Raw genomic sequence first — 144,179 nt, forward strand, 5'->3', positions numbered from 1 at the left:
AAATTAAAAGTAATCATTTTAGAATTTTCTTTTAACTATTTGTTCCTCTTTAAAATTTATCATTTTAAATTGAAAATATAGAGAAAAAACTATAATTCACAAAAATGAAAATAATAGAAAAAGGAAAAAAATAAAACAAAAAAAAGTATAGTAACTAAAAATGGAAGTTTTTAAACCACACCAATAACCTTACAAATAAATAAATTTAAATAACAATAAAAATTAAGAAAATTTGAATTCTCAAAGGTATATTATTAACATCGTATATGATATATAATTACAATGTTAATAACTAATATATATGAGCTGGTATAAACATATATGATAATTATATATTTCTGTTTGCTATTCAAAATATATATAAATCTATCTTTGCTTTTAGGTTTAGTATTCGTTTATAAATTTTTATGATTAAATAAAGTTTTTCTTATTTTAGTTATCTTCTAATAAATAATAATTTTTACATGTGGATATTTAGTTTAATTATTGATTATATATTTTCTGACTTTTTTTATAAGAATTAAATTACCATGTACCACTTATTATTTTAATAATTATTAAACAAAACTAAATTTTCAATACAATTACCATATTTATTATTTTAGTAATTTATTTTATAAAAATATCCAATAATAAAAAAAAAAGACGAAAAGGAATTATATGTATAGAATTCTACCTATTTTTGAATCCAAACCAAACATCTATTCCTTCGGAAGTCAAATTGGAGATATCTAGTGTATGTGATGAATTCAAGAATCTTTGGTGAATTATAAGATTCAAGGAAATAAAGGGTGCACCATGAAGGACAATGATAACAATTCACTCCACTCTAAGAATTATTTTTATTAGAATCATTTCATTACTTAAGAAACCCTTTTAAACTTTGGGTCGCGACACGAACAATTTCTCATATCTCATGAGCATTAAGTTGTCGTTTTCTATTGAAAAAAATATACACATATTGCATGTTTTCGATGATTCAATGATGGTTATAAATTGGTTCAACCACACCGAATCCAAACCAAACATCTATTCCTTCGGAAGTAAAATCGGAGATACCTAGTGTATGTGATGAATTCAAGAATCTTTGGTGACTTATAGGATTCAAGGAAATAAAGGGTGCACCATGAAGGAGAATGATAACAATTCACTCCACTCTTAAGAATTATTTTTATTAGAATCATTTCATTGTTTAAGAAACCCTTTTAAAGTTTGGGTCCCTACACGAACAACTTCTCATAACTCACGAGCATTAAGAAGTTGTTTTCTATTGAAAAAAATATACACATATTGTAGGTTTCAATACACATATGGCAGGTTTTCGATGATTCATTAAGAAGTTGTTTTCTATTGAAAAAAATATACACATATTGTAGGTTTCAATACACATATGGCAGGTTTTCGATGATTCAATGATAGTTATAAATTGGTTCAACAACACCGCTAGATGTCACATTCATACACTATTCTCGATATTTGAAAGAATATATTATTTAAAGAAATCATTTGATTTGATTTCCTGGTGTCACTTTCGCAAAGAGGTAAATTCATCCACTAATGCCTTGTCTAAAGAAGGCATTTCTCAGGATATGGTAGTCTGGCATATTTCTATGTTTACAGAGGATCGCGAGCATGCTTCTTATGAGAGACCCTCCATGGAGAGCGTGATTATAGGAACTTGAATTTTTTACGTTGGTTCTTACATATGATTTATATCTTTTAACAGATGATGCTTATATTTTTTGTGGATTGGTTCTTCAGATATCAACTAGTTGATCCTTTTACGATAATTTTTGATGTATAAAACTAATATATGATGGTATTGTTTTAGGACAGTTACAGTCCAAGTATTTTTTGCTTGACCCATTGTCAGAAATTTTCGGCGGATGGATTTCAGAGTGCGAAAATGCACTTATAGAATGTAATTTTCATCCTATCTCATGAAAGTTACAATTTTTCCAAAAAAAAATAACCTTTCCTCAAAATATTTTTCCCCTCTGGCAATGCCAAGGATGATTTTAATAATAAAGAGTTTTTCTTCTCTCTTATGCTATATCTATGAGAAATACAACCAATAGTGGAAAACAAGCCATATATTTGCATAGGACAATGATTGGAATCAATCATCCATAATGATATATCAAATACTCCTAACAAGAAAATATCATAGATGAAGCTAAGGAACTGCACGCGAACACCTAAAGTTCCGTTTATGATGGATATTTTTTCTCTAAAATAAAATATAGTTTAGGAAAATAAGATTCCATGATATCTGAGGAAAGGAAAATAAGATTCCATGATATCTGAGGAAACACTAGCCTTTTGTTGAAGATTGTTACTATTTGTTTTTGTGAACACGATGCAATATATTGCATGAAAAAGTGTCTACATTATAATACCTATATTTATATGCCATGAAATCATTATTAGTGAGTGACAATTTATCATCTACACATAACATATATTATATAAATGTCCAGAAAAAATGACAAAAATGACATTTCGTGATGTAATGAATGAAATTAAAGAATAATTGTTTTATTGAGTTTGTTTTTCATGCATTGCATTAAAAAGAGTTCATGCATGTGCGAAATAAGTGTTGTGCGAGATGAAGATATGTGGAAGAAGTGTGTGGAGGCAAGAATGTACACGAAGGTGAAGAAGTGGGGATGTGTGCGGAAGGAAAGTGATGTAGGGAAGTCATATGCCTTCAACTTCTCGAGTGACCAATAAATGTTCAACACTTGGTAGATCTTTTAACTCATAACATGCGGAAACATATAGTTTTAGAGTATTTTTCAGTTTCTCCAAACCTTGTATTCTATTCACAACACAATAAGGTACCATTAGCTCCTCCAAAAGTCTCAAATATTTCTCGAGTATTTTCCAGTTTCTCCAACCCTTATATTCTATTCACAATACAATGAGGTACCATTATCTTCTCCAAAAGTCTCAAATATTTAACACTTGGTAGCTCCTAGATGTTGTCTAACTATCTACTCAATAGTTCTACTACTCGAAGCTTTGTAAGATTCGCTAATCCCCATATTCTTTCTAGATTTGGAAAATCATTAACGAATAACACTTCAAGTTTTGCAAGATTATGAAGACCACCTTCCGTAGACCACAAACGTTAACAGAAATATAATTCCAATTCTATGAGTGTATTAGGGAGTGTTCCAAATTTTGTTAGAGTATTACAGTGTTTGACCATGAGATATTCAAGGTTGGTATACACACCTTGCCCAAATGATACTTGGGATAATTCTGCACTTACAGGGACTACACATTGGAGCTACGAAAACATCCATTTGTCAATCATAGCATCACCTTGGCGTTTAAATGGTAGATCCCTTATTGGACAACCAACTCTTAACTCAATCATCTGAGTTAAGATTTCAACGTATTTTGGAAAAAATTTCAGTCTATCGTCCCTAAGAAGGATCAATTTCTTCAAGTTCCTTAGATCACGTAGTGAATCCATCAATAGTTTTGACAAAGTGGATCCTAAAGACAAAAATTCCAACTTAGTTAGATTTCCAATTGTAATTGGAAAGTCTTTGAAGTTTACATTAAAACAATATAATTTTTCAAGGGACAAATGAAATTCTCTCTAGGGAGGCACTTCATTAATTTTGTTTGAATATCAAATATATATGTATTCAATCATTCCTATATTTCCTAGTGTTTCACTCGACACGGTCAAATTCAAGCAGGAGTACAAGGTAAGATATTTTTTACTCATTAAATTCCTAAATGAATTTTGAAGGCTCTTGAATTTGGAGTCGTTATTTAAATCAATATGTTATAGGTTTGTTAACTTTCCAAAGAAGTTATATAGTGACGTCAACAAGGAAAATTTTAAGGATGTAAATTTATCTTAAAGTTTAGAAACCTTGGCGAATCCCACTAGTCCATAATATGAAATCTATAAAATGTGTGGAGATATTTTTGTACAAATATTCAAATTTATAATATTTTTATATAGTCTATATATAATGTTTTGGCAATTTTCAGGGCAAAATAATTTCATTCTATAAAATTTGGGCGAATCATTTTTACAAAAAAATGGAAATTAGCGAGTCTTTTTTTTGCAAAAAGTATAAAAAATTAGCCCATGGGCGAATATTAGCCCCTCAAATTTTCCCTGGACCTCAATTTAGGGTAGTTTAGTAGTTCTAATGATTTCAATGATCTTAAATTAAAAAAATAAAATAAATAAATAAATAAATCTTTAGGAAACGTTTTGAAATTAATTTTCCTCCTTTTCAAATTGTAAATGTGTTTCAGGTGCTTTAGCTTCCCTATGGATTCTGGAAACTTTGAAAGGAGATCATCTCTAATCTTTAAATGTTATAGCTACAAGGGCACCTACAAAATTCTCATATGTCTTAACAATAAGAAATATATTTAAATGATTTTTATATTTGAAATCCCTTGAAAATTGTCTAAGACCTTTTGATACAACAAGGAAAATTTTGACTCAACAATACCTTCTTTTCGCTTTCCCATAGTGTTTAAATCCCTGTACTTGTAAAACCCTTAAATTATTCCTCACTATCCAAGGAGGTAGGGAAGAGTAGGGACATTTCTCCTAGTGCATCCATATGAGATTTGGAGCCTCTACCCTCCTCAAAATGTGTTCTGAGAGACCATGTTCAATATCAATCATTTGAAACTTTCTCATTTTGTAGAATAATATAGATGCATATTTGGCATCGCTATATTTATATTAACTAGGAAGATTCAAGTCAATTATCTTTATACTCACTTGGATGCATCCTAATTCCCTACACTTCATCCCTTACCTATTCATTATTGAAAAATAATGAATAATTTAAAAACCGTACATACATTTCTATTGAATACTCTATATAAAACTAAATAATTGACTATTTGCATATGTTTTCTACAACAAATCATCAATTTTCTCTTTGATAAGCCAAATATAATGTTGCAATCCTTAATTCTACGGCATATTGTTGCAATCCTTAATTCTAGGGAATATCATTTCCTAGATATCTGAAGTGATCATACATTCTTATCCTATTTTTGTTGTCCAACTAGACATTGCACCTTCTCTGTATATTTCAAAACCCCATCAAGCCATTACAGTCTGATTCATCCCACATTCTAATCATCATATCTTTGTTTTCTCATATAGGAAAGCTAACTATGTCTAAGAATATATGCATATCCTCTCTATCAATAATTCCATAACTAATTTCAAGTTTTTCTTGTATGTTACTGGGAAGCATATTTCTAAGCCTATAAAAGTGGTCATCCCAACAAGTTATGTCATTTTCCCTATATAAACGTTCCCCAAACACTTCCAAAGATAAAGGAAGCCTACCATGGGTTATTAAATATTTATCTACTAGAGCTCTAAATTCTAGGGATGGATAGGGCTCATTGAAAGAATGCAAGCAAAAGGGTTATGGGGAATATTGTGGATTAAGGCCATTAACACCATAAATTGATGAATTTTCTACTCCTGACATTGTGACATCATCTACAACTCTACATGTAGTTAGCATGAGGCTACTAGAGGAAAGAAAATTATCAAGATTTTACAAAAGTGGATCCACCTAATTTCTATTATCGAAGTGATCTAAAAATATTAACTTAGTGTCAGAGACTAAGAGATTTTCTTGTAGCATCTATTTACCTTCATCAATGTTCTCTATAAGAAAGTCAAATTAAGTGCAGCCCTTCATAGTTTTCTTTCCAAAGAAGGTAAAGAGATTTTATCTTCTCTAACATCATGTAAAAAATAGGATTTATCGTAATGCCATTGTTGCTTTTCATGTGCCACATATTCCCATGATCCCCATGACCTAGAGTATTTTTCTCTACTTGTTTTCCAATACTATTTTACAAATATCTCTACCTCTTCATTAAAACTAATGACATATATATTCAAGTTGCTTAGGGAGGTTGAACAATATTTTCCATGACCTCACCCTCGTCACTGGTTATTCACAACACTATATTGAAACAAATTTAGAAATACATATTAAAATACCATGTACCTATGCATAAAAAAATACATATCACTAGGGATCTCACCCATTACACATCTCTTGGAGATCTAGCCCACTTATATTTGCAATAGTGGAAATGGTGTCCCTCGACATTTGAATCATTATGGAATAATGTTTTCGCTTCTCTTCCATAGTTTCAAAGCTTTTTGTTTTCTTCTCTTCTATCTTGAACAAACTATTAGAATACACTCTATGTTCACTCTGCCTCGACAAGAGGTCAGTGGGGATGACACGGTAAAACATGACAATAATTGGAGCCCTAGACTCCAACATGTAGATGAGTTCATTGAGACACCAGTCATATTCAACATACCAAGGGGAAATATGGTCTCATGGATGGAGGCAATTCTAATAGCCTCTTTTATTTGAGATGGGAAATCATCTCCAACACGTAATTCTAGCTTCTCTAAAAGGAGTCTAAGTCTCTGAGGGACAAGAGGTGATGGTAAAGATTACTTGTGAGGTTTTTCTTGACATTAGCACCACAATAATATATGCATTCAACATGAAAGTCTTCTTCTACGCTGATCTAATGACAAATTACACACGACCTCTATTCAAATTCCAAGCTATCTCTAGGTTTTATAAAGAAAATTTTTCATTTGGTTCAATTCTAAGATATCTCTATATTTTATAAGGAAAAGCTTTCCTCTCACCTCAAAACATGGTTGGTGATGTTCCCAACATGCATTAAATAGTGAGAGTACAAAGAAACAACAGCGGGGCATTAGAATTAATGAACTGCAACTATATTAAAATGTGACTTTCAATTGGTACAAAAGAGCCATACTTTTGTAAAATAAACTTATATTATTATATCCTTGTATTTATTTATTGATGGGATGTGATATCTTTGCAATTACTTTTGCCAGATTTGAATGGTTACTTTGAAATTTTAATTTTTTTTCTAATGAAAAATATATATTAAAAAAAAAATTGTATATTATCAAATCGAACCATAACTAAATCATCTTTTCATATCTTTTGACTAATCAAAATTTGGACTTTCATTTTTGAAAAACAAAATTGTTTATTTTATTTACAGTATTATCATTTATTTATTTTTAGAAAACAATAGAACAATCTATTGAAAATCAAATAAATTTCTTAAAGGCAACTCAAGTATTGAAAATGTTGACTAAAAAATGGTTTTTATACTCCCTCCTATGGCAACGACTAATAAGAATTGCATGCGAAAATTAACTTAAAAAGGAATGTTAAAGTTACTTTATAGTAATTCACTTTTTATATATAATTGAAATACATCTTATAATAAAGTTAGGAAATAACTTAATTTTGCATGAATTTTTCCAAAAAGTAACTTAAAAAATGAGATTTGAATTCAAGTGCCTCTTGCTAAATAAAGTAAATTTCAACAAAGTGAGTTATTGTAACACATATAACAATAGTAGTAATGGAGGAAAATATTGTCGTTTTTGTTGTGGGAGCTTCACCACGGCATGTTTTCCAAAAAAAAATATCCTTCACCACAGCATGTTTTTCAAAAAAAAATGTCAACCAAATATAATAACAGTTTGAAAAGAAAGAAAATTTAAGTTTTCTCTCTATTTATGATTTGTGAGATTTCAAAAAGTGCATGGAAAACATACACATAAAATAAAATACTCTCCACTATGTTTCGAGTTTCCCAAGACCACATACAATATAGGGAATATAACATAAACAAATTAACAATAGTGTATTTGGATTCTATACCTGTAGATCTAATGAACAAAATTGTATCTCGAGAAAACAGATGCATTTTTAAATGAAACAAAAGGAATTCTTAACTAAAATAGTCACTTTGGATGCAATGGAATAGTCCAATTAGTTCATATCTATATATATATATATATATATATATATATATATATATATATATATAGAAAAAAAAAAAAAAAAAACACTTTGAAATGAAACAACACAAGCTCAATATCCTCATCAATAATGAGATCATACATTTAAATGGGTGTTAATATCTTCTTCTAAGAAATAGAGTATTCCAAACAAGAAGAAAACCTTCATCAACCAATGATATAACTATATAACAAATCTTGAAACTAGTGTTTTTGTGTGGTTAAATCCCTCTAAGATGGAAACAATCCACATCCCTAGCCAACATAGCCACTTTATCAATGAAAAAGAAGATTTGTACAAGAGAGTTTCTCAAAAATTGATAATGAACAATGACCCTCTATGCTTTCTCTATAAAGATGATGGACCAATCAAGTGTTAATTCATGGATCAATAGTTGTTAGTATTAAGGAGAATATGAGTCATTGGATCATTCTATATCTAGAACATATCATCACCATCACATTGCAATGCAATGAATCCATACTAAAAGAAGACACTTTTACCTAATAGTCACGTTAGACTAATCTGAACTTAAATAACTCCTAAATTGCTAAATATTATAACATTACTAATTCCAATTATTGCATGAAAATATATTGTAGCATTCATATCTTCTACCTTCAAATCTTATGATAATTCCAATTCTTGATATTCTTTCTCTTCATAGTCTATGAAGAATAACTTCTTCTCAGTCACTTTATTCCCCTTACAAGATAATATTGTTAATATTTATTCCCATTTTTCTTTTTCCATCCATGGTTGAGGTGTTACCTTGTTGGTTGAGTGATATTAAGAGAGGTAGCCTGATGTTCTCCATAGTTGCTAATAACCACTCTTCTAGTATCAAAACTTTTACTTCAACTTTTCTTTCTAGTTTGAAAGAATACTTTATTAATTTTGATTCAAAGAGACACACCTCATTTTGAAAGATTTCCTTTAAATTTCTCATAAATAGGTATAATAAATCATCCTCTCAAAACTACTTTACCTTAAGACTCAAATTTTGGAATTGTTGAATGCGTTCTATAACTGGATTTCTTTTCCATACATTTACCAATTGACAAAAAAATGTATCACTCTTAATACCCCCATGATGTGTTATCATCTCTCTATAAAAATAAACCAAGATGCAATAGAATCTTCTTTCATTTTACAAATTCATAGATACCATACAAATTTATCTTATTCTAAATACAAGGATGCAATAACTACCTTTTGTAAGGATGAAACTTGGTGTAGATCAAAGTATTGCTCCATTTGTAATATCTGTGTTATAGGATTTTTACCTTCAAAGTTCCTCATATCGATATTTAGAAAGAAGTAGTTTGATGACGCCAAGAAGAACCTTCGATGCTACAGATATGGAGTGATCAATGAAATGATTCTATGTTTCAATATTTTTTCTTGTCAATTGTGATGAAATACTCCACATATGTGATTGAGTTTGAACACCACCCTTCTCCTTATGTTCATGATTCCCTGGATCTCCATATCCCTTTTAGAGAGATTATGTAATAGGATAATTGATAATTTCTATATTTATTTCTTCTTTTGAGTCATGGAATTTTTTATTTCTTCTACATCTCCATTTTAGTGTTTTCTTGAGAATGTAATAAATCAACTTGTTTCAACATACTAATATTCATTTCATCAATTTTATTCTTTAATTGAGAGAACATGTGTTCCAATTCTTCCCTTTCTTCAAACTTCATATTTGATCTTTTATGTGGAGCACTAGTGATATTTCTTATAGACCCCTTCCCCATATGAGAAAATAATCACAAATTTTCAATCACAAATAATAAAAAATTATATTATTTGTTAATTACATGCTTTTCCAACCTTAAATTGGAGATTGTTTGGATCGCTAACATTTTTCCTCGTATACATTCCGAGTCCTAAACCACTTTCTAAATTATAAATTTAGAAAATAACCATATAATTACACTTATATTTTAATTTAAAAAATAATTAACATTTTAAAAAACTAATATTCTAGGTTGTATATGATTTAATATGAAGCATTATTATTTTCATTCTTACATTGCATTGAATGTACTTTTTTCTTCACCATTATGGGTTATACAATCTTTCTAGGGGTATACATAACTACAACGCATGGATTTCAGCAATGTTTTACTATTCTATCTATAATAATGTTGTGATTTAGTGCTTCCTTCTTTGTTACATGGTACAATTTTGTCTCTTGTGTTGCTATAATAACAAGACACGCTATGTAGCAGCTAGTCCCTGCTTTGAGTGCTTTAGCAATGCGTCCTAGCCAGTAAGAAGTGAGAGCAAATGAAGCCATCGCACCAAACATGGATAAAAATGCTAAAAAGGTATACTTGCCATTTGTTCTTCCCATAAAAATTGGTGCAAACAAAAAATAAAAAACAATAGGCCTCGAAGGTAGGCCTGGCTTCAATGCCTAACTTTCTTCAACTGCTAGTATAAATGTGCCCTTAACTCTCCTGTCTGAATTCTGCCAAATCTATCTACCTATAATAAAAAAAATTTAACTATAAACATCCATGAAGGATCATGGGCTACTTTAAACTTTTTAACAGCTACGCGGTGTTGAACGATGACTTCGTGTACAATTCATATAAGAGCTTGTAATAGTGTTTATGAACAAAGGCTACAATATACTTAGACCATACAAGACCCAGAGCCGGTACGAACTGAAGAGAGGCTACATTTTGGGGAAAAAAATGTTATCTGATAGATGGATCTGCAAGCATAGAACTGATTTCATAGAACCTACCTATGAATAAGTTGACTATGATCACAAATCTCAGCTATGGAATGCTCAAGTGGCCTTTTTCCAAAATATATCCTAGCACTGCATGACAATGATGTCTACGCCCTTATACACTAGAATGCTTTAGAATCAGTGTGTATGAAATTATTAAAATCAGTGCTTGAAGTGGTATATGTGAATTAATTCAATACCCTCTCCAGAATTTGCACTTCTTCCTTTCCTCCCTATAACATGTAGGACCAAAACTTTCCATGGTTTGTGATGGTATTACTTGTCCAATACAATGTTTTGGAGGAAACAATCTTTATTACGAGTTGTAAAAGTATACATATTATAATTCATTCCTATGTTTGGTCTTTCTTTTTACTTCCTGCAATGAAGTTTTTATATTACATAGGGGTAGATTCCTACATGGTGGCAATGGTGATATCAGGTAGAGTGGAAGTCATATTTGGCCAAAATTTAGTCTTCATGATTGTACACAATTGGAGGGAATGGCAATGCACAATGTAAGATATTATTTTCATAATTTAAGAAGGATTTTCATTACTGTAGATATTAGTGTCTAGTTTTGGGGGAACTCTAGCCTTTGAAAGGTGCTAGGAAGATTAATGTGATGGAACTGACTTAGAAATATTCTGATTCATTGAAAACCACATGTGAATAAAGGCAATCAGACTATGGACAAGAAACAAGCTCTTTCTCCCTTGAAGGATACCCAATTCCTCCCTGGTGGGTTGTCATGGTCATTGAAGATGGATGAGTCTTCTAGCAGATATGGACTTGGTATGATGATCATAGCGCCTTGTCTGAAACATATTAACAGGCTTATTCAAGTGACATGGATGCATTCATTAATTGCGCATTGTAGCAGCAAAGGCCCAAGGGTATATTTCCGATTTGATTGAATCTTAACTTTCAATATAATCCAGTCCTATAGCAATTGACTATAATCAGATTGATTTCTCCAGCAGCTAGGGTGCCTCTGTGCAGTCCTAGAAGGCATTCATACCAGCAGTAGAACAACATTTCCAAGAAGATTTTACAGGTGAACGAGGATGCATCAGTTTTGATATGTCATCAGGCTTCTCAGCATTTGACCAGCCCTGTATGTTCACCATCTTTGCACCATCATTTGGCTTAAATGGGTAGTATCAATGTTTCTGTTAATCTTTTGTTACAAGTTGAATTTAATCCATCCATGTTTGGTTGTTGGAATAGCCAAGCATTTACAGAAGGTAGTAATTTCATAGTGGTTTACATTTTAAATGGAATATACAATGAGTGAGCACTCCTCTCTGGTAAGATGCAGAGCAGAAAATGAGGCGGCTTTGGATAGAGGAAAGGAAATGTACATCTCTACGCAGTACTTCTGTCCTTGTTTCCTTGCCAGGACTTTGCTTTGTGATACCAAAATGCAACAAAAGAATTTCAATTATAAGCCAACATTCAAAACGAGTCCACTATCAAAAATGAAATGGAGTTGGAGTTGAAGCTGAGGAAAAAGACTCAAAAAATTAAAAGGCTCAAGCAAGAGATGCCGGTGGCAATCTAATATAAAGATCTTCTTATACAATAATTTTGAAAGCATCTCGTTGTTCACTGTTACTTATCAACATATATCATTTACCTACTGACAATACTCCTTTGCTTTTTCAGTGGCAATTAATTTTTTTATCAGTTTTGCAACCTGATGCTGAGAGTAGCAGCATCTGTTTTTGGACATGTCATCGATCAGGCGTCCCTCGGAGCATAGCTTCACCACAAGATACAAAGTATTTGCATCTTCATGAATAACATTCAGTGTGACAACATTAGGATGACCAGAAAGGTGCTACATGATCTCGACTTCCACATGGACAATTTCTTTGGTCTTTTTGGGGAAAGTCTTGCAGGTCAGCTTTTCTCCAATAGCCTTGCCTGTGCAAAATCTGAGCATACCAATTTGTCCCATCCCAATTCTCAGTCCATTTTTTTAAAAGAAAATCAAAGTCTTTACTCTGCAGGTTTGAAAATAACTGGGATGGATGTTCATGTCCTCACCATGTTGAACTAAAAGAGAAAGAACAAAAGGAACAAAATTGAGAAGTTGTTCTTGAGGAAAATGTTGAACTGGAACAACATTTCGAAGAGGACCATGAGAATCACAGATACAAAAGTGAGGATGCCTTCCCAACTAGGCCAAGACAACCAGTAGGCTGAATTATAAATCCCCATGATAAACATTTCCTGTTGGATCCCAAAAGACAGTTAGATAACAACGCCTATACCAACATGCAAAGTTGTTAAGTGCAATCATGATTCAAACTAAAAGAAAGCATTTCCTTGCATAAATTCAAATGCTGAATCAGTGATTGCCTTGGTTGGCTCCTTCAGGTAGGTAAGGAAACAAACTGACCATTTTACACCTGAATCTAATTTTATATATGAAGGGGTATGGCCTGTATTAAGCAGATTTAGACCAGTTTAGGTAGGGGCTACATCAACAGGCACCCAGGATGGATATTCAATAGATGGAAGGAAGGCTATGTTGTACCTCCATTCATCTATCAAAGTGTGGAGATGGCCAAGGACAGACTCGTCAAGACGCATGAAAATCTACTTCAAGGATGAGGTTTCACACATGGGTTCCATAAACAAAAGAATTTAAAAGACACAGAAGAGCGAAAAAATGGAAAACTTACTTTGCATCTTGTAGGATGTACACCCACTGTATAGAACAGTTGTTAGGCCCCTATACTACTAGTGTAACCCCTTATTGTTATTAGTACAACCCACCTATTATATTGATGTACCCATGTAATGCCCATATTGTTACTATTGTGCCACATAGAAGCCCATTATTATTATTATTGTGCCCTTACATTATTATTGTTATGTCGGCTCTGATTATGTTATGACCCCTTAGACTCCTATATATATAAAGGAGGTCTTTTCATTTGTATCATCCAAGAATTGTTCATTTATGTAATGTAAAGGAGGTTTCCCCCTCGAAGAGGCTGAATTCTAAGGCGTTGATCTATCTTTTCTATCTTTTCTTGAGCTAGTTTCATAACATTTGGTATCAGAGCTTTGGATTCTAGGGTTTTGCTGCTCCAAACAGGTCATTATGGCATTTTCGCTATAACTTTTTTTTCTGCGATGTTTCAGAAGCTAAAAAAAAACCAATTTGAGAAGAAATCGCGCTGAATCTCGGGTCCAAATTTTAGAGCTTTTCACACTATATTTGCAGAGATATGATCTACGAAAGTTGGTCTTTTTGTAGACTCCTGAATTACATTCCAAACAGGTGACCTGGGGAAAATCATCATAACTTTCTCTCTGAGCATTGGATTGAAATTTCATAACAAGGTATATAAAGAGGACGGACTGTAGTTTCTTGTGTATATTTTTTCTTGTGTATATTTTTCAGAGCCAAAAGTCAAAACAATGACACGTGCACTTCATAAAAGTTCACTCTTCTGGAAAGGTCTATAATCAGGTCATCTTGGGAGATTGTGCATAACTCTTTCTTGGAGAATCCAATTTGGATCAGACTGGTGGCATTGGAAATAGGACGCAAAGGGCTACTATAGGTCGCAATTTCAGAACTTAAAGATCCGAAAGTACAGAGTTACATTCGTTTCAATATCAAGCTCCTAAAATCAAGAAAAAGCAAGATGAGGAAGTTTGATGGCAAGGATCCAGTAAATTTGATACTTCAGATGGAGCAATATTTTGATCTACATGGTGTACCACTGTTACAAAAGGTATGTATTGCATATTCATATTTAGAACTGGATCAATTTTTATGGTATGAAGGGCTTTGTTCTCGTAAACAACTTGTTACATGGTCAATTTTCACGAAAGAAATGATAGCACATTGTGCAGATACAAAGAGCAACACCTTCTTTAGAGCAACACCACAACAATTGGAAAGAGTAAAAGGGCTTTGTGACATAGTGGAAAGCAAAATTATGGAAACCAGGAAGCATACCCCTCACAACTATAATGATGTAAGTGTTGTTTCTCCCAGCCTTCCACAACTTACAAGGGTTACACCACAACAATTGGAAGAAAATAGAGAAAAAGGGCTTTGTTACAATTGTGATAGCAAATGCACTAAAGGTCATAAGTGTGCTAAGAAGAAATTACTTTACATGAATATGAAGAAGAGGAATAAAAGGATCAAGAAACATCCAAAGAAGAGGATATACGCCAGGACCCCACCCCAGAGAAAGAAGAAATGAATTAGACCATATCTTGTAAAGCATTGGCAAGAATTACCACTCCTCAAACTCTCAATATAAAAGGACATATCAAGAAGAAAAAGGTGCAAGAAGTGAAAGATCACATCGAGAAAGAAGAAATGAATCCAACCATATCTTGTAATTCATTGGTCGAAATTACCACTCCTCAAACTATCAAGATAGAAGGACATATCAAGAAGAAAAATGTTCAAGAAGTGAAAGATCACATCGAGCATCAAGAAATGAATCCGACCATATCTTGTAAAGGATTGGAAGAAATTACCACTCCTCAAACTCTAGAGATAGAAGGACATATCAAGAAGAAAAAGGTTCAAGCAGAGAAAGATCACATCGAGCATCAACAACAAGTTCTCCAACTTTTAAAGGATAACACCACTTCGGTACAAAATCAAATGAAACAACAAGTAGATCAACATCGTAGTGAAAAATGTTTTGATGTAGGTGATTGGGTATTTTTACTACTACATCTCGAGCAAGCTATTTATGAGGAGAAAATGTTGGCAATACTACATGCACTTAAAAAATGGCGACCTTACCGAATGGGAAGACTCTTCAAGGATGAGGATGTGGAAGCATTATTTTGTGCTATTTCTATTATCCAACCAAATTGGATAAACGAAGCCAGGGATGAATGGAATAAGGACAAAGAAGTATGGCCACTTATTCGAAAGTTGCAAAAGATCCCAATTCAAACAATATTGCTAGAAATTGAAGAGGAAGGAAAAATAATATTGGAACTTGGAGCAGTCACAGAAAGAAGAACCCGACAGCTACGAAATCAATCAATTTCAGAGTATCTCATCAAGTGGAAGAACTTACCCGCTGAAGATTCCACATGGGAGGACAAAAATTTTATACAAAAGCATCAAGAGCTACTCAAGCGTTGAGGACAATGCTTTTTGAAGGAGAGGAGCATGTTAGGCCCCTATACTACTAGTGTAACCCCTTATTGTTATTAGTACAACCCACTTATTATATTGATGTACCCATGTAGTGCCCATATTGTTACTATTCTGCCACGTAGAAGCCCACTATTGTTATTATTGTGCCCTTACATTATTATTGTTATGTCGTCTCTGATTATGTTATGACCCCTTAGACTCCTATATATATAAAGGAGGTCTTTTCATTTGTATCATCCAAGAATTGTTCATTTATGTAATGTAAATGAGGTTGTTGTTGGCATTATGGCTAAAGTGTTGTCCTTGATGGCAACCCATTCAGGTGATAGATCACAGTACTTCAAGTCAGCAGCAGAGATTGATGATCAGCTATCAAATATTGAAGAAAATAAGGGGTACGCAGGTACACCTTACAGAAGGTGCGTACACGCAGGCCAATGTTACATAAAGTGCGTACATACCCGCAGGTCCGCCGTTCAGGAGGTGCGTACCCCCAGTGCACACATTTCAAGGCAAAGAAATTCACATGTGGGTTTTCTTATGTTTTACTCTTGGTATTTAGCCGACGGTATTGGGTTATTATGGTGTCGGCTCGTGGTATTGATCCATGTTTTAAGGAAGAGCTTTCCTATATAAAGCAAAGGAGATCATTTGGCTTGAGCATGTTTTGGGTTGAATATCTTATGAGGGCTAGATCTGGTCTAGATCTAAACAAGGCGAATCTACTGATGGACCGAGATCTCTTCGGCGCATGTTCAGATCTGTAGATCTGACTGTCTGGGTTACTTCTGAAGTCTTGAAATCATCTATGCCCGGAGGTATGTAGGTGCAGTAAGAGAAAAGTGTGTAGGTACGCAGGAACGAAGCGTTTCAGGTGCGCCGGTACGCAGGCACAGAAGGGTTCAGGTGCGTCGGTACGCAGGCAGTTCAATGGACTCAGAGCGAGGTACGCAGGCTAGCAGTTGAGCAGGATGCGTACTATACGCAGGCTAGCAGTTGAGCAGGGTGCGTATTGTAAGCAGGCCAGCAGTTGAGCAGGGTGAGTACAGTAAGCAGGCCAGCAGTTGAACAGGGTGCTTACGTAAGCAGGCAAGCATTTGAGCAGGGTGCTTACTTCTCTTAAAATCTTTGTTTATCATTGATGTGTTCTGGGTTTGGTCCTATTATTGTTGATCTAGTTACTACAGTTGACTGGGTGATTCTCTTATACTTGATGATCATTTGATGCTTATGGATCCAATTTGAAAATTTATGAAAAGTGGTCCTTGTAAGAAAAGAAGTAGGGGGTTGTAGCTCCCTTCCAGGAGAGACTGGAAAACGAGAGAGAGTTGTAGCTCTCTGCAGGTTGCAGCCTGCGTACTGGTAAAGGACTGCACCAGTACAAAACCATTGTAAAAGGAGTTTTTAATTTGAAAGAAGATAGAGACATATTGCAGCAGGTGGTTTTCACCCACATTGGGTTTCCACCTTACATCTTGTGTTCTTTGGTGTGACTATCTGTTTTCTTTTGTTCATGCTCATTATTTTATGGTACTGACATGCAAAAATAATTCAAAGAACAAATAAAGAAGATTTATTAAAAGAATTAGATAATACTGATTCACCCCCCCTCTCAGTATTATTTCCAACAATTGGTATCAGAGCAGGTCCTTCAGAGAAGCTTGATCGCTTGAAGGTAGATCGTTCATCATGAGCAACTACGAGAGAGAAGCATCAATCAGGCCACCAGTTTTTGATGGGACAAACTTCAATTATTGGAAGGTAAGAGTTACTGCCTATCTTCAATCTCTTGGTACAGAAGTTTGGGACATCGTAGAGACAGGCTATGCTTTTCCTTCAGCTACTCCTACAGATGCAGCCGAGAAAAAGAAGTATGAAACAAATGCGAAAGCAGTCAGTACTCTATTAGGATGTATATCTCAATCAGAATTCATGAAGGTAATGCACTATAAATCCGCAAAAGAGATATGGGACAAAATTGTCACGAGCTATGAAGGAGATGAACAGGTAAAGCGTGCTAAACTTCAAACTCTCAGAATTCAGTATGAGACTCTCAAAATGTATAATGATGAAAGTGTGGCTAACTATTTTCTTCGGGTAGATGAGGTTGTTAATTGTATGAAAAATTTGGGTGAAGAAATAAAAGAGGCTATTGTGGTTGAAAAGGTTCTAAGATCATTGTCCCCCAAGTTTGAATCTAAAGTATCTGCAATAGAAGAAAAGGAAAATCTACGAATTCTTACTATGTCTCAGCTACATGGAATTCTAACTGCTTATGAAATGAGAAAGGGAGGTCCATCAGACAGAAGAGAATCTGCTTTCAAGGCATCAGGCAAAGGAGATTATTATGAAGCAAGCCACGTCCCAGAAAAAGAGGAAGAAGAATCAAATTTTGTCAGAAATCTTCAAAGGGGTTCTGGAAGGTTCAGAGGTAAGTTACCTTTTAAATGCTTTGCTTGTGGAAGAGTAGGTCATTATGCTGCAAAATGTCCTTATAAGGATAAAGGAAAGGAACCTGCTAGATGGAACAAGAAACAGAATGCAAATAAGAAAAGCTACTACACTCATGAAGATAGTGATGGCCTATCAAACAGTGATGAAGATGAACAAGGTAATGAATATAAGTTGTTAATGGCATTTGAAGATGATGATTATATGGATGCTATAGATGTGGATAACCTTTATGATGAAATTAATAGACTCAAGAGATGTATAGAAGAAAAGAACATGATCATTGATACTCTACAATTTCAAATTGATGAAAAGGAAAAACATCTTGAAAAATTAGAAGGTGAAATTGTTGGTCTTAGAAAAGAGATTGAGAAAACAAAAGCTATTAATCTCAAGTTTGTCAAAGGATCTGAAACTTTGGATGAGATTATCAATGTGCAGCGGTCTCCACTAAACAAGACAGGTCTGGGCTATAATGGAGAAACTTCTCAAGCATCCACCTCAAAAAGTTATCTTGATGCAGCAAGAAGAAATGAGCAAAAGCACAATGAAGATCATCAGGTAAAGCAGGGACGAATTACAAACAGAAACTATCAGGGGCAATCCATCTTAAGGGTGAACAAAAGCTACAACCAGCCACAGGTAAAATCTTCTCAATTTGGTTCAAGAATAGATGACAATAGAAATTACAATCAATTGGCTGGTAGATTTGATAACCGCAAAAGTTTCTTCAATGGACAATGCTTTTCTTGCCATAACTTTGGTCACAAAGCAGCTCAATGTGTTGCATATAAAACAATCATGACTAGGGAAGCTCAAAAACAAAGAAGTATGACCGGGATTACAAAAAGGACCTATAACAACTTTTTGGTTCTTGAAAATGAAGTTGAATGTTCTATTTGCAATAACTTTGGTCATGAAGACTCTGAATGCAGGAGCAGGTTTCAGCAGAAAAAGGAACAAGCCTCAAGCACCAAAACATGGAGAATAAAGGAACCACAAACAGAAAGATGTGGGATAGCATTTTATGCAGAGGGACAGGAAAATCTATGGTACATTGACAGTGGATGTTCGAAGCATATGACAGGTGATAAAGAAAAACTTGAGTCATTTTCTGCTCTAGAAAAAGGAAAGAAAGTCTCTTTTGGAAATGATACTCCTGCAACTATAAAAGGAAAAGGCATTGCTCAGTTAAAAGAAAAGGTCAAGGCTGGAAATGTTTTGTATGTTGATGGATTGAAGCATAATCTTCTAAGTGTCAGCCAGATGTGTGATCAAAGAACCGAGGTCATATTCAGATCAAATGGATGTCTTGTTCGTGATCTTGATACAGGTAAAACAGTGATCAAAGGCAAAAGAACTCCAAATAATCTGTACATATTTGAAGAAGGACAACAACAATGCTATCTGAGCAAGGATGATGAGCACTGGTTATGGCATCGGAGGTTGGGACATCTAAGCTTTTCACAAATAAGGAAAGCATGCAAATATCAGGCAGTTCGCGATCTTCCAGATATCAAAATTCCTGACAACACCATATGCAAATCATGTCAGTTTGGAAAACAAACCAGAACTAACTTTCCAGAGAAAGAAGGTTCAGCTAGCATGCCTCTTGAGCTAGTACATACAGATACATGCGGTCCTTTCAGGAAAAGAACACCTCGAGGAGAAGAATACTTGATATTATTCATTGACAATTTCTCTAGGTTTGTCTGGTTAGGACTTATGAAGCACAAAGATGAAGCATTCGAAAAATTCAAATCCTTCAAAGCCTTGGTTGAAAATGAATCAGGTCACAAAATTAAGTGCCTCAGATCCGACAGAGGTGGGGAATTTACTTCAAATGAATTTTTCGATTTCTGTGAAGAACATGGGATAAGAAGAGAATTCTCTACAGCAAGAACCCCTCAGCAAAATGGAGTTGTGGAAAGAATGAACAGAACAGTCCAACAAATGGCTCGTGCTATGCTTGATGAGTCAGGAACTCCCGCAACTTTCTGGGGTGAAGCTGCACATGCTGCGGTTGTTATTCTCAACAAAACAAATGTCCGGGTGAACAGCACTCAAACTCCTCATGAGCTCTGGAGTGGTAGGACTCCTTCGGTAAAGCACTTCAAAATCTTTGGGAGCAAATGCTATATCAAGAATACTGATGAGCAGCTTGGCAAACTTGAACCTAGAGCAGATGAAGGCATTCTTCTTGGTTACTCTCCACATAGCAAAGCATACAAATGCTACAATAAAAGACTTGGCAGAATTGTTGACAGCATTGATGTAGTGGTTGATGAGAAGGGATACATTCCTAGGCAAGTACATCATGAAGAAGAAGATGAAGGCTACCCCCAACGACAGAATGATGAAGAAGAAGAACCTCAAGAAGAACCAGAGGAGCAAACAAGAATAGAAGAAAAGACTCCATCCAGATATGTTCAGAAGAATCATCCAGAATCTCAGATTATGGGGCAGAAAGAAGCAGGTGTACAAACAAGAAGAACAGTTGCAGAAGCTTCAAGCTATTTGGCATTACTCTCCTCTACTGAACCACAAAATGTGAAAGAGGCATGCAAAGATGAATGTTGGGTGAAAGCAATGGATGAAGAACTTGAGCAGATCGAAAAGAACAACACTTGGGAGCTGGTTCCTAGACCAAAATATAAGAATGTTATCGGGACAAAATGGGTCTTCAAAAACAAATTGAATGAAAATGGAGAAGTAATTAGAAACAAAGCCAGACTTGTTTGTAAAGGGTATGCGCAGCAAGAAGGAATAGACTTTGAAGAAACCTTTGCTCCTGTTGCAAGACTTGAGGCCATCCGAATGTTCCTTGCTCTCTCAAGTTTTCAAAACTTCAAAGTATTTCAAATGGACGTGAAATCAGCCTTTCTGAATGGAGACTTGGAAGAAGAAGTGTACATTGAACAGCCAGATGGGTTCATTCTTGGAAATGATCCAAATCTTGTATGCAGATTGAAAAAGGCTCTCTATGGTCTCAAACAAGCTCCAAGGGCTTGGTACTACCGTTTGGACAAATATCTTCATCAACAAGGTTTTTCAAAAGGATCGGCAGATAGCAATCTTTATATAAAAGTTGAAAATGACAAATTGCTAATACTTGTTGTGTATGTAGATGACATTATTTTTGGGAGCAATGAAGAAGCTATGAGTCAAAACTTTGCCTTGGTCATGCAGAAAGAATTTGAAATGTCCTTGCTAGGAGAACTGACATATTTCCTTGGTTTGCAAATTCAACAAAAAGAAGGAGGAATCTTTTTATCTCAAACCAAGTATCTCAAACAGATTTTGAAGAAATATGGTATGGAAGATGCAAAACCAGTATGTACACCCATGGTCACAGGATGTAGCCTCAGTGCAAATGATGAATCTGTAGCAGTACAACAACCAACCTACATATCTATGATTGGAAGTTTACTTTATTTGACAGGTACCCGCCCAGACATCATGCATGCAGTTGGAATAGTTGGAAGATTTCAGGCAAATCTGAAGGAGACTCATCTTTAGGCAGTGAAGAGAATTTTCAAATATATTCAAGGGACTCAAAATTATGGCTTATGGTATCCTAGAGATACAGATCTTACACTTCATGCTTATACAGATGCAGATTGGGCCGGAAGCGTGGATGAGAGGAAAAGCACAAGTGGTGGTGCGTTCTTTATGGGTTCGAGACTGGTATCTTGGTTCAGCAAGAAACAGAGTTCGATTGCCTTGTCTACAGCTGAAGCGGAATATGTTGCTGCTGCATCTTGTTGCACCCAACTCCATTGGATGATGCAGACTTTGCAGGATTTTCAAATCACTTGTACACCACCAATCCCCATCTTATGTGATAACACAAGTGCAATCAGCATCTCAAAGAATCCTGTTATGCATTCAAAAACCAAGCACATACCAATCAAGTATCATTTTCTCCGGGAACAAGTGCTTGAACAGAAGGTCAAGTTGGAGTATGTTCCTTCTAAGGAACAAGTTGCTGATATTCTCACCAAACCATTGCCCAGGGACACTTTTGAATACCTCAGGCAAAAGCTGGGCGTTGTTGATGCATCATCTTATTGCTGAACCTCTTCTGATTGATGGTACAGGTTCAGGGGGAGCATATAATGCATTGTTGGCATTATGGAGGATGTGCAGAAGGAGATCTTGGAAGTAGCTGCAATATGTCTATATCTCTTTCATGGTGGATTATGGTTCTTCGTTGCAGATCTGGTTCATATTAAGGGGGAGCATGTTCTTAGGGGGAGCATAACCCTTTTCCCTTGATGTCAAAGGGGGAGAATGAAGCTGAAGTTTTGAGGTTGCCATCAAGTCCAAAGGGGGAGATTGTTGGCATTATGGCTAAAGTGTTGTCCTTGATGGCAACCCATTCAGGTGATAGATCACAGTACTTCAAGTCAGCAGCAGAGATTGATGATCAGCTATCAAATATTGAAGAAAATAAGGGGTACGCAGGTACACCTTACGGAAGGTGCGTACACGCAGGCGAATGTTACATAAAGTGCGTACATACCCGCAGGTCCGCTGTTCAGGAGGTGCGTACCCCCAATGCACACATTTCAAGGCAAAGAAATTCACATGTGGGTTTTCTTATGTTTTACTCTTGGTATTTAGCCGATTGTATTGGGTTATTATGGTGTCGGCTCCTGGTATTGATCCATGTTTTAAGGAAGAGCTTTCCTATATAAAGCAAAGGAGATCATTTGGCTTGAGCATGTTTTGGGTTGAATATCTTATGAGGGCTAGATCTGGTCTAGATCTAAACAAGGCGAATCTACTGATGGACCGAGATCTCTTCGGCGCATGTTCAGATCTGTAGATCTGACTGTCTGGGTTACTTCTGAAGTCTTGAAATCATCTATGCCCGGAGGTACGCAGGTGCAGTAAGAGAAAAGTGCGTACGTACGCAGGAACGAAGCATTTCAGGTGCGCCGGTACGCAGGCACAGAAGGGTTCAGGTGCGCCGGTACGCAGGCAGTTCAATGGACTCAGAGCGAGGTACGCAGGCTAGCAGTTGAGCAGGATGCGTACTGTACGCAGGCTAGCAGTTGAGCAGGGTACGTACTGTAAGCAGGCCAGCAGTTGAGCAGGGTGAGTACAGTAAGCAGGCCAGCAGTTGAACACGGTGCTTACGTAAGCAGGCAAGCAGTTGAGCAGGGTGCTTACTTCTCTTAAAATCTTTGTTTATCATTGCTGTGTTCTGGGTTTGGTCCTATTATTGTTGATCTAGTTACTACAGTTGACTGGGTGATTCTCTTATACTTGATGATCATTTGATGCTTATGGATCCAGTTTGAAAATTTATGAAAAGTGGTCCTTGTAAGAAAAGAAGTAGGGGGTTGTAGCTCCCTTCCAGGAGAGACTAGAAAACGAGAGAGAGTTGTAGCTCTCTGCAGGTTGCAGCCTGCGTACTGGTAAAGGACTGCACCAGTACAAAACCATTGTAAAAGGAGTTTCTAATTTGAAAGAAGATAGAGACATATTGCAGCAGGTGGTTTTCACCCACATTGGGTTTCCACCTTACATCTTGTGTTCTTTGGTGTGACTATCTGTTTTCTTTTGTTCATGCTCATTATTTTATGGTACTGACATGCAAAAATAATTCAAAGAACAAATAAAGAAGATTTATTAAAAGAATTAGATAATACTGATTCACCCCCCCTCTCAGTATTATTTCCAACAGTTGCCCCCTCGAAGAGGCTGAATTCTAAGGCATTGATCTATCTTTTCTATCTTTTCTTGAGCTAGTTTCATAACCACAGTCGACCTGTAAAAATGGTTTATTAATACTCGATCGAGTTAAAGATTGGCACTTCATTGAAATATCCACGCAAAACCCCTGATACCAATGTTCCCAAAAATTTGTTAACAAATGGGAACTATCCCATCATTTTTCGGTATATTAGGCCATTGACATTGGCATACTAGAATATCATGTTGGCCAGAGCATGTGGTGACGAGACCCTGTAATACATCTGGTAGAGTGCATGTATAAACTTAAGGCATGTGGCCAGGAGACCTTGCAATGCATCCAGAATCTAATATCTGGCAGAGTGCATGGCGATAATTGTTACAGTTAACTAGTTATTAAAGGAAATATATTAATTTAATTAAATATGAATTAAAATGTAAAAGCTGGCCCATGTTACAACCACGTATTTATCAATTATGAGCACCAACATGCATACATATCACTATTTGACACAGCAATACCTATTGACTGTTTATTTGAAAAATATGAAATAGATTTGGAAGAAATATATTAATTTAACTAAATATGAATTAAAATGTAAAAGTTGGCCCATGTTACAACCACGTATCTATCAGTTATGAGCACCAACATGCATACATATCACTATTTGACACGGTGATACCTATTGACTGTTTATGTGAAAAATATGAAATAGATTTGGAAGAGCATAGGCAGAGGTCGTTCGAACAATTGCTGGAGCGATATATGAGAGGAAAAAGACACAGATTGTTTGAACAATTGCTGGAGCGATATATGAGAGGAAAAAGACACAGATTGTTTGAACGATTGCTAGAACGACATATGAGAGGAGAAATAAGGGGCTCTATTGGTTCTCCGTCCTAGTCCCAGTCCCTAATTTGAGTTTTCATCCTGCGCTAGGCATCAGCGGTTTGCTACTACACTGGGCATTAGCTGTTTGCTAAAAAATTTGAGATCCCTCAAGTAATTTTCTCTCAGTTACAAAAAGAAAGTTGTGCCAACCTGCATGGATGGGATAGATTGCTTGATATCAGACCAGGAAGGGGCAGATGGATAGATTGTGGGTGGTTAGTTAAGGACCTTGTATTAGCTCACCATGCTCGCTCACCATGCTCCTGCGGGATAGTCAAGTAGCCTTATAAGGTTGTTAGCTCACTTATCTCGTTGAACTGATTTAACTGCTTGAGTTGTGCCAAATGAATTCCTGGATTATGGTTCCTCATAGAGCCTCGTTGGAATTAATGGGGTGATGGGACCAGGCTTCACAAGGGACACGCATAAGTTACAGGGTTGTTGGGAAAGGCATAAAGGACAGGATTTAGCACCAGTGCCAAACACCTGGAATACCAGAGCGTTGTGTTATTACGGTATTTACAATACAAAATCCAAATCTTTGTGTTATTATGGTATTTACAATACAAAATTTGCAACCCTAAAATCGTCTAAACAATGCAGCTGAGGTAATTGCCTTCTCCTTTGCTATATTTCATAATCAAATTGAATAGAAATGTCAAAGAGACATCAATAAAAAAACAACCCACTGGTTTTCCCACTGATGGGTTATAGATTTTGTGACTGATGTTGTGGGTTGTAAATTTTGTGACTGATGTTGTAGCTGAGGCTGAAATTGAGAATGTGAATGTGGTTTGTCATCTCCACAGAGCTGAAATTGAGAATGTGAATGTGGTTTGTCTTCTCTGCAGAGCTATCAAGACCATTACAAGCCCTCTAGAAGCTCTGTTATTGCCATGATTTCTCCATGAATCTCTGTTGTTGCCATGATTTCTGCATGAAATCATGGTATTAGACCAACTGCAGATGAAAAAAATAGTGAAAATAGGCTTCAGCAGTGAAAAGAGGCTTCTTCTTCAATGTGACTCGAACCTGTGACACATCCGTCAGACCAACTCGTAGCTGTTGCACAGAAAGCTGGTAGCTATTACACAGAAAGGTAATGGCAGCAATACACCTCCTCTCCTCTTGCCACAATACACCTCCTCTCCTCCTCTTGCCATGCTTGCCATTGCTGCACAGAAAACTGGTAATTGTTGTTGGTAGCTCTTGCACAGAAAGCTAATGGCATTGCTAAATTTAATGTATATTTTTTGCAGGCCGTGTATGGGATTCTTTTGCCTCCAGCGGTCTGGTGTCCGGGGTTGTTGAATTGCTGAAGAAGACATCATGGTTCCGGGTATTCAACTAGCAATCTTTTGTCTCTGTTTTTATTCCTCGTATTCAACCAGCAATCTCACAACAATCTCATGTATCTTTTTTTATTCCTGGTATTCAACCAGCAATCTCATGTCTCTGTTTGTATTCTGGGTATTCAACCAGCAATCTCCTGCAGGCCCTTAACTCTCCCTGTTCCGCTTTCTAGATGGTACTTATATATCCATCTTATACTTCACATAGCCGGGGAATCACCCCTCCTTCTTCATTCCATTCGTGGTTTCATTGACCTCCGCTGGTGGTCCTCAAAGCCACTCATAATCCCCTCCTTCATTCTTATTATAAACCTCCCTACCCTTCGGTTCTCCCCTTTTTTTGCATATCCAGCCTTTTGATTCTTCGGCTTTATGCTTATCGACAGAGATGACAGAACAGCAACATTTGTTCCTTAGACACAACATCTATTCCGTAGACACCACAACAACATGTAGAGTAGACACATTGCAACAGGTGGAAATTTCAAAGACATTGTTGCTGGAAACTTCAAAGAAAGCCCATCAGTCCCGCATAAACAATATCCGGGAGCTAGCATTTCATACTGCTAGATTAATGTTAGCATTAATCAACAGCTTCGAAAAATGAATGAGAAAGAACCAGACAAATGCAAGATAATATATGGTTTCAGCGCCTCTGCCTCGGGAAGAGGCCAAATAAGACCGTAAATCACTATGGACTAAAAAACTTTGTTTATACTCGATAAACAGGCGCGAAAAAACAGGTCAACTAATGTTAACTACATCATTTTCGATTACTATAGTCCCTAGCCATTGCCAGATGGCAGGGACTAACAAGCAAGCAATCTTATATTGATGAGGAAAAATTGAAAGATGGATTACTTATATGTTAATTGGAATAAAGTTTTGTTTAATTTTATAAAAATTAGGCTATGCTTAATTCAAACTAATAGATTAATGTAAAACATATCTATAGTGATTTTGGTATTTATGGCCTTTTTTTGAAAATTATTTATAAAAAATTACACATATATTTTTTTGGATTTTTTTGAAAATTATCTATAATCTTGGAAAATTATTTATTAAAACTTACACTAATGATCTCATAATGTAAAAAATAATACAAAACAGCTTTCCCTGAAACATTCCTTGCTTTAAATATTCACGAGGCATGGGATTTACATGGGGAAAACAAGAGAGTTGTAGTTTCGCGTGAAAGTGGTATCTTCTTGACAGTTATTCACATTGTACTTCAACATAATCTATCGCAACCTTACCTGTAAAGTATTTTAATAGGTGACAAAAACTACCCATCATTTAGTCATTTGTTTTGTTGTTCACCTATTTGGATAAAAGTAGTTTAGGTACGTATTTTAATAGGTGATAAAAATTACCTATTATTTAGTCATTTATTTTGTTGTTTATCTATTTGGATAAAAATAGTTTAGGTAGTCCAAGGAATTGTCTAGATGGTCAAAAGTGATTTGAACCTGAGCAAAAAAAATATTTTTTTTTTTGTAGAGGTAGTGTTTGAATCATGTTTTTGATGGTGGAAATAGGTTCAGCACCATCAAAAACCTATGGACACCTAAAATCTTAAAGTTTAACCACTATAACTTGGATTTACAAAACTCCATGCCAATTTGTTTTCAAAATATAACCAAAATTTCCATTACTTTCCAAACAAAAAACAATGTCGTTAGACTACAGCATTTGGATATGCAGCATTTGGATATGCAGGTCAACTTCCATAGTGATGAGAACACCCTTCATATGGTAGATTAAGTATTGTTATGTGTTCAAAATCAATGATTGACCTATTTACCATCAGTTAGGAAATACATGGATGTCTACCTACCACTGATTTATTAATCAACCTGCACTTTCTATCACCATCTAGTAGATTAAGTGTTGCTATGCATTCAAAATCAATGATTGACATATTCACCATCGACGAGGAAATACATAGATAGTTACCTACCATTGATTTATTAATCAGCATGATCTCTATATCTCTCAACAAGGGAGCCATTGTCATAGCAGTGGTCTCTGCCGAGGTTGAGAAACTGCATATGTAAATCTTGACACAAATCTACACCTTGTAGAATTTGCTAACTGCTTCGAGCTAATTTGTTTCCAGTGCTGACTTTGCTTCAAGCTATAAAGTAGAGTAGACTTGCAGCTTGCTCCCGACCCAAGCAAGAGATGGGGCGACATATATTTTTTAGCTTATACATCATTCTGGCTAACATTGTGCCTTGGCATAGTTGTTCCATATCACTTGTATGAGATTCATTACAATTCCTATTAGCATTTTGTAATAGTTTGTATTGCTTTCTGTGAAGCTATTTTTTTGTTGCTGCTGTACTTTATTTTCCCTTGCCATTGGTTAAGCATTATTCCATTATTATTGCAGAAGTAAATAACAAATTTTGTCTGTAGCAATTAACCAGACAACAAAGACAAATTACAGTCTTCTTTTTGATATTTCAGTACTGATATTTTCTAACTCTGTAGTTAGGCCTTCTAATTTCCATAATATTAAAAGTATCTGTTACCAGAACATGGTCCCCACTGATGTTTGTGGTATGAAAATTTGCAAGAATCTTCTGAAAATGCTAGAAGGGACATTTGATGTAGTGCATTCTTTTGTAGAAAAAGCTGGAAACATCTCCTGACATTAGTTGTCCATTTCTGGCATTTAAAAAGAATGTTTTCAAGTAAAGAAATTTTCTCCAACACCAGAGTCTTACAGTCCTCCCGACTTGTTCTTTCCATCCAATAAAATATCGCAAAAATAGTTAACTCAATAAAAAGCAACATGATGAAAAAAGCCTTGGATTCAAATTTACTAGAAACAAATTATGCAATATTGTAACAAATATAATTTTATTCTTGGTGCATAGTGTAACAATCTGCTGGAAAATGGAACACAAGAAAAACTGTGAATCGATACTGACCCCTCGAAGAAGCAGATAGAAAGCCCCAACATCCATTATAATTAACCTGATACCTCGAAAGACATAACTCCAAAGCTAGCCGTCGTAAACTCAGTAAAGTATTTAAATTAAAAATAAAAATAAAAAAATTGTTATTAATAAATATAAATCAAAGTGCCACATTTAACACAATGATATTAGATATTTTCGACAGATGGTAACCATGCCTGCATACTTTCACACGTACACCACACGGGTTTATGCTCGGACCACTTGTCCACAACGATGATCTAGATGTATGTCTATTGTTATTTTTCCTGTTAAAGTTGGTAGACGATAGCCTGCCATTTTTCCTGTTAACGTTGATCGAAGGTGGTGGTTAGCTTTCCTGAGAACGTGGAGGTCATCACTGGCTAACTTTCCTGAGAACCTGAATTGCCCAAAACTCTAAGATCGAAGATTCTCCATGTGAAAATCATAGAGTTTGCAGCTTCCATTCCGAAGCTTGGTCTCGGTCAAGTTTGCAGCTTCCAAGTGGTATGAGTTCTTTCTGCTCCTTGTTTTATGTCCTTTATCTGTCCTTTATCTATTAGCTAGTCCTCATCTGTAGAATTGTCCGCTTTCCTGGAGTTTAGCCCGATGTCGGCGTTAAAATGTACATTTTGATGGCATGTGAATCAATTCAAACTCGATCTCAATTCAAACTCCCATTTGGACAATAACTGCTTTCCTCCTGAACTCTGCTCATATACTCTCTTAGTTATTTCACATCTGAGATCTGCACAGGCCTCAATATGAACTCTTCTGCGCCTTAATCCAGACATCTGCACAGTTTACAGGCCACCTTATAAGAACTACTTTAACATTCTATTATTATTTACTTGTATCCAAAAACAAGCACATGTTGTCAGCAATTGGCATTGTACCTGCGCTTTCAAGAAGGCACGTTCTCAGAGGACATGACCACCACAGGAATCTCCTTGAGCTTTGAGGATTCCTACAAGTTTTTATCAAAAATATTGATACCAATCACCATCCTCTTCAAAATGAATGAGAATTAAAGGCCTAAAAGAGAGAATGCATAAAAAGGATAAGAGAGAATGCATAAAAGGTATAAGAAAGGCAGTGCATACAAATATGGAAATTGTGCATACATTTCGACATAATCTTGAGACAGAATCCATCTTCACATAAGTTAAATATTCCAGCAACAAGAATCACATGCCTCAAGATGCCCTTGTTGGTTGACTTTCTTCCCTTGAACTCCTAATGGGTCTATACAAATCCATAAGAGTAGGAATATATCAATCAACTCAGAATATATTTTGAAATTCATACTAAAAAGTACTTGTTTTAAACGATTTTATAAATCTGACCTTGGTTAAGACTAATGACTTCCCTGTTGCATTCTACAGTGTCTCTATATATAAAACAGTGATTTATTGACTGCGTGAATTCTGCTATGCATACTCTGTTTTGTTCTATTATTGTTCCTATTCTGTTTAGTTTTGTTATTGTTCATATTTTGTTTTGTTCTAACGATCCACTGTTTTGAGTTGTTTTCAGTTTTATGCACTACCATTTGCTACCATTTGTTACCTTGATCAAAGCCCGTATGTTGAAGTGTGACCAGTATTCTGCAATGCTCATATTGCCATTTCCAACCTCCAACATGTTGGGATCTGATTCCAGCAATGACCAAAAACAAAACTTAAATTGGTAAGAGGTTAAAATTTATCATGAAATATAAGCAGTTTACATAGATCAAGTCTATATTTGTTTACTGAAATTGTAGGTGAAACAACTTGCATAGGAACTAAAACTGAAACTTAAGGTGAAAATTGCAATTTACTATTTGGTTTGAAATTTTTGGTGAAACAACATGCATAGTAACTGAACTGAAACTTATAGTAACTAAATTGAAACTTATGCTGAAAATTGCAATTTACCATTTGGTTTGGTTTTTTTTTGGCAGGTCACTATCTTTTTCTTCCTTTTGTGCGTGACGCGCTCTACGCCTTATACCGTAAGTCCTGCAAGGTTGGAAAAAATCAGTTGCAGTCATGCAATGTCTGCAAAAATCAAAATCAGTTGCAGTGGTCGATTGCAGTCATGCAATGTCTGCAAAAATCAGTTGCAGTGGTCGATTGGCATAAATATGGTTCTTGAGACTGTTGAGAAACTCCATGACTAAGGTAATAGGCAGATGGGCTCTTAGGGAATGGGCAGATGGTTGAATCAAGTCCAACGCAATTGCATGCAGCTTGGCAGCTTGCCACGAAGCTTGTCACAAAATAAAACTTTCTAGTTTAAGTCGGCAACCAAAGTTTGGTTAATAAAATGCATTTGCCCCAAAGCTCGACAGTTCAAAAACTTAGGATAAAATAGCTTCCCCTCACTAAAAACAGCATTGGGGCACGTGAAGCCTACAATAAGAGGCTAAATTCAGAAGTTTGGTTAAAACTTCATTGCGCGAAATTGAAATGCCCAAACCTTAGCTTAAATTTTGTTAAATTGTTAAACAGCGCAGTCAACGGCAACTAATACCTGGTCAACGCTCGATCGAACGCTATAGTCCCTACTACGCTGGAGGCAGGGACTAATAAGGGTTGCCATGATACTTACGTATTTAGACTAACAATATTTCTTACAAATCTGCAGCGAAAAAGCAAGAAGAAAAGTCTCCATGTGTACGGTATTTATGTATTTATGGTTGGATTCATGATTGGACATGAAATTATTTTATGTATTATTGAAACACTGAGTTGTTGTTTAAACAATTTTATAATCCCCATTTTATGTTCGTTGAAATTTATATGGCAAAATCTATCTTTTTTCTATTTTTCGATGAGTTAATAAAACATATTTTACGGTGAAAAGATAATCCCATGTGACGTGTTATTCGTAATTTTAGTTGAATATTTTTTGGCATTTTTTTGTTAAAAAATGAATGATCAAGTTATCTTTCAATTGTGTAATTAGTGCACTCTTGATCTTTAGACTTTTCCTATGGCATCAATGCATATGTTTTAGCTTTAACATGCACTTTCGTATTCCTTATATAATTATTGGAGATTATGTTTTTTGGTTAGTTAGGGTTAATTTATTGTTATTATTTTAAATAATTATTGTATTTTTTATTAAAATTAAATATAAAAATTATGATATTTTTATGATGTTTATTTATTTTATTTATATTTTTTTAAGTTGTCTTAGTTTTAAGATGATTATACATTTAATTTTTGGTTTTAGAAATTACTATTTAATAATATTTAAGTCATCAAAATTACTTAGGGATTACAAAATTGCTGAATTTCATATCATAGGGTGCCTTAAAAGAACACTTTTAGCTTTAACATGCACTTTCGTATTCTTTATATAATTATTGGTGATTATTTTGTTGGTTAGTTAGGGTTAAGTTATTCTTATTATTTTAAATATTTATTGTATTTTTTATTAAAATTAAATATTAAATAATTATGATATTTTTATGATGTTTATTTAATTTATTTATATTTTTTTTTTAAGTTGTCTTAGTTTTAAGATGATTATACATTTAATTTTTGGTTTTAGAAACTACTATTTAATAATATCTAAGTCATCAAAATTACTTAGGGATTACAAAATCAGTGACTTTCATATCACAAAGTGTCTTAAGAAAACACCCCATCACCATCTATTCTATACCACCAAATAAACTTTTCTAAATAAAATTAAAATGCAACTGAAATTTAATCAAACAATATTTAACTTTTATTCTTTTTATTCCAAAATCAATTTTCTGTAAATGATTGAAATATTGTTCAATCTTAATTTAAAAATATTAATTTTCTATTTTGATTATTAAATAGTGTATAGTGATTTGACACTACAATATTACACAATAAAAAGTATAACTTCACCTAAAATTAAAATTAAGATACATCAATATATGATTTCCCATTATAAGTTATGTTAGTTTTCTCCTAATGTTACAGCATTCTCTTTAGTTTTTAGTTCGTATTATTTAAGAAATGATTTATACTACCAAATTATCAAATCAAATATTCTTCCAAGAATATGGTATGTGTTTTTATTTAAATTTTTATGGAAATGGTAAGAAATGGGTGATACATTTATTTTTCGAAACAAAGACATAATTATTATTAACATTATAAAAATTATTTTAAATAAGTTTATCACACGGAAACCACATCAATACTTAAAAAATGACTATTTTGCTTATCATGTTTGTAATAATATATGTATTAAAGTTTTGTACAAAATAAAACTATCTATATATCTAAAATAAACTGGTAAAAGTACCAAAGATTATGACGAAAAACTAGAAAAGAAAAAGACATGCGCATGCTAGAGATAATTCTAAAAGGATGTTGACCTGTTCATAAGTATTTTTTCATATAGTGAATGTTACATTTTGCAAACTTTGTGCCCTGCACCTTTTAGATAGGACTAAAATTTGTTTGTCAACAACATCGATTTGAAGTTGCATCTTATTGAATTATAACGATGTTTTGTGATAGGTCTCATTTCTTTCCATTATAACATTGGAAACTAATCTTTTTATCTTTTTTTCAGAGTGAAAATCAGATATATTATATTGAGAAAATATAAGGAATACATAAAAACCAATATAGCAGGCGTGTAATGCGCCTCAATGACAGGCGATGTCCATCCAAAATCAGAAGATTCCAGAATACATGTACAGGCCGAGAAGAGAAAAGGCCGAATTAGATCAGAAGGATATCCATGTGACAATTCTGCGATATGGAAAAAACAGATAAATACAGAAAAAAGCATGGGGCATACTCTTAAATGCAGAGCCCTGCGATCCTGTAGCGGAGAGACTAAGTCCGTTCGGACATAGCACAACGAGGAGGAACCTGTGAAATAACAGTGGCCGAGAAGCAAAACAGAGCCCAAAAAACCCACAACGATTATAGAGGAAAAACCTGTGCAGAGACATGTTAACATGAAGAAGGAACAGAGACATCAACATGATGAATTTAGCATCGCCGTAATGTGAGTGAGAGAGGAGAGGATTGGTTATATTGTTTTATAGTATTTAGTGTCTGTATCTTTGGTGTTACTAGTTTTAGGAACATGGTTCCCGATTTGCTCGTTAGTGTCAACATAATGAATGAAAATAGGTTCTAATCTCAATTCTTTTTCCACTATCTCAATTTCTTCTTGAATGTTTAGTGGATTTTGTGACCAAAATGTTCTTATTGACTCTTTATCCCCATTTTTGGCATGAGAGAGGCCTTTCTTTCCTCATACTTGTTCGCCCCTTCATCCATGGCACCTTGCGTAATAGTTCCTGTCCCTAAAAATTAATATATGAAAGGAGTAAATCTTGTAATAAGACCTTGCATGACAAACCAAAAGTGTCAATCACCACTAATGGATCACTACCATGCTTCTTGTTTATTACAAATGATGAATAATGGTTGGGGAGATACACAGACATGATATTAGAGTTCCATTTGTATAGAGACTCATATGGCCCTAACACTAATAGAATGGACAATAGTGAGAAAAACAAAAGGAAATCCAAAAAAAAAAATATTATCTTGATGAATTGTAAAGACAAGAAGTACTTGGAAGTGTTGGTTAAAATTGATCAACCTCTCATCTATAATTTCATCCAAGAAATCATCTCAGGTGGTGAAGGTCATTAGTTGTTTTCCCATTAAAAATCATACTTGCAATTACCTCTCATAATTTACACCATTGATCATTGTGTCTCTCATGTTATGGATGTATTATGGATTTATTATGGATTGAGAGTTGCTACCTTGATTTAAATAAGAGCTACTACAACATGGAGACATGATAGAGCCTTTGTTTTAAGCTTTTTCTCATTCTTAGCACTTGATCTAACATTCTTTCTCAAAGTCAATTATTATTAATATGAAAATCATATTTTGATTTAAATTTACTAGTTTAATTTAAATTAATTATTAAAAAACAATTAACTCAATTTTTTTTTGTAACTCACGTCATTCATATAATTTAAAATAAAATTATAATTTATAGAATTCCAAAAAAAAATAATAATATCCCAAGAATATCAAAACTCTGAACATATACCATACATGCACATTAGATATTGAAAATTAAATGAAAATAAAATAAAAACTAATAATCATAGGTCACCATTTATCCCCAAAAGTTTAATTACTTAAAAATGTTATTAAAAATAAGAGATGTATATGGTTGAGGCCACACTTGTCCACATAATAATAATACACAAGAGTGTGTTCGAGAACTCTGAGACATTTGATAATTAACCTTCATAGACACTTATTATATTCATATTATTTTTTTGACAAGGTATTACTTTGTTTTTTAGTAAAGAAATGGCAATTTCTTCATAGTTTAATATTATGTATTGAATTTTATTATTTTTTATTAATTTAAATTTATTTATTCAAAATATGATTGGTTTAGGTCTTATTCTATATGATTCTTATTGCATCCCTTGCACAACACAATGTCATGTGGATAACTACTGTTGAAAAATAGCAATAAGAAATGCTAAAAATAGCATTTTAGGATATACTTCAACTCTATTGGAAATAGAAAAAAATAGAAATGCTAAAAATAACATTTCTATAAATAGCATTTCGAGATAGATTCCAATTTTAATTAGTCCTTGAATTAAAATTTGAATTTGGTCTCAGCAACTGTTTGAAAAATAATTAATTAATTCATCTTGAGTTAATTAGTTGGAGAAAATCAAACATGAATTCTTTGTGAAGACATGCAATAGTTATCCCTTTGATTGAGGAAGTTATCCCTTAATTAAGGAGATAAGGATGAGTTGTATTTGAGTTGTAATTAGTTAACTCAGTTAACTGAGTTAAGTCTAGTTAGATTAATTTGAACAGTTTGTGGAACTGATTGTGAGTTTAGTTAGTCAATGCATGCATGCATGCAACTAGTGTTCTTCAGATAACTGAATATTATCTCATAAATAACTCATGCATGTTAGTTCAGACAGAGACCCAGTTAAGATCAAAGGATGGGACATTTTACTATCAGTTGGAGGAATTTTCCTATAAAGGAAACTCATCCATGCAGAAGGAATCATCTCCTTCAGGATTGCACAGTTATTTCAGAGGTCAGAGGAGTGTCTAAGGTGAGAATCACACAAGATACATCCAGAGGACCCAGGAGAAACTGCACAAGGAAATAGGAGGCTTGGAGGACTAAAGGAAGGCATATGTGTTGTCTATTCTGCCTATGAGAAGCAGCGAGGGATTGTACTGAGAGCTGGATAGCTAGAGAGCTAAAGCTTTGTGTAATCTAGAGATATTTCCACTTGTATGATAATACAGATAGTGGGGTTTTTAGATGAGGCTTTCCCCTAAATATTCTTATGTGTTTCATGTGTGATTGAATCATATTCTCTATTATATGTGTTCCGATTGATCTTTCTCAAAATCAATTAAGCTTCTGCAAGTTTGATGGTAGAAGTAGATTAACTATTTTGCTTAAGTACATTACATCATCATTTTAATCTACGGTGAAATTTCTACATGGTATCGGAGCAAAGGTGATCAAAGCAGAGAACAGTATACAAAGAAGCGAGAAGTTTGAAGTTTGAAGTTCGTGATTGTAGAAATCGAATTCTTATAACATCTCAAAGTTCGCCAATGGCATTCAATGATTTGAGACTCGAGTAGGCCCTGTATAGCAGCTCGAATTATATAGCCTGGAAGGATCACATGGAAGCGGTATTAGAGGACAATGGTTTGAAGGACTTCATTGATCAAGAAGTCCCCAAGCCAGCAGCAGCTAACGCCCAAGAATTGGCGGAATGGAAGAAATGTGTGGCTAAAGCGAGGAGGATTCCTCTGGAGGGAGTTCAAGACCATATTATCTCAAGTCTCCATGGGAAGGAGACACCATTTTCAATGTGGAAGACATTGAAGGATGTATATCAAAATAGCAGTGACCAGAGGAAGCTGGCATTGAAAGACAAGTTTAGGAAAATCAAGTGTGAAAAGGGCGACATGATCTCTACAGATCTAAACAAGCTCACCACCTACAAGGATGAGCTTGGAAGTGTAGGAATCATGACAGCTGATGATGACATGGTGAGTCTTGCTCTCCTCGGTATTCCTAAGAGCTGGCATAGCTACCAAGACTCAGTGAATGGAAGAGAGAAACTACCAGATTGGGAACAACTGTGGTTGGATCTGATGTAGGAGGAGATGAAGAGAAGCACTAGAGATGGTTCTTCATCTAAGGAGGATGAAGGAAATTATGCCTTAGCGAGTAAGGCAAGGAAAGGGAAGGAGAATGATTCTCATCCCAAATCGAGTTCTTCTCATGGTGGGAAGAAGATTGACAAATCTAAAGTGCAATGCTTTAATTGTCATGAGGTGGGCCATTATGCAACTAATTGTCCACTGAAGAAGTCCATGAAGGGATCCTCAAGAGGATCTGAAGGTGAGGCATTGGCCTCTGAGTTTGAATTGGATTTTATCCTCATCGCATGCATGGTTTCATCGATGATGGGTTGTGGTTGGTTTCTTGACAGTGGAGCCTCATTCCACTTGACTAGCGATAAGATTTTGTTCACTACCTTAGAGGAGAAAGACCTCCAGATGTGCATAGAGATGGGTAATGATGAAAAGTATAGTGTTTCAGGAGTGGGCACGGTTTCTTTTTAGAGGGAGCATGGAGCTTGCATCACCTTGACAGATGTGAAGTATGTGCCGGGACTGAAGAAGAACTTGGTATCAATCGCGATGCTGGAGGACAAAGGCTATGATGTAATCTTCAGTAAGGGGAAAGTTTTCCTTAGACACATCACCACGAGGAAGGTGAAGAAGATCAATTTAGGAGTCAAGAACCTCTATGCTCTTGAGGTTCAAGATGCATGGAAAGCCTTGAGGAGCGATTCGGTTGTTGGAGACTTGGTGGTTGAGAGGGAGAGTACATTACCTCTCAACATGCAGTGCCAGAAGAAGTCTCAGACAATTGTGGAGGAGCCACAATTGGTGATGCAACTTCAGGAGGTTGTGTAGTAGCCACAATTGGAGAAGTCGAGAGGACACCAAGTGGAGGCATCCACTCATGCAGAGACCTCCAGTAGGCCGAAATTTCGAGCCAAGTGGGTAGAGGGATAACATGCATCCATACCTCCAGGTGTGAGGTGGGGAAATGTGAACTGATAGTCCTAAGAAGGCTGAAATAGGGGCGGGATCTTTGAAGTACCCAACCTCTTTGATTATTCCTTGCTACGGGAGCCCCGATGAGGAGTAGCAGGACTAGCTAAGTGGGTAGAGACAGATGTGGATGGAGCGTCAGAGGAAGCTTTAGCATCAGAGGGTGTTTCTAGCCCAATAGGGAGGTCAGTTGGGAGATCAGTTACTTACTTCTCAGTAACTGAGTTATAGTGTAGCAGTGGGCAGTGCGATGCAACATGATGAGAGGAGGTGCAGTGCGGATGCAGTGCTGGGAGACAGGACCAGCAGTAGCACAGATGCAGCAGGAGGAATCAGTGTGATTGATGCAGTCAAAGATCAAAGTGATAGAGGCTAGAGTAGTTAGATACTGAAGAGCACAAAGGTGCATAGTTTTCAGTTGACAAAGGCAATAGCAGTCAGAGACTTTGATGACAGAGGCATCATTCTAATTCAGGTTGGATATTTTTTATTTTTGGAGTTGTTGGAGCAACAACACTTGAGAGAAGTGTTGCATGCAGAACATTCCAATGGTTCAAGATCAGGTTCGAGTTGAATGCCTTTCTTGTTGAGAGGGAGTGTTGAAAAATAGCAATAAGAAATGCTAAAAATAGAAATGCTAAAAATAGCATTTCTATAAATAGCATTTTAGGATATACTCCAACTCTTTTGGAAATAGCAAAAAATAGAAATGCTAAAAATAACATTATTATAAATAGCATTTCAAGATAGATTCCAATTTTAATTAGTCCTTGAATTAAAATTGAGAATTAAAATTCGAATTTGGTCTCAGCAGCTGTTTGAAAAATAATTAATTAATTCATCTTGAGATAATTAGTTGGAGAAAATCAAACATGAAGTCTTTGTGAAGACATGCAACAATTATCCCTTTGATTGAGGAAGTTATCCCTTAATTAAGGAGATAAGGATGAGTTGTATTTGAGTTGTAATTTGTTAGCTTAATTAATTGAGCTAAGTCCAGTTAGATTAGTTCCAACAGTTTGTGGCACTGATTGTGAGTTCAGTTAGTCAATGCATGCATGCATGCAACTAGTGTACTTCAGATAACTAAATATTCTCTCATAAATAACTCATGCATGCTAGTTCAGACAGAGACCCAGTTGAGATCAAAGGATGGGACAATGGACTGTCAGTTGGAGGAATTTTCCTATAAAGGAAACTCATCCATGCAGAAGGAATCATCTCCTTTAGTATTGCACAATTATTTTAGAGGTCAGAGAAGTGTGTGAGGTGAGAAATACATAGGATAAAGCTAGAGGACTCAAGAGAAATTGCGCAAGGAAATAGGAGGCTTGGAGGGCTGAAGGAAGGCATATGTGTTGTCTATTCTGCCTATGAGCAGCAGTGAGGGATTGTACTAAGAGCTGGATAGCTTGAGAGCTAAATCTTTGTGTAATCCTGAGATATTTCCACTTGTATGATAATACAGATAGCGGGGTTTTTAACTGAGGCTTTCCCCAGAGTATTCTTCTATGTTTCATGTGTGATTGAATCTTCTTCTTTGTTATATGTGTTCCAATTGATCTTGCTCAAAATCGATTAAGCTTCCACAAGTTTGTTGGTAGAAGTAGATTAAGTATTTTTCTTTAGTACATTGCATAATTAGTTTAATCTACGGTGAAATTTCTACAACTACCACATATTTCTCTGCCATAATTTTTGGATGTAGATGCAATATTTATGCCATGATGTTTAGATACCTTTAGATTTTTTATTGTTAAGCTTCATAGCAAATGACCCAAAATTAAAATGCTTGAAAATAGCTCATACTCATGTAAATAAAATATTTACCATCAATTAGTACCCACCATAATTTAAACAAGTATTTGCATAAAAAATGGATAGGAACAAGACGTAAATAAATACACTTGTCAACTGTTGTTACTACCCAAACTGTAAATGTGCGGACTTAATTATATAATTTAACTTAATATCAATAAGAAATTGGTAAAAATATATCAATAGTAAATTAAAGTGGTTATCAATTCAAACAACAAACAATATAATTTAACTTAATATCAATAAGAAATTGGTAAAAATATATCAATAGTATATTAAAATGGTTGTCAATTCAAACAACACACAACTGAGTAAATAAAACAACTCCATTTTGATATTTTTTTTTTTTAAAGGAATATATTCAACCTATCTTTCAAAGATATATTTGGCAATAACAACTCATTCTATTCTTCCTTTGACCCAGTATTACCTTGTTTTTGACCAAAAGAGATTTTGCAGCATCTCCATCGTTTAATATTATGGATTAAATTTTACCATTTTTTATTGATATTGTTATTGAATCCTTTTCACAACAGAATGCCATTTAAATAACTACCTCAATTTTTTTTGCCATAATTTTTTGATGTAGCTGCAATTTTTATGCCATGATTTTTAGATACTTTTAAATTTTCTATTGTGAAATTTTATATATACACATGGGAAATAAAAATTATTTAAAATAGCTCAGACTCATATAAATAAAATATTTACCATCAATTACTACCCACCATAATTTAAGAAAATATTTGCATAAAAATATAAATAGGAAAAATATGTAAATAAATATGCCTATGAGGAGTTGACGTAGAAAACAAGAAACAAAGCAAAATAGAAAACAAATGCATGAGGCCCTCCTTCACATAACAATCGAGAAGAAAGATGGACCGGACATCCTTCAATGGGCTTGTCATAACCAAGGAAACTTCCTAATCAAGGAATCTTACTATCTTCAAATCCAGAATCAACCCATTTAACTAGGACCCTTCTAGAGCAATCTCTAGTCTATGAAACTATGGCCTAGAATATCAACCTTCATCTAGCTCCTCATTCGTCGGTGCACCATCACATGGGATAACCTAATCAAGAAAGGCTTCCAACGACCCTGCAAATGCTACCTGTGTAATTAACAACATGAAATCATAGGCCACATATTCCATTCATGTGCAATTGCAAACAATCTATGGAGAAAATTGGTCACAGGCTTCCAGTTCCCAACCACAAAAGTAGACAACATCATCCAATCTATCAAGAATTGGGCTAAGAATCCCTTCCAGAGCAATATCCTCAACAGGTTATGGACTCTCGCTCCTAGCTTCTTAATCTAGGAAATTTGGAAAGAAAGAACCAAAGGATTTTCAATGACAAAAATATCTCACTAGAGAGAATTTGGTAGCTTTACCACACTCACCTCGAGGAAACTTTGTCTCTCACTAGCTGGGAGGAAAAATATTTCCTAGGAAGTCCAAAAGAATAAGAAATATTTACCTGGTGGAATTTCAAATTCAATAAAAGGAATGTAGCTTCCTCTTCCACTCGTACTCCAAATTTCTCATCAGAAACATAGTATCCCCCTCCATAGCATCATTACAAACTCAACTTTCATGGCATGTCTAAGGGAAATACAGGGGAAGCTAATATTGGTGGATTAATACAACACCACAATGGAGATATCATCAATCTCTACAAGGGATATATTGGGTAGGACGACAATAATCCAGCAAAGCTTGAAGCACTGATCCAAGGTCTTCTCCTAGCCCAAGCCAACCATCTCTTTTCGCTAATAATTGAAGGTGACTCCAAAATCATCATCTAGTCTAGCCTCAAAATTCTCAATGGAACTCCTTCCTCCAAATTTCCACCAGCTAGATATTTTAGCATAGTATGGCTCAGATGGCATCCGTAATATCCCACCAAAATTAAATTCCATTTTCCCATACTAGATGCAAATCCATCTCCTTGGCCAACTTCTTAGCTAATAGGGGAGTGGAAGATCACACCTTCTTCCAGGTTTGGTCTCCACCCTCCTTTCTCTTACTCGACTACACCTCCAAATGAAAAATGGTTTCCCTTCAAGACTTATTCCCCTAAATCTGGGTGGCAACTTATGGTTTTCCTTATTACATGTATCATCGCCATGTATTTGCACCACAAGTGGCACTCATGCATCTTTAATACGCCCGCTCGGTCTTCTAAACTATCAACTATGTTGATGCTCGATCCTCTGCTCCATATTCGTTGTGTGACATCCCTATACTTGAACCTCATGCCTAATCAGTTCATCAATGATCAAGATATTTCTCGCTACCTAAATATTTCCTGGTTCTTTTCTCACAAAACTTGCTCATGCTCTGTGCTCCCCTTGTCGGACTCTTAACTCCCTCATGGATAAATGTTATCACTCCCTCAAATACTTTGAATTACCCCTTCTTATTCTACCACCTGCTACTAAGGTTCATGAGTGTGGACATGTATGGTGCAGAGGAAGAGGACATGGACATGAGCACCCTTCTCGTGTTGTAAGTTTTGACAAAGACATTGATCTCTTTGATATAAATATACCTACTAGTATTCAGCACAATGTGCCTCAATGATGGGGATTGGGCCCTCATAAAATTATTGGTCAGACACTTATGGAAGCAACAACAAGCCAAGGAATTTTCAATGAGGAATATTGTTGATGCTAATGCCCACATTAGTAGAAAATAATATTAAGGAGAGGTGTTACTAGGTATTTATCTCTTTTAGCCTAGTAGACACATTAATGGCTTTTGACTTTGTGACATTAATTTCATGGGAGGAAGAGACACTTGAAAGTGGTATACCATGTACTTTTTTTAATATTAAAGTCTTGTGTACTTTATAAAGTGACTTTATGTGTAAAGTACATAGTTCAATTTTCTAATATTAAATTGATATGAGAAAATTAGAAAAATGTATACAACTTGAAAAAGGTATTAGGAGGCTTTTAAGTAATGGGGTCAATGCATGAGCAGGGTCATTTTGGAAAAGTGATATCAACCACACATCTTGAGATTTGGAGAATAAAACTCAACCAATGAATCCTAGGGTTAGGGATTCAATCTTTTCCAAAAGACAAAAGGAGAAAAGGGATGCTCATTATTCACTTCACACTTGAGAGAAGGAGAGGATAAGAGAAGAGGAAATCTTCAAGGAGAATTAGCTGCAAGAGAAGGAGAGTTCGATTTTCTAGGAGAGAGGAAGCCATAGGAGGCTCGAATTTGTAGGTTTTAACCCTGTACAAAAATTACCTGCATACGAATTCTAAAACACAGAAAATAAACAATGCGAGATCATAACACATAAAACACATATACACAGAGATTTTCCCCTGGATCCCAAAACCGGGACTACCAGCATGATTTTTCATTATCTTCATTTCAATGCTACAATACATATTTATACATGCCGAAGCGTCCAATACCATGGACTGAAAACCATCGCGTCCAATACCATGGATCGAAAACCATCGTGTCCAAAAAAAATGTGCGAACATCTTGCACAAAACCATAGGTGGGTCCGCCCAACCTAACATAGGGTCCAAAACCAAAATTTTCTGGGGCCCTGCCCAAGACCTCATAAAGTGGGGTTACGGGTGCCCTTCAAACCCCTTGTTAACTACGTGGAAAGAATATAACACAACCCAACATTCTCCCACTTGTTGTTTTCTTTCCACAGTGCGCCTCAAGAGAGCTTAGTCATTTTCCTAGCCCTGAAATGCCCATTGTCTCTCTACACCAAGAGAACTTCTCAGAGCTCAAAGATTTTGTCAATGCATTTGCAGTATTCTTCAAAGTGTCCACCTTTACCGACAACACCTTTTTGTCTTCTATCATATCCCTCACAAAGTGATACTGAACATCAATGTGCTTTGTCTTTGAATGATATGCAAGGTTCTTTGCCAAGAAAATTCACTTTGGCTGTCACAGTCTATCCTTATAGCTTCCTATGCTAACCCCATACTTGAACACAATCTCTGCAACCAAACTGCTTCCTTTCTTGCATGAGTGGTTGCCATGTATTCTGCATCTGGAGTTGATAGTGCCACTACAGATTGTTTCTTACTCATCCAACTAAATACACCTCCAAATAGGTTAAACACATACCCACTTGTAGATCTTCTCTGATCCAGATCTCCAGCCCAGTCTGCATCAACAAAGCCATGAATATCCAACACTCTGTCCAATCCTGGTCTTCCTTGGTAGCACAGACCATAATCACTAGTGCCAGGAAAATACCTGAAAACTCGCTTCACTGTTGTTTAATGCTCCTTTCCTAGTTTTGATATAAACCTGCTCAATACTCCCACTACATGTGCAATGTCTGGTCTGGTACAGACCATTGCATACATCAAGCTACTGACTACACTTACATATGGAACACGAGACATGTCCTCTTCCTCATCTTGTGTCATGGGACACTGTTCAGCAGACAACCTCACACCTACAGGAATAGGAACCTTCACCAGTTTACTATCCTGCATATTAAACCTCTGCAGTATTGTCTTGACATACTTCCTTTGGTTTAACTAGAACTTTCTCTTTGCCCTATCTCTTTTAATTTCCATGCCCAAAATATAGTTTGCAGCACCAAGATCTTTCATGTCGAATTTGGAGGACAATTGGGTCTTCAAATCCTAGATAATTTCTTTGTCATTTCCAACCAGCAACATATCATCCACATACAAGACCAGATAAATAACACAGTTACCAATTAATTTAAAATATACACAGTGATCTGCTTTGCTTCTAGTAAAGCCAAGTCCTCGTATAAATGTATCAAATTTTTGATACCACATGTTTGGTGACTGTTTTAACCCATACAGAGACTTCTTTAACTTGCATACCAGTTCTTTCTTACCCTTCACCGCAAAGCCTTCAGGTTGCTTCATGTAGATTTCCTCTTCTAGATCCCTATGAAGAAATGTTGTCTTTACATCCATTTGTTCTACCTTAAAATCAAAATTAGTAGCAACAGATAAAAGTAATCTAATAGAAGTTACCTTGGCAACAGGAGAAAAAATATCCCCAAAATCAATTCGCGACATCTGGGAATAACCTTTTGCTACCAACCGAGATTTGTATTTCTCCACTTTTCCTTCTGCATTTGTCTTCTTTTTGAACACCCATTTGCTGCCAATGGGCTTCCTTCCAACCGACAACTCCACCAGATCCTAAGCCTCATTTTTGTGCAAAGATGCCATTTCAACAACCATGACCTCTTTCCAGAGTTTTCCATCCTCTGAATCTACTGCTTCCTTCACAGTTCGGGGATCATCGTCAGTAATAGATAAAGCAAAATTTGAACAGAAACCAGATGCACTATACCTTTCAAGCTGTCTTCTTTCTCAAACTGATCTTCTCACAGTTGGAGTTTGTGGCTCTTCATCTTCTGATTCCTCCTCTGTTGTAGAGTCTGATTCTTCCTCCTTTAGCTCAAACTCTATCTTCCCAGGTTCCTTTGGTTGGACTTCATGTTTAATAACATCTTTCACCTCTCTGAACACCACATCTCGGCTGTACACAACATTCCTTGTTACTGGTTTCCAAAGCTTATAACTCTTTAAACCATCCTTATACCCAATAAAGATGCACATTTCAGATTTACTATCCATCTTGGTTCTTTTCTCCTTTGGAACATGTACATATGCATCACATCCAAATACCCTTAGATGTGAAAGAGAGGGTTTCTTACCAGTCCATACCTCTTGTGGAGTCTTATCCTCCAACGCTGATGAAGGTGACCTGTTGACCAGGTAACATGCAGTATCCATCGCCACTGCCCAAAATTCTTGTCCTAACCCGGCACCACTTAGCATGCTTCTTGCCCTTTCCATCAACATCTTATTCATTCTTTCTACAACTCCATTTTTCTGAGGTGTATATGGAGTAGTCTTCTACCGTGCTATACCACACTTCTTACAGAATTCTTCAAATTCCTTACTGCAAAACTCTCCACCATTATCTGTCCTCAGCACCTTTATTTTCTTCTCTGTCTGGTTTTCCTTGAGAAGTCATATATAAATGATACATAGTACACAGACTTACCCAGTGATGGAACCTTCACAGATCCAAACACATCACTGTGCACAAGTTCTAATATCTGTTTCATCCTCTTACTACCAGAGGGGAAACTCACCCGATTCTGCTTCCCATATACACAATTTTCATAGAAATCAAAATCTAGAGAGCTATTACTCATACCTTCTACCATACCTTTACCATGAAGTACTCGAAGGCCCTTTTCTCCAATATGTCCAAGCCTTTGATGCCACAACATGGTCTTCTCTCCAGAGACCACTAGATTTTCTGCTCCACTTTCAGGAACCACAGAACTATTGCACCCATCAATAACAGTGCTACCTTTAGCTTGTACAGACTTCCAATCCGAATTCCCCACATCAATACCAATGCTCCCTGAACCATCTTGTAGATATCCTTCCTGAACACTGTTTTTACACCTGCATCATTCATCTTGCTAACAGAAATCAGATTTCTAGCTAATGCAGGAATATGTAGAACACCTGGAAGCGTTCTAACCCTTCCACCTTGCAACTTCAACTTTACTTTTCTGCGACCAACGATTCTAGCCTTCCTGTCATCCCCCAATAAGACATCACCACCATCATATTTCTCATACTCGCAGAACCACTCTCTATGGGGAGTGAAGTGAAAGGATGCACCTGAGTCAATCAACCATGCCTCATGATCTACATATGTACTTGAAGAAGCCAAGTACACATCCCCACCTTCATCTGAGGTGGTTTTTGCCTCTGCAAAAGGAGCCTCATCAGATTCTTTTCCTTTGTCAGGAGATTTAGATTTACAGTCCATTTTGTAGTGCCATTCCTTTCCACATTTCTAGCACACCACCTTTACAGGTTTTCCTAGAGATTTAGATCTCCCTTTAGATTTAGATCTCCCACTCGATGACTTATTTTTGTTTATGTTCTAGGTTTGCCCTCGTACAGACAAGGCGTCACCATTTTGGCTCTCCATATTTTTCCATCTCATCTCCTCCGTCAGCAAGGATGAGACTATTTCATCAAAATGCAAGGCAGTTGCATTTCTACCTATTGCAATAACCAAACTATCCCAGGAATCTGGTAGAGAACACAACAAACTGATGCACTTATATTCATCTAAAATTTTAATATCAACAGATGCTAACTGACTTACCACAGTATTAAATGCATTCAGATGCTCTATCACCGAATCTCCATCTTTCATCCTCAGGTTATACAGCGTTTTCCAAAGGAACAGTTTATTCACCAGAGACTTATATTTGTACAAAGTCCCTAACTTGTCCCACAAAGCCTTTGTCGTAGCTTCCCCTGATACATTCAGCAATACTGAATCTGAGACACATAATCGTATTGTGCTCTTTGCCTTCTGATCCAACTTCTTCCATTCTTCATCGGACACTCCCGTTGGTTTAGTACCCAGATCTACCGCGATCCACTGGTCTTTATCCACCAATATATCCTCCATCTTGAGTTTCCACAACTCAAAACTTTGACCATTAAATTTCTCAATCTTTATCTTTCCACTGCTTGCCATCTTCTTTCACCACCAGAATTGATCTTGCAGATCTCCCACTGAACAGGGTCTACCACAAGCCCAAGCGAAACCCCTCAGCAACAAAGGCGTCCCTTTGAAGCCAAAATAGCTTTGATACCAAATGTAAGTTTTAACCCCGTACAGAAATTACTTGCATACGAATTCTAAAACACAAAAAATAAACAATGCGAGATCATAACACATAAAACACATATACACAGAGATTTTCCCGTGGATCCCAAAACTGGGACTACCAGCTCAATTTCTCATTATGTTCCTTTCAATGTTACAATACATATTTATAGATGCTGAAACATCCAATACCATGGACTGAAAACCATCGCGTCCAATACCATGGACCGAAAACCATCGCGTCCAAAAAACATGTGCGAAAATCATGCACAAAACCATAGGTGGGTCCACCCAACCTAACATAGGGTCCAAAACCAAAATTTTCCTGGGAACTGCCCCGAACCCCATAAAGTGGGGTTACAAGTGCCCTTCAAACCCCCTGTTAACTACGTGGAAAGAATATAACACAACCCAACAGAATTCCAAGGAGGAAACTGTATAAACTACTACATGCATTTCAAGGAGAAGGTAACACATAATTGGAGGGACAACAGTGTGAAACTCAAGGAGATGGGTATGATTTTCAAGGAGCATTTTAGTACGCATTTCAAGGAAGAATCAAATCTGAACAGGCCCAAAATTCAATCCAAAAATTTTGGAAAGTTTGCTCTAGGTAGCATGAAAATCAAGGAGGTTTAAATTTTTGTTTTGGCACAAAAATCTAGTAATTACAGTCAATATTTTGCACAAAAATTGAGGATGTGTTTGCATATACTTCAAGGTTGTTATAGGAACATAAATAAAGGTTTTTTTTAAAAATGTTTTGAGGCAAATGCGTGAGCACAAAAATTGAGTTGGGCTATGTAAAAGTGCAGAAAATTTTGGGCACTTAAATTTGTGAAAATCTGTAAAATATCAATGGGCACAATTTTTCAGATTTGCATTTCAAGCTTTAGCTGAAGAGAGATAATTACTGTGTTTAATTTTTTATGTACTTAGACTAATTTCTCAAGAAATAAAATCATACATTGAAGACTGATTTTCCCCAAAAGGTCGTGGGGTTTTTCTGTGGTCACCTTGACAAAGAATAAGTGTCTCTCATGCTTGAAATGCTTGGATAAATTTTGATTTAATTACAGTTGATGGGAAATGTGAAAAATAGTATAAGCACTCTTTAAATGTTTATAATTAATGCATATTGAAAAGTATATCATCATGACAAAACATGTGGGTTGGGTCAAATAAACACTTGCAAACTAGTAAATTGGGGTTAGGGTGCAAATCATTAATTTTCTACATGGTATCAAAGCTTAGTTGAGCCAAGTTAAGGCTCAGATCTTCATTTTCCGATAGATTATAAAGTGGGAAGCAAGATATAATAGTCTTCAAATAGTAAACCATACCTTTTAAACTTTGCTAGAAACCCAAATATTTCAGTAGTTTAGAGGGAGAGTGGTTCTAGCTTCCAATTTTTCTTCATTTGGTTGGTTGTGCGGTCATGGCTACTGGGTTGAGAGTAGAGGACATATTGGTGGTGGCTAAAAATTTTAGCCCATGGAAAGAGAGGATTATGCTTTTACTAGAGGAGGTGGAAGTGTGGGATATTATACAAGAAATTGTATAACCGCCCATTGATCCAACTTTATTGGTAGAATTTACTAAGAAAAATGTGAAGGCAAAGAGGTTCCTTATAGATGCCATCAAGGATCATATATTTCGTCATGTTTCAGGAATGACATATGCATATCAGATGTGGGAGTCCTTGGTCTCTTTGCACCAGAGTTATAACGAGAATAGGAATATGGTGTTGAGACAGAAATTACACAACACCAAGATGACCAAGACTGATAGTTTTACATCTTTCATCACCAAAGTCTCACAGGTGAAAGATGAGTTGGCTGGTATTGGAGATGTTATTCCAGAGGATTAGTTGGTTCGTATTTCTTTAGAGTGGTTCACTGAGAAGTGGGATAGTTTTATCCATAGCTTGGTGCCTAGAGAGAATTTTCCTTGATGGAGGAGGATGTAGGTCAATTTCATTTAGGACGAGATCAGGAGAAGCATGCACAGTGGGAGAAAGAGTGGTGGGGGAGGTGAAGAGGAGAATGTTTCTCTTGCGACAAAGGGAAAGATGAAAAATAATATCAAGAATAGGTATTCTAGTGGAGCAAAGAAGGATAAGGGGAAGCATAAGGCTAACGACAAGGACATGAGAAAAGTGAAATGCTTTGATTGTGGGAAAATGGGTGACTATGTTGTACAGTGTTCCAATAAGAAGGGTAAGAAGAAACAAGGAGTTGCAACTACAAAAGATGTCTATCATTTTGCAACTATGTTTGGAATCAGAGTGTGCTTCATTGGTGAGTTTAATCACTCATGTCATATCTCCATGTGCATGGTTCATAGATAGTGGACCATCCTGCCATATGATAGGAGTTAGAGAGAACTTCCTGAGCCTTTTGGAGGACGAAATTTACTTGGAGGTTGTGCTTGGTGAAAACTACAAAGTGAACGTGCAAATTATGGGGACAATATCATTTTAGAGGGAGTGATTACCTCCTCTAATGGTGACAAATTTTCTTTATGTTCCAAGGTTGAAGAAGAGTTTAATATTAGTTTCCATCTTGGAGGACAGGGGGTATGAAGTATTGTTCCGAAAGGGACAATTCCTTTTGTATCCTAGAGGATATAGTATCGAGTTGGCTCGTGTGATTGGAGCTCGCAGTGGGAGACTACATAGACTCATATTTCAAACTATTCAAGCTACGGTGGCTCAGTCTAGTAGTAGTGATTTATGTGAGTTGTGGCATAGGAGGATGACCCACTTACACCATGGGGCTTTCAGGATGTTGAGGGAGATGGTTATTGTGTTGCAAGGCTTCAAAACTAATCATCATGATGTGTGGAAGGGGTGTTCTTTGGGAAAGTACACAAAGACACCTTTCCATAGCAGTGACAGTAGAGTTGCAGGTGTCCTTGACTTGATTCATTCTGATGTATGTGGTCCCATGTCCCATGTATCATTGAGTGGATATGAGTACTATGTGACATTCATTGACAACCACTCTAGGAGGAACTGAATTTACTTTCTAAAGACCAACGATGAGGTCTTTCAGCGATTCCAAGAGTTTAAGGATCTTGTGTAGAACCAGACAGGGAAGAGGAACAGGGTGTTGATATCAGACAATGGGGGTGAGTACACTTTAATAGATATGAGAGACTTTTATGGGAGTGTCATCATAAAGAGGGAGCTCATTATGCCTTATAACCCTCAGTAGAATGGGGTGGACGAGAGGAAGAACAGTACCATTGTGGGTTTAGCTAGAGCGATGTTGTATGATCATATTTTACCTTTCTTCTTGTGGGCTGAGGCAGTTAACACTGTTGTTTATTTGTAGAACTAAAGCCCACACAGAGTCTTGGGGAGCAACACTCCTTAGGAGATATATATTGTAAAGAAGCTGAAAGTTGGGCACATCAAGATTTTTCAGTGCCTTACATATTCACATGTCCCTCCGGAGAAGAGGACAAAGCTGGAACCCACAACAAAGATAGGTATACTTATGGGTTACAATGAGACCATCATATCATGTCGCATATACCTTCCTACATAAAGGAAGATTGTCTTGAGGTGGGATGTGAGATTTGAGAAGGAGAGGGCTTTGAGGAGGTCTCGAGATATTGATCAGGTAGAACAACAAGCTCCTCAACGGGGGGCACACTAGAGATTTTATGAGCATCACGTGGTACACCAGGATCAGGAGGTTCACCTTCTTCAAGGGTGACAAGTTCACAGAGCATAGCTTTAACTAGTATTGAATCACCTGGAGCAAGTTAATCGGGCTCACTATCTCAGATTTGAGGATATCCATTGGTTAGTTTAGAACCTTCCTCTTGAGGAGGAGAGGAACTGGATGAGTATTTTCCCATACCTCCACAGGAGACTACTACAAGGAAAAGGAAGCCAAGATGGCTTCGCGAGACACTAAAGGAGGTTTAGGAGGCATTGTGGAGACCCAAGTGGTTAGTGAGGGAGAGTAGACTGATAGAGACACTAAAGGAGGCTTAGGAGGCATTGCGGAGACCCAAGTGGTTAGTGAGGGAGAGCAGACTGACAGAGAGGTTGGGTGGCTTCATGGTAGATGTTGTAGAGACAGAGCCAACTTATTTTGAGGAGGCCGCTAAAATAGGAGATCTCAAGGGATGACATGATGGAGGAATATTTTTCTATCATGAAGAATGATGTCTGGGCTTCGTGAGACACTAAAGGAGGCTTAGGAGGCATTGCAGAGACCCAAGTGGTTAGTGAGGGAGAGCAGACCGACAGAGAGGTTGGGTGGCTTCATGGCAGATGTTGTAGAGATAGAGCCAACTTATTTTGAGGAGGCTGCTAAAATAGGAGATCTCGAGGGATGACATGATGGAGGAATATTTTTCTGTCATGAAGAATGATGTCTGGGAGGTAGTGCCACGTCCTGATGGGAATTTTGTTATGACTTCTAGTTGGCTCTACAAGGAAAAGCATGTTGCAGATGGCATCATTAAGAAGTTCAAACCTCAGTTTGTGGCATGGGGTTTCTCACAGGTAGAGGGAGTTGAATATAAGGAGATATTTTCACCTGTTGCTTTTTATACTTCCATTAGAGAAATTATATATATATATAACAGCTAAGATGGGATGGCGATGTACTAGAGGGATGTGAACACCACCTTTCTCAATGGTGTTATACAAGAGGAGGTGTACATTGAGTGTCTTGAGGGCTTTGAGTTGCATGGGAGTGATTCTCATGTATGTAGGATGAAGAAAGCCTTATGTGGATTGAATCAGGAATTGAGGGCATGGTACAAGAGGATACATGCCTACTTGCAACAACTGGGTTTCGAGAAGAGTGATGGAGATCCGAACCTATACTTTATTTTGGTAGGTGATGATCCACTCATTATAGTACTTTATGTGGATGACTTGGTTATTACAAGGTAGGACAGTCTCATCCAGCGTTGTAAAAGATTTCTTTCTTTATAGTTGGATATGACTGATATGGGGTTGATGCATTACTACTTGAGGATGGAGGTTTGGCAGGAGGATGAGCACATCTTTGTTGGCCATGGTAGGTATGCAGGAGATATCTTGAGGAGGTTCCATATGGATGGTTGCAGGCCTATGACTACTCCTATGGTCACCAACTGGAAGAAGTTACATGATGTTGATTTCGAGTTGGTGGATCCCACCTTGTATCATCAATTGATCAGTTCATTGATGTATTTGGTCAACATTAGACCAGATATTTTTTTTGCAGTCAAAACATTGGGTTAGTATAAAATGGAGCACAAGAGAGTACATTGGGTGGCTGCAAAACATGTGTTGAGATACTTACAGGGTACAGTGGATTATTGGTTGGACTATGTCAAATGTGATAGGGTCAGATTGATTGGTTGCACGGACTCAAATTGGGTTGTCAATGTCAGTGATCAGAAGATAACTTTCAAATGTTTTTCCTCATTGGGCTCGGGAATTGTGTCATGGCTCAGTAGGAGAAAGAAGTTAGTGGTGTTGATCAGCAGAGAGACAGAGTACATGGTAGCTAGTTAGGAAGGATGCGAGGCATTATGGGTTCACAAGATGCTTCATGGACTATTTGGTTAAATGATGATACAAAATACAATTTACTATTACAATTAGAGTTGTATTAAACTCTCTAAGAATCCAGTATTTCACGATCGGTCAAAGCATATAGAGATCATATACCACTTCGTGAGAGAATGGTTTTAGTGGGGTTGTAAAGTTTGGGTATAATCTACTCATGAGTAGGCAACACAAATTCTTACCAAGCCTTTGCCAAGAGTCAAGAATGCCTTTTTGAGAGAGGGGATGGGAGTGGTGAGAAACACCTTCCTTGGTAAGAGGGAATGTTAAAAATAATACCAAGGAAAGGTGTTACTGGGAATTTATCCCTTTTAGCATAGTAGAAAAATTAATGACTTTGGACTTGCGGACATTTATGAGTTAAATTAATGTCATGGGTGGAAGAGATACTTAAAGGATCCAAGGGATCAGTTTAGTGCTCAAAATTCTAAGTGTTCAAAAATTCTCAAAATCTATACCAATGCGTAGATCATGGTGACCTGAATCCAACGTAAATCATTTCACTGAAAACCTATATCGTATTCTTTGAATATTTTGTTTTGATCGAATTCCAAAACATCTAAAATTGTTGTAATTGGTTTGCAGGTACGCCCAGTTAGCAGTCCGTACACTAACTAGGCAAGTGATTGGTTAGTTGACTATGTAGAGTTCAGGCCAATGGTTAATTGACAAGTGTCTTCTTATCATTGGTTCATGAATGGCACAATTTCATTGGTTGTGGGTTTGTTGAAGTGGACCAATGGTGGAGAGCCATGTGGGCCAATGGATGCTTGCCACGTGGCCTCTCATTGGTGTGTAAAAAATTGTTAAGGGGTCGGGCCAAGATGGCCATGAGAATCAAACCCATGACCAAGCACTGAGTATCACAACCATATACCACTACGCCACCACCATATCACTTAACAATCAGAGAATTTAAATTATGTTTAATGTTGGCAAATTCATCATTTTAGAATTGGGTGGGGGCTAAGCCCCATCCCTAGTCCCTGCGCCCACATAACCATGGGGCAGGACCGTGGGCCAGGGCTTAGCCCTAGCCCCATGGTCATCGGCCACAACACCATGTACCAAGAGCCATAACTCAGAACCACAATGGAGAATGGATAGGGTATAGCCCTTAGGGGCTAGCTAAGGTTCAAATGAGCATGTGTACAACCAGGTGTGTGAAGGAGTGGAGGAGGCCAGCCCCAGGCCACATGGCTTGTTATACAATCACATCCGCCAGCAAAAAGGAGTGTGTCGAATATTAAGGCCTCAACGCGGGAATATAGCACCTAACCCCTAGTTTTATGGGTTCGATATGTCCAAGCATTAGGTGTTGGGAGCCCAGTCGGTGGGGGTAGGAGGTTAGCCCCAGCCCTTGGGCACGTGGCCCCCATATGACCGAAAATTTTGGAAATGGGTGGTTAATGGATGGTTTAACTGTCTGACAAGTTCACTCATCAAGCGGGATTGTAGGCCAGGTTTCCAAGTCAGTTCCAAGTTTTGGGCACTCAAGCGAGGCTTTGGTCAAATTCGAAGATGGTTAGCTATGGAATTTGGGAAAAACTTGTAACAGGCATAACTTTCTCAATTTTTTCCAAAATGAGGTTTAGAAAGAACCTAGATGGGAGTTTTTTACAATTTTGGATCCATTGGAGACATTTGTATTACATCCTGAGCATTATAAAGCCATGAGAAAACAAATTTGACCACTTAATGAAAAAGGTGCTACATTGGAAGTTGGACTAGGAGATGTAACCTAAGAGACGGGTGAACATCTTTATCATGTTTGTTGTTATGTGTTTTTGATTTTATCTTGTGTCTATGTTTTGGTTGATAATTATGTTTAAAGATCACTTGTCTATGTGCTTTGTAACTTTATCCATTACCCATAACACATAAAATTTCATTTGCAATTTGTATATCACCTTCAATTTTCAATTACAAATCATTTTGGTATCATAGAATCAAGTTATTGTGATGGTTTGATTTTGTTTGCAAGTGTTTTTTATGCTTACAAGGTTGAATCTTAAAGGAGGAGAAGGATAACTTTTGGAGCCAAGATCTCAACTTGTTTCAAGGAGAACAAACACACCTCAAACTTCAATATTCATGGCACATGAAGAAGGTCCTAAATGGATGTCTAAAGATGAAAGAACTTTTAGAAAATATTTCTTTGAGATCTTTGAAATGGTAAAGGTTTTGTATGAAGAAAGGAATGCAAGGTTGTATAAAGAGAGATCAAAACCTCCAAAAGGAGATGGAGAAAAATGAGACAAGCGTCCAAAAGGGAATGGAGGGAATGGTGACAAACCACCACCTTCACCTCCATCCCCATCCTCATCTTCATCCTCATATTCTACTTCTTCTACCCTTTTACAAACACCTCCAAATTCTGCAAAGGGACATATGTGGTAAAATTCCTTTGCTTAAGCTTGATATAAATTTTAAATTTCCTATGCACAATGGGGAGGTAAATGCTAAGAATATGGATAATTGGGTTCGTCATATTGAAGTGTATTGCAAGATACAAAGAATCAAGGATAATGAGACAAAAATTCAGCTTGATTCTCTTAGATTGGAAGGTGCAACACTTATTTGGTTGGAAACCAAAACTCAAGATGCATGAAGAAACATGGTAAGGTTTTATCCTCTTAGAATGATTTAATTTTTGCAATAAGAAGGAAATTTTATCCATTAGCATATATGGAAAAATCTATTATGGATTGGAAAAACATTAGGCAAGCTAAAGGTCAAAATGTGCAAATCTATACTCAAGAATTTAGAAAAAGAGCTTTTACTTTGGGTATATATTTATCCTCTCAAGACACTTCGCTCAAATATATTGGAGGATTGCATAGTTATCTGAGACATACAATTCTCATGTTTAAACCTACAAAACTAGATGAAATTTGTGTATAGGCAACTCATTTAGAAGTGAGAGGGAAGAATGTTCATCAAGAGGGTAGCAAAAATCCATTTAAGAGTGGAGACAAAGGAAAGGGGAAATTCAAAGGAAAAGGAAAGAAGAATTCTTCAGTCAAGAAAGAGGGAGAAAAACTCACATGTAAACATTGTTCAAAATAAGGCCATGATAAAGAACATTGTTGGAAACTTCATCTTGAAATGAGACCCAAAAAGTTTAGCAACAAAGGAAAACAAAAGGTTGTTGCAAATACAAAACATGATTTAGGATCTGGCCCTAGAGATGAAACAAATATCACATTCTTGGGGTTCAAAGGTAAGGACTCTATTGCAAGTACTAGTTCTTCAAGTAGTAGCCTCAATGAAACTCAACATCAAAAGGAAAGAATGGAGCTTTCCCACATTAGAGTCATTTCAAAACATACCAAGATAGATACATTGTTTGATAGTGGTTCAAAAGAAAACCTCATTTTTCAAGACACTATCAAGAAATTGAATTTGGAAACAACTCCTCATCCTAAAACATATCCTTTAGGTTGGATATGTGACAATGCAAAATTACATGTGACAAAAAGATGTAAATTAAGATTTGCCATCACTACAAACTTCATAGATGAGGTAGAGCTTGATTTTGTTCCACTTGAAATTTGTGGTATTGTTTTGGGAAGCCCATATCTATATGATAGGAGAGCCATCTTTCATCGCCCTAAGAAAGGATATCACTTGTTTAAAAATGGAGTTTAGTACATTATTAGAGCACATAACAAGAAGTTAAGTTTGTCACTTATGAATGCTTGACAAATGAAGCAGTTAGTCAATCCTAGTAAGAACTTTGTTCTCTTGATGATCAAACCCAAAGAGAATGTTGAAAATGAATATTTCCAAGGATGTGATGCAAAGTTAAGATCTAATTTGTATGAGGTTGTTAACACATATGATGAGATGTTTCAGGAGCCCAAAGGATTGTCTCCTAAAAGAGGTATTCAGCATGAGATCTAATTGTAGCAAGATTGTCCCATTCTAAAGATTGGCATGTACAGGATGTCAGTCATGGAGAATGCAGAAATCAAAAGACAAATCGAATAGTTTCTTGACAAAGGGTTCATCGAACCAAGAACATCGTCATGAAGATCACCAATTGTTTTAGTAGCAAAGAAAGATGGTACATGATGCAAGAGCATCCTGCTCAGAATATTATTGTTCATTTGGTTGATTTAGGGGGGGGGTGTTTTTAATTATTTTTAGGAATCTTGTATAGAATGAGGGAGAAACCTATGTGTGAGGTTTTCAGTTGTGAAATATTCTCAACTATGTGAGAATATCAGGGATAGTTGATATGTGTAGATCTCGTAGAGATCTTAGGGATTACGAGATCCTTGAATAGGAATTAGTTGAGTAAATTATGGGAAAAATCATGGATTTAGTATAATCCATAATTATGTAATTAATCTATAAATGTAAGCCTGTAAGGAGAGTGAAAAACAATTTTAGAGAGTGTTAGAGAGAGCTAAGCAGTGATGAGAATAGATCAGAGCACGAGATGTTCTGAATGTATATGTAAATATTGTTATGAATGAAAGGAGTTTGTGTTCAAAAATTGTTTCTGCATGATCTTTTATTATGTGATTTGGTTTTGTTGATTCTTTAAATCGTAGTCTAAATCCTTTGTTAAATACAAGAAATTGTGTGTGAAATTAAAACCTTTAGTGGAGTTGGGGGTTTGAGGATCACCTGGACAAAGGCTTTAATTTGTTGATCGCTGATTGAAAGTGGATAGAGATTGAATGAACTGACAAATCATCATTGATCATAGGAGGGATCAATGATGATCTACTTGGGGAGAAGATTGACAGTGTTCGTGAATGTGCATGCACTTTAACACAAGAAACGAACCCGATAACATTATAAAATCGAGTTAATTGATAAATCGATCGTGACCATTAAAGTGATCCGACAGTCATCGTGTGCCAACAAGCGCAGACGATAATTCCACAATCGAAAGTGATAATTTATAAAAATGAGTTAATCGTGACCGTCTGTTTAAAGGGATCAAATCTGATGGTGATCGAGTCGGAAGATGCACACAGTTTAATTCAAATTTCGGACGTGATATTTTATGGACTATGATTTAATCCAGTTGAATTCCGGATTGATCATAGCTGTTCATTATGGATGGACGAGATCCGATGGATATCACTTCGGAAGATGTGTGCTAGTTAGCATTTGATTCAAATGCGGGAAGGTTTGAACTGAATTTTATTTTGTCAAATTCCAAATTTGAGTAATCGGTGCAGCTTCACTTCATCATTAGTGGTATCAGAGCAGAAGAAGATTCTGCTTGAAGTATGATTATATTGTATATTTGTCAGCATTAGCCTTTATAATTTTTGTGCAGAGTAACAACAAAGGAAGGTGAGAAGATGTTGGGTCCCTATAATACTAGTGATTACCCCATTACTATTGTAGTTATACCCCATATTTATATTGTTGTGCCCCCATTACCCCCATATTGTTATTAATGTGCCCATAGAATCCCTCTATTGTTATTTTTGTGGCTTTATATTATTATTGTTAGGTCGGCTGGATTATATTGTGACTCCATAGACTCCTATATATAGAAAGGAGGTTTTGTAATTTGAATCATCCAAGAATTGTTCATTTATGTAATGTAAAGGAGGTTGCCCCCTCGAAGAGGCTAAATTATAAGGCGTGGATCTCTCTTTTCTATCTTTTTGTGAGCTAGTTTCATAACATTTGGTATCGAAGCTTTGGATTCTAGGGTTTCGTTGCTCCAAACAGGTCATCGCGGAATTTTCACTACAACTTTTTTTCTGTGACGTTTCCGAAGTCGCAAAAAAAACCCATTTGAGAAGAAATCGCGCTAAAACTTGGGTCCAAATTTCAGAGCTTTTCGCGCAACATTTTCGGAGATATGATCTCAGGAAATTGGTCTTTTTGCAGACTCCTGAATTACACTCAAAACAGGTGACCTGAGGAAAATCGTCATAACTTTCTTTCTGAGCATCGGATTGAAATTTCGTAAGAAGGTACAGAAAGAGGACGGACTGTAGTTTTCTTTTCTATAATTTTCAGAGTCAAAGGTTGAAACAGTGACACGTGGAACTTCATACAAGTTCACTCTACTGAACTAGTCTATAATCAGGTCACTGCGGGAGATCGTTCATAACTCTTTCTTGGAGAATCTAATTTGGTTCAGACTAGTGGCATTGGAAAGAGGACACAGAAGGCTACTACAGGTCACAACTTCAGAACTGGATGATTCGAAATTACAGAGATACATCAGATTCAATATCAGGCTTCTATAAAGTAAAAAAAGGTGTGTAGTTTTTATTTTTTATTTTTGCATAAGCTTGGTTTGAAGGAATTCAAAGGGCCTAGTAAAGCATTATTATCGGTAACTGATGCCCTAAGGAAAGAAAATGCAAACACCTAGTAAGGAACCTGAAAGCTCTAGCATGACTCATGAAGAAGAGGAAGAAATGCTACATGATATATCAAAATTACAAGAACAAGTGCAACAAATGTCATGCTCACAAAAGCTAACAGATGCTAAGATAAATGGCGTGGAATCTAAGATAAAGGGCATGGAAGCTAAGATGGACAATTTGAAGATAGATTTGAAGACAGATTTGAAGAAAGACATGGCAAATTTGAAGACAAATTTGAAGACAGACATGGCAGATTTGAAGACAGATTTGACAAATTTTCTACAAGATATACTTACTAATGGTGAAAAGGTTGTAAAGGAAACTCATGATGTGAACAAAAGTAATGTTAATCATGATTCCATAGATTCTAATGTTGGATCAAAGACCCACCATATTCCAAAAATCGATATGAGGAAGTTTGATGGCAAGGATCCCGCCACATGGATATTACAGATGGAGCAGTTCTTCGATCTCAATAATGTGCAAAACACACAAAAGGTACATATGGAAACTTTATATTTGGAACCAAATCAATTTGTATGGTATCAATGGCTTTGCTCTCGTAAACAATTTATCACTTGGGCAATTTTTACGGAAGAATTGATAGCACATTATGAGGATACAAAAAGAAACACTTTTTTTAGCCAATTGATAAGTCTCAAACAAAAGGGTTCAATAATGGAGCACATTGAGGAGTTCCAAAAATTGAACATAAGGGTAAAAGATATTCCGGAGTAGCATAGGATTGATGTGTTCATAGGTTCTTTAAAGGATAATATCCAACATGATGTTCGACTTTGGGAACCTGATTCATTAGAGAAGGCATTCAGGTTAGCAAGAAAAATGGAAAGCAAAATTATGGCAACCAGGAAGCATACCACTCACAACTATAAAGACGGAGCGGCAGTTGCCCCTAGTCTTCCACAACCTATAAGGTTGACACCACAACAATTGGAAGAAAAAAGAGCAAAAGGGCTTTGTTATAGTTGTGATAGCAAATACACTAAAGGTCATAAGTGTGCTGAGAAGAAATTATTCTACATAGATTGTGAAGAGGAAGAAGAAAAGGAGCAAGAAAGGTCAAAAGAAGAAGATATACTCCAGGAACAAAGCCTAGATGAAGAACAAATAAATCCAACCATATCTTGTAATGCATTGGCGGGAATTACCACTCCTCAAACCATCAAGATAGAAGGACAAATCAAGAAGAAAAAGGTGATAGTGTTGATTGATTCAGGAAGCACCCACAATTTTATTCATTGTAGGGTAGCAAAAGAATTGAATTGCTTCCTATATCCAGCACCAGAGTGTCAAGTGATGATTGCAAATGGAGGAACAATAAATTGCTCCGGAAAGTGCCACAATATCAAGCTATCCATGGGAGAATATGTATTGACTAGCCCAATGCTTTCCATTCCAATGGGAGGTGCTGATGTTGTACTAGGAGTTCAATGGCTACAATCCTTGGGTACAATAGCTTTTAATTTTCAAGAAATTTTCATCAAATTTTCTGTGGAAGGAAAGGAAGTTGAATTAAGGGGTATTGCAGGGAAACCAGGAAAGATAATCAGCTCTAATGGTATGACAAAGCTTCTAAAAAAGGAGCAAAGGGGTGTAATTGCACAATTATGTTCGCTAGATGTTTCCACATTAGAATCATCTATTTCTCCAGATCTCCAAAAAGTCCTGGACAATCATTCCAAGGTATTTGAGACTCCCAAAGGTCTCCCACCTATGCGTGATCATGATCATGCTATTCATCTGATTCCAGGAAGTGTTCCTCCAAACATCAGGCCGTACAGATATCCCTATGTCCAAAAAAGTGAAATTGAACGTATGGTTGCAGAAATGCTAGAGGCTGGTATAATTCAACCAAGTCAAAGTTATTTCTCTACTCCAGTAGTATTGGTGCACAAGAAGGATGGATCATGGCGCATATGTCCGGATTATAGGGAGCTCAACAAGCTCACTATTAAAGATAAGTTCCCCATTCCTGTCATTGATGAATTACTAGATGAATTGCATGGATCAATTTACTTCACCAAGTTGGATCTTCGTTCAGGATATCATCAAATCAAAATGAAGATTGAAGACATTCCGAAAACGGCATTTAGAACTCATGAGGGTCATTATGAATTTTTGGTCATGCCTTTTGGCCTTACCAATGCACCTTCAACATTTCAAGGTTTTATGAATTCAATTTTTAAACCATTCCTTAGAAAATTTGTGTTAGTATTTTTTGATGATATACTTATCTACAGCAAGTCTTGGAAGGATCATGTTGAACATGTTGAGAAGGTGCTACAACTATTGGAAGAGAAACAATTATATGCCAAAGGATCCAAATGTTTCTTTGGAGTCCAGGAGGTGGAATATTTGGGTCATATTGTATCTCATGAAGGAGTTAAGGTAGACCCTACCAAAATTAAAGCCATTAAGGAATGGAAAATCCCCACATCCATAAAGCATTTGCGCGGATTTCTGGGGTTGACAAGGTATTATCGCAAGTTTGTTAAGAATTATGGGAGAATAGCAGCACCTCTAACGACATTATTGAAAAAAGATGCATTTTCATGGACTCTGGAAGCAACAAAGGCCTTTGAACATCTTAAAAAGGCAATGTGCCAAGCACCGGTCTTAGCTACACCGGACTTCACAAAAACCTTTATTGTGGAATGTGATGCTTCGGGAAATGGAATTGGTGTTGTTCTAATGCAAGATGAAAGACCCATTGCTTTTGAAAGTCGTCCAATCAAGGGAAAGTTTCTGAGCAAAGCTATTTATGAGAAGGAAATGTTGGCAATACTCCATGCACTTAAGAAATGGCGACCCTACCTAATGGGAAGACACTTCAAGGTAAAATATTGGAACCGGAAGCAGTTATAGAAAAAGGAACTCGACAGCTACGAAATCGATCAATTTCAGAGTACCTTATCAAGTGGAAGAACTTATCCGCTGAAGATTCCACATGGGAGGATGAGAATTTTATGCAGAAGTATCCTGAACTACTCAAGCGTTGAGGAAAACACTTTTTTGAAGGAGAGGGGCATGTTGGGTCCCTATAATACTAGTGATTACCCCATTACTATTGTAGTTATACCCCTTATTTATATTGTTGTGCCCCCATTACCCCCATATTGTTATTAATGCACTCATAGAATCCCTCTATTGTTATTTTTGTGGCTTTATATTATTATTGTTAGGTCAGCTGGATTATATTGTGACTCCATAGACTCCTATATATAGAAAGGAGGTTTTGTCATTTGAATCATCCAAGAATTGTTCATTTATGTAATGTAAAGGAGGTTGCCCCCTCGAAGAGGCTGAATTCTAAGGCGTGGATCTCTCTTTTCTATCTTTTTGTGAGCTAGTTTCATAACAGAAGATTATAGCAGCCTAGAGCCAGGAGTACTCAAATGGTTCAAAAGAAGAGAGAACCAGAGAGATGCTGAAAGACTGAGCTCAGAAGAGAAAAGCTTAGTGAGGTATCATGTAGCAGGGAGGACCTGTTACTACAGAGGTTTTCTTACAGCTCATGAATGTTGTTACGAGAGACCAAGAAAGAATATGACAAGGAAAATCAGAGGTGCAGTGGAAGCAAAGGAAAAAGAAGAGGATTCAATTTTAGAATTTGATTGAGGTAAATATTTTCTTTTATTGAATTTTGAATATTGATTTGAGTTTGAAGAATTAGTGAAAATTAACATGGATAAACTTAGGAAAGGTTCAAATAAATGTCATATGAGTCATGAAGAGTGTAGGATAAGTATTGCAGTGATGAGAGCAGAGTTGAATATACTACAGGAATGGTTTCAAGAGAAAGAGAATGAAGACCGAAGACATGGATGTAGAATAAGGAAACGGGTCAAGCAGAATGTATTGCAACAGAAATGGAATGCTATGTTGATGAACAAACTTCAACAAATACATATTTCTTTGTTGGAGAAGGAGAGACTCATAGGAATTATGTCACAACAAAGAGTATTTGCTAAAACCTAGAAATCCCATGGTGGGAATTTGGTCCTTGAAGCATCAAAAGCAACCGAAAGGTCTAGTATTTTCAAAACTGATAGTTTGTCTGTGAATATAGGCATGGTACTAAATAAGGAATTTGTTGCTATAGAGACAACTAATGACCATTTTTATGATGAAGAAGTCTTTTGCGAACTTGAAGGAGATTGGGATGATTGTTTTTCATTCCATGAAGTTGAGTTTATAGCTCAATTAGAGGAAGAAACAGTAGCTAAAGAGACAAAAGCCAAAGAAGTTAACACCAGAGAAACTGTAACAAAAGGAGGAAAGGACACCATAGAGAACATCAACTGTGTTAATGTAATTAACAAAGAGGAATTACTCCTAGGGCATGGTGGAGAAAATTTCTTTATAGATATACAGAATTTGGTTGACAGTTCAAGTGATGATGATGGAGAACTTTCAGATTTAGTTCTTACTAATCTCAGCATGACAGAGTTACTTGGAAAAGCTATAGGTGCAGATGGTGAACGAGTTCGACACTCGTTCAAAATTTGGAAACTAGGGAAATGGGTATTCAAGTTTCCACATGCAGTTCAAGAGTCTATATTTCCATAACAGAGGATGATGAGGTATGGAAAATCAAGGATCATGTCTAATCATTCTCTAAATATATTATTCTGTGAATTTAATGGCAGAGTACATGATGAAGTTATTCCTTTGAAGGACCATCAACAAAATAGAGTTTGGAATCTTGGAGGTAGCAAGTCATTCAGACTTGTAGTTGCCACACTACTACAGAAAAGTGACAGACCTCATAGAGAGGAGTCTATGATTTTTTTTCCTACATCGGGAGTCTGATGCAGGAGCATCCTGCTCAGAATATTATTTTTCATTTGGTTGATTTAGGGGGTGATGTTTTTAAATATTCTTAGGAATCTTGTATAGAATGAGTGAGAAATCTATGTGTGAGTTTTTCAGTTGTGAAATATTCTCAACTATGTGAGAATATCAGGGATAGTTGATATGTGTAGATCTCGTAGAGATCTTAGGGATTACGAGATCCTCGAATAGGAATTAGTTAAGTAAATTATGGGAAAAATCATGGATTTAGTATAATCCATAATTATGTAATTAATCTATAAATGTAAGCCTGCAAGGAGAGTGAAAAACAGTGTTAGAGAGAGCTAAGTAGTGATGAGAATAGATCAGAGCACGAGATGTTCTGAATGTATATGTAAATACTATTATGAATGAAAGGAGTGTGTGTTCAAAACTTGTTTCTGCGTGATCTTTTATTATGTGATTTGGTTTCGTTGATTCTTTAAATCATAGGTTGAATCCTCTGTTAAATATAGGAAATTGTGTGAAATTAAAATCATTAGTGGATAGAGATTGAATGAATTGAAAAATCATCATTGATCATAGGATGGATCAATCATCATCTATTTGGGGAGAAGATCGACCGTCTTCGCTGGTGAATGAGCATGCACTTTAACACAAGAAACGAACCCGATAACATTATAAAATCAAGTTAACTGATAAATCCATCATGACCATTGAAGTGATTCGATGGTCATCGCGTGCCAACAAGCGCAAATGATAATTCCAAAATCGGGCGCGATAATTTATAGAACTGAGTTAATAGCTCAGTTAATCGTGACCGTTTGTTTGAAGGGATCAGATCTGATGGTGATCGGGTTGGAAGATGCACACAGTTTAATCAAAATTTCAGATGCAATATTTTATGGACTGTGATTTAATCCAGTTGCATTCCAAATCGATCATAGCCATTCATTATGGATGGATGAGATCCAATGGATATCGCTTCGGAAGATGCATGCTAGTTAACATTTGATTCGGATGCGATAAGGTTTGAACTGAATTTTAATTTGTTTGGGATCCATGCAAGAGATCATGGTCTAATAGTTTGGTAAACAGGGAATTTAATTGGTCAGATTCCAGATTTGACTAATCGGTGTAGCTTCACTTCATCAGTACATGGCGCATGTGTGTAGATTTCAAATCCTTGAACAAGATTACGGTAAAGAATCGTTACCCTCTTCCTCAAATTGATGATTTTATTGATAAATAGAAAGATGTTGTGTATTTCACTAAGCTAGACTTGAGAAGTCGTTATCAACATATTAGGATTGCTAAAGGAGACACATGGAAGACAACTTTCAAAAAAAAGAAAGGTTAATTTGTTTGAATGATTGGTTATGCCGTTTGGGCTTTGTAATGCTCCTGCAACATTCATGCAAGTTATGAATTATATCTTAAGGACTTTTATTGATGATTTTGTAATTTTCTACTTAGATGACATATTGATATTCAGAAAATCTCGTGAAGAACATGTCAGGCATGTGAAACAAGTCTTATGTGTCTTGAAGAAAGTTTTTTTTTTAAAGATATCTAAGTGTGAGTTTGGAAATACCTCATTAGTGTTTTTGGTTCATATTGCTGGATGGGGTGAATTGAAGATAGATCCATCAAAGGTCAAAGTCATTGTATATTTTCCCAAGCCCAATAATGTAACTGAGGTTAGAAGCTTTTTTGGAGCAGCCCAATATTGGAGAAAGTTTATTTCTAACATTTCTTCAATTGTAGCTCCATGACATGCCTTGACAAGCATAAAGAAAGTTTTTCAATGGGGAGGAAAGAAAAATAAATCTTTTGATGCATTGGAGGAGAGAATAAGTACAACTCCAGTTCTTGCACTTCCTGATTTAAGACAACCATTTGAGATACAAACATATGCAAGTGACTATGCCATGGGAGAGGCCTTGATGCAACATGGTAAGACCATATGTTACCATTTTGAAAATCTTAATGGTGCAGTTGTTAACTATCCTACATATGACAAGGAACTATATGCATTGGTGAAAAGTGTGAAAAAGTCGAACATTATTTGATGGGGAAGGAAACTATCATTCACATTGATCATCAACCATTGCAATACTTGCAATCACAAACTAAGCTACAACAAGTGAGGCACTTCAGATGGTTGGGTTTCTTGCAGCAATTCCACTAGGTGATAAGGTATAAGAAAGTTATCTATATCAAGGTTTCTGAAATGTTTTCTAGACCAATTGTTAGTGCTTCAATTATTCTTAAGCATAATTCTATCATGCATGAGAGCTATGTTGAACAATATGCTTTAGATGATGACTTTAAAGATGTATATGCAACTTTGTGTTAAGGGAACCAAGTAAAGGAATTGGATAACAATGTGCATGATAAAGTTTTGTATCATCTTGGAAAGTTATTCATTCCACATAGTGAAAGAGTCAACATCATAAGGGAAGCGCATACTTCTCTTATTGCTGGCCATTTTGGTGTAGGAAAGATGGTGTCACAATTACAAAGGTATTGTTATTGGCCTAGAATGAATGAAAGTGTGTCACAATATGTAAGAGGATGTTCTTTATGTGCTACAAGTAAGCCTAGAAATAGAAAGTTAGGATTGTATACTCCACTTCCAGTGCCTTTGCATTCTTGGGAAAGTGTTTCTATGGACTTTGTAGGAGGACTACCTATGTCTAAATACAATCATGATTATCTTGATGTTGTGGTGGATCATTTAAGCAAGATATGTATTATGATTCCTTGTAAGAAGAATGTTACAACTGAACAGACTGCACAAATTTTCTTTCAACATGTATGGGTACATTTTGGGTTGCTAAAATCCATTATTTCTAATTGAGACTCTTGATTTGTCGAGAACCTTTGGTCAAGATTATGGGGACTAATGGACACCAATTTGAAAAAGTGTATGACTTTCCATCCACAAACTGATGTTCAGACAGAAGTGGTGAACATAATGGTAGTATGTCTTCTTTGTGGTTATTGCAACAAACATCATAAGCTTTGAGATGAACACTTACACTACATTGACCATGGTTATAATCAAGAAAAGAATTCATCGATTCAAACATATCCATTTGAGGAATTCTTTGGTTACTTATCAAAATCTCCTTTCAATTTTATCTTTGGGAAGGATTTTGCTAATGATGGTCATAGTGACATTGATAAGGCCAAGTGATTCATTGAACAAGTTCAATTGGTGCATCAAATGGTTCAAGAACAGTTGGAAAAAAGGCAAGCCAAGTACAAGACAAGCCATGATAAGCATCGTGTTGACCACAATTTTCAATTTGGGATGAATTTTGGATTTACATTAGCAAAGAGACGCTTTGAGGAGAAGGTAAAAAGTTGAAACCAATAAGGTATGGACCTTTTAATATTCTAGAAAAGATAGGTAACAATGCCTTCTGTTTGGATTTTCCTCCTTATATGCAAATGTATGCAGTTGTTAATGTTGATAATTTGAGATTATATAAGCCTCCTTTGATTAATGATCAAGGACAGGATGTTAAGATTCTTTCAATAGAATATTTCTTGCCATAATTTCTCGAAGAATTTTAACATGATACTATCCTTGACAGAAGGACAAGAGCTTCAAAACGAGGGAATGTGGAGTACCTTCATGTTGGTCCCAAACGTACAAATATGAGAAAATATAAGTGATTAAGGTTGGAAGGGTGAGGGAACTGTACCCTCATCTATTTTTTGATTGAAAGTAGTGTTTTGGAGGTCCAAAAGCTTCCAATGGGGAGGAGTGATCCAAGGGATTAGTTTAGTGCTCAAAATTCAAAGTGCTCAAAAATGCTTGAAACTGATACCAGTGTGTACATCTCGGTGACCTGAATCCAATGCAACTTGTTTCACTAAAAACTAATATCATATTCTCCTTATATCGTGTCCTAATCGAATTTCCAAATAACTAAAATTTTGTAATTAGGTTTCAGGGATGCCTAGTTAGCAGTATGTATGCTAACTAGGCAGGTGACTGGGTAGTTGACTATATACAATTTGGGCCAATGGTTGATTGAAAAATGTCTTCCTATTGATTAGTTCATTAATGGCACAATTTCATAGGTTGTGGGTTCGTTCAAGTGGACAAATGGTGGAGAGCCACATGGTCCAATGGGTGGCTTCCATGTGGCCGCCTATTGGTGTGTAAAAATTTATTAAGGGGTTGAGCCAAGCTGCCCACAAGAATTGAACCCACAACCAAGCACAGAGTAGAAAAACCATATACCACTACGCCACCGCCATACCACTTAACAATTAAAGGATTCAACTTATGTTTAAGGTTGGTGCATTCACCGTTTTGGACTTGGGTCGGGGCTAAGAGCTAGCCCTGGTCCCCGCGCCCACATAACCATGAAGTGGGAACATGGGCTAGGACTTAGCGCTAGTCTTGTGGTCACTGCTCGTAATGCCATGCACACAGACCCATAAGTTAGAACTGTGGCAGAGAATGGATAGGGGCTAGCCCAGGGTCACATGATCCTACATATGACCAGGTGTGGGGGGGAGAGAACGAGGTCATCCCTAGGCCAAATGGCCTATTATATGACCACGTCCACTCTAAAAAATGAGTGTGCCCAATATTAAGCCCTCAGTGTGGGAATATAGAACCTAACCCCTGGTTTTATGGGCATGATATGACCAAGCCCCAGGTGTTGGGGGCTCGACAAGTGAGGTTGAGCAGTTAGCCTCAGCTCGTGGGCACATGGCCCCCATATGATAGAAAATTTCAGAACTGGGTGGTTAATGGGCAATTTAACTATTCAAAACATTTTCCCGTCTAGTAGGATTATAGGCTAGGTTTACACGCTGGTTCTGGGTTTGGGGTGCTCAAGCCAAGTTTAGTTCGAATTGGAGGATGGTTAGCTATGTAATTTGAGAAAAACTTGTAACGGGCATAACCTTCTCAATTTTTGCAAAATGAGGTACAAAAAGAACCCATATGGGGTTTTTTACATTTTTGGATCCGTCATTTCTATTGCATTCGAAGCATTGTAAAGCCATGAAAAGACAAATTTGAGCACTTAATGAAAGAGGCCCTACATTGGAAGCTAAACCAGGAGATGTAGCCCATGAGACGGGTGAACTCATTTATCATGTTTGTTGTTATGTGTTTATTATTTGGTATGTTGTCTCTATTTTGGTTGATAATTAAGTTTAAAAATAACTTGTTTATGTGTTTTGTAACTTGATCCATTACCCATAACTCATAAAATTCCATTTACAATTCATATATCACCTTCAATTTTCACTTACAGATCATTAAAAGTGGTGTAGCATGTACTTTTTCTAATATTAAAGTCACTTGTACTTTATAAAGTTACTTTATGTGTAAATTACATAGTTCACTTTTCTAATATTACAGTGAGTTGAGAAAATTAGAAAAGGGTATAAAACTTGAAAAAGGTACTAGGGGACTTTTAGGTAATGTGTCGAATGTATGAGTGGGGTCATTTGGGAAAATTAATCTCAACCACACATATTGATATTTGTAGATTATATCTTAACCATTGAATCCTAGGGTTAGGGATTCAATCTTTTCCAAAAGACAAAAGGGGAAAAGGGAGGCTTATTCTTCACTTCACACTTGAGAGAATGATAGGAGAAGAGAAAAGGAGATCTTCAAGTAGAATTCACTACAAGATAAGGAGAGTTCGATTTTCTAGGAGGGAGGCAGTCATAAGAGGCTCGAATCCCAAGGAGAAAACTATACAAAATGTTGCACACATTTCAAGGAGAAGGCAACACATAATTCGAGGGACAACAATGTGAAACTCAAGGAGTTGGGAATGATTTTGAAGGAGTTTATAAGCATGCATTTTGAGCAGGAATCAACTCTGAACAAGGATGAAATTCCAAGCATAAATTTTAGGAAGTTTATTCTAGAAAGCACAAAAATCGAGGAGGTTCTATGTGTTGTTTTGGCATGAATTTCTAGGAATTACATTCATTCTTTTACACATAAATCGAGGTTGTATTTTCACAGATTTAAAGGTTATTTTAAGCACATAAATCAAGGTTGTTTCAACACATATTTCGAGGCAAATTCTTGAGCACAGAAATCAAGGAGTTCGGCTGTGTAAAAGTGCAGTAAATTCTGGGCACTTAAAATTGTGAAAATATGAAAAATATCAGTGAACACAATTTTCCAAATTTGTAATTAAAGCTTGAGTTGAAGGGAGATAAGGGTTGTGTTTAATTTTTTTTTGTACTTAGTCTAATTTCTCAAGCAATAAAATCCTCCATTGAAGACCGGTTTTCCCCAAAAGGTTCTGGGTTTTTTCCAGGGTCACGTTCACCAAAAATAAGTGTATCTCATGCTTGAAATCTTGCATAAATTTTGATTTAATTACATCTGATAGGAAATGTGAAAAATAGTATAACTCTTTAAATGTTTACACTGAATGCATATTGAAAATTATATCAACAAGACAAAACATGTGGGGTGGTTCAAATAAACACTTGCAAACTTGTAAACTAGGTTAGCATGTAGATCAATAATTTTCTACACAGAGGACATGGCCATGAACGCCCTTTTTATGATTTAACTTTTGATAAATACTTTTATCTCTTTAATCTAAACATCCCTACTAGCATTTAGCGCAATATAGCCTCCATGGAAGTTGATGAACACAAGTGCCTCAGTGACGGGGATTGGGCCCTCATAAAATTACTATCCAGACATTTATGGAAGAAACAAAAAGCCAAAGAATTTTAAATGAGGAAGATTGTTTATGCTAATGCTCAGATTAGCAATCTCTGCCAATTTGTGCAACACCTCACTTGCTACTTTAATATCTCCTTCCCCCTTGTCTTTCTCTCCCCTTCCTCTTCCATCTCCCAAGATAGCATATGCTCCCTTTCCATCTCGAACAGTTCCCCTTCCCCACGGGGGTCTTCACTCAATGAACCTCTAACCTATCACGTGAATTCATGGCATACTAAACAATACCCTTAATTTGACTACATATTGGAAAATACCCCTAAAAATCACATTATTTAACACCCTACTACTATGAACACACTTCACCTTCCCGATTTAAAGAACCCCTACTCCCACTAGATATTGTAGATACCCATTTCTTCATTAATTTTTTTTCATTGACTTTGAGCTCCACTGTTTAAACCTATCAATATAAAAACCCTTTACCCCCCTATATCTCCCCCAATATATCATGCCATTTTTTCCTCAATATATATCCTCCAATATGAATCCACGTGGTATGGTATTTCTCCCCTAGTGAAGCCCCTATGCCCTTCCTCCTCCATCAGGATTGATGACATGTAGTTGGATGGTTAAGCGAGAGGAGTTTTTGAGAAGGTGCAGGCACCACAGGCTTTGAGTTCTTATGGCTTCCTTATCATTAAGGAACATTCAGAAGACGCAATAGCACAATTGCAACCTAACAATTTGTTGGATGGATCTGCGATCTCCAACGACAAGAAAATTATTTGAAACTTATCTCTTAATGGCTTTTATGCTCAGCACATAGGAAAAGCCTCTTAGGATGTTATGTGCTATGTTATCTAGTTATGTGTGCTACTATCTCTGGAAATGTCTGGGAACAAATCTTTCTTTCAAGTAGCGGTCTACAAGTTCTCCATGGTGGGCAGTTGGTCCCAAACTTGGTCTCAAAAATATTATGTCTATGTAAATTATGTGTATCATTTTTGCTAACATGAAATTCTTGACTTGCTTACAAAAAATAAGAAATCTATAGAAAGATATTAATAATAAATTTAAATGAGTATCAATTTAAACAATAAAAAACTAAATAAATAAAACAATTTTTTTTAATATTTACGGTTTTTCTAAGGAATATTCTCAACCTATCTTGCAAGAATATATCTAGCAAGAAAAATTACCTTTTAAAATATATTTATCTATACTTTACAAGGAAAATGTAAAATCTTCTAGACAATTTTTTCAAGAAAAATATTATGACTACAATAAGAGATTATTATTGTGGCTAGATAGGATAAGATTCTCCACTGCCACAATGTAAAATTATAATTAACAAAATACTTCAATTTACCAATCAGTAAAATCTGAAGTAACTAGATTATTAATATTTTACTAATTACAAAAATGTTATACATATATAATTTTCAATTATATTTGTTATTTTATTAGGATAATATTTTGCGTTAATAGTTTATTCACCGTAATGGATAAAAATATATATTAATATATTGCTATAAATATTTTTATAAAATGTTTGATATTAAGGATTATTTAAAGAAAGAAATGGGTTAGGAATTAGTTTTCCTCTCAACTTGAATACAAGAGTGAAATTGTTAATAACATGCCAGGAACTTATTATATATTTATTTAAATTAGGAATATTATATAGATTTTTTTCATAAATTTGTATGTATTATTTTATAAAATTTAAATTTATTTGAAAAATATAACAATTATTTCAGCTCACTACTTAAACTAAACTGAACACATATATATACTAATATTATTTGTTTTTATTTATAGTAATGTTTATGATAATGGTGATAAAGGACATCTACTATAATCAATATGTTTTATTAAAAATTAGCAAGGTAAGAGATTAATTGAGATTTTTTAAAAAAATTTCCTATGTTGGAAAAGAAGTGACAAAAGTAGATCAACATAGTGAGTCAATATGGTTGGTAGTATGACATATATTTCGAAATTTAGAATGGATGTGAATAAAAGTTTTACCATCCAAGAGAAAGTTCTTTCATCCTCAACCATCTTAATATATCATAGGTGATAGACTCTTTCCTCTGGTCGCATTTTGGGAATTGACTGATGACCAGTTCATTATGAAGCTCATGAGAATTAGTTCTTATCTTAACAATTTTATTTTTCTTATTGGTACTACTAAAGAAAGATAGATAATTTCGGTTTTAAAAATTGGGATTGATCACCTCCTTATAAAATCATAGTTTCATTTTTCCTTCTAACTCTTGGTAGCTACACAACTTATCCTTAAATTTGGAAGTAATAATTTTTTAAATTTTATCCTTATTCTTCAACATGATCTCCTCCTTTATCCCCCAATGGTGGAGACAATATTAGACATCCTTATGTCATCCTCACTTAAGCCTAAAGTGAGCGTTTTGGTTAGAATTAGAAGCAATTTTAGGAACCTAGTGACGTTCATATTAAATAACTTCTTCTTCTACATGAGATACTTAATAATATTTATTCTTTCAATAAAACAAATGATAACTTTAACTAAAAAAACAATATAAAAAATATTTCCTTAAAACTTTAAGTTTTAAAAAAATTAAAATTACAAAAATTATATATCAAAAATTAAAATTTTATATAATAAAGAAAGAATATATATATACACCTAGGCTAAATCTAATAAATTATATAAATTCCAGTTAAATCTTTAGTAAATATAATATTAAATTACTTCAGCGTCTTGATTATTAAAATATAGATTAATATTTTATTTAATATTAATTTATTATAACATGAATAAATATGTAACTTCAAAATTAATTTTAATATTGAAAGTAAATATATAATAATAATTCTTTACATTATTGTCATTTATAGATAATTATTATGTTTTTCCATTTTATTAATACATAATTATTATGTTTTGGTTAATTTACTTTCTAATATTCAATTAGTATTAATTTAATTAACAACGAATTTAACCATTATTCATTGTTAATTTCAATAAACTATTTTAATACTATAATTAAATTTATTTTTAATCATAAATGTTATTTTTATTAAATATTTTTAAAATTTCTATATATAATAATTATTATAAAAGCACAAAATTGTCAACTATTTTATTAATTAAGAATTCTAAATCGTGAGATTCACCATCACTTTAACATAAAGAAATTTAACATAAAAATAACCTTTGTTATAATATCATGGCTTATTTAGTAATATGGCATATCCAAAATCCCATAACTCAAGTTCATATGACTTTTTTTTTAATTATAATAATTATTATAATATATATAATTTTAACCATTAATTTTGTTTCGTAAATTAATGATAATAATAATTAATATTGAATTTAACAATTATTTACCATTATTTTCAATAAACTATTATATTTTAATACTATAATTAAATTTATTTTTAATCGTAAATGCTATTTCTATTAAATATTTTTTTTAATTTCTATATTTAATAATTATTATAAAAGCACAATATTAAAATCCAATTTAAAGTAAATATATATCTTTTTTTGCAACCTTTCCTTACTTTGTTTTTGTCGTACTTTAAACTTATATCCATATAAATATTTACGTGATTATTTATTATTATAAGTTGTTTTCGCATCGACTACTTAAATGTGTTCTTTATTTTTATTTTCTCTCTTATTTAAAATAATTAAATATATCATAAAATTAAAAAATAAAAATAATAAAAATAATAAAAAAATTGGTTTTTGAGAAATATATATCTTAGATTATTGTTTATTGATTATATATATATATATATATATATATATATTAATTATAGTTATATAATTGTATTAGTGTAATTTTTAAAAATATTATAACTAGTATAGTTATATAAATTAAATAGTTAGTAAATGTTTTATAAGTACCAAAACATTTTTTTATATTGTTAAAATTAGAAAAATTAGAAAAATCATAAAAATTGTGATCAAATTCTATCAGTTATTACCAATTTTTATTTACAACATAAATTATAACTATTTCAAATTACTATTATTATTAATTAAGAATTCTTAATAGTGAGATTCACCATCACTTTATGCTTACATGAAAATAACCTTTGTTATAATATCATGGCTTACTTACTAATATGGCATACCCAAAATCCCATAACTCAAGTTCATATGACTTTTTTTTTTAATTTTTATTGTTAAATTAAAATTTTGAAAGCCCTTCAATAGACATGCCTATGGGCGTAATTATATTAACAAAATTACATGAGGATGATACTACAAAGGTGTTTACATTATCCTTCGTGGATCAAAAAGTTAAGAGACCAAAAAATATATGTACCTATGAATGTATTCCTTTTTTTTATGGCTAAGGGGAATTAAATAACACCATTTATACAATCATAATCTAAATAATATAAACATCGTTATTCAAACAAAACTCATAAACAAACTTCATAAACCAACATTTGTTTCCTAAATCACTCTAAAAATGTATAAGTTATCACCAAGAAGGAGTGTTTCATAAATGTTTCCTAGACATATTCTTAAAACCAAGGATCATGAAGATGAAAGGAAACATGCCCCCTTTCTGATTATGTGATGTCCCTAATTCCTTCTTGAAATTCAAGGCTATCCATGGGTAACATATCAACTTTCTTGTTATTTTTCTTATAGACATGAGAAAAAACGATGTAAGTAAAGTAAGATTGCAATATTTTGATGTGTTAATAGAGGGGTTGTAACAAAAAATTTATATGGTCGACATCTCCATTCACCCATTGAGTCGCAAGGAGGAAATTATGTAGGACTTGAACATAAGTGACTCATCTCTCAATAGCAAGTAGTAGTTGCAACTTTAGTGTTATGATTTCAGTCTTGTTGTTTGACAATTAAGGTAAGGGTATGATTTTGAGAAAGGAAAATCACTTCCCTTACTACTCCATGGGTAAAGGAAAATTACTCTCCTTTCTCCCCTGTGGGTAGACCTCCCTAAGATGCTCTATCAAAAAGGGCCTAAGGGGTTTAAGTATAGATGAGATGTTTTTTTGGATGCATCCATGGGATAATGCATTAATATTTTGAACCAACCTAATTATGGACTACATTTTCTCTTCAAAAACATTTATTCATAAATATCATGTGCTATGTATCCCAAAGAAACATCTCACAATAACTTTAATTAGAAAATTATTAGAACTAGATCTAGGTATCAATAATCATGTTTGAATTCTGAGCGCACTGAGGGACTTGTCAGAATTGACAGAATTTGCTTATCATATTCAAAAATTGGATTACACATTTAAAGGGAAGACTATCTCCCTACATTCAAATATTTTTGGTCTTCTTGCAATCTAGGCTCCCCAAGATTTGTTGAGGGGCAAGGTTTTGAAATTTTTTAATGTCCTTATGCCAATTCCTTGAGGTCTTCTTTATTGAGTCTCCTTGTATTTCATTTCAACCTTGTAATTCCTTCAATTTCGATCAACCCAGTTTGTAAAGGGACAAAAAAGGGTGTGATGTACGCTTGTTTCAATATATTATTCACATAAGCTACATCTTCTAGGGCCCTCGTAGTATCTCTTTTGAATATGTTAGGTTTCTATTTCTAAGAAAAAGCCACATAGATATTTTAGCTTTAGTAGGGCATCCATAATTCTAAAGTTCTTTCCATCACTAACATGAGGACTCGTCAAATATTTCAAAGTCAATAGAGTTATAACCGAGTCTACATTCATATCCACACAAGGTATTTGTGAAGTAGAGGAGATCATCCTCTTCTTCATTGATGAAACATTATAATTTTTAGGACATTGTGTAGGAGTTCTAGGTCACTGCATATTCCACAATAAGGTCCAGGTTTCTCCAAGTCAAGAATAATTGTTGTATAGAGTTCAACACTTTCCTTATTACAATTTGGCAAAGGTTATAAAACCCTTTATACTTTCTATTGATCTTTAATTCCAACCCAAGTGTAGAGACTAAGCTAAACATTCCATCCTTTCCCAAATGTCTTATATTTTTTTATTTATGATACTTATTATAGATTTATAAAATCTTTATTATTAGTTGTAAAATGTATTTTTGTTTCCTTCATAGAATGAATAATATAAAGTTTCGAAAATATCACTTATGATGATTTAATTTATGACAACAACTCCTTCATACAAATATCTAGGAATTGACATCCATCATTAGCTCAACAAGAATTATAACATTGAGAAAAGGAAAAATGGATGTTGGAAAGCTTACTATTGGGTTGAAGACAATTGTAAGATGACAAGCCTTTGGATTTTGGATAAAAGGAGGCTCCTCTTTAAGACTCTTGTCACTCCTATTTTTTTTATATGGATGGAGGTTTAGATTACAACTTATCCAGAGAATCATGGGGGAAGATTCAACAAATCATAAAACAATGTATAGCCTACCACCTCAATATTAAAGCAGATACTCCCTACTATATCTTGATGATTGAAGCGAGTCTTCCCCGCATTGAAAGCATGGTTATGAATAGATATGTTATGTAGAAGAAGAATAAGTTATACAACATGGATGCCAAGGCGTTTCAAAAAAATGCTTCTAACTCTAGCCAAAACACCCAACTTTGACTAAAGCGAGGGTGGCATAAGGCACGGTCATGGCTAGACCATCGGGGAATAAAGGAGGAGATCATCGTGTAGATTAAAAATATTATTAGTTCCAAATTTAAAGAGAAAATTTGAGGATGTAAAGAGCTAGAGTGAAAAAATGAAACTAAGATATTATAAGGAGGTGATCAACCCCAATATTGAAAACAAAAATTTCTTTGTGTGGATAAGTGTTAAGAAAATCAACATTGCAAAGATTAGATCTAATTCTCATGAGCTTTATAGTGAAAGTAGGTATTGGTCAATTCCGCAAACACCATGGGATGAACGCGACTTGTGTGATCCTAAGATGGTTATAGATGAAAATCACTTTCTTAGATTGTCTATCTTAAACTCACATTCCATCTAATTTTCAAGATATTTTTCATACTATGGACGGTATTAAGATTTTGAGTGAGCAAAATTCTAGTAATCTAAATTTTTTTTTCTCATTTCTTTTGAATAATAAAAAAAATATTCGAACTAATTTCTTACTTTCTTAAAATTAAATATCCCATATAAATTTTAGTGAACATAAATTAATTTAAAATTCTTAACCATTAAAATTGAATATCCCATATAAATTTTAGTAAACATAAATTAATTTAAAATTCCTAACCATTAAAATTGAATATCCCATATAAATTTTAATAAACATAAATTAATTTAAAATTCCTAACCATTGAAATTGAATATCCATATAAATTTTAATAAACATAAATTAATTTAAAATTCCTAACCATTAATATATTTGAAGAGAAGAAAATCTTAAAGTCAAAAAATCTAATCAATTATTTTAATTATTAAATTAAACCATTAATATATGTCTTTTATTTTAATTTGTATATTTTGAAATTGAGAAATTTTATTTTAGTGTAAAAAAGTGAGATGTTTCAAGTATTGATAACCTAGTTTTCTCTATAAAACTCTACACTATGAGTCACAGTTGCATTCAAAAATCTATTTTCTTTATTTATATATTAAAATTCCAATGTAAATATGCATTATTGAACAGCAAGGGAATCTCTACACTTTGACTTGTTGGTATGTTAAAATTAAAGTTACAAAATTATAACTCTCTCAGTCGATGATACGGTTACGTCTGTTACTTCACACCGAAGCCTACCCCTATAATCACATGAGTTTCAGTCATGGTTATGTTTCTTCCTTCCCACCAAAGAGTAAGCGAACAAGCAAACGAAGCTGATTCGATTAGATTGTATGAATGTGAAATGTCTCACGAAGCAATTTCCTTGGTAATTGATTTCATGACATTTTCTCTTCAAACTAGAATATTCATGGGACCATAACGTGTCAATTTAATAATCCACGGAAGCCTCTGAGCACAAATCGAGTTTGGACCTTATTTATTTAAAAGTATTGAGACCTAACTAGGAAAGAAGGCAGCCTCTAACTAACAAATAAGGTTCCTACAGGTCACAACTCGGTCATGTCGACAGAGGTTCGATCTCAGGCCCTTTCACGACATATAAAGAACTTTATATTAACAAAAAAACCCAATAATGTTAAACTCTTAGATCAATACTGTATTTGCTGTAGCCACCAGCAGCGGTCTATCGAGGCAGAGGAATTGGGTTATTTTTTTTGGAATCTGGATAAAACATTTTTAACCAATCTCGCAAAAGTATAGTTTAAATGATGTTTTTGAAAGTGGTTATAGATTCAACACTATTAAAAATTTGCCAGATATCTATAAAATCTTGAAATTTAACAAATTTAAATTAGATTTACAAAAATATTTATGGCAGATATCTTGAAATTTAACAAATTTAAATTAGATTTACGGCAATTTATCAAAATATTGTCGGAATTTTCATTATTTTGAAGCAAAACCAGTCGAGTTAGACTACGGCCCAGGAACTTCTTTATGTATCAAATATATTGTACGACTTCAAACATTAATGACAGAGTACCATTACACCTATTATCATCACACAAAGCAACTGTATCAACACATCACTGATTGAATATTTCATAATTGGTTGTTGAATGATAAAGCAACTGTATCAACATATCTCTGATTGAATATTTCTGTTGGAATATTAATTCCAACTGCACAGCGCAACGCAGTTTCGGAAAACCGCCCCGGTCTCCCCGCACCACCATTCGCAGAAGGCGGTATCCGCCGGAGGGGCTCCGAACACATTCACTCTCCGCCACGCGTCCCATGTACGAGCGCCGAAACCGCTGTTCCCCGGACGCTAAGGGTCGTTTCGTTTGCCTGTGACGTTGTGCGAATTGCGTCGGATCAGCGCAGCGGACCCAGATCCAAGTCAACCTGCGCGGATGTTAACGACAGTCTCCATGCAGCGCCGTACCAGCAGATGTGGCAGCCAACTCAGCAGTCGTGGCAGCGTCAGGCGTCAAGTCAGAATTTTGCGTGGAGTATAAGGCATTGTGTTTGACTGCCGGATGGAAGAGTTAATGAGTTTAATGCCTTTACGTATATTTTTGGTGGAGGCCTTTAATAAGGTAATGGGCATACGTAGAATTTGGTGAGGCCAATTAATATGGTTATGGGCCACGTTATTTTTATTATATATGTTTTATATATGTTGTAGAGTAATGGGTACGTGCCGTAATTTTTATTTTTTTTTGTATGTGTTGAGCCCGCATGTATATGCAAAAAAAAGGGGGGGCCGACGTGAATTAGTTTTCAGGGGTATGGTGACTACGCATGATATGTGCGTGTTTTTTTTGTATGTATTTTTTTTGTGCCTGCGCACGGTGTCTGCGTGTGGAGTTCCTTTTGTAGTTTTGTGTAATGGTGCCTGCGCACGGTGAACGTGTGTTATATTTGTTTTGATATATAGAGAATGCACAGCAGTGCAAGGGCTTAACAAGAACAGGGATATAATGTTTGTCTGCCATTGAAAATGCAGAGTTTGTAGCTCATGGAAATGTATTGAACGCACAGCAGTGCGAGATTTCCAAAAGACACAGGGGCTGTGAGGACAATTTATGTAATATCCACAGCAGTGGAAAATCTGTGAGAGCTGCAGAGTTTTTTTTGTGATTCCCTCTTTGGACAGAGGAAGAAATATGTATCAGTGTTTTGTTCTAAATTAATAGAAATGTCTTTGTGACTGTGTAATGATGTCTTCTGAGTCATTTTGGTTTTAAGAGGATCCCTGTCAAAAGATCTTGGACAGAGGAAACAGAGCATTGTCTCTGTGATGTTTATTTTGTTTGGTTTTGGTATTTTCCCATTTAAAAATACCCAACAGTGGTATCAGAGCTAGTCCAGGCTCTTTGAAGGCTCAAAGACGCTGAAGGAAGGAGTTGTTGCAGCAGAGAAAAATTCTCCAGCAGAGTGAAGATTCAGTCAAGGATTCAGGTATTTCTCAGATCAAGTTTTTTTTGTGTTACAGTTATAGAAACAGTCAGTGATTAAAAAAAACACAGTCAAGTATTTGAAGCCCAGTTAAGAATGGCAAGGTCAAAGAAGAAAGCCTCCAAGCCTGCTAAAAATATGTCTCCATCCTCTACTAAAATAGAAGGCAATCCATTAGAATACATTCTATTTGAAGTTCCAAAGTTTGATGGAAACTTTGATGTATGGGAAATAAGGATGAGGGCCTTCCTAATGTTTGAAGGGATTGAAGTCTGGGAGTCAGTGATTGATGACAGCAAGATGGATAAAGAATCCATGGAGTATGATGCACAAGCAACAAAGACTATCTTGGATGGACTCCCTGATTCAGTGAAGAGGAATCTAGGAAAATACACATCAGCAAAGGATATATGGGACAGACTACATGACCTTCATGCAAAGGGAACACTGACCATCACCATCAGTGAAGAAGAAAGTTATGAACCCATCATAGAAGCTGAAAGTGAAAAGCTTGACCTCATCAAGCTTCAAGTAAAAGAAAGAGATGAAGAGCTTGCCAAGGTTAAGAAGGAGCTTGATCAATGCAAGAGGAAGCATCATGAAGAAGTCATGTCTATGACAAATCAGTTGAACAGAGCAAAGAAGCAGGAAGACGCCTTGTCAAGTCAACTTGAACAAAGGCACAAGATAGTGAACAAACTTGTAGAAGAGATTGGACAGTACAAGGTAGAGGTCACCTCCCTTAAGTCCGAACTACAAGAAGCCAAGAAGCAGGCACAAGGAGCTGAAAAGAAAATGAAGAGCAGTCAAACAAAAGATGAAGAAATCTCCAAAATGAAGACAGATATTATCTCCTTCAAAGTAGTAGCAGTTGAAGCTACTCGTTGCAAGGAAGAAACAGAGGAACAACTTACAAAGAAGAATAATGAGTGTGAAAGATTGGAAGAAGAAATTGTCCTCCTCAGGAAGAAGGTTGAAGGAATGAACAAAATCATGAAGAGCTCTCAAGCTTTGGATGACATGCTCAGCTATCACAGATCTCCATCTGATAAATCAGGACTTGGGTATGTAGGTGAACCCTCAAACAAGGATGAGGATGCTTTAAGCAAAGGAGATGTGAAGAAGCCAGAAAGAAGGTGTGATGCTCCTAGTTCCAGCAAAGGCAAGGAGAAAAATGAAGGCTGCAATAAAAGAAATCCTCCTCCAAGTAGAAAACCAGCTCCAAGAAGAAATGTAGCTGATGGCAAGAAGGCAAGAGGCAATGGTGATCATCAAAGGATCTCAAGGCAGCAAGACTTCAGAGGTACATCAAGGAAACCTCCATCTCCCAGGTACCAAAGTTCATTTTATGGTTATTGTTATGCATGTTCAAACTTTGGTCATATGGCAAAAGACTGTAGAGCATTTCATGGAGATAGATGTTGTGGTCCCCGACAATCTCCAAGAAATAATTTCACTAGAAGAAATCATGAAATGTTATTCATGAAAAATGTTGAATGTTTCAAGTGTCATAACATTGGGCATATGGCACGAGACTGTAACTTGACATGGGCACCTATGCAAGCTAGACCCATGCAAAAGAAGAAAGTTACACAAGTATGGAGAAGAAAAGAAATACAGTGTGAAAGCCCCTCAAGCAACGCAGCTGATCTAAATTTGTTTTGAGAAGAGTCTGCCAAAAGAAGACAAGCATACATTAAAGGGGAGCTTGTAATTTTTGTTTGCTGAACTGTATTAACAGTCATTTGTTGATGGAGGATGTATTGCAGCGCAGCAGTTGCAAATGAAATCTTTGTTAATCCCTCTCAAAGGTAATATGCAGCAGTGATGAAATCAGCAATGTTTTTTTTGCTTTGTGTTTATGCAATATGCACAGAAATGCATAAAGAAGAAAAGATGGCAGCGCTGAAATGAAAAGAGCAGCAGCGCAAGAAGAAAAGTGTGCAAAGCATGGAGACCCTCACAGCAGTGGGAAGATAAAACACAAAACAACAGTTTGGAAATTTTTTTTGGAACACATGCATTGAAATGCATAGCAATGGAAGGTAGTTTCTTTCTATGTAATGTGAGAGAATATACTCACAGCAGAGTGAGTATAATACACAGCAGATTGAATGTTTTCTATTGGAAATGAAAATGCAAAGCAGTGAGAAGAAAATGAGAAGAAGGCAAAATGCAGCAGAACGTAAATGCCCAGTGGCTGAGAATGCAATGAAATTATTTCACACAACAGTAAAGAAAATGTAATTTTTTTTTGCAATGCAGCATGCAAAGAAATGCATAAAGAAAAACAAGGACAGCAGATTTTTAATGCACACTGGATGTATAAGAATGTGTGTGGCAGCAGAAAGCCAAAGGAATTGCACAATAGTGCGTTGTGAAAATAAAATGAATGAAGCTGAAGATTGTGTGAAGCAAGGGTGCATAAGAAAAGGCAGTAGCCCGTGTTAATTTTTTTTTTTTTTTTTTTCGTGGAGAATGAAGTGTCAAGTGTATGTGCACACAGGAGTGCAAATTGCAGCAGCAACACAACAGCAAGTGTATGGACAGCAGCAGCTTGAAGAAAAGTTTTCCCATCGTGAAGAAGGAGAAGCGCACAACAATGCAAACAAGAAAGATGCAGTAGCATTAAAGTTTTGTTGAAGAAATGAGATGTAATGGACAGCAGCACATGCAAAAGAAATTTTCCTTACAGCAGTAAAGGTAAATGTAATGAATTTGTTGTTCATTAAATTGAAATGCAACATATGCAACAGCAGTGAGTGTAAGAAATATTTACACACAGCAGTGTAAATTTGTAAGTTGTGACAGTGTAATTGTTCCAGAAAAGGCAGAGTATTTGTCTTTGAAAAGTGCAGAAGCAGTGCAAGTGTAGACACAACAGTGTGGGGTAGACGCAGCAAAGAAGATGGCACAACAGTGCAGCACAGAATATGCAGCAGCATAAAAGAACAATGTAATGAGTTTGCACACACAGCAGTGCAATGATTGTTTGTTTTGGAACTGCGTTTAAAGCAGTCATTTGGTGAAACCCTCTATCAAGAGGATGATGCTTTTCAGCATAGTCATTAGTGAATCCCTCTGTTAAGAGGAAGATTTTTTTTATAACAGGTGAATCCCTCTGTCATGAGGAAGGTGCTCTTAAGCACAGTTACATGGTGAATCCCTCTGTCATGAGGAAGGTGCTCTTCAGCACATTGTAATGGTGAATCCCTCTGTCATGAGGAAGGTGCTCTTAAGCACAGTTTCAGGTTAATCCCTCTATCAAGAGGAAGACAACTTTGTTTGTTTGTGAACTGCATCAGAAGCAGTTGGTGAATTCCTCTATGCGAGGAAGATTGGTGAATCCCTCTATGTGAGGAAGTGCTTGGGTAAGATTGAACGCCCAGCAGTTGAAATTAAAGGGGAGTGTTGGAATATTAATTCCAACTGCACAGCGCAACGCAGTTTCGGAAAACCGCCCCGGTCTCCCCGCAACACCATTCGCAGAAGGCGGTATCCGCCGGAGGGGCTCCGAACACATTCACTCTCCGCCACGCGTCCCATGTACGAGCGCCGAAACCGCTGTTCCCCGGACGCTAAGGGTCGTTTCGTTTGCCCGTGACGTTGTGCGAATTGCGTCGGATCAGCGCAGCGGACCTAGATCCAAGTCAACCTGCGCGGATGTTAACGACAGTCTCCATGCAGCGCCGTACCAGCAGATGTGGCAGCCAACTCAGCAGTCGTGGCAGCGTCAGGCGTCAAGTCAGAATTTTGTGTGGAGTATAAGGCATTGTGTTTGACTGCCGGATGGAAGAGTTAATGAGTTTAATGTCTTTACGTATATTTTTGGTGGAGGCCTTTAATAAGGTAATGGGCATACGTAGAATTTGGTGAGGCCAATTAATATGGTTATGGGCCACGTTATTTTTATTATATATGTTTTATATATGTTGTAGAGTAATGGGTACGTGCCGTAATTTTTATTTATTTTTGTATGTGTTGAGCCCGCATGTATATGCAAAAAAAAAAAGGGGGCCGACATGAATTAGTTTTCAGGGGTATGGTGACTACGCATGATATGTGCGTGTTTTTTTTGTATGTATTTTTTTTGTGCCTGCACACGGTGTCTGCGTGTGGAGTTCCATTTGTAGTTTTGTGTAATGGTGCCTGCGCACGGTGAACATGTGTTATATTTGTTTTGATATATAGAGAATGCACAGCAGTGCAAGGGCTTAACAAGAACAGGGATATAATGTTTGTCTGCCATTGAAAATGCAGAGTTTGTAGCTCATGGAAATGTATTGAACGCACAGCAGTGCGAGATTTCCAAAAGACACAGGGGCTGTAATGTTTTGTTTTTAGCCATTGAAGAACAGAGGACAATTTATGTAATATCCACAGCAGTGGAAAATCTGTGAGAGCAGCAGAGTTTTTTTTGTGATTCCCTCTTTGGACAGAGGAAGAAATATGTATCAGTGTTTTGTTCTAAATTAATAGAAATGTCTTTGTGACTGTGTAATGGTGTCTTCTGAGTCATTTTGGTTTTAAGAGGATCCCTGTCAAAAGATCTTGGACAGAGGAAACAGAGCATTGTCTCTGTGATGTTTATTTTGTTTGGTTTTGGTATTTTCCCATTTAAAAATACCCAACAATTTCATGATCGGTTGTCTTTAACAAGCACCCAAAGAAATATCATATTTCGATTTTGAAAAGACTGAATCTTGAGGCTTTGTTATAAGCTACTGTTAATGACCAATTGCTAAAACCCTAGGAAGATCAAATTGAGATAAGTAAATCTAAAAACACGAGTCAATCATAAATCAACACAGGCGCTGAAGAAATTAATACTATCTGCTTAGTAACGAACAGTGGGCGACTGGAGCTCTGGTAACCAAGAAACCATAACACAGTCTCAGAAAACGAAGACTAATTCAGATTTCTATTCACTTCCATGGAAGATGCAGCTATATTGGATTACCCAAATGAAAACACATTAAACAGAAACCAAAATCTGGCTAATGGAGATGTGAATGGCACGGTTTCGCTTTAATCGACCACATCTGTGGAACCAAGCAACATATAAGCAATCTAATCATATTCGTATATTCATATACATTCACTGAAACAGCAACCAACACTGCAGCAAACAGTCGTCCCCATTAGATGAAACTAGAAAACAATAGTCGAACCTCCAGTTCAGAAATGGAGAACTGAAGCAGTGGTTAGATAAGGTAGGCGAGCTGCAGGCCTTCTGTTCGATGAAGACGTTATAGCTGGGTAGGAAACACGGATCCAGAATTGATAAGTCCTGCACCGTCTAGCCCTTGAGGATATTTTGGACCACTGGTGTTTATGCTATCATGGAGAGACTGGAAATGAATATACGTATTGCGATTATACAGTTGAGGACAATAACTGTCCGTGGTAGAATGGAGGTGAGACAATGAGTTCATATTAAGGTCAAGTACTACCCTATAAGCTAAGAGCTTGCCCAGTGGCTGCCAGCCCTGCTGGGTTACATGTGCAGAGAAAGTAGGGTTCACGGCTGAATATCCAAAGGGGATTTCGGGAATACCGGTGAATCGCTGCACTATGGCCCTGAAATTCGAAGTGTCGGTGTTCAGCAGCGTCGTCGGCGCTCTCCTGGATGCCCTGGATCGTTTCTTGCCCACCTTGGCAGTTCGTCCGGGATTTACAGACAGACTCGCCGAGTTGCATTGAGGAGGCCGTGGTTCCGTGGTTGTCACTGGCGTGGCTTCTGCAAGCTTGGAATTGGTGGACATGGTCGCGGAGACGTGTCGACGTCGAAAATCCTGCGAGCCGTTGCTTGATATCAGGAAGCTCTGCGCTTCTCCGTGGCTATTGTCGTTTCCTGCCGGCTTCTGGTGAAATTGCGCAGAGGCATCAAGCAACTGAGAACTGCTGATCGGGCAGTGCATTCCAAAGGGCGGGGCAGACGGATCTGGAGGTCCCAAGCTGTTGTTCAACAAAAGGGCATTAGAAATGGAATCTCCTCCGGCATTTAACATAAACTCCATTGCTCTGGAAAATTCCTGTTCACGACAAAGTATTGTAATGTAACGAACAACTCTTGTGCTGTCAAGTCGGATACATAATGTAATTCCTGCAAGGTTTGGTTTGTGTGAGGCAGCGTGTTTCTAGTATATACTTCATACCCAGATGCGTTGTCGAAGGGCACTAGGTCACCGCGTATTGCCGAGCGTTCACATGGTGGGGAAGCTACCTCTGTGACGTGTTGATCACAAGGGTTCCGGAGACCGCAGTAATGTGTCTGCCGAATTCCGATCAGATCGTATAACTGACCGCATTAAACAATGCTCCACCAACCATCCGGTAGTTAGACTGCCGTAATCGAAAGCTAGCAAGCGACAGAAAATTGTCATGAACAACTACTTTTATTGAAGATAATATATTGGTTAGACGGCCGTAATCGAACGCTAGCAAGCGATAGGAACTTGTGATGAACATTTACTTTTATCGAAGAGAATATATTAGCAAATATAAAAAATATTATATTTATGTATTTAGAATATTATAAATCATGTTGATATAAGAATATCATTATTTTTATCTATGAGGTGTAGTCTATAAGGTTTTAATTATATTAATTTTAATTTTAAATTTTATAGGAGCAACTGAAATTGAAAGTGGGAATTAATGGTAGGAATATATATTTTTTAACGGGTTGTTATTAGTGAGTTTTGTTGGAAGTTTTCTGGTGGGTTTTTCTCGTTTAATTTCTCTAAAATCCACCAGAAATTTAGAGAAATCACAAGCTTCATGGGTAATCTCTACACAATCGAAGTGCCTTAGGGGATTTTTAGGGCGCTGCATCCATATATACGGTAAAAAAAACCAATTTATATAACACAAATGAAGATTTCACCTCAAATTTTTCCATGAAATTGTGTTGGAAGCTTTTTTGGTGGGTTTTTCTCGTTTAATTTCTCTAAAATCCACCAGAAATTTAGAGAAATCACAAGCTTCATGGGTAATCCCTACACAATCGAAGTGCCCTAGGGGATTTTCAGGGTGTTGCATCCATATATACAGTAAAAAAAACCAATTTAAATAACACAAATCAAGATTTCACCTCAAATTTTTCCACCAAATTCTGGCACCATAAAATCCAAAAAATCACACTAAAGACAACTCCTTTTTTTAATGTATGTTTAAATTTAATCTAATTTTATATAATTATCGTGATATCATTTTATATAGGAGATTATTTGAGATTTGTCATTTTTCCATTCAACATTAAGATTATTTGATATTGGTTATTTTTCCAATTCAATATTAAGATTGACCCTAAACTATAGTCTCCAAATAATCATGGAACAATATCTTATTATTGTACTATCTCATCTTTCCATCATATATTAACATTAATCCAACTCTATATAAAACTTATAATTAAAAATAAATAAATAAATAAATCTTTGCTTTAATCTACAATTTTAATTTCTATCTTTAACATAAAATTTTAAATTCCTATCTTTAACATAAAATTTTAATTTCTATCTTTTACACTTGTGACTTTTAAGGGTAAAAAATCATTTGAGTTAGGGAGATGATGGCTTGGGTTTGGTTTTAATAAAGGTTGGGGTTGCTAGATACCCCAAATGTGAGAAATGAATGACATGTTTCCAACATTAATTTTTGTGGCTTCTTAACTTAAAATGTTAATTCAAGCGCAAGGATCTAATTGTCGCAAGAATGAGCTTTCTAGTTGTGACCCTAGCTTGAGAAGTGGAATGATAAGTTCCCTTTTGATTGAAAAAAACATGCTTATCTCCAACAATGAGGATTAGATGTGGAACATGTTGGAAAACCCAAATAACATGACTTGTTATCTAATTCTAAACTTCCCGCCTATTGTCATTAATTAGTATTGGACCAAAAAATGTTGTCATGACATTTACTCTAAATTGAACTCCTTCCTATTATCATGGTGACCTTTCTTTGTTCATGGTTCAAAAAGTGACCTAAAATGACTTATATTTTTTCTTATGCTTTAGGAAATTTTTATTTTTCTTAGTGTTTATGGTGTCTTTTTTTATAGCTTAGCTACAAGGCAAATAACATGATGACTTGTTATCTAAACCCAAAATTTGCGGATATTTTCATTGATTGGGGTTAGATCCCAAAAAGCTGCAATGACATTTTCCCCATATTACACTTCCTATTGTGGCATGGTGATTTTGTCTCCGTAGTTTCACTTGAGTCAAGGGCTCATGATGACTTTGTCTCTTTACTTATGCTTAAGACGAGGGTTCACAATGACTTTATCTCTTTACTTATGCTTACTTTATATCTTTACTTATCTTTAGAACAAGAGGCTATGTTAATGTTTCATTTTATTTATCTTTGTCTTTTTTGAATGTATACATGTTTAACATATATATTAATTATTTTTATAAATAATAATAATAATGATAATAAAGTTATAAGTTATTTAATTTTCATAATATTTTTTAATTTTGGCAAATTTCGATCCATTATGAAGTAAGTTCGTTTTCATGCTTGTATGTTTTTACCAACCATTTAATTTACAAGGCTATGCTAGTTATCTTATAGTCATAAATGGAATATGTTCTCCTTATCTCCTTTCACATCAATAGATGGAATTTCAAATATTAATTACCTTCCATCTATAAATCCATGTTAACTTGTCACATTTACTTAATAAAATTACAAAATAACCATGCAAATTATACAATAACAAATGAGATCATGGGAAATGACAAATTTCAAATGGCATCCAATAAAAATTGCCAAATGACATTTTAAAAGAGTGAAAATGAAACATCCACTTCTAACAATTGCATTTACCAATGTGGTTATGCTCATTATGTTTTTCTTTATTGTATGTGTTTCAACTTTATTAGAATATAAATTTGATGTATATTGTGTTTTATTTGGTGTTTGAAATAAATGCTTCTATCCCATGAAGTTTTAGTTTTTATTTTGGTGAAATGGAAATTTAATCATTGAAGTATTGATGGTTTTCTGCTTGTATCATATGATATCATTTTAAGAATTAACTGCATAGAGTAAGTCTTTAAACTATAACCATATTCATAAATATTAATCTCAACCAACCAAATTCCTCATAATTTTGAATAACGCACATAACATTCATTATATTGAAGTAGAGTCCATCCCTACCTATAAAAAAAATACCTTTTAATAACATTAAAAAACCAATAATATTCCACTCTAATCTTCCCATATAAAATTTGAATAATGCCGATGCATTGGATATATCCATATTGTATTTTATGTAGCCACTGCTCATCCTAATCTTGCTGTTTCTGAAACCATTTAAGACAGCAACTTATTTATGTTTCAGGTACATCTAAATTCAAACATAATCTTACTCTAATCATCAGACAAAGCAACTGTATCATCATGATCAATATTTCGTTTTCATTTTCCTTTCAACGGGCATTAAAAAAAACCCTCGCTTTGATTTTAAAAAGACCAAACACGTGTCTTCCCATATTCCCAACGATCATATCCTTATTCTAAGCAATAAGCTACGATTAGGTTTTATTGACCAACTGCTAAAACCCTATGAAAGAACAAAATTGAGATAAGTGACTCTCAAAACACGAGATGACTAACCAACACAAAAACCTCTGAATAAAATGATACCGTCTACTTAGTAATGAACACTCACTAGCAGCAAGAGTACGGGCAACCAAAAAACCAAACCATAACTCGGTTTCAGACCACAAAGAGTAATTTAAATTGCTATTTAGGTTCAATGCATGTGCAACAAAACGAAGAATAATTCAAATTTGTATTCATTTTCAATGCATGTGCAATAGAATATGTTTTCCTATCTGGAATGACTAATTTCCCAAAATATATGTCAACAAAATCTCCGAAAACATAGAACAGTTAGATTGGGACTCTAAAGCACATTCGTATGCGTTAATTGAAACGGCAACTAACACCGTAACCACCGATTGGCACCATTAGACACTGTAACCACCGATTGGCACCATCTGATCAGGTTATATCTCAGACCAAATTCATGCTGAACCTACCCTTTCGCAAACAAATGGAATATATATATATATATATATATATATATATATATTCCATTTAATTTGTTAAGAAAATTATTTCATTATAAACACACTATATATATATATATATACATTATATTCCATTTAATTTGTTAAGAAAATTATTTCATTATAAACATACATAAGAATCAAATATAAAAACAAAAATTTCCATTAAATTTGATCAAGCCAGTGTCTATCCGATTGCAGAATATTAAGGAAATGGGCAATCGGGATAAAGATGCCTTTTTGCACCCTTGAGTTTGAATTAACAAACAGACGGAAGAAAGTTGGGGACGTTGCCACAAATAACCAATTTATCTATAAGCCATAAATATTTGGTCGCCCATAGTTAACTTTTGGCCAGCCAGTGATCCAACCACAAGCATTTATAGCCTATTGACAGCCTGGTTATTTTGAGTCTCTGATGATAACGCATTAACAGTTGGTTTAATTTATGGCGTCAAATGGTCTATGCAACGTCAGACTTCACCAATGGTCAAGATAGGGAGTCTAACCGCATTTAATAGATTATCAAAATAGCGACCTTAAATTGCATGTGCGTCTTTCATTCCTGGAACGCGGGACTCATTCCGGTAGCAAGTGGTAAATGACCCTCATAAATAGGAATATTTGCAGTGGAGAGGATTTGTTGCACTTTGAATTGGTGGAAGTAGGGTTAAAAATTTAACACGTTATAGCCTTTCCAGAGGGGTTTAACACATCTTAGAACTGAACAGTGAAGTCAAACTTAAGCAACAAAAAAATGTTATTTTTTAATTATATTGGTTTTTTTTTTTTTTCTATTTAAATAATATCTCACGATTCCGAGCAAAGGGCTAGCACATAAATTGTTGGATATCCTAGACGGTGCAATTTTGATACATGGTTGCACTTGTCTTCTTCTCATTTCTAAAATCGTTGACATACACATTCTAGGGTACACAACTAGGGTTTCAATTATAATGGATGAGATAAATAAAGTGCAATGAGTAGTTGTATTTAGGGTTGGAATTTCAAAATAGATTCACTTATTAAATTGGATGGCTTTCACATCTTTTTAACTAGTTTTTACAATTTCAAAAAAATCTTGAAATTTTTACAAAATTTTAGATAGTATATGACAGAAAAATCACCCCATAACAAACAATTTACCCATCAAATTCCATCCCGATTCCATCCCAAGTTGCATTGATAGTAACATAATGGCGACATCTTTAGCGATGGAGAAACGCTGGAGGAAGGTTGTAACTTGTAACCAAAGTTTCAGTGGAGCATCACCTTGAATTGCGAGGGTTGGTGCATCATTGTGCTAGACGTTGCATGCACTTACCACTGATGTGAAGTTTTAGGTGCCACCTTCCGAACATTGCCGACAACTTCAATGTCATCCTGTCGCCAAATAAAATAATGAAGAAAACCATAGGCTTGTTCCTCCTCTGTTGTATGTGTGTGTATTAGGTGATTTGATAACAATGGCTTGTTGGGTCCTTATTCAACATTGCAACAACAATATCTTGCTTTAATTGTGGACAAAGGCCAATAACACCACGTAGAAAGAGACGTACCTGTTATTTTCTCTCATCTACCAAAATTCTCACTGATTCTCTAACACCATAATTCACAAATACAGAATTCTGAACTTGACGAATTAACAGAGATGCAGTAAGGGCTCAACATTGCATGATAGGAAATCGCTCAAGAAAGGAGCGTGGAAGAACATGATGGGAACGAGGATTTATATTAACCTAGCTGATGTATTCATAGTGTAATTAAATGTAAAAAATTTTAAATTGTTGAGATATTAATGTCACTGTTTTGTGTCATTATTGTTGGTTAGGTGTTATAGTCAGTTTAATTTTTAATTTAATTTAGTCTAGTTTATTCTAGTCATTTATTGTTGACATTTTTAATGTAATTTTATTTAATTGATTTTGAATATTGAGAAGAGTTGTTTTTTCCATTTTAGTTTTCAAGTTTAATGTAATTTTATTTAATTGATTTTGAATATTGAGAAGAGTTGTTTTTTCCATTTTAGTTTTCAAGTTCATTTTCTGTTTATTTTCGCCTTTGCATTTTCTGTCATGATATCAGAACCAAATGTACAAAACTCAGTCAGGAGATGACTCTATCTTTAACAAAATAATCTGCACTTCAATAAAAAAAAGCTTAAAGTATTCTAAAAGTTTCATATCAAGACAATGATACAATATTGTTAAATTACACACATCAAAAGCTCAATTCGAAACCCTAAAGATCACTGACACATAAAATGTGAAGAATTCAAGACTAAAGTCATGATATCAGAGCCTGAGGTCTCATAAAACTCGAGAAAGAGCAGCGTGTCATCGGAGGTCCTAAACGCATAGGTCGTGAGGAACTCTATGCCGAAAGAAAGTGGCAATGCTAATTAAAAATAAATAAAAATTAACTGACCATCGCACTTACTGTCTCCACTTTGCACTGATCAACACAAAGTTAAAAAAAAAAAAACTTCGAAAAATAACAACTCAGCGCATGCATTGTCTATGGAAAAATGCGCTGACGGATACTCAAAACTCAAAGATCCAGCCACAAGCGAGGAGTGACGTCTTCAAGTATTTAATAAAGAAAGTTGTTAACAAAAAGTCAAAGATTGGGAGTTCGAGCTAGCGTACCCAGAGGTCAAAATGTTGAAGATATTCGACCAAAAGAAACGCCAACTAAAAGCCGATTAGGAGCAAATGAGAGGTCAAGTTTCATTTTCTTATTAAAAAAGAAAAGGACGTTGGCTTTTAACAAAGAGCTTTGTATTGTATCCAAAGTTCTTTGAATTCGTTTTGAACAAATTTGAAAAGGACTTATTAAACGTTTCAAAGGTTTTATAAGAGACGTTATGTCATGTTCAAGATGATTGGTTTGAAAAAGGTCATCGATTATATCAAAAAGGTCTTTATTCACAGGTTTATTAAACGTTTCATATGTTTAAAAGGAAACACGAAAAAGGGTCTTCGTTCTAGTTTAGTTTTTTCTGGTTTTGTTTTGGAATTTTCTTTTTTTTAATTAGGTGGGCTTTGGATTTAGTGAAAAGAATTTATTTAAATATATTTTGGTTGTGATTTATTTATTTAAAAAATGGAAGGATTTTGTTATGGAAATAAAAAACTTTAATTGTAAGTTAAAAAAAAAATGAATGAAACAAGAATGTGAAAAGGTGTGCACATTCGCATTCAAAAAAGAAAAAATGGCTTCTTCTAGCGCTTTGTCACAAATCCTAATTCTGTTTGGCAAAAATTATGAATTTTGGTCTTTAAGTATGAAGACATTTTTCTAAGCCCGAGATTGTGGGGATAACTTGCAGAATGGTTATGTAGAGTTGACCCAAGAACAATTAGCAGCGATGAACAATAATCAGAGGAATGTAGTTGCAAAAATAAAAAAGAAAGAGCACATAGCCAAATGCTGGATACAAAACTCAATCAATGACTCTATATTCAACAAAATAATGGGCGCATCATCAACAAAAGAATCTTGGGATATTTTGAAATTTGTGTATCAAGGCAATAATACATTGAAGAATGTTAAATTGCAGACATTGATAGCTCAGTTAGACACCCTAAAGATGACTGACATAGAGAATGTGGACCAAGTCATGACTAGAGAAGTGGTATTAGAGCTATCATGATTGGAGTTTCAAGAAGAGTCATACCACTCTGAAAATTGTACCTCTTCTAGAAGTGAATCCATCAGTGACTCAACATCATCATAATACAATCAACAAACAAGAAGCATCACATAAATATATGAGCAGAAGCATGAGTTTGATCAACAGAATATGCTTCCCTTTCTTTCATCTCAACCAACAAAAACATTGGGTTGATGCAATGAACCACGAAATTGATGTTATAGAGGAGAACCATACTTTGGAATTAGTTGATCTCCTAAGAGACGAAACAAAAATTAGTGTAAAATGGATATATAACACCAAGCTGAGTGAAAAAGGAGAAATTGAGAAACATAAGGCAAGGGTAATTGTCAAAGGATTCTCAAAACAACTTGGTATCGACTATGGTGAAATCTTTGCTCCAGTAGCAAGTTTATACACTGTCAAAACCATTTTATCCATGACAGCTCAACACGAATGGAAAGTCTCTCAACTTGACATAAAGTTTACTTTCTTGAATGGTATATTGCACGAAGAAGTTTATGTAGAGAAGCCTCTTGGTTTTGAAGTTCCACGACAGAAGCATAAGGCGTACATGTTGAAAAAATCTTTGTGTGGATTGAAACAAGCTCCAAGATCTTGGTACAATCACATCGACACCTATCTCATCAAAAGTGGTTTCTGCAATGAGCCAACGTTGTATACCAAAACTCGTGGAGGTAAAATTATCATTGTATGCCTCTGCGTTGATGACCTTCTTTATACAGACAATATGATGTTAGAAGACTTCATAGAAGTAATGAAAACAGAGTTTGATATGACTCATCTAGGGGCATGAAATAATTCTTAGACATTGAAATTCACCAATCTATTAATGGAATTTTTGGTGGTCAACAAAAATATTACACCCACATCATCCAAAAGTTCAGAATGAAAATTTGCAAACCAACTGATGCACCAATTGCTCAAGGCGCTAAGCTGAGGGTACAAGATGTAGCACCACCAATTGATTCCACATTGTATAAAAGTCTAGTTAGTAGTCTGTTATATCTCACTACAACTAGGTCTGATAACATGTTTGCAGCTAGTTTTGCCTACCAAAAATAAATAACAGTTTGAAAAAAAATCCAAAACTCAACAAAAATCTGATCTCCACTAGCTTATATAAAAAAGCATTTAAGATTTGCGAGATTTCACAAAGTGCATGGAAAATAACATACACATAAAATAAAAGACTTCCCACTATGTTTTTATTTTCCCAAGATCACATACAACATAAGGAATATAACATAATTTGTTATGAAAATTATTTCATTATAAAAATACATGAGAATCAAATATAAAAACAAAAGTTTCCATGATTATAACGATCTCAGCTAGTGCTGCTCTTTGCACCCTGAGTTTGAATTAACACGCGGACTGAAGAAGGTTGGGGAGGTGGCCACAAATAACCAATTTGTCTATAGGCCGTAAACATTTGGGGGCCGTAGTTAACTTTTGGCAAGCCAGTGATCCAACCACAAGCCTTTGTCTATAGGCCATAAACATTTGGTGGCCAGTAAACTTTTGGCAAGCCAGTGATCCAGCCACAAGCCTTTATGGCCTATTGACACAAGCCTTTATGGCCTATTGACAGGCTGGTTATTTTGAGCCTGTGGTGATAACGCCTTAACAGTTGTTTTAATTTATGGCGTCAAATTGTCTATGCAACGTCAGACTTCACCAATGGTGAAGATAGGAATGTCTAACTGCATTTAATAGATTATCAAAATAGCGATCTTAAATTGCATGTGCGTCTTTCATTCCTGGAACGCGGGACTCATTCCAGTAGCAGTGGAGAGGATTTGTTGCACTTTGAATTGGCGGAAGTAGGGTTAAAAATTTAACACATTATAGTTTTTCCAGAGGGGTTAGAACATCTTAGAACTGAACTGTGAAGTTAAAATTAAGCAAAAAAAAATGTTATTTTTTAATTATATTGGTTTTTTTTTATTTAAATAATATCTCACGATTCCGAGCGAAGCGCTACCACATAAATTGTGGGATATCCTAGACGCTGCAATTTTGATACATGGGTGCACTTGACTTCTTCTCATTTCTAAAATAGTTGTCATACACATTTTAGGGTACACAACTAGGGTTTCAATTATAATGGATAAGATAAATAAAGTGCAATCAGGTAGTTTCAATTATAATGGATAAGATAAATAAAGTGCAATGAGGTGGTTTCAATTATAATGGATAAGATAAATAAAGTGCAATGAGGTAGTTTAATTTAGAGTTGAAATTTCAAAATAGATTCATTTATTAGATTTGATGGTTTTCACATTTCTTTAACTAGTTTTCATAATTTCAAAAAAAAATCTTGAAAGTTTTCATAATTTCAAAAAAAATCTTGAAATTTTTGTAAAATTTTAAACAGTATGCGACAAGAAAATCACCTTATAACAAACAATTTACCATCAAATTCTATCCATAACAAACAATTTACTCATTAAATTCCATCCCTAATTACATTAATAGTAGCATAATGGCGACATCTTTAGCGATAGAGAAACGCAGGAGGAAGGTTGTAACTTGTAACCAAATTTTCAGTGGAGCTTCACCTCGAATTGCGAGGGTCGCTGCATCATTGTGCTACAAGTTGCATGCACTTACAACTGATGTGAAGTTTTAGGTGCCACCTTCCGAACATTGCCGACAACTTCAATGTCATCCTGTCGCCAAATAAAATAATGAAGAAAACCATAGGCTTGTTCCTCCTCTGTTGTATGTTTGTGTATTAGGTGATTTGATAACAATGACTTGTTGGGTCCTTATTCAACATTGCAACAACAATATCTTGCTTTAATTGTGGATAAAGGCCAATAACACCACATAGAAAGAGACGTACCTGTTATTTTCTCTAATCTACCAAAATTCTCACTGATTCTCTAACACCATAATTCACAAATACAGAATTCTGAACTTGACGAATTAACAAAGATGCAGTAAGGGCTCAACATTGCATGATTGGAAATCGCTCAAGAAAGGAGCGTGGAAGAACATGATGGGAACGAGGATTTATATTAACCTGGCTGATGTATTCATAGTGTAATTATATCCAAAAATATTTAGATGGTTGAGATATTAATATCACTGTTTTGTGTCATTATTGTGTGTTAGGTGTTATATGTCATTATTGTTTGTTAGGTGTTATAGTGAGTTTAATTTTTAATTTAGTTTAGTCTAGTTTTAATTTAGTCATTTATTGTTGATATTTTTAATGTAATTTTATTTAATTGATTTTGAATATTGAGAAGAGTTGTTCCTTCCATTTTAGTTTTTACGTTCATTTTCTGTTTATTTTCACCTTTGCATTTTCTGTTCTGTCCTGATATCAGAACCAAATGTACAAAACTCAGTCATGAGATGACTATCTTTAACAAAATAATCTGCGCTTCAATAGAAAAAGAAGCTTAGAGTATTCCGAAAGTTTCATATCAAGACAATGATACAGTATTGTTAAATTACACATTGAAAACTCAATTCGAAACCCTAAAGATCACTGAGACAGAAAATATGAAGAATTCAAGACGAGAGTCATGATATCGGAGCCTGAGGTCTCATAAAACTCCAGAAAGAGCAGCGTGTCATCGAAGGTCCTAAACGCATAGGTCGTGAGGAACTCTATGCCGAAAGAAAGTGGCAATGGTAATTAAAAATAAATAAAATTTAACTGACCATCTCACTTACTGTCTCCACTTTGCACCGATCAACACAAAGTTAAAAAAAAACTAGGAAAAATAACAACTCAGCGCATGCATTGTCTATGGAAAAATGCGCTGACGGATACTCAAAACTCAAAGATCCAGCCACAAGCGCTTCAAGTATTTAACAAAGAAAGTTGTTAACAAAAAGTCAAAGATTGGGAGTTCGAGCTAGCGTACCCAAAAGTCAAAATGTTGAAGATATTCGACCAAAAGAAACGCCAACTAAAAGCCGATTAGGAGCAAATGAGAGGTTAAGTTTCATTTTTTAATTAAAAAAGAAAAGGACGATTGGCTTTTAACAAAGAGCTTTGTATTGTATTCAAAATTCTTTGAATTCGTTTTGAACAAATTTCAAAAGGACTTGTTAAACGTTTCGAAGGTTTTATAAGAGGCCTATGTCATATTCAAGATGATTGGTTTAAAAAAGGTCATCGATTATATCAAAAAGGTCTTTATTCAAAGGTTTATTAAACGTTTCATATGTTTAAAAGGAAACTCGAAAAAGGGTCTTCGTTCAAGATTAAAGTTTAGTTTTTTTTTTTTTAATTAGGTGGGTTTTGGATTTAGTGAAAAGAATTTATTTAAATATATTTTGATTGTGATCCATTTTTTTTTGTTTAAAAAAAGGGAGGATTTTGGTATAAAAAATAAAAAATAAAAAATAAAAAAAAAAATAAAAATTAATTGTAAGTTAAAAAAAAAATTGAATTTGTTATAAAGAAAGAAGAGAAGGCTGCATTTTTTAAAACGATATTTTTTTGAAAGAAGACTGTAAAATGGTGCGCGCATCTGCATTCAAAAAAGAAAAAATGGCTTCTTCTAGCGCTTTGTCACAAATCCTGATTCTGTTTGGCAAAAATTACGAGTTTTGGTCTTTAAGGATGAAGATGTTTTTCCAAACCCAGGATTGTGGGGATAATTTGCAGAATGGTTATGTAGAGTCGACCCAAGAACAATTAGCAGCCATGAACAATAATCAGAGGAAAGTCGTTGCAAAAATAAAAAAGAAAGAGCACATAGCCTAATGTTGGATACAAAACTCACTCAATGACTTTATATTCAACAAAATAATCGGCGCATCATCAACAAAAGAATCTTGGGATATTTTGAAATTTGTGTATCAAGGCAATAATACATTGAAGAATGTTAAATTGCAGACACTGATAGCTCAGTTAGACACCCTAAAGATGACTGACATAGAGAATGTGGACCAAGTCATGACTAGAGAAGTGATATCAGAGCTACCGTGATTGGAGGTTCAAGAAGAGTCATACCACTTTGAAAATTGTACCTCTTCTAGCAGTGAATCCATCAGTGACTCAACATCATCATAATACAATCAACAAACAAGAAGCATCACATAAATATATGAGCAGAAGCATGAGTTTGATCAACAGAATATGCTTGCCTTTCTTTCATCTCAACCAACAAAAACATTGGGTTGATGCAAGGAACCAAGAAATTGATGTTATAGAGGAGAACCATACTTTGGAATTAGTTGATCTCCTAAGAGACGAAACAAAAATTGGTGTAAAATGGGTATATAACACCAAGATGAGTGAAAAAGGAGAAATTGAGAAACATAAGGCAAGGGTAATTGTCAAAGGATTCTCAAAACAACTTGGTATCAACTATGGTGAAACCTTTGCTCCAGTAGCAAGTTTATACACTGTCAAAACCATTTTATCCATGACAACTCAACACAAATGGAAAGTCTATCAACTTGACGTAAAGTTTACTTTCTTGAATGGTATATTGCATGAAGAAGTTTATGTAGAGAAGCCTCATGGTTTTGAAGTTCCACAACAGAAGCATAAGTCATACATGTTGAAGTTCCTCAAAATTTTGTGGTCTTAGGCTTCCCAGAAGCAAAGTCATTGTGAAAATTCCGAAATGACTTGTTTGAAACAAATTTTAGGAACAATCACAAACCCTAACTTTGATTAGGCATATATATGAAGGTATATTGAATCAGAATACGAAATTTTGACAATGCGTAATTCACTATTTCTCCTTTGTCTCCTAAAAATTTCTCTATCTAAAAATCACTAGGCAAAAAAAAAATATACCAAATTTATCATGATGTCTTGATTGTTAAGGAGAAGAAACCTAATATTGTAGCCTTTAATTCCAAATCTAATGATCCAAGTCCTTAAATATGATAAAAAAAAATCAATGAATACAATCTACTTCAAGAACAAAACCTCATTTTACAATAAATCAAATACGAATGACAAGATGAGATGATCTTAAGACTAGGTCTTTTGGGTGTATATTTAGGAGAGAAAAGGTGTAATTATAATTAATAAGGTATAATGAAAGGCTCTCTCCTACATAATAATATAACAATAGAAATGCAGTGACTCAATTTATAGGGTTTAATAAGGACTTTTATGTGCTTAACATCACATGTTTGTTGTTATTGTTATGTTTTTTTCTCCATACTAGTCAACACGTTTTCTTGATATTCATGTTGTTGTTTCACCTACTATTATTTACTTTATTTTAGGGAATCATTTCCTATAAACCAATTATGGACCAAAATGGTTAATTATGGTGATATAGTTTATATGGGAAGTTAGGAGTAGAAAACTGGTTTTCACAAAATAGTTAACACACTTCTAAGAGTTTGCACATGGTTCTTTTAATTGTTGATAGTCTAAAAGGTAAGTGTACTTAGGATTTTCAAATGATACTTACACTAAATTGAACATATATTAATATGAAGAATTGGTTATTTTTATTTCTTCAATTTCATTGTATTATGTATTTTTATCACCATTATAGCATATAAATGCATTTAAATGTTGCATTAATTTTAATATCGAGTTCTTCAATTCCTTATTACAATGTATTTTATTATTCTCTTTCTCATAATTCATTGATTTCAATGCTTTTTCTCTATTACTTGATACAATTTTCCTATTGCACATATTGTTGCTACGATAGTAGGAAGTTCTGTATTAATTCAAATGAGAAACAATTTGGAAGAATAATTGCTTATGTTAGGTGCAATTAGAGTGAAGATCATTTCAAACTTATGGATTGATCCATGTTGGATGGGTGAAAGCACAACCTGGAAGCATCAAAAAAGAAATAAAATTCACGTTTTTAATCGAAACTTCACTCTATTAAGGTTTAAAATATATTTTGAAATCTAAACTAAGTTCAAATATAAACTAAAACATGATTAAAAATGACAAGAATTATATTTTTACGGCCCCAAATGGTCAATTATGGTTTTACAATATATAGGAAGGTGAGTGCATAAAATTGGTAGTACTAAAAGAGGAAACCCACTTCCACTATCTAAACTCCATGCTAGAATAACTGAGTTGCATATTTTTTTAATCACTAGCAATTTATAAAATAATTTTACTATTGTTTTTAAAGGTTAGAATTTTAGAAAACTAGTTATGCTTGTTTGTACATGTTTTAATATATGAAGTGTTATTATTTTCATTCTTACATTACATTGAATGTAGTTTTTTCTGCATCATTATGGGTTATGCATTTCTCTCTACAGCAATACATAACTATAACACATGGATTTCGGCAATGTTTTACTATTCCATTTCTAATCATGCAGTGATTTAGGGGTTCTTTCTTTGTTACATGGTATAATTTTCTCTATTGCATAGTGTTTCTATCATAATAAGAAAACAATTTTATGTTGATATTGATGAGGAACACTTCAAAGATGAACTGCTTATATGTTAATTTGACTGAGGCTATGCTTATTTCTTTCTTTCTTTCTTTCCTCCTTCTTCTTCTTCTTCTTCTTCTTTTCTCAGGAAAGAGAAAACAACTTTCTATTAGATAAAAACATGTTTACATAATCATGCATATAACACATGTTCCAGGAAAATGCCCTATTACATATGATTGATATCAAAATATGGGATGCGCAGGACCCTAAGAGAAACCCAACCCCGTAGGGTACATTTTACATATGCACCAAGCGCATTCTAGGAAATCACCCTCCAAAACTAGGGACAATGTTATACATGAGCAATCCCTTGGACGAAAAACTGAAATAACAAAGAACCAAGAACATAAGCCCTCAGAAAACCAGGAAGGGAACATCAAAACCAAACCCAAATGCGAGTATACAACCATTCAAAGTTGGTCAAAAAATCCCAATGGGATAGGACAAGGTCACCAGGCCCACAAAACCAAACCCCTAGGGGCGCATACATCCAGAAGCAAGAGAAAAAACCCAAGCCTGGGAAATATAAAGCAGTGCTATGATATGAATTTAAACATGAAAGCAATAAATTACAGATATAACCATAAATATAGAGATGCAGCAGAAATAACACTTCATTTCATTAATATCAAATACTGAAATATGCTTACAAACATAATGGAAATAAGACTATCTCGGGCGATGGTAGCTTATTTCTGAGAAGAGATGTGGAGGCTACATGCTTATGAACTGTGTTGCAATGAGGCTCAAAAGGTCTATTTATTATTGAAAAACATGAGAAAACTGTAAACAACCAAAACCCTAACCCAAAGAGATGTAACACAAAGAGTTTGTGGGCCTTGTTGGGGTTAGTTGGGTAGCCAACTTTTCGAGGTCATCACTTGGTCATATTATCTCTGTTTGGCACTTATGATACCTTGTTGGAAATGTTTATCTGAGTACTACAATTTTTTCTGCAAGCCCCTGTCTATGGTAACGGGCTTGCAACAAACTTCAAAAAATGTTTTTTAGGGGGTCAAAACTATTGTGGAAGTTCGGGACTTGAAAAAATGCTAAAATTAGTAAATGGTGAAATAAATGAGGAAACAAATGAAACCCACAGAAGGCCTAGGTGGAATAGGTGGGTGGCCACCAATATCTATCGAGATCATTCCTCCCCCCTTAGGAAGCAATAGTCCCCACTGCGTGCAAAGCCTCCATGAGGTGAGGAAATTTCTGTTGAACCTAGTCCCTAGGAAGCCAGTTACCTTGGTGCAAGAGTTGGTCAACTTTAACAACCCGATATAGTTGGATCTGCTACTGACGAGTGTTCTTGAATTGTGTGTCCATAATTCTATTAGTTTTGGCTTATTCCATGATGTCTGAGTTGAACTCTGTTGGTTTGAGTTGTTCTGCAATGTCTGATGTGTTCAGCAATGGTGGGAAGTATGGTCAAAGGCAGTCCACATTGAACACTGGGTGCAGACCAATGAATGGGGGAATGTTGAGCTCAAAAGAATTGTCTCCCACAACCTTGGTAATGTTGTAAGGACCATATCAGAGTGGTTTGAGCTTTCGATAGTCTCTGGTAAGGTGTTCTTTCTGCAAATGCAAGCAAACTTTGTCGCCCACCTAAAACTTGTGTGGCCCTTGATGTTGATCATGCCATTGCTTGTACTTGGCATTTGACTTCTCCAGGATGTCGTGAACCTGTTGGCGGATTTTTTGTATGCATTCAATAAATCTGGTCTCTTTATCAGCCTCGAACGGTACATGTGTTGACTATGTCTGCGTAGTCGCATGAGGCATGGCAACATCAATCGAACAAAATGGTTGGAATCCTAGACCCACTCGAAAAGGACTGCGACCAATCGCACTATGGAGAGCTCTATTATAACTGTGCTGCACATATGGATGACTCTCATTCCAAGTTTGAAGATGCTCAGAGTTGTAAATGCAGAGTATGTGCACTATCATCCTATTGATGACCTTCGTCTAGCCACCAGTCTCGGGATGGAAGGTAGTCGATTTTGTCATCTTGGTGTCCAATAGTCATGTCTCCAAAGGGAACCCACTCTGAATGCTGCTCCAGAATTAAAATGGACATAACTCCGTCAATATAACTTAGAATATTTATTATAACCATTTTTTGTTAACATAATGACCATTCTACATCTTCCCTCTGTGTTGGAAATCCTTATCTAGACACTTTGGAATCTCATATTTGTGCTGCAACTATTCTGTTGTCACAAAAGTTTTGAAAAAATAGTTGATTTTAAATGAGTGATATTCCCACATCTGAACTCCGATTCGGCCAATTTTTTTTAATAGATTGGGTGATTTCACAAGAGGATCTCAGATATGCAATCATTTTTCTAAAATTCTGCACAAAAACTACAAAAAATCATAGGATAATTGTCGTCCATGAATTGTCGTCAGAAACATTTCTACAACACAACTGATTTTAAATCAACGATATCTTCCTCATCCTGACTCCGATTTGACCGATTTCTTTTTTGAATTTGCGTATTTTTTCGCAAGGAATTCATATATGTTATTTATTTCTATTATTTTTTCACCAAAAGTTTCATATCTGATTTGCAAACTTGCCACCCAAAAAATTACTGCAAAAAAATATGAGAAAAATAAAATTCTTCCTGCTTTGCCCAAGAACGTGCTCTATGGAGGTTGTAACACGTGCATGAAGATAGTTGAATATTTCTGCAAAACATTGAAACTGAAATATGCATCAAACTCTTATTCCCATGGAGTCATAACATGAATCTAATACCACTGATCTGAGTCTTGGTGGGAGGCCCCCAAGATCTAAAAGATTGAAATGGATCTTAGGGGGCGAGGCCTCCAAGATCTGAAAAATTGAAATGCCAGAAAGAAAATGAGAGAACATGCAGTAAATAAAACCAGAAAGAAACTTTTTTTTAGTAAAACAAATCATAACTGTAAAGGCTACATTATGGTGGACAATTTGTCCTTTTACAAAATGTAACTTGTTACTTATATCCTTTCTTGGTTACAATACCATAGGTAAATTCCATGGCTGGGTATATACCATGGACGAACGAATACCATGGGTTGATGTCACATACAATACCATGGGCAAATACCATGGGTGAATGAATACCAAGGGTGGATGCCACTTACAATACCATGGGTGGATGAATACCATGGGTAAATTCCATAGTTTGATGAATACCTTTGATAGATGCCAATTTCCATTCAGATCATTCGTCCCTCCTTAAGAAGCAATGGTCCCCATTGCATGAATTTCCCTCCTAAGAATCTTGTGTTGAATATGTTGTAAAATTTTCACCAAAAGTTTTAGATCTGATCTGCAAACTCACCACCCTAACTCAATCCAAGTCAGTTTCATTTGTTTCCTTGTTTATTTCAGCATTTACTATTTTTAATAGCTTTTTGGGTCTCGAACTTCCGAATTAGTTTTGACACCCTGAACGGTGTTTGTTTTAGGTCCACTACAGGCCCCTAACCGTAGGTAGTGGCCTGTAGAAAAAATTGTAGTACTCGAAGATCTTTCCAACAAAGTATTGTATGCACCAAATGGAGATAATATGACGAAGTTATGACCACGGGAAGTTGGCTTCCCAACTAACCCCAACAGGGCCCAAAAAATCTTGTCGTTACATCTCCTGGGTTTAGCATTTTCATTGTTTAGGTTTTTCTCATGTTTTTCAATAATAAATAGGCCATTGAGCCTCATTGTAACACAGTTCAGAGGCATGTAGCTGCCACATCTCTTCTTAGATATAAGCTACCATCACCCGAGCTAGTCTTATTTCCATTCTGTTTGTAAGCATATTTATGTATTTGATATTAATGAAATGAAGTTTTATTTTTGTTGCATCTCTGTATTTATGGTTATATCTGTAATTTGTTGCGTTCCTATTTAAATTCAGATCAGTGGTATTAGAGTGGTCTGATCTTTCTCTATTTTTATTTGCATGTCCCCAACGAGGTCAGGATATAAGGAGTTAGGGCTTGAGCAGGTCGAACCTTTGCAAGACCAGCCTCGCAAATCTCGATGGCTTCCCATGGGGGAAGGAAAGAAAGACGAGGGGGCATGAGATCCTTTCAAAATCTTGCTTGAAGAAGCCCTCGAGTGACAAAGGAATGAAATGATGGAAAACCTTGCCCAGATACTTTGGCGGCTACCGAAGGGCAACGCATCTACTTCCAGCAGCTACTCTAGAAGTGCCACACCCTTTAAGGTACAAGTTAACATTGACATTCCCATATTTGAGAGTTAGATAGATGCAGACGCTATAGATAAATGGTTAAATCTGCTAGAAGGATATTTTTTTGTTGATGATTTTTCCAGCGGGGAAATATTAGCTTTTCTCTTCTCAAAGCCACCCCTCACGTCAAGGACTGGTGGGAAACCTATTGTGGGTAGAAGGATGAAATTACGCCCTCACTATTTCCGCCTGCACCCACTTGGGATTCATTCTGGGACACCATCAAGGAGGAGTACTACCCTATCGGGAGCTATGAGGATAAATACACAAAGTGGACCACACTTCGATAGGGAAGGGACCAAGATGTGCCGAAGTTTACCAATTTTTTTCATACCCTTCGTAGAACATTGGGTATCAAGGATTCTGAGAAACATTTTGTACTCAAGTACTGCGACTGCCTAAATAGGTACATCAACGATGAGATGGAGTTCTTGGACATCTCCTCGCTCGACACAGCGTACCGATACGCTTTCAAGATCGAGCAAAAGCTTAAACAAAAAAAGCGAGACTTTGGATCTGCAAATCTGAGGCAAGGGAAAGGTGGCCCCAAACCACAAAGCAAAGGGCAAAGCTAAAGCGGGGTGACCCAGGATAACCCACCGAAGCTGCAAGCAAATAAAAACACCACAAAGACGAAGAAGGAGAAGAGAAAGTGGTGTGAGTTCCATAAGAGCTCCACTCACAACACAAGTGAGTGTCGGGCCAAGAATTCACTGGTGGCCGAGCTGAAGGCTTCTAAGTACGATGCATGTTCCGACTCTGAGTTAGAACCTAACAAGAGGAATGGAAAAGGGAAGCAGATCATTGACGCGGAGCCCAGTGCTACTGTGGCCACCACCAAGATCCAAAAGATTGAGCCTGAAGTTATAGAAGAGGGGGAGTGCTTATTCCACTCACAGATGTGGGTGAAGGGTTCTCCGCTACAGTTCATTGTCGACAGTGGGAGCCAAAATAACCTCATTTCAGCAGAGGTCATGAAGCAGTTGGGCCTACCAAATACAACATATCTGTAGTCGTATACCATTGGGTGGCTTCACCAAGGACGAGATATTCACGTCAGCCAACAGTGTTGCCTTCCTTACAACATCAAGCCCTTCATAGATGAGGTACTGTGTGATGTTGCTCCTCCTAAAGTTTGTGATGTATTATTAGGACAACCATACTTATGGAAGCGACATGTTGTATATGAGTCTAGACCTCACTCTATTATTATTTCTTTGGGTACTAACTTATACTAGATACCGGAGGTAGCCCCACCTACTGCCATCTCTTTTATATCTGCTAAGCAATGCAGTAAGTTCATCTCCTAGACTGGGAAATTTGTTTTCTTTCTGATTCACTCTCAAAGTAACGGGAAGGTCGTAGCCACATCCATGGCCCTCGGGAAGGGTTCCTCCAAGTAGTAGAGGGAGGTGGATACGGTCGTGGAAGAATACAGACACATCTTCTCCTCACCCATAGGGGTACCCTTGAATTGTCAGGTCAAGCATTCAGTTGATCTAACTCTCAGACCACCTCTACCCAATGAGCTGATATATCGTTGCTCCTTTATGGAAAATGAAGAGATCAAGTGGAAAATCTAGGAATCATTGCAAAAAGAGAACATCCGACCAAGTTCTTCGCCTTATGGGAGTCTGATTATACTTGTATAGAAGAAGGATGGAACTCAGAGGCTCTGCATTGACTATCGGGTACTAAACAAAATCACTGTCAGTAATAGGCATCCAATCCCACGATTGATGACCTATGGACCAACTCAAGGGGGGCAAGTATTTCAGCAAGATCAATTTGAATTCTTCTTAACACTAGGTTCCAATAGAGCCCACTGGCGTATGGAAGACTGCCTTTAAATTCAAGGCATTTTTGAATGGTTGGTTATGCCTTTTGAGTTGACAAATGTCCCTGCTACTTTTATGAGGCTAATGAATGACATCTTGCAACCCTTCACCAACTCGTTCATTGTTGTTTATCTAGACGACATCATCAACTTTAGCAAGAGTTGGAAAGAAAACTTGCAACACATTCGGCAGGTCCTTCAAACCCTTCGAGAGCACAAACTGTGTGCCAACTTGGAGAAATGCACCTTTGGCCTGAGCCAGGTCCAATAATTGGGTTACATCATAGATGAGTGTGGTATGCATGTGGACCCGACCAAGATCCAAGTCATTCAGGATTGGTTAGCCCCGACCATTCTAACAGAGGTTCCTAGCTTTTTACACCTTGCAAATTTCTATCGGAGGTTCCTATTGGAATTCTCCCATATCACTTGGCCTTTGAGTCAAATTACTAAGGGCGGGACGAAAGAAAAGTTTTCCTAGTCCGAGTCCCAAGAGAAGGTGTTCGTTGAGTTGAAGCACCGCCTCTGCTTTGCACCAATACTCACACTGCCAGACCAACAATAACCATTTGGACTCAAGAGAGACGCGTCAAACTATGTTATTAGTGTAGTCCTCACCCACCATGGGCATCCAGTGGCCTATCATAGTGAGACACTTTTCGATACAATTCGGAAGTACCCCACCTATGATAAAGAGATGTATTCCATCGTGCAGGTTTGCCGAAAATGGAAGCTCTACCTTCCGGGGAAGCAGACGTCATCCACACCAATCACCGACCTCTTCAGTTTATACAGACACAGGGGAAGTTGCAGAACGATCACCATTAGAAGTGGTCTACATATCTTGCAATAATTCCACTTGAACATTAAATACAAAAAGGGCAGCACCAATCATGTTGCAGATTGCCTCAGCTGGCCTGCACTTGCAGCACTCACTATTGTTCTCAACTCTTGTGGTAACGAGACCTATGGATGGCCGCAACTATACAAAAATGATCCAAAGTTCGCCTCCACATACCAGATGCTAGTAGTTGGCAAGAAAGTTCTTGATTTCCACTTCTAGGACACATTATTATGCTACCTGGGCAACCTTTGTGTTCCATCAAGCAAGCGTGCCAAGCTAATTTGGGAGGCACAATACAGTTGGGTTGCCGGACACTTTGGCAAGGAGAAAACTGTGGGTGTACTACAAAATTACTTTTATTGGCCCAAACTCCAACTAGATGTTGGGAAATATATCAGATCTTGCACTGCTTGTGCCATCGCCAAGACAACCATCAAGAAGCAAGGCATGTACACTCCTCTACCTACTCCCAGCTAGCCATGGGAATCCATCTCCATCGACTATATGTCTGGCCTCCCTTCTACCAAGCATGGTAATGAGTGTGTATTTGTGGTTGTGGACAGATTTTCTAAGATTACTATATTGACGACGTGCAAGAAGAGTATCACGACAGAGGACACTCCCAAACTCTTCTTTGAACGAGTATGGGTACATTTTAGGATCCCGCAGACCATTATACCAGATCGGGATAACAAGTTCCTGAGCACATTCTGGTCGAGCCTTTGGACACTATTGGACACCAAGCTCACCAAATTGACTGCCTTACATCTACAGACTGAAGTCCACACGGAGGTCGTCAATAGAATGATAGTGCACATACTCCGGATGTACAACTCGAAGCATCCTCAAACTCGGAATGAGATTCTTCCATATGTGCAACACATTTATAATAGAACTCTCCATAAGTCGATTGGTCGCAGTACCTTTTCAAGCGAGTCTAGGATTCCAACCATTGTGTCTGATTGATATTGCCATGCCTCATTTGACTATGTAGATAGAATCCACACATGTACTCTCTGAGGTTGATAAAGTGACCAGATTTATTGAACACATCCAAGACATCTACCAATAGGTTCATGACATCATAGAGAAGTCAAATGCCAATTCCAAGCTGCAACATGATCAACATCGGGTGCCACACAAGTTTCAGGTAGGCAACAAAGTCTGGTTGCATTTGTAGAAAGAACACCTTACCAGAGCCCATCGGAAGCTCAGACCACTCCGATATGGTCCTTACACCATTACCAAGGCCGTGGGAGAAAATTAGTTTGAGCACAACATTCTCCCATTCCTTGGCCTGAACCTAGTGTTCGATGTGGACCACCTTCAACCATACTTCCCACCATTGACGGACACATCAGACATTGCAGAATAGCTCACACCAACAAAGTTAAACCTAGACTGTGTGGAACATGCCACAACTGATCAAATTATGGACACATAGGTCAAGAACACTCGCCAGAAACAGATCCAACTATATCAGGTTTTCAAAGGTGGCCAACTCTTGCACCAAGGCAAGTGACTCACTAGGAACCAGGTTCAACAGAAATTTCCTCACCTCAGGGAGGCTCTGCACACAATGGGGACCATTTCTTCCTAAGGTGGGAGGAATGATCTAGGTGGATATTGGAGGACACCCACCTATTCCACCTAGACCTCCCGTCGGTATCATTTGTTTCCTTTTTTAATTCAACATTTACTATTTTTAGCAGTTTTCAGGTCTCAAACTTCCAGAACAATTTTGACCCCCTAAACCACGTTTTTTTTAGTTCTGTTGCAGGCTTGTAGGCATAGGAGGGAGCCTATGGGAAAACCTGTAGTACTTGAAGAGACCTTTCCAACAAGGTATCATATGCACCAAACAGAGATAATATGACCAAGTATGACCCCGGGAAGTTGGCTACCCAACTAACCCCAACAGGGCCCACAAACTCTTGGTGTTACATCTCCTGGGGTTAGGATTTTGGTTGTTTATGGTTTTTCTCCCAAGATCCAGATCATGCTAGGATGACCACAACAACTAAATACAAGCTCACAAACTAGTGACCACGAACACAACATGAAAAACCTAAGACCACATCAACCATGGAATTGGCGACAACGAACCTCGAGTAGACGAAAACCTCATACATAAGACATACGTAGTAGCATTGAACAACAAATGGTGAAGTCCCAAAACCAGAACCCCACATCGTAGCAAGGCCCATGCACCCCATCCATAGCCACACCAAAAAAGAGAAACCTCGGTTGATAGAGAATCGGGGAGGCAACAAGGGTTTAGCCATCCTTCCCCGCTCCGCTTATGTGGCCCTCCAGTGTAAAAATAGAGATATAAAGACATTGAGAAGAGAAAGGAATCCATAGCAGTGCCATGTGTATGAACCCCGATGGCAAAAGGATCGAGCCAATATCAAGCCCAGTCGCCACGGAAAGTGGAACTGCAACATTCTAGAAAGTCCAAGCATGAATGGTGAAAGAACGAGAGCATGACCCCATGTTCACCCAGTAACCAGAGACCACATTGCAAGAGGAGAAACCTGCAAAAAAGACTGAGTCTCCCACTACATGAAAAAAATCTGTGAAAGAGGAAAAAAGATGAAGTAGAGAATACGAGAAGCGAAGAAGGTAGATTCGTAGAGAAAACGAGTAAAAGCCCATTGTTTTGAAATAAATCACCGTTGAGGTTCTTCGGTTGTCATTGCCGCTAGGAATATTTAAGTTACAATATGCTTGATTCAAACTTATATATTAAAATTAAACGTCGTATCAATGGTGTTTTTGAAATTTTTTGAAAATTATTTATAATCTTAGAAAATTACTTATAAAAACTTAGACATATATTTTAATATGATTTGATAACCATGTAGGATTCCCTCGCTGTCAATATTACCCCAAACTAGTCCTAGCACACCATAGTGATGAGAAGTATCACTGTGTTCAAAATCAATGATTGGCCTATTCACCATCTGGTAGATTAAGTATCGCTATGCATTCAAAATCAATGATCGATCTATTCACCATTGATTAGGAAATTCATATATGGTTACCTACCCCTGATTTTTCAATCAATATGCTCTTTATATTTTGCACTAGCTCTCTATAAGGGTTTCCATCACGCTCATGTATTTAGCAGCAATGATTAACAATGTTGCTTATAAATCTGCAGCGAAAAAAGCAAAAGAGGAAAAGTCTCAACGTGTACGGTATTTATAGTTGGATTAATGATTGGACATAAATTTATTTTATGTATTATTTAAAGATTATGTGTCATTGATTATATAATTTTAGTCTCTCTATCTCTAGTTCTACTAGTTTTAGGAATCTGGGTCCTTATTTCCTCCTTAATTTCTACATAATCAATGAAAATTCATTGTAATCTCAACTCCTACTCCAATGTCCTCCTTAATCTCAACTCTTACTCCACTATCCTCCTTAATGTCTACATCATGAATGAAAATACATTCTAATCTCAACTTTTACTCCATTGTCCCAATTTCATACTAAATGTTGAGTGGATTCTACGCTTAAAATGTATTTATTGACTCTTTATCCCCTTGTTTGGCATGAGAGAGACGTTGCTTGCCTCATACTAGTTGGCCCCTTCAACCTTGGCACCTTGGGTAATAGTTCCTTTCCCAAAAACTTAATTTCCCAAAACTTATTTTCCCAAAGGAGTAAACCCTGCAATGGGACTTTGTGGGATAACAAATACTAAGGGGCCAACCACCACTAATGGATCACTACCATGCTTCTTGACTATTATAGGAGTTCTAGATCAGACCCTTTAATGACATATAAAAAACTTTATATTAACATTAAAAACCAATAAGATCGGGTCCTTTCACGATATACAAATAACTTTATATCAACATTAAAAACCAATAATGTTGACCTCTTAGATCTTGCAGAATTAGGTTTGAGTAATGCGTATGAATGCAAGATTATATTTGTTGTAGCCACCAAAGAAACTGTATCAACACATCATGGATTGAATATTTCATAATCGACTGTTGAATGGTAAAGCTAACTGTATCAACATATCTCTGATTGAATATTTCATGATCGGTTGTCTCTTTGGAAGGCAAAAAAGAAAATCATAATTAGATTTTGAAAAGACCAAAATCTTTTCTTATTTTTTTCCATTTTCCCGACGATAATATTCCTATTCTTGAATCTTTGAGTGTTTGTTAAAAGTTACTGTTAATGACCAGTTGCTAAAACCCTAGGAAGATTAAACTGAGAGAAGTGAATCTGAAAAGATGAGACAATCATAAACCAACATAAGAGGCTATGGATAAATTAATAACATCTTATTGGTACTGAATAGTCAGTGACTAGAGTTAGGCTAATCCAAAAACCATAACATAGTCTCAAAAAACGAATAGTAATTCAGATTTCTATTCACTTTCATGGAAGATGCAGCTATATCCGATTCCCTACATGAAATCACATTAAACAGAAACCAAATATGGCTAATGGTGAATGGAGTGGCATGGTTTCTGTTTAATCAAGGAGATCTATGGAACTAAGCAACATATGAGCAATCTAATCATATTATTATATTAAGTCAGAATCTTTCAATCAAGATATACAGTCTTTCCAGGAAAAAGGGAAATCTAATCATATTCACATACATTACTGTATCAAGATACACAGTTTCTTCCTAAGAAAAAACAGATTGACTTTCTATTAACCAAACCTAAAATTTCGAAATGGAGAATTGAGGCAGTGCTTACATGAGCCTTAGGCGAGTGACAGGACATTCTATTAGATGAAGATGTTATAGCTGGTTAGGAAAGACAGATCCTAACTTGATATGTTCTGTACCATCTAACCCTCGAGAATGTTTGGGACCACTGTGACTGGAAAGGAATATACATACTATTATTATAGTGTTGAGGATAATAATTGTCAGGGGCAGAATGGAGGTGGGAGACACGGTTCATATTAAGGTCAAGTACTGCCTTATAAGGTAAGGGCTTGCCAGTTACCTGACAACCCTGCTGGGTTACATGTGCAGAGAAATTAGGGTTCACGGATGAATATCCAAAGGGGGTTTCAAGAATACCCGTGAAGCGTTGTGCCATCGCCCTAAAATTCGAAGTGTCGATGTTCAACAGTGTCGTCAGCGCTCTCCTGGAGGCCCTAGATCTTTTCTTTCCCGCCTTGGCAGTTCTGGGATTTATAGACAATTCGCCAAGGTACCAAGCAATTGAGAATTGCTGATCGGGCTGTGAATTCCAAATGTGGGGGAAGTCGAATTTGGAGGCCCTAAGTGGTTGTTCAACAAAAGGGAATTAGAAATGGAATCCTCTCTGGCATTTAACATAAACTCTATTGCTCTGGAAAATTCCTTTTCATGACAAAGTATTGTAATGTAATGAAGAACTCTAGTGATGTCAAGTCGGATATATAATGTAATTCCGGCTCCATTTGGTTTGTGTGAGGCAACGTGTTTATATTTCATACCCATATGCGTTGTCTAACAACACTCAGTCACCATGTACTACCGAGCGTTTACATGGTGGGGGGAGCTAACTCTGTGACGTGTCGGTCATAAGGGTTCAGCAGACCGCAGTCATGTGTCCGTCGTATTTCGATCAGGCTGTATATATGACCGAATTCATACTTTGCCTATCCTTAAAAAACAAATTTAACCTTATCGTTGTTGGTGATGGGGCAGTAGTGTTCACATTGGACCCGCAATATAGTATATACTCCACAAACCATAGTTAGGCTATCATAATAGAACACTTTTCTATATGATGATGATGATGATGGTTAATGTCCACTGAGACCAAACTTTGGTCTATCGGACCTGTTAGCCCCTGAGGTGCAGCGCTGCTACTTTTAGTAGAAATGTCCCCTGTTTCAGCTCTGAAGGCCACATCTCCTCTTGCTTCGCTTTGGCCATAAGCTAGACTTCCAAATATTACTCTTGCATCTCCAAATGGGTCCAAAAATGCTCTTTAAGTCCTCAAAGGCCAGTAAAATCATGCCAAAGACCAAAGCCAGCGCAGGATAAGAACCCTTGGAGTGGTGGAAAAGCACTATCTTGAGGCAAAAAACGCAGAAAACCATGAAAAACCAAGTATCAGAGGCTTAAAATGAGAAATTCATAGCAGCTGTCTGATCTGGCCGATCAATGGTTCAGATCTGATCGGCGAGTCGCAATCGGCAATCGCAATCAGCAATCGCAATCGGCGGAGGCAAATCGGCGGGTATCGGCACAAACAGGATGGAACTTGCGATTGCGATCAGCGATGCAATGTGGATCGTCGATCAAGCATGCAGATTGATAGTCCACACCACGTCGCAGGATCGCTATCGGAGATAATCAATGGGCGGGGCCTATGCACAGGTAAACATGCGACCCGACAAACCAGACCCGACGATATTATAAGTAATATTTCATAATATTTCAAGTCCACAGAAAGGCCATTTTTAATGTATTTTTTGTATTTTCGTTATATAATGAAACACAAATGGGCAATGATGATGCGATAAAATCTGGACCCGAAAGGGTTTGAGAATGAAAATATAAATTATTTCAGGTCGCCAAAGCCAATTTTTCATGTATTTCTAGTGTTTTCGACATATTTCCAAATACAAAGGGAAGCAAGGGACCAGGCCACTTGTGACATGCGATAGCAACCTTAAGGGTGGACCCGATAGATAAATAAACCATATTCGAGGACTTTTGAAGTCTGAAAGAAACAAAAATGGGCAGGATTTTACAGTATTGCAGCGTTTTTTGTATAAAACAGAAAACAATCATTGTTAAGCATTTGAAAGGATTCCAAAAGGCACGCAGACCCATTCCACCACCTAATAGAGGTCGGGAGATAGAGATCGTGAGACAGAAGGCTGAAAGGGGAAAGGCGACAACATAGCTCATCCAAAACCAACAAACAATCATGGGGCATCTCTGGCACGAGAGAGCTACCTGCCAGCGCAGCCAAAATATCATAATGTTGTTACTCTACTATCAGAAGAGGAAACCTTCGATCCCATGGGTGCCTAGTCAGGGCATCAAGTTGTTAAAAACAGGGAGAATAGACTAAGACACTCTGAGCCTTTGAGAGCTCAGGAGCATTGTAAAAGGCCTATAAATGGCTGAAAGAAATATGTAACAAGGGTTCAACTTCTGGAGACTGTAGAGACTTTGCTACTCAAGCATCTCATCTTCATTCTAGCAAATATAAGCTTCTTTTATTGTTACATGTTCAATATCCATTTCTCTTCTGTTCTAAGCTTGCACTTGGATAGTCTATTCATGATTTCTTCTGTGTCTAATGCCAGATAACTGTCATCTTATCTTTGCATTGATAAATTGGATTTGCAATTGAATAGGTTGTTCATGTTTCTTTTGTGTCTAATGCCAGATAATTGTCATCTTATCTCTGCGTTGATAAATTAGATTTGCAAGCTTCTTTTACTTCCTGTAGCTAGCCATTCATATGTTTTTATATATGCATCTGCTGGTACAGTCGGCATTCTCCATCCATCCATTGAATCTACAAACTATTGAACATTAGTGGTCTCAATCCTTAGAAAGCTGAGGGTGTTCATGCATGTCTTGAGTAAAAACAGAGTTGAAATGGTTATCTGGCTTGATCCAAACCACCATCCATTCCAATAGTTCAGAGAACAATATTGAAGATTATATGTACCAGGCATCTCCGAGCTGCAACCTAGGAGAGTTTCCTAGAGTGATAACAAGACCTAAAGAAACGAATTATTTAGTTTGATTTAAGATTTTATTCCTATGCTCAAAAAGCTTGGAGAGAAGCCTGCTGAGCTCACTGTAATTTTGACAACGTAAAAGGCTAGGAAGGTCAGTATTGCAACAAAGATTTTGAAAATGAGATCTAATGTGGTTGTACATGGGGCACTCTAAGAGGAAGTGATTTTCATCCTCGATGTTTGTATTCTCATAGAGATGGCAGAACCTTTCCATCCATGGTGTTTTAGGAACTGCCCAACGGCCCGTTTCACTATGGAGCTCATGAGAGTTCATTCTAATCTTGGCTATATTAATTTTCTTCTTTGAGCTAGTTAAAATAGAGAGATACTTTTGATCTTCTAGGGTGGGGTTGATGACCTCCTTATAATATCTTAATTTTCTTTTAGCTGCTAAATCTTTCTCACACCATATTTTTTCTTTGAACTTAGAAGTAACAATATTTTTAATGTTATTAATGTTTTGCAATGCAACATTCTCGTCGATCTTCCGATGGTTTAACCAGGCCCTGGTGTCTTTATACCAACCTCGTTTGAGCCTTAAGTGGTTTTGGCTGGAATTTAAAGCTAGCTTAAGAAGTCTATGGTCTCCTATGTTATTGAGTTTGTGCTTGTACAATAGAAGCCTAGTCATAGCTAGGCTCTCGATAGGGGAAAGACCCACTTCTATAAGGAGAATAGGATAGGGTGTGTTGCTTTTAATTTTGAGGTTATACGTTATAAAATGCTTCTGAATTTTCTCAATCTTTCTCTAGGATTCTCTAGAGATGCTACAACCCCAAACCTCACATCCATATAAGATAACTGGAGTGACTAACGTTTCAAAGAGGAACTTATTTCTATCCCACATTATGAGGTTTGTCATTTTACAATGATTTTCAAGACCAAAATAAGCTTTCCATCCCCCATTAATCCTTTTCTCAATGCTATAGTCCCACTTGATCTTGTGATGAATATCAATTCCTAGGTGCTTGTAGGAAGACACTTCCTCCAAGTTACCATTGTCATACATAAAATTAGCGTAAGTGTCCTTCTTGGATTTGATAATCATAACTTTTGTTTTGTCAATGTTAACAATCATAAGAAGAATAAGTTGCTTATCAAGATCAGATGGGCACCTTGCGAGAAGAACAATATCGTCAGCGTAGAGAAGAAGGATGATGACTATCCCAGCTAGAGATTTCGGGAGCATCAAGTGGTACACCATGATCAGGAGGTTCACCTTCTTCAAGGGTGACAGGTTCACAGAGCATAGCATTAACTGGTATTGAATCACCTGGAGCAAGTTAATCGAGCACACTATCTCCGAGTTGAGGATCTCCATTGGTTAGTTTAGAACCTTCCTCTCGAGGAGGAGAGGAACTGGATGAGGATTTTCCCATACCTCCACAGGAGACTACTACAAGGAAAAGGAAGCCAAGATGGCTTCGCGAGACCCTAAAGGAGGCTTAGGAGGCATTGGGGAGACCCAAGTGGTTAGTGAGGGAGAGCAGACCGACAGAGAGGTTGGGTGGCTTCATGGAAGATGTTGTAGAGATAGAGCCAACTTGTTTTGAGGAGGCCGCTAAAATAGCCGATCTGGAGGATGACATGATGGAGGAATATTTTTCTATCATGAAGAATGATGTCTGGGAGGTAGTGCCACGTCCTGATGGGAATTTTGTTATGACTTCTAGCTGGCTCTACAAGGTCAAGCATGTTGCAGATGGCATCATTAAGAAGTTCTAACCTCAGTTTGTGGCATGGGGGTTCTCACAGGTAGAGGGAGTTGAATATAAGGAGATGTTTTCGCCAGTTGCTCGTTATACTTCCATTAGAGAAATTATATATATAACAACTAAGATGGGATGGCGATTCACTAGATGGATGTGAACACCACCTTTCTCAATGGTGTTATACAGGAGGAGGTGTACATTGAGCGTCTTCAGGGGTTTCAGTTGCATGGGAGTGATTCTCATGTATGTAGGATGAAGAAAGCCTTATGTGGACTGAATCCGGAATTGAGGGCATGGTACAAGACGATACATGCCTACTTGCAACAACTAGGCTTTGATAAGAGTGATGGAGATCCGAACCTATACTTTATTTTGGTAGGTGATGATCCACTCATTCTAGTACTTTATGTGGATGACTTGGTTATTACAGGGTAGGACAGTCTCATCCAGCGTTGTAAGAGATATCTTTCTTTAGAGTTGGATATGACTGATATGGGGTTGATGCATTACTACTTGGGGATGGAGGTTTGGCAGGAGGATGAGCACATCTCTGTCAGCCAGGGTAGGTATGCAGGATATATCTTGAGGAGGTTCCATATGGATGGTTGCAGGCCTATGACTACTCCTATGGTCACCAACTGGAAGAAGTTACATGATGTTGATTTCGAGTTGGTGGATCCCACCCTGTATCATCAATTGATCGTTCATTGATGTATTTTGTCAACACTAGACCAGATATTTTTTTTGCAGTCAATACATTGGGTTAGTATAAAATGGAGCCCAAGAGAGTACATTGGCTGGCTGCAAAACATGTGTTGAGATACTTACAGGGTACAGTGGATTATGGGTTGGACTATGTCAAATGTGATAGGGTCAGATTGATTGGTTGCACGAACTTAGATTGGGTTGTCAATGTTAGTGATCAGAAGAGAACTTTTGGATGTAGTTTCTCATTGGGCTCAGGAATTGTGTCATGGCTTAGTAGGAGAAAGAAGTCAGTGGTGTTGAGCAGCAGAGAGACAGAGTACATGGTAGCTAGTCAGGAAGGATGTGAGGCATTATGGGTTCACAAGATGCTTCATGGACTATTTGGTCAAATGATGATACAAACTACGATTCACTATCACAATTAGAGTTGTATTAAACTCTCTAAGAATCCAGTATTTCACGATCGGTCAAAGCATATAGAGATCATATACCACTTTGTGAGAGAATGGTTTAGTGGGGCTATGAAGTTTGGGTATATATCTACTCATGAGTAGGTAGCAGAAATTCTTACCAAGCCTTTGCCAAGAGTCAAGAATGCCTTTTCTAGAGAGAGGATGGGAGTGGTGAGAAACACCTTCCTCGGTAAGAGGGAATGTTAAAAATAATACCAAGGAAAGGTGTTACTGGGCATTTATCCCTTTTAGCATAGTAGAAAAATTAATGACTTTGGACTTGCTGACATTTATGAGTTAAATTAATGTCATGGGTGGAAGAGATACTTAAAGGATCCAAGGGATCAGTTTAGTGCTCAAAATTCAAAGTGTTCAAAAATTCTCGAACCCTATACCAATGCGTAGATCTCGGTGACCTGAATCCAACACAAATCATTTCACTGAAAACCTATATCATATTCTCTAAATATTGTGTTTTGACCAAATTCCCAAACAGCTAAAATTGTTGTAATTGGTTTGCAGGTATGCCCAATTAGCAGTCCGTACACTGACTAGGCAAGTGATTGGTTAGTTGACTATGTAGAATTCGGGCCAATGGTTAATTGACAAGCATCTTCTTGTGATTGGTTCATGAATGGCACAATTTCATTGGTTGTGGGTTCGTTGAAGTGGACCAATGGTGGAGAGCCACGTGGGCCAATTGATGCTTGCCACGTGGCCTCCTATTGGTGTGTAAAAAATTGTTAAGGGGTCAGGCCAAGATGGCCATGAGAATCAAACCCATGACCAAGAACTGAGTATCACAACCATATACCACTACACCACCACCATACCACTTAACAATCAGAGAATTTAGATTATGTTTAATGTTGGCAGATTCACCATTTTAGAATTGGGTCGAGGCTAAGCCCCATCCCTAGTCCCCGCGCCCACATAACCATGGGGCAGGACCATGGGCCAGGGCTTAGCCCTAGCCCCATGGTCATCAGCCACAACACCATGTACCAGGAGCCATAACTCAGAACCACAATGGAGAATGGATAGGGTATAGCCCTTGGGGGCTTGCTAAGGTTCAAATGAGCATGTGTACAACCAGGTGTGCGAAGGAGTGGAGGAGGCCAGCCCCAGGCCACATGGCCTGTTATATGATCACGTCCGCCAACAAAAAGGAGTGTGTTGAATATTAAGGCCTCAACGCAGGAATATAGCACCTAACCCCTAGTTTTATGGGCATGATATGTCCAAGCATTAGGTGTTGGGGGCCCAGTCGGGTGGGGGCATGTTGTTAGCCCCAACCCTTGGGCATGTAGCCCCCATATGACCGAAAATTTTGGAACTGGGCGGTTAATGGACGATTTAACTGTCTGACAAATTCGCTCATGAGGCGGGATTGTAGGCCAGGTTTCCAAGTCAGTTCCAAGTTTGGGGCACTCAAGCCAGGTTTTGGTCGAATTCGAAGATGGTTAGCTATGGCATTTGGGAAAAACTTGTAACAGGCATAACTTTCTCAATTTTTTGCAAAATGAGGTTTAGAAAGAACCTAGATGGGAGTTTTTTACAATTCTGGATCCATTGGAGACATTTGTATTACATCCTGAGCATTATAAAGCCATGAGAACACAAATTTGACCACTTAATGAAAAAGGCGCTACATTGGAAGTTGGATCAGGAGATGTAACCTAGGAGACAGGTGAACAACTTTATCATGTTTGTTGTTATGTGTTTCTGATTTGGTCTTTTGTCTATGTTTTGGTTGATAATTATGTTTAAATATCACTTGTCTATGTGCTTTGTAACTTTATCCATTACCCATAACACATAAAATTTCATTTGCAATTTTTATATCACCTTCAATTTTCAATTACAAATCATTTTGGTATCATAGAATCAAGTTATTGTGAAGGTTTGATTTTGTTTGCAAGTGTTTTTTTATGCTTACAAGGCTGAACCTTAAAAGAGGAGAAGGGTAACTTGTGGAGACAAGATCCCAAATTGTTTCAAGGAGAAAAAACACACCTCAAACTTCAATATTCATGGCACATGAAGAAGGTCCTAAAGGGATGTCTGAAGATGAAAGAACTTTTAGAAAATCTTTCTTTGAGATGTCTGAAATGGTAAAGGTTTTGTATGAAGAAAAGAATGCAAGGTTGTATGAAGAGAGATCAAAACCTCCAAAAGGAGATGGAGAAAAAGGAGACAAGCATCCAAAAGGGAATGAAGGGAATGGTGACAAACCACCACCTTCACCTCCATCCCCATCCTCATCTTCTACTTCTTCTACCCTTTCACAAACACCTCCAAATTCTCCAAAGGGACATATGTGGTAAAATTCCTTTGCTTAAGCTTGATATAAATTTTGAATTGCCTATGCACAATGGGGAGGTAAATGCTGAGAATATGGATAATTGGGTTCATTAGATTGAAGTGTATTGCAAGATACAAAGAATCAAGGATGATGAGACAAAAATTCAGCTTGATTCTCTTAGATTGGAAGGTGCAACACTTATTTGGTTGGAAGCCAAAACTCAAGAGCGCATGAAGAAACATGGTAAGGTTTTATCCTCTTAGAATGATTCAATTTTTTCAATAAGAAGGAAATTTTATCCATTAGCATATATGGAAAAATCTATTATGGATTGGAAAAACTTTAGGAAAGCTAAAGGTCAAAATGTGCAAATCTATACTCAAGAATTTAGAAAAATAGCTTTGATTTTGGGTATATATTTATCCTCTCAAGACACTTTACTCAAATATATTGGAGGATTTCATAGTTGTTTGAGACATATAATTATCATGTTTAAACCTACAAAACTAGATGAAATTTGTGTACAGGCAACTCATTTAGAAGTGAAAGGGAAGAATGTTCGTCAAGAGGGCAGAAAAAATCCATTTAAGAGTGGAGACAAAGTAAAGGGGAAATTCAAAGGAAAAGGAAAGAAGAATGCTTCAGTCAAGAAAGAGGGAGAAAAACTCACATGTAAACATTGTTCAAAATAAGGCCATGATAAAGACCATTGTTGGAAACTTCATCTTGAAATGAGACCCAAAAAGTTTAGCAACAAAGGAAAACAAAAGGTTGTTGCAAATACAGAACATGATTTAGGATCCAGCCCTAGGGATGAAACAAAGATCACATTCTTGGGGTTCAAAGGTAAGGACTCTATTGCAAGTACTAGTTCTTCAAGTAGTAGCCTCAATGAAACTCAACATCAAAAGGAAAGAATGGAGCTTTCCCACATTAGAGTCATTTCAAAACATACCAAGATAGATACATTGTTTGATAGTGGTTCAAAAGAAAACCTCATTTTTAAAGAGACTGTCAAGATATTGAATTTGGAAACAACTCCTCATCCTAAACCATATCCTTTAGGTTGGATATGTGACAATGCAAAATTGCATGTGACAAAAAGATGTAAATTAAGATTTGCCATCACTGCAAACTTCATAGATGAGGTAGAGCTTGATTTTGTTCCACTTGAAATATGTGGTATCGTTTTGGGAAGCCCATATCTATATGATAGGAGAGCCATCTTTCATCACCCTGAGAAAAAATATCACTTGTTTAAAAATGGAGTTGAGTACATTATTAGAGCACATAACAAGAAGTTAAATTTGTCACTTATGAATGCTCGACAAATGAAGCAGTTAGTCAATCCTAGTAAGAACTTTGTACTCTTGATGATCAAACCCAAAAAGAATGTTGAAAATGAATATTTCCAAGGATGTGATGCAATGTTAAGATCTGATTTGTATGAGGTTGTTAACACATATGATGAGATGTTTTAGGAGCCCAAAGGATTGCCTCCTAAAAGAGGTATCCAGCATGAGATTCAATTGCAACAAGATTGTCTTGTTCTAAAGATTGGCATGTACAGGATGTTAGTCATGGAGAATGTAGAAATCAAAAGACAAATCGAATAGTTGCTTGACAAAGGGTTCATCGGACCAAGCACATCGTCATGAAGATCACCAATTGTTTTAGTAGCAAAGAAAGATGGTACATGATGCAGGAGCATCCTGCTCAGAATATTATTGTTCATTTGGTTGATTTAGGGGGTGATGTTTTTAATTACTTTTAGGAATCTTGTATAGAATAAGTGAGAAACCTATGTGTGAGGTTTTCAGTTGTGAAATATTCTCAACTATGTGAGAATACCAGGGATAGTTGATATGTGTAGATCTCGTAGAGATCTTAGGGATTACGAGATCCTTGAATAGGAATTAGTTGAGTAAATTATGGGAAAAATCATGGATTTAGTATAATCCATAATTATGTAATTAATCTATAAATGTAAGATTGGGAGGAGAGTGAAAAATAGTTTTAGAGAGCGTTAGAGAGAGCTAAGTAGTGATGAGAATAGATCAGAGCACGAGATGTTCTGAATGTATATGTAAATACTGTTATGAATGAAAGGAGTTTGTGTTAAAAACTTGTTTCTGCATGATCTTTTATTATGTGATTTGGTTTTGTTGATTCTTTAAATCGTAGGCTAAATCCTTTGTTAAATACAAGAAATTGTGTGTGAAATTAAAACCTTTAGTGGAGTCGAGGGTTTGAGGATCACCTGGACAAAGGATTTAATTTGTTGATCACCAATTGAAAGTGGATAGAGATTGAATGAACTGACAAATCATCATTGATCATAGGATGGATCAATGATGATCTATTTGGGGAGAAGATCAATGGTGTTCGTTGGTGAATGTGCACGCACTTTAACACAAGAAACGGACCCAATAACATTATAAAATCGAGTTAATTGATAAATCGATCGTGACCATTGAAGTGATCCGACAGTCATCGCGTGCCAACAAGCGCAGACGATAATTCCAAAATCGGATGCGATAATTTATAGAAATGAGTTAATCATGACCGTCTATTTAAAGGGATCAAATCTGATGGTGATCGCGTCAGAAGATGCACACAGTTTAATTCAAATTTCGGACGTGATATTTTATGGATTGTGATTTAATCCAGTTGAATTCTGGATCGATCATAGTCGTTCATTATGGATGGACGAGATCTGACAGATATCACTTTGGAAGATGCATGCTAGTTAGTATTTGATTCAGACGCGATAAGGTTTGAACTGAATTTTAATTTGTTTGGGATCCATGCAAGAGATCGGGGTTTGATATTTTGGTAAACAGGGAATTTAATTTGTCAAATTCCAGATTTGAGTAATCGGTGCAACTTCACTTCATCATTAGTGGTATCAGAGCAGAAGAAGATTTTGCTTGAAGTATGATTATATTGTAGATTTGTCAGCATTAGCCTTTATAATTTTTGTGCAGAGTAACAACAGAGGAAGGTGAGAAGATTGCAGCAGCCTAGAGCCAGGAGTACTCAAATGGTTCCAAAGAAGAGAGAACCAGAGAGATGCCGAAAGACTGAGCTCAGAAGAGAAAAGCTTAGTGAGGTATCATGTAGCAGGGAGGACTTGTTACTACAGAGATTTTGTTGCAGCTCATGAATGTTGTTACGAGAGACCAAGAAAGCATATGACAAGGAAAATCAGAGGTGCAGTGGAAGCAAAGGAAAAAGAAGAGGAGTCAGTTTTATAATTTGATTGAGGTAAATATTTTCTTTTATTGAATTTCGAATATTGATTTGAGTTTGATGAATTAGTGAAAATTAACATGGAGAAACCTAGGAAAGGTTCAAATAAATGTGATATGAGTCATGAAGAGTGTAGGATAAGTATTGTAGTGATGAGAGCAGAGTTGAATATACTACAGGAATGGTTTCAAGAGAATGAGAATGAAGACCGAAGATATGGATGTAGAATAAGGAAACGGGTCAAGTGGAATCTATTGCAACAGAAATGGAATGCTATGTTCATGAACAAACTTGAACAAATACATATTTCTTTGTTGGAGAAGGAGAGACTCATAGGAATTACATCACAACAAAGAGTATTTGTTGAAACCCAGAAATCCCATGGTGGGAATTTGGTGCTTGAAGCATCAAAAGAGACCGAAAGGTCTGGTATTTTTAAAACTGATAGTTTGTCTGTGAATACAGGTATGGTACTAAATAAGGAATTTGTTTCTATAGAGATAGCTAATGACCATTTTTATGATCAAGAAGTCTTTTCTGAACTTGAAGGAAATTGGGATGATTGTTTTTCATTCCATGAAGTTGAGTTTGTAGCTCAATTAGAGGAAGAAACAATAGCTAAAGAGACAGAAGCCAAAGAAGTTGAGACCAGAGAAACTGTAACAAAAGGAGGAAAGTACACCACAGAGAACATCAACTGTGTTGATGTAATTAACAAAGAGGAATTACTCCTAGGGCATGGTGGAGAAAATTTCTTTATAGATATACAGAATTTGGTTGACAGTTCAAGCGATGATGATGGAGAACTTTCAGATTTAGTTCTTACTAATCTCAACATGATAGAGTTACCTGGAAAAGCTATAGGTGCAGATGGTGAACGAGTTCGACACTCGTTCAAAATTTGGAAACTAGGGAAATGGGTATTCAAGTTTCCACATGCAATTCAAGAGTTTATATTTCCATAACAGAGGATGATGAGGTATCGAAAGTCAAGAATCATGTTTATTCTTTGAAGATATTATTCTATGAATTTAATGCCAGACTACATGATGAAGTTATTCCTTTGAAGGACCATTAACAAAACAGAGTTTGGAATCCTGGAGGTAGCAAGTCATTCAAACTTGTAGCTGTCACATTACTATATAAAAGTGACAGACCTCATAGAGAGGAGTCTATGATTTTTTTTTTCTACATCGGGAGTCTTATGCAGGAGCATCCTGCTCAGAATATTATTTTTCATTTGGTTGATTTAGGGGGTGATGTTTTTAAATATTTTTAGGAATCTTGTATAGAATGAGTGAGAAATCTATGTGTGAGGTTTTCAGTTGTGAAATATTCTCAACTATGTGAGAATGTCATGGATATTTGATATGTGTAGATCTCGTAGAGATATTAGGGATTACGAGATCCTCAAAGAGGAATTAGTTAAGTAAATTATGGGAAAAATCATGGATTTATTATAATCCATAATTATGTAATTAATCTATAAATGTAAGCCTGCAAGGAGAGTGAAAAACAATGTTAGGGAGTGTTAGAGAGAGCTAAGTAGTGATGAGAGTAGATCAGAACACGAGATGTTCTGAATGTATATGTAAATATTGTTATGAATGAAAGGAGTGTGTGTTCAAAACTTGTTTCTGCGTGATCTTTTATTATGTGATTTGATTTCGTTGATTCTTTAAATCGTAGGCTAAATCCTCTGTTAAATATAGGAAATTGTGTGAAATTAAAACCATTAGTGGATAGACATTAAATGAATTAACAAATCATCATTGATCATAGGATGGATCAATGATCATCTATTTGGGGAGTAGATCGACCGTGTTCACTGGTGAATGTGCATGCACTTTAACACAAGAAACGGACCCGATAACATTATAAAATCGAGTTAATTGATAAATCGATCGCGACCATTGAAGTGATCCGACAGTCATCGCATGCCAACAAGCGCAGACGATAATTCCAATATCGGGCGTGCTAATTTATAGAATTGAGTTAATAGCTCAGTTAATCGTGGCCGTTTTTTTGAAGAGATCAGATCTGATGGTGATCGGGTCAGAAGATGCACACAGTTTAATCCAAATTTTGGACACAATATTTTATGGACTGTGATTTAATACAGTTAAATTCTGGATCAATCATAGCCGTTCATTATGGATGGACGAGATCTGACGGATATCGCTTCGGAAGATGCGTGCTGGCTAGCTTTTGATTCGGACGCGATAAGGTTTGAACTGAATTTTAATTTGTTTGGGATCCATGCAAGAGATCGTGGTCTGATAGTTTGGTTAACAGGGAATTTAATTGGTCAGATTCCGGATTTGACTAATCGGTGCAGCTTCACTTCATCAGTACATGGCACATGTGTGTAGATTTCAGATCCTTGAACAAGATTACGGTAAAGAATCGTTACACTCTTCCTCAAATTGATGATTTTCTTGATAAATAGAAAGATGTTGTGTATTTCACTAAGCTAGACTTGAGAAGTTGTTATCATCATATTAGGATTGCTGAAGGAGACACATGGAAGACAACTTTCAAAACAATGAAAGGTTAATTTTTTTGAATGATTGGTTATGCCATTTGGGCTTTGTAATGCTCCTGCAACATTCATGCGAGTTATGAATTATATCTTAAGGACTTTTATTGACAATTTTGTAATTTTCTACTTAGATGACATATTGATATTCAGAAAATCTCGTGAAGAACATGTCAGGCATGTGAAACAAGTCTTATATGTCTTGAAGAATTTTTTTTTTTTTAAAGATATCTAAGTGTGAGTTTGGAAATACCTCATTAGTGTTTTTGGTTCATATTGTTGGATAGGGTGAATTGAAGATAGATCCCTCAAAGGTCAAAGTCATTGTAGATTTTCCCAAGCCCAATAATGTAACTGAGGTTAGAAGCTTTTTTGGAGCAGCCCAATATTGGAGAAAGTTTATTTCTAACTTTTCTCCAATTGCAGCTCCATTACATGCCTTGACAAGCATAAAGAAAGTTTTCAATGGGGAGGAAAGAAACATAAATCTTTTGATGCATTGAAGGAGAGAATAATTACAACTCCAGTTCTTGCACTTCCTGATTTAAGACAACCATTTGAGATACAAACATATGCAAGTGACTATGCCATGGGAGAGGCCTTGATGCAACATGGTAAGCCCATATGTTACCATTTTGAAAATTTTAATGGTGTAGTTGTTAACTATCCTACATATGACAAGGAACTATATGCATTGGTACAAAGTGTGAAAAAGTCGAAACATTATTTGATGAGAAAGGAAACTATCATTCACATTGATCATCAACCATTGCAATACTTGCAATCACAAACTAAGCTACAACAAGTGAGGCACTTCAGATGGATGGGTTTCTTGCAACAATTCCACTAGGTGATAAGGTATAAGAAAGGTATCTATATCAAGGTTGCTGAAATGATTTCTAGACCATTTGTTAGTGCTTTAATTATTCTTAAGCATAATTATATCATGCATGAGAGCTATGTTGAACAATATGCTTTAGATGATGACTTCAAAGATGTATATGCAACTTTGTGTCAAGGGAACCAAGTAAAGGAATTGGATTACAATGTGCATGATAAAGTTTTGTATCATCTTTGAAAGTTATTCATTCCACAAGGTGAAAGAGTCAACATCATAAGGGAAGCACATACTTCTCTTATTGCTGGCCATTTTGGTGTAGGAAAGACAGTGTCACAATTACAAAGGTATTGTTATTGGCCTAGAATGAATGGAAGTGTGTCACAATATGTAAGAGGATGTTCTTTATGTGCTACAAGTAAGCCTGGAAATAGAAAGTTAGGATTGTATACTCAAATTCCAGTGCCTTCCCGTTCTTGGGAAAGTGTTTGGACTTTGTAGGAGGACTGCCTATTTCTAAATACAATCACGATTATCTTGATGTTGTGGTGGATCATTTAAGCAAGATATGTATTATGATTCCTTGTAAGAAGAAGGTTACAACTCAAAAAACTGCACAAATTTTCTTTCAACTTGTATGGGTACATTTTGGGTTACCAAAATCCATTATTTCTAATTGAGACTCTTGATTTGTCGGGAACTTTTGGTCAAGCTTATGGGGACCGATGGACACCAATTTGAAAAAGAGTATGACTTTCCATCCATAAACTGATATTTAGACAGAAGTGGTGAACATAATGGTAGTATGTCTTCTTTGTGGCTATTGCAACAAACATCATAAGCTTTGGGATGAACACTTACACTACATTGACCATGGTTATAATCAGGAAAAGAATTCATCAACTCAAACATATCCATTTGAGGAATTCTTTGGTTACTTATCAAAATCTCCTTTCAATTTTATCTTTGGGAAGGATTTTTCTAATGATGGTCATAGTGACATTGATAAGGCCAAGCAATTCATTGAACAAGTTCAATTGGTGCATCAAATGGTTCAAGAACAGTTGGAAAAAATCCAAGCCAAGTACAAGACAAGGGATGATAAACATCATATTGACCACAATTTTCAATTTGGAGATGAATTTTGGCTTTACATTAGCAAAAAGACGCTTCGAGGAGAAGGTAAAAAGTTGAAACCAATAAGGTATGGACCTTTTAATATTCTAGAAAAGATAGGTAACAATGCCTTCCATTTGGATTTTCCTCCTTATATGCAAATGTATGCAGTTCTTAATGTTGATAGTTTGAGATTATATGAGCCTCCTTCGATTAATGATCAAGGACATGATGTTAATATTCCTTCAATAGAATATTTCTCGCCATAATTTCTCGAATAATTGCAACAGGATATTATCCTTGACAAAAGGACGAGAACTTCAAAACGAGGGAATGTGGAGTACCTTTGTGTTGGTCCCAAAGGCACAAATATGAGAAAATATAAGTGATTAAGGCTGGAAGGGTGAGGGAACCATACCCTCATTTATTTTTTGATTGAAAGTAGTGTTTCGGAGGTCCAAAAGCTTCCAATGGGGAGGAGTGATCCAAGGGATCAGTGTAGTGCTCAAAATTCAAAGTGCTCAAAAATTCTTGAAACTGATACAAGTGTGTACATCTCAGTGACCTGAATCCAATGCAACTTGTTTCACTAAAAACTAATATCATATGCTCCTCATATCATGTTCTAATCGAATTTCCAAATAGTTAAAAACTTTGTAATTGGGTTCCAGGGATGCCTAGTTAGTAGTATGTATGCTAACTAGGCAAGTGACTGGGTAGTTGACTGTATACAATTAGGGCCAATGGTTGATTGAAAAGTGTCTTCCTAACGATTGGTTCATTAATGGTGCAATTTCATAGGTTGTGGGTTTGTTCAAGTGAGCAAATGGTGGAGAGCCACATGGTCCAATGGGTGGCTTCCACGTGGCTGCCTATTGGTGTGTAAAAATTTATTAAGTGGTTGAGCCAAGCTGCCCACAAGAATTCAACCCGCGACCAAGCACAGAGTAGAAAAACCATATAACACTATGCCACCACCATACCACTTAACAATCCAAGGATTCAACTTATGTTTAAGGTTGGTGTATTCAATGTTTTGGACTTGGGTCAGGGTTAAGCGCTAGCCTTTGTCCCCGCGCCCACATAACCATGCGATGGGAACATGGGCTAGGACTTAGCACTAATCTTGTGGTCATTACCCACAATGCCATGCACACAGAGCCATAACTCAGAACTGCGGCAGAGAATGGATAGGGGCCAGCCCGGGGTCACATGACCCTACATATGACCAGGTGTGGTGGGGAGAGAACGGGGTCATCCCTAGGCCAAATGGCCTATTATATGATCACGTCCACTATAAAAAATGAGCATGCCCAATATTAAGCCCTCAGTGTGGGAATATAGAACCTAACCCCTGGTTTTATAGGCATGATATGACCAAGCCCCATCTGTTGGGGGCTCGACAAGCGAGGGCGAGTGGTTAGCCTCAGCTCGTGGGCATGTGGCCCCCATACGACAAAAAATTTCAGAACTGGGGGGTTAATGGACAATTTAACTATTTGACACATTTTCCCATCTCGTAGGATTATAGGCCAAGTTTACACGCCGGTTTTGGCTTTGGGGTGCTCAAGCCAAGTTTAGTTCAAATTGGAGGATGGTTAGCTATGGAATTTGAGAAAAACTTCTAACGGGCATAACTTTTTCAATTTTGGTAAAATGAGGTACAAAAAGAACCCATATGGGGTTTTTGACATTTTTGGATCCATTGGAGACATTTCTATTGCATTTGAAGCATTGTAAAGCCATGAAAAGACAAATTTGAGCACTTAATGAAAGAGGCCCTCCATTGGAAGCTGAACCAAGAGATGTAGCCCAAGAGAGGGGTGAACTCATTTATCATGTTTGTTGTTATGTGTTTCTGATTTGGTATGTTGTCTCTATTTTGGTTGATAATTAAGTTTAAAAATAACTTGTTTATGTGTTTTGTAACTTGATCCATTACCCATAACTCATAAAATTTCATTTACAATTCATATATCACCTTCAATTTTCAATTACAGATCATTAAAAGTGGTGTAGCATGTACTTTTTCTAATATTAAAGTCACTTGTACTTTATAAAGTGACTTTGTGTGTAAAGTACATAGTTCACTTTTCTAATATTAAAGTAAGTTGAGAAAATTAGTAAAAGGTATAAAACTTGAAAAAGGTACTAGGGGACTTTTAAGTAATGGGTCGAATGTATGAGGGGGATCATTTGGGAAAAGTAATCTCAACCACACATATTGATATTTGTAGATTACATCTTAACCATTGAATCCTAGGGTTAGGGATTCAATCTTTTCCAAAAGACAAAAGGAGAAAAGGGAGGCTTATTCTTCACTTCACACTTGAGAGAATGATAGGAGAACAGAAAAGGAGATCTTCAAGTAGAATTCACTACAAGATAAGGAGAGTTTGATTTTCTAGGAGGGAGGCAGCCATAGGAGGCTCGAATCCCAAGGAGGAAACTATACAAAATGTTGCACGATTTTCAAGGAGAAGGCAACACATAATTTGAGGGACAACAACATGAAACTCTAGGAGCTGGGAATGATTTTGAAGGAGGTTCTAAGCATGCATTTTGAGGAGGAATCAACTCTGAACAAGGATGAAATTCCAAGCAGAAATTTTAGGAAGTTTGTTCTAGAAAGCAAAAAAATCGAGGAGGTTCTATGTGTTGTTTTGGCATGAATTTCTAGGAATTACAGTCATTCTTTTACACATAAATTGAGGTCGTATTTGCACAGATTTAAAGGTTGTTTTAGGAACATAAATCAAGGTTGTTTCAACACATATTTCGAGGCAAATTCCTGAGCACAGAAATCAAGGAGTTCGGCTATGTAAAAGTGCAGAAAATTCTCGGCACTTAAGATTGCGAAAATCTAAAAAATATCAGTGGGCACAATTTTCCAAATTTGTATTTAAATCTTGAGTTGAAGGGAGAGAAGTGTTGTGTTTAATTGTTTTTTTTGTACTTAGACTAATTTCTCAAGCAATAAAATCCTCCATTGAAGACCGGTTTTCCCCAAAAGGTTCTGGGGTTTTTTCAGGGTCACGTTCACCAAAAATAAGTGTATCTCATGGTTGAAAGCTTGCATAAATTTTAATTTAATTACATCTGATAGGAAATGTGAAAAATAGTATAAGAACTCTTTAAATGTTTACACAGAATTCATATTGAAAACTATATCAACAAGACAAAGCATGTGGGTTGGTTCAAATAAACACTTGCAGACATGTAAACTAGGGTTAGCATGTAGATCATTAATTTTCTACATGGAGGACATGGCCATGAATGCCCTTCTTATGATTTAACTTTTGATAAAGACTTTGATCTCTTTAATCTAAACATCCCTACTAGAATTTAGTACAATGTAGCCTCCATGGAAGCTGATGAACACAGGTGCCTCAGTGACAGGGATTGGGCCCTCATAAAATTACTATCCAGACATTTATGGAAGCAACAAAAAGCCAAAGAATTCGAAATGAAGAAGATTGTTGATGCTAATGCTCAAAATAGCAATCTCCGCTAATTTGTGCAACACCTCACTTGCTACTTTAAAATATCCTTCCCCCTTGTCTTTCTCTCCCCTTCCTCTTCCATCTCCCAAGATAGCATATGCTCCCTTTCCATCTCAGACTCTTCCCCTTCCCCACGGGGACTTCACTCAATGAACCTCTGACCTATCACGTGCATTCATGGCATATTAAACAATACCCTTAATTTGACTACATATTGGAAAATACTCCTAAAAATCACATTATTTAACGCCCTACTAATATGACCACAGTTCACCTTTCCGATTTAAATAACCCCTACTCCCACTAGATATTGTAGATACCCATTTTTCATTAATATTTTTTATATCCCTTCATATTTTTTCATTAACTTTGAGCTCCACCGTTTAAACCTATCAATATAAAAACCCTTTACCCCCCTATATATCCCCCAATATATCATGCCATTTTTTCCTCAATATATATCCTCCAATATGAATCCATGTGGTATGGTATTTCTCCCCTAGTGAAGCCCCTATGCCCTTCCCCCTCCATCAGGATTGATGACATGTAGTTGGATGGTCAAGCGAGAGGAGTTTTTAAGAAGGTGCAGGCATCACATTTAGGACCATTCAGAAGAAGCAATAGCACAATTGCAACCTAGCAATTTGTCGGATGGATCTGCGACCTCCAACGACAAGAAAATTATTCGAAACTTATCTCTTAATGGCTTTTATGCTCAGCACTTAGGAAAAGCCTCTCAGGATGTTATGTGCTATGATATCTAGTTATGTGTGCTACTATCTTTGGAAATGTCTGGGAACAAATCTTTCTTTCAAGCATGGATCTACAAGTTCTCCATGGTGGGTAGTTGGTCCCAAACTTGGTCTCACCAACATTATGGCTCTATAAATTATGTGTATCATTTTTGCTAACATGAAATTCTTGACTTGCTTACAAAAAATAAGAAATCTATAAAAAGATATTAATAATAAATTTAAATGAGTATCAATTTAAACAATAAACAAATAAATAAATAAAGCAAATTTATTTTTAATATTTATGGTTTTTTCTAAAGAATATTCTCAACCTATCTTGCAAGAAGATATCTAGCAAGAAAAATTACCCTTTAAAATATATTTAGCTATACTTTACAAGGAAAATGTAAAATCTTCTAGACAAATTTTTCAAGAAAAACACTATGAGTACAATAAGAGATTATTATTGTGGCTAGATAGGATAAGATTCTCCACTGCCACACTGTAAAATTATAATTAACAAAATACTTCAATTTACCATTCAGTAAAACCTAAAGTAACTAGATTCTAAACCTTAACACTAACTTGAATTCAATATTTTTACTTTAATTTAACCATATTTAAACTAACCAACAAATATTAACTACTCTATAACACTTTTATAATTGTATTAAAAAACACATGAAAATTTGAATCAACATTTTTATTATTATTTTACATATTAATGAATACGTTATTAATATTTCACTAATTACAAAAATGTTATACATATATAATTTTCAATTATATTTGTTATTTTATTAGGATAATATTTTACGTTAATAGTTTATTCACCGTATTGAATAAAAATATATAATATAATATATTCCTAAAAATATTTTTATAAAATGTTTCATATTAAGGATCATTTAAAGAAAGAAATGGGTTAGGAATTAGTTTTCCTCTCAACTTGAATACAAGAGTGAAATTGTTAATAACATGCCAGGAACTTATTATATATTTATTTAAATTAGGAATATTATATAGAATTTTTTTCATAAATTTTTATGTATTATTTTATAAAATTTAAATTTATTTGAAAAATATAACAATTATTTCAGCTCACCACTTAAACTAAACTGAACATATATATATTAATGGTAATTATTTTTATTTATAGTAATGTTTATGATAATGGCAATGAAGGACATCTACTATAATAAATATGCTCTATTAAAAATTAGCAAGGTAAGAGATTAATTGAGATTTTTTAACATTTTTTCCTTTGTTGGAAAAGAAGTGACAAAAGTAGATCACCATAGTGAGTCAAGATGGTTGACAATATGACATATATTTCCAAATTTAGAATGGATATGAATAAAAGTTTTACCATCCAAGAGAAAGTTCTTTTATCCTCAACCCTCTTAATATATCATAGGTGATAGACTCTTTCATCTGGTCGCATTTTGGGAATTGACTGATGACCAGTTCATTGTGAAGCTCATGAGAATTAGTTATTATCTTAACAGTTTTAATTTTCTTATTGATACTACTAAAGAAAGATAGATAATTTTGGTTTTAAAAATTGGGATTGATCACCTCCTTATAAAATCATAGTTTCATTTTTCCTTCTAACTCTTGGTAGCTACACAACTTATCCTTAAATTTGGAAGTAATAATTTTTTAAATATTATCCTTATTCTTCAACATGATCTCCTCCTTTATTCCCTAATGGTCGAGACAATATTAGACATCCTTATGTCATCCTCACTTAAGCCTAAAGTGAGTGTTTAGGTCAGGGTTAGAAGCAATTTAGGAAACCTAGTGATATTCATATTAAATAACTTCTTCTTCTACATGAAATACTTAATAATATTTATTCTTTCAATAAACAAATGATAACTTCAACTAAAAGAGTATTTCCTTAAAACTTTAAGTTATAAAAAAATTAAAATTACAAAAATTAAAATTTTATATAATAAAGAAAGAATATATATTTTAGTATGGGGGATTACGCAGTGCATTATATTAGATATCATTTTTGGGATTCAACTGCGTTAAGTAAGTCATTCAAACGTATGACCATTTCCATGAGAGGTAGTCGTAACTGACTAATTTCTCATGATTTTTGAATAGTTCACTTAGCACTCATTGCATCGGGTGATGCTCATAGGGGTGAAGAAGTGGGATTGAAACTAGTGAAATGTGGAGAACGAATCACATAGCATCAATCATCACTTCCGGGGCTTGCACCCGGTAACCAGGACTTCCCAGGAGGTCACCCATCCCAGAACTCCTCTGGCTCAAGCGCGCTTAACTATATATATGCACTTAGTCTAAATCTAATAAATTATATAAATTCTAGTTAAATATTTAATAAATATAATATTAAATTACTTCAGCTTCTTGATTATTAAAATATAGATTAATATTTTATTTAATATTAATTTATTATAACATGAATAAATATGTAACTTCTAAATTAATTTTAATATTGAAAGTAAATATATAATAATAATTCTTTACATTACTGTCATTTATAGATAATTATTACGTTTTTCCATTTTATTAATATATAATTATTGCGTTTTGGTTAATTTACTTTATAATATTCAATTAGTATTAATTTAATTAATAATGAATTTAACAATTATTTACCGTTAATTTCAATAAACTATTGCAATACTATATTTAAATTTATTTTTAATTGTAAATGTTATTTTCCATTTTATTAATATATAATTATTGCGTTTTGGTTAATTTACTTTATAATATTCAATTAGTATTAATTTAATTAATAATGAATTTAACAATTATTTACCGTTAATTTCAATAAACTATTGCAATACTATATTTAAATTTATTTTTAATTGTAAATGTTATGTTTATTAAATATTTTTTAAAATTTTCTATATTTAATAATTATTATAAAAGTACAAAATTGTCGACTATTATTATTAATTAAGAATTCTAAATCGTGAGATTCACTATCACTTTACCATAAAAACTTTTAACATGAAAATAACCGTTATTATAATATCATGGCTTACTTTTTTCCGGGGAAAAAAGCAACTTTTTATTAGTGAAATAAAAGTTTTGTTCCAGTAGTACATAAGCCGCACAGGGCTTAAATGTGCAGATACAGCTCAACCCGCGGGGAGCTATTTTTCGAGTTTGATACCTGATACATTCATCCTCCAAGAGGAGGATATAAAAACAAATTTATACAGGAAATTTCAAAAAAATTTGGAGTCTCCAACATGGAAAGACATAAATCCTGTGAAAGCAGTGAGAAATAGTCCTCCATCACTGTGTTACATATACAAAATTTGATATTCAAAAGTGGAGAAAACTGAAATATGTTCCGAGAGTAAATGCCGAGTGAGATAGCCGAGAGTATATGCCGAGAGATCAGAGCTGACCCCGAGAAATATTTGCCGAGAGACAGTATATAAGAAAAAAGTATATGAGTGTGAACAGCAAAAATTTAGTAAAACTGGAGAAATGCCGACAAAAAAGGGCGGAAAAAGCTGACTGTTGATAGAGCTACTGAACATATGGAGGCTGGTTTGATCTGACAGACTGCCCCTGTAAAATTTCTTCTATCTCCCAGCTGTCCTGATCCTGTAGTAAACCTGCCTTAGATAGCTGATCGGCTTCTTCGTTTCTTTCCCTGTAAATATGACATAGTGAGAACCTGTTAAAGAGAGTCTTCAGGTGTAATATCTCTTCAACAATAGTCATTAAAATTTGATTCTGGCAAGCAGCTAAACCATTGATCCAATTAATAACATTTAGAGAGTCTCCAAATAACTGAATTGAATTGATATGTTTGTGAAGGAGCCAACAGAGAAGGAGGCGCAAAGAGGAGAGTTCTGCATAATTGTTTGTTCCCGATCCAAGCCCAACAGAGGCTTTTAGAATGTTTTCTGAGTTGATGTGAATGCTTATGCCTGCACCAGCCCGATTATTTTGAGAGGCTCCATCAAAAAAACCACATGGAATATCCTCCTGGATTATGAGATTGTTTTGAGCAAATCTGGTTTTCTTAGTTTCAGGGGGAGGTAGAGAAAGATAGATGGCTGCGATGTTAGAGGCTATAGCTGAGGGCGGAGTCATAAGGTCTTGGAACAAACTTTTATTTCTCGCAAGCCATACTCCCCAGCAAAAAATGATAGGCAGGTTCCTTAAATTCCCTTCTGTGTATGTGTGCCACCATTTCCTCCATGACTCGGCGAGCGGCTCATTTCCCCATTGTGCAGTAATCTTGAGAAGCCCCGAGACCTCCCCCCAAATCTGCCGAGAGAAAAGGCAGGAGATGAAGAGATGATTTGAGGTTTCCTCATCATCCTTGCACAGGGGGCAACGTCCTGGACCAAAGAGAAACCTGGATTGAAGGATTTCCCATGTTGGAGCCTTCTTTTTAAGAATACACCATATGAAGAGCTTTGCTTTAGCTGGGCTCTTAAGTTTCCATAGTGCTTTGGACCACCAATCCGGCTCTCCCCATCCTTTTTTGCCCAAGAGAAAAGAGTAGCCCTCCTTTGGTGTATAACCCCCCGATTTACTGTGAGCCCACATTAGCCTGTCAGGTTCCTCCCTTATCCTAACATTGGATCGTTTAAGTTCTTTTGTGAAACCTGTCCATTCGTTCTTCCATCTAATATTTATCCCTAATTCTTCATCATCCTTCCATACCTGACCCCAAATGGAGAACTGTCCATCTCTTGCCACCTGATTTAGTGTTGTAATATTTTTGGACTCAAGATGGCGAATAAACCCGGGCGATAAGGCGAAGGCTTCATTGCATCCAATCCAAGGATCTCTGCCAATCTTGATTTGTCTGCCATCTCCCACTTTCCAAGCTAATCCTTGTTCAATCACTGAGAAAGCATCCACTGTGGCCTTCCAAATGACAGAAGAGTTTTTTGTCTTCTTATTCTGGCTCCGAATCCAATCTTCCAAAGGCATAGGGTCGATATATTTTCTTTTAATCACCCTTGTCCATAGATTTTCTATGGTGATGAGCCTCCAGCCCGACTTTGCAGCCAAGGAAGTGCTGAAATCAGGAAGCCTTTTGATCCCCCAGCCTCCCCATTCTTTTGATCTGGCCACTTTATCCCATGCCACCCATGGTAACACCGTGAGATCCTTTGAACCAGCCCAAAGAAATCTGCAGCAGATTCTTCTGATTTTTTCCATTACACCTTTGGGGATCCAGGTGAGAGCTGCCCAATAGACCGGAATAGCTAGCAAGACCGACTTAATGAGAGTTAGTCTGCCCGCTCTGGAGAGCCATTTATAACTCCAGTGTGATATTCTAGCTTCAATTTTTGCTATAATCCAGTTCCAATCTGCTTTTCTGTAGGCCACAGGTTTTAGCCAAAACCCCAAATATTTGAAAGGAACCTCCAAAGATTGACTAGGAAACGGAAACAGATCAGCTATAATGCTTCTTTCCCTTCTGTCCATTTCAGCAATACAAACTTGAGATTTCATAGCGTTTATCTGCATTCCCGTTGCTTTAAGAAAAAGATCAAAGATACTTTTTAACTCCTTTATTTCGCTGTAATTTCCATTTGTGAATATTAAAATGTCATCCACGAAAAGAAGATGTGTGATAAAGAGATTTGTAGCTACCTCTATACCTTTTACCTTGTCCGCACTTCTGGCTTTATGGATCATCCTGCTAAGACCTTCCGCCACAAGGAGAAACAGAAGTGGAGATAATGGACACCCTTGTCTGAGGCCCCTCTGACTGGAGAAAAATGGAGAAGCAGCTCCATTGACCAAAACGGCAAAGCTGACATTTGATATGCATCCCATGATCCAACTTACAAAAGGGTAGCTGAATCCCACATGAGTAAGGAGCATTCGAAGATAGAGCCAATTTACCCTATCAAAAGCTTTGGAGAGGTCGATTTTGAGAACAGCTCCTTTTTTTTTCTTTACCTTGATGCTATGAATTGCCTCCTGAGCAACCCCAATTGCTTCATGAATTTGTCTACCATCAAGGAAGCCAAATTGTTCCATGGAGATATTCCTTGAAAGTATTGGAGCTAATCTGAGAGCAATAACCTTTGAAATAATCTTATAAATACAATTGCACAATGAAATAGGTCTAAAATCTTCGAAGCTCTCAGGCTCATTCTTTTTAGGAATGAGAGCAATAAATGTTGAATTAAAAGGTCTATAAATATCTCCTTTTATTCTGGATTCCTCTACAACTTCAGTTATTTCATCTCCAATTTGGTCAAAAAAATGAAGAAAAAATTCAATAGTCCAGCCATCAGGGCCTGGGCTTTTGTCTTTGCCTAAAAGCTTCATAGCTGCTTCTGTCTCCGCCTTCGAGACCGGGATTGAGAGATTGTCGGAGTCTTCTTCCTCTATAAATCTGGGAAAACCTTGCACAGAATTGAGAACTTCCACAATAGTGGCTTCTCTCTGCTCGGAGAATAATTTATGAAAATGACGGATCCCTAGGCCTGAAAGATCAGAAAAAGACTTGACATCTCTTCCATCTTCATTTTTAAGGCTCCAAATGGTATTTATTGATTTTCTTCCTTTTGCAAAGTTATGAAAGAATTTGGTGTTTTCATCCCCAGATTTAAGCCAAACTGCCCTGCTCTTTAATCTCCATTCCTCTTCCCTATCCAACAGAATTCGAGTTTGATGCTTCTCCAAGAGTAGAATTCTATCCTTGGATTCTTGGGATGAGTAACCATCTGATTCCGGACTTTCCAGGTTCTTCAAGTCTTCCCTTATACGAGTTAGCTCCTCATTTTGATTCAATTTCCTATTTCTTGCCCAGGTGATTGTAGCAGATTTCATTCTTTTTAAATTTTCCATAAACAAGAAGCATTTCTCCTCTCCTGCATTTTGGTCTGGATGGATCCAAAATTTTCTGAACAAATCATTGAGAGAAGGGTCTTGCAGCCATGCAGGATTAAATTTAAAAGGTGCGGGGGGCTTATGAGGAGGAGAAGAAAGATCTAGGAAGATTGGGAAATGATCTGAGTTCCCAATTTCTTCAACCCACTGCCTGATTAGGGGAATTTTGGCAGATATCAATTCAGAAAGCAGGAAACGATCAAGCCTCTTTGCAATCCTGTCTGCGCCAACTCTTCGATTCCGCCATGTGGGCTGTAGCTTTATTGGAAGAGGATCAATCAAATTATTTTCTGAAATGAGGTTTAGGAAGAAATCAGATAGAGGATCTTCTCTCGCTGAGGGGCCCCAGGCTTCAGCACGACCAAGGGAGAAGTTAAGGTCACCCCCCAGAATCATGACAGGAGCTTTCAGAACAGATGTTGTCATCAAGGTATCCCAGAATGACTCCCTGCCTTGACAAGGCCCATAGACATTTATTAAAGATATGGGAAATTGGAAATCAGGGGATAATATTTCCATTCCCATAACATTCTTCATTCCCCAGGTGTTGAGAACTTTGACTCTCCCTTCTTTGCACCCGATTGCTAACCCCCCTGAGTGTCCAAAAGCATCCATTGCACTGAAGGACCACCCTGGAAGAAGGGCCTTAAGCATAGATTCAATATCAACCGCCTTCCCCAAGGTTTCTTGCAGTAGGATAACATCTACATTAGAGTTAACGATCCATTCTTTCAGGGCCAGTTTTTTAGGTTTGCTGGCCAAACCTCTGCAGTTCCAGGAAGTTAAGATCATTTTATAAATTCTTCGGGGTTGTGGGCTGCTCTAAGGACCCCCTGAATGGAGAGTTGTTTTCCATCTGCTACATCCAGCTTTGCTTTTAGTTTTGCTTTAAAGAGATCTGATTTCCTACCTCGTTTGTTTCTGGTTTTTAATTGAGGAGGATTAGATCCCAGGCCACCTAAAGACCCCTGAATCGTTAGGTTCCCACCCTGTGACCTCAAATTGTATGGACAAGGGGTTCGGGGAATAGAATGTGGGAGAGGGGGCCAAAGGTCTTCACTGTTAATATCCAGATGGGGCAAAGATTCTGTTAAGGTTTCCACATTCGGTACAGATATGAGGCCAACCTTATGTTCAGCTATTAAATTATCTTGCTCATAAATTGACAATGAAGCAATATGATGATTTTCAAATGTTGGCTCAGGGGAAAAAAACGAGGATGGGGGCTCCAAGCACTTACCCTTTTCCGGATCGACGGGTTGAAGTTGTGGAGTTTCTTCAGTCAGACCAATCTCCGCTTCCGGAATTTTGACAGTTTCCACGGCCGTCTCTTCCACAGTAACCTGGTCTGTATCATTTTCTGCTTCCAAATCTGTGGCCTGTGTGCTTGTATATGTAGGGTCATTCTCGGTCTCCTCTGCCTCCATATTCATATGTTCCTGATTCTCCGGCATATCCGGTTCCATCCTCGTCTGATCGACCGATTGAACAGTTGTTCTGTGAGCCGGATTTCGACGAAAATGTCTCCGTCTTCTTTTGTGGGGACAATCCTTTGCTAAATGTCCATGCTCATGGCACCAGTGGCATCTGAAGGGAAGGTATTCATAATCTAAAAGTTGTTCATGGACATATTCGTCAAATTGTAGATTTATCTTTTGTGCCAAGCCTCCACTTGGTCTGAGCATGACAAGGATGCGTGCGGTTGCCAAATTATTTGTTGTTAGAAAGGACATGTCCGCAGTCATATATACACCCAACCTGTTACCAATTGTTCTGAAGACCTCCTCAGTCCACAGAAGGGAGGGGAGACCCGGAGCACGCACCCAGACCGGGAAGGTATCTGTGCTTTCCTTAATAGCATCGAACAATGGAGACCATTTTTTGAAGAGAACGGGGATGTTGTCAATATGCCATATTTGCTGCAGTACCCAATCCGCCGATTCTCTGTCCTCGAACTTAAATTTGAACCATCCTTTTGCTAATGTTTGTGCTTCGAAATTTACGATTCTTTCAAATGTGAAACTATTTGCACCCCATTCTTGAAGAAAGGCAGAAGAAATTGGCTTACCTCTGGCTCTGCCGACCAAAGTGCAGTCTGCCATCGCTAGGGCTTCTCTCATCGATACCTCCATCCCTAGCACAAGATTTTCCGATATTACCTGTGATCCAATCGGCCTTTTTTGCTTCCTATTCGCACTCCTTAGCCTTGAGTTCTCCCCTTCCGGTCTGATACCAGAATGATCCAGATTGACGTTCTCTTCAAGCAATGGATCTGCCCCCTGGCCACCATTTTCTGTCGACCCATCAGCAGCAGAGGTACCTTGGGTGCTAGGCTGAATCCCAGGTAAGCCTTGTGGGTCACGAGGGAGAGAAACCCTCGTGAGCGAACCAGGAGCGCCAATAGATCTGGGAAGCTCCGCTTCAGCTGAAGACCCTAGCTGCGAGATTTCCTCGAGCCCCTTAGGGTTTGGAAACCGGGGTTTCGGAAGAAAACCCTTTGGCTCCTGGGACTTTGAAGCCGCGATAATCCCGCACAGAGCTGGTTCTGTCGCTGGTTGAGGAGGGTCAGAAGCTAATCCTTCGAACTGGAACTCTCTGTCCGATACCTTGTCATGGCCAAAATGATGAGTGGTTTCCAACTGCGATGCAGACTCCAGGCAGGGAATATCTACAGAACCAAAGTAATAATCCACATTTTGAGAGTTTATATCTTTACCCCACATGGACAGAATGTCCTCTACTTCTGGGTCCAGTGCTAGAAACTCCGTGGGCTTAACCATGTTGATGCTTACAAAGGGGGTATACCACCGACAGTCCGGGAGAAACGGAAGACAACTGACAGTTACAGTAATAAAATAAACTTTACCGCCTTAGGGAAAAACGTAACGCGCATTGACCGCCATATGCCAGTTTCTAGGGCTGAGTGTGAGGCTCCCGTGACGGCATCTACGCTGGAGCTGGCCTCGGCTAACTACCCGAAACCTGTTCTATGATCAGAGATTTGGCCTGGGTTCGAGTTTCCT

The sequence above is a fragment of the Pinus tabuliformis genome, chromosome 8 (assembly GCF_031772625.1).
Source record: "Pinus tabuliformis cultivar Carrire ecotype Pingquan chromosome 8, CPIR1, whole genome shotgun sequence".
NCBI classification, from domain to species: domain Eukaryota; kingdom Viridiplantae; phylum Streptophyta; class Pinopsida; order Pinales; family Pinaceae; genus Pinus; species Pinus tabuliformis.